This window comes from Mustela nivalis (assembly GCF_964662115.1).
Source record: "Mustela nivalis genome assembly, chromosome: X".
NCBI classification, from domain to species: Eukaryota; Metazoa; Chordata; class Mammalia; order Carnivora; family Mustelidae; genus Mustela; species Mustela nivalis.
The window spans coordinates 32,389,874-32,534,052 of NC_139040.1; the positions used below are offsets into that span (position 1 = coordinate 32,389,874).

General features: G+C 40.7%; 1 protein-coding gene across 7 annotated transcripts; it reads right to left on the bottom strand.

The window, feature by feature from the left end:
• Positions 1-9,291: 9,291 nt before the first annotated feature.
• Positions 9,292-94,528, bottom strand: PLS3 (plastin 3). 7 transcript variants are annotated; one of them, XM_082716348.1, is made up of 18 exons: positions 94,400-94,479; positions 79,770-81,358; positions 50,630-50,713; positions 47,259-47,339; positions 35,272-35,435; positions 28,777-28,906; positions 28,150-28,282; positions 26,115-26,196; positions 24,836-25,001; positions 22,153-22,295; positions 19,592-19,687; positions 15,107-15,302; positions 13,669-13,747; positions 12,760-12,874; positions 12,396-12,529; positions 11,935-12,058; positions 11,591-11,715; positions 9,292-10,516 (listed from the first exon to the last, which is right to left on the bottom strand). In XM_082716348.1, the coding sequence occupies exons 4-18, from the start codon at positions 47,329-47,331 to the stop codon at positions 10,384-10,386; spliced, it is 1,893 nt and encodes a 630-aa protein (XP_082572474.1). In that variant the 5' UTR covers positions 47,332-47,339; positions 50,630-50,713; positions 79,770-81,358; positions 94,400-94,479; the 3' UTR covers positions 9,292-10,383. The 7 variants fall into 7 exon arrangements, with proteins under 7 accessions (XP_082572474.1, XP_082572478.1, XP_082572475.1 ...); XM_082716352.1 differs by having other exon boundaries at positions 79,770-81,361; positions 94,400-94,462; XM_082716349.1 differs by having other exon boundaries at positions 79,770-79,886; positions 94,400-94,460.
• Between the last annotated feature and the right edge of the window lie 49,651 nt (positions 94,529-144,179).

The following is a 144,179-nucleotide window of genomic DNA, read 5'->3' on the forward strand; positions in this document are numbered from 1 at the left end:
GTTTTATAGAGAATTTAAAGGATTAGTGCTTTGTTCTTAATTGGATGCTGTGCTATAATAAGAAATAAATGATTGGTCTTTGTCTTTGGCTGCTGGCACACTGTTTCTAGAACCCTTGGACTCTCCTGGGGGATGAGTGTCATTTATATGTTAATGAGATGACTGGAGTCTGGGGGCCTGTAGTTCAGGGCTGGTCCCAGAAAGACCAAGGCATGATTAGAGGGTTGAAAATGACCTCCAAGGAGGGGAAAGGGACTGGAAAGTGCATTGGGTCCCTCTCAGGAGTGTGAGCCGGCATCATCCGATCTGTTGAGGGTCTGGATAGAGCAAGAAGGCAGAGGAATGTGAATTCTCTCTCTCTTTTCTTGAAGTAGGGCCATCCATTTAATCCTGTCCTCAGGTATCAGAGCTTCTGGTTCGTGAGCCTGCCAACTCTAGGAGTTTACGACACTGTAGTCTCCGCGGAGCAGAAAGGTAATTCAGACAGAGGATCAATAGCCGGTGAGTACTCAGGTCAGTGAGGACAGGATGGGCAGTAAGAGTCACATCAGCCTTACCCTCTTGTTTTAGGTACCTCTTGTATCTTTCTTTTCTTGTCTTTCTTTCTTTTTCTTTTTTTTTTTTAAAGATTTTATTTATTCATTTGAGAGAGAGACAGTGAGAGAGAGAGCATGAGCGAGGAGAAGGTCAGAGGAAGAAGCAGACTCCCCATGGAGCTGGGAGCCTGATGCGGGACTCAATCCCAGGACTCCGGGATCATGACCTGAGCCGAAGGCAGTTGTCCAACCAACTGAGCCACCCAGGCGTCCCTTTCTTTCTTTTTTTTAATCTTTCATTTTTCATTAGCCTCTTGCAACAAATCTTCCAAAGAAGCTATTTCAGAACTTTGAGGTCTTCTAGAGGCTTTTGCATGCCCATTAAAATAGGTATCCCATTCTGCTTGATTTGGGAACACTTTTTTTTTTTTTTTAAGATTTTATTATTTACTGAAGAGAGAGTGAGAGAGAGCATGAGTGGGTCGGGGGAGAGGTAGAGAGAGAGAGGGAGAAACAGATTCTCCACTAAGCAAGGAGCCTGATGTGGGACTCAATCCCAGGACCCCGGGATCATGACCTAAGCCAAAGGTAGACACCTAACTGACTGAGCCACCCAGGTGCCCCAAAGCAGTCTGAACTTCTTGTCTTAATTTATTTCCCTAAATCCCCCAGCGGTTTATGCTGTGGACTTGCCTCAAGGCTTTGTGAATCTCCTAAGGGTTGCCATCTGGCTCTTAGACTGAGGGATACCCATTATTTTCCCTTGTTGAAATAGTCCTAACTTAGACTTCCTGTGTCTGGCTCTCCTGCACAACTCCTGAGACTGGTAAGGACCTTCCAAAACTTCTTACTCTGTAGATGAGTTCAGCCACACACCCAAATGGTGGGGCCCATGAAGTCCCACCTGGAAAAATTCTGCAGCCTCTCCTACCCCAATTTTTCATAGCCTGTGAAAAATCTGGAGTTTCTCACACCCCAATCTTCCACCCAGAAGGATTAGGACAAACACACTCCAGGAGTGCAGAATGCAGAAGAAGCAGAGCCGTGCAAGAGAAGCTTACCGGAGGTTCCTGAGTCAGTACCTTCACCCCAGCACCGGGGAGCCCTCCCCGGCAACTTCAGCCACCCTCCTCCAGTTCCACCTCATTGCCCAAACCGGGAAATGACATGTGGGCAGCAAGTCTGATGTCCTTGATTCAAGGGGAAACGATGCATGGTTTGGGGGTGGCCAGTGCCACCTATAAGAGGTGAAACCCTCTTCCTGAGGATTTTGGGCAAGAGTAAATCTTACACTGAGCTTTAGAAGAGGCAGCTCGGACACAGGGCACGATGGGGAAGGAGGAAGGCGATTTCCTTAGAAAGGCTCTCCGGTCCTGTTTTCTGGGGGAAGGTAGAGCAGCTAAAGCTGAGTCGGAGGGCTGGGGCAGGAGTACGTGCGGTTTCCTTGACAGGTGTTTCTCCTAAGGGCAGGCTGACTTACATTTAAATTTGGGATGTGGGCTAGCCCACTGGGGGGGACCTCTGTTTTGTGGGTCCTGATGTACAAATCAACCTTATCAGTAGGTACAGCAAGGAGTGCTTAAATTGCGGTAGCATAAATTGTAGCATAAATTGCTCCTTGACCCGTTAAGAGGCAGTCGAGGGCTGTGTACGTGATGGTCCATAACAATCCTAACGAGTTTAGACTAGTTTGGCTTTCAGAGTTGAAGCTGTGTTACTTAATGATTTTTATTAGGGTCGTGCCAAGTTTTGGGCCATGTTTGCCAGTGATACTGTCCCTAATGGGGGGAACTGCTACTTACACAGTATGCATAAACTCAGTCAGTTATTGGCTTTTAGGAGTTGTTGTTAATAAGCTTGTGGGGTGCCTGGGTGGCACAGTCAATTAAGTGTCTGACTCTCGGTTTGGGCTCAGGTCATGATCTCAGGTGCTTGGGATCGACTCCGTAGTCGGGCTCCGTGTACTCCGCACAGGATCTGCTTGAGATTCTTTCTCCCTCTGCCCCTCCAGACTCTCTCATATAAATAACTCTTAAAAAAGAAAATAAAATAAGCTCATATGTTTGGAAGTTTCTGGTAGTATTTTTTCCAGAGAAACATGATCCACTGGAGTGATGGTACTTTTCAATATCTAAAAGTACACAGCTGGGGCTCCTGGGTGAGCCTTCAGCTCAAGTCATGATCTCCAGGTTCTGGGATCGATCCTCATGTCGGGCTCCCTGCTCAGTGGGGAGTCGGCTTCCGCTTCTCCCCCTGCTTGTGCTCTGTCTCTTTCTCTCTCTCTGACAAAAATAAATAAATAAAATTGGAGCACCTGGGTGGATCAGTTAGTCAAGCATCTGTCTTAGGCTCAGGTCATGATTCCAGGGTCTTGGGATCAAGCCCCATAAGGGGCTCCCTGCTCGGCGGAAAGCCTGCTTCTCCCTCTCCTTCTCTTTCTCAAATAAATAAATAAAATCTTAAAAAAAAAAAAAATTGGTGGGGCACCAGCCTGGCTCAGTCAGGAGAGCATGTGATTCTTGATGGTGTGGTTTGAGTTCGAGCCCCAGGTTGGGTGTAGAGATTACTCAAACAAATAAGTAAATGGATGAGTGAACGATTGAGAATAGTTTCTATGTTTATTTATTTTATTTTATTTTAATTTATTTATTTTTTATTTTTTTAAAAGATTTTTATTTATTTATTTATTTGAGAGAGAGAGACAGTGAGAGAGAGCATGAGCAAGGAGAAAGTCAGAGGGAGAAGCAGACTCCCCATGCAGCTGGGAGCCCGATGTGGGACTCGATCCCGGGACTCCGGGATCATGACCTGAGCCGAAGGCAGTCGTCCAACCAACTGAGCCACCCAGGCGTCCCTAGAATAGTTTCTATGTTTAAAACAAAACAAAACAAAATGACTAACTGTGGATAATTGTTCTGAATAAAATTTGGATCAGTTGTTCATGTTTGAAATCACAAGAGCTCAGGAAACTTGCTTGAGGATTCCTGGAGACTGTCTTTGAGAGATATTTTCCCACAAAAGTGGAGCCTCTGTCTATTTCAATGAAATAGAAACCAAAAAACAGTAGAACAGATCAACGAAACTAGGAGCTGGTTCCTTGAAAGAATTAATAAAATTGATAAAGCCCTGGCCAGACTTACCAAAAAGAAAAGAGAAAGGACCCAAATAAATAAAATCATGAATGAAAGAGGAGAGAGCACAACTAACACCAAAGAAATACAAACTATTATAAGAACACACTATGAGCAACTCTACGCCAACAAATTTGACAATCTGGAAGAAATGGATGCATTCCTAGAAACATAAACTACCACAACTGAACCAGGAAGAAATAGAAAGCCTGAACAGACTCATAACCAGTAAGGAGATTGAAACAGTCATTAAAAATCTCCAAACAAACAAAAGCCCAGGCAGGGCCAGATGGCTTCCCAGGGGAATTCTACCAAACATTTATTTATTTATTTATTTATTTATTAAACTTTTTTTTTTTTAAAGATTTTATTTATTTATTTGACAGACAGAGATCACAAATAGGCAGAGAGGCAGGCAGAGAGAAAGGGAAGCAGGCTCCCTGCGGAGCAGAGAGCCTGATGCGGGGCTCGATCCCAGGATGCTGAGACCATGACCCGAGCCGAAGGCAGCAGCTTAACCCACTGAGCCACCCAGGCGCCCCTCTACCAAACATTTAAACAAGAACTAATTCCTATTCTCCTGAAACTGTTCCAAAAAATAGAAATGGAAGGAAAACTTCCAAACTCATTTTATGAGGCCAGCATCACCTTGATCCCAAAACCAGACAAGGATCCCATCAAAAAAGAGAGCTATAGACCAATATCCTTGATGAACACAGATGCAAAAATTCTCACCAAATACTAGCCAATAAGATTCAACAGTACATTAAAAGGATTATTCACCACAACCAAGTGGGATTTATTCCAGGGCTCCAAGGTTGGTTCAACATCCGCAAATCAGTCAATGTGATACAACACATCAATAAAAGAAAGAATAAGAACCATATGATACTCTCAATAGATGCTGAAAAAGCATTTGACGAAGTACAGCATCCCTTCCTGATCAAAACTCTTCAAAGTGTAGGGATAGAGGGCACATACCTCAATATTATCAAAGCCATCTATGAAAAACCCACCGCAAATATCATTCTCAATGGAGAAAAACTGAAAGCTTTTCCGCTAAGGTCAGGAACACGGCAGGGATGTCCATTATCACCACTGCTATTCAACATAGTACTAGAAGTCCTAGCCTCAGCAATCAGACAACAAAAGGAAATTAAAGGCATCCAAATCAGCAAAGAAGAAGTCAAATTATCACTCTTCGCAGATGATATTATACTATATGTGGAAAACCCAAAAGACTCCACTCCAAAACTGCTAGAACTTGTACAGGAATTCAGTAAAGTGTCAGGATATAAAATCAATGCACAGAAATCAGTTGCATTTCTCTACACCAACAACAAGACAGAAGAAAGAGAAATTAAGGAGTCAATCCCATTTACAATTGCACCCCAAACCATAAGATACCTAGGAATAAACCTAACCAAAGAGGCTAAGAATCTATACTCAGAACACTCTAAAGTACTCATGAAAGAAATTGAGGAAGACACAAAGAAATGGAAAAATGTTCCATGCTCCTGGATTGAAAGAATAAATATTGTGAAAATGTCTTTGTTACCTAAAGCAATCTACACATTAATGCAATTCCTATCACAGTACCATCCATCTTTTTCAAAGAAATGGAACAAATAATTCTAAAATTTATATGGAACCAGAAAAGACCTTGATAGCCAAAGGGATATTGAAAAAGAAAGCCAAAGTTGGTGGCATCACAATTCCGGACTTCAAGCTCTATTACAAAGCTGTCATCATCAAGACAGCATGGTACTGGCACAAAAACAGACACATAGATCAATGGAACAGAATAGAGAGCCCAGAAATAGACCCTCAACACTATGGTCAACTAATCTTCAACAAAGCAGGAAAGAATGTCCAATGGAAAAAAGACAGCCTCTTTAATAAATGGTGTTGGGAAAATTGGACAGCCACATGCAGAAAATTGAAATTGGACCATTTCCTTACACCACACACAAAAATAGACTCAAAATGGATGAAGGACCTCAATGTGAGAAAGGAATCCATCAAAATCCTTGAGGAGAACACAGGCAGCAACCTCTTTGACCTCAGCCGCAGCAACATCTTCCTAGGAACATCGCCAAAGGCAAGGGAAGCAAGGGCAAAAATGAACTATTGGGATTTCATCAAGATCAAAAGCTTTTGTACAGCAAAGGAAAGAGTTAACAAAATCAAAAGACAACTGACAGAATGGGAGAAGATATTTGCAAACGACATATCAGATAAAGGACTTGTGTCCAAAATCTATAAAGAACTTAGCAAACTCAACACCCAAAGAACAAATAATCCAATCAAGAAATGGGCAGACGACATGAACAGACATTTCTGCAAAGAAGACATCCAGATGGCCACAGACACATGAAAAAGTGCTCCATATCACTCGGCATCAGGGAAATACAAATCAAAACCACAATGAGATATCACCTCACACCAGTCAGAATGGCTAAAATCAACAAGTCAGGAAATGACAGATGCTGGCGAGGATGTGGAGAAAGGGGAACCCTCCTACACTGTTGGTGGGAATGCAAGCTGGTGCAGCCACTCTGGAAAACAGCATGGAGGTTCCTCAAAATGTTGAAATAGAACTGCCCTATGACCCAGCAATTGCACTACTGGGTATTTACCCTAAAGATACAAACGTAGTGATCTGAAGGGGCACGTGCACCTGAATGTTTATAGCAGCAATGTCCACAATTGCCAAACTATGGAAAGAACCTAGATGTCCATCAACAGATGAATGGCTCAAGAAGATGTGGTATATATACACAATGGAATACTATGCAGCCATCAAAAGAAATGAAATCTTGCCATTTGCGACAACGTGGATGGAACTAGAGCGTATCATGCTTAGTGAAATAAGTCAATCGGAGAAAGACAACTATCATATGATCTCCCGCATATGAGGAAGTTGTGATGCAACACGGGGGCTTAGGTGGGTAGGAGAAGAATCAATGAAACAAGATGGGATTGGGAGGGAGACAAACCATAAGTGACTCTTAATCTCACAAAACAAACTGAGGGTTGCTGGGGAGAGGGGGTTTGGGAGAAGGGGTTGGGGTAGTGGACATTGGGGAGGGTATGTGTTTTGGTGAGTGCTGTGAAGTGTGTAAACCTGGCGATTCACAGACCTGTATCCCTGGGGATAAAAATATATGTTTATAAAAAAAGAAAAAAAGGCAGTTCTCTCAAACACATATTATGAAGTGAAAGAACCAATCTGAAAAGGCTACATACTGTATGGCTCTAACTACAGGATATCCGCAAAAGGCAAAATTAGGGAGACAGGAAAAATATCAGTGGTTCCCAGGGGTTGGTGGATGGGGACGGATGCATAGGCAGAGCACAGAGGAGTTTTAGGGCAGTGAAACTATTCTCTAGGACGCTGTAATGGTGGACAGGTCATCATATGTTTGTCAAAATCCACAGAATGTACAGTGCCAAGAGTGAACGCTGATGCTGTGAACTTTGGGTGATTATGATGTGTCAACGTAGGTTCATCAATTTTGAAAATATTTATCTGTTTATTTATTTATTAGAGAGAGTGAGTGGGTGCATGAGCAGGGTTGGGGGTGCGGGAAGGGCAGAGGGCGAGGGAGAAGCAGGCTCTCCAGCTGTGCAGGGAGCCCGATGCTGATGCCGGGCTCGATCCCAGGACCCTGGGATCATGACCTGAGCCTGAAGGCAGACGCTTAATGACGGAGCCACCCAGGCGCCCCTAGGTTCATCAGTTTTAACAAATGTACCACTCCAGGGGAGGCGTTGATAATCAGCTATGCATTTGTGTTGGGGGGTGGTACCTGACAGCTCTGTACCTTTCACTTCATTCTGCTTTGAATCTAAAGCTGCTCTAAAAATAAAGTCTACTAAAAAAAAAAAAAAAAAGCAGTTCTCGGTATCAATGACATAACCCTCCTTACTTTTGAGAATCAGCATTCCCTTTTTACGTTCATCAGCCAATTATACTTATTTGAATTGGCTAATCAAATCCTTTGCCCATTTTTCTTTTTTTAAGATTTTATTTTTCAGTAATCTCGACACCCAGCGTGGGGCTCGAACTCACAACTGTGAGATCAAGAGTCACATGCTCTGCCGACTGAGCCAGCCAGGTGCCCCTGCCCATTTTTCTTTCTTTTTTCTTTTTTTTTTTTTAAGATTTTATTTTATTTATTTGACACAGAGAGATCACAAGCAGGCAGAGAGGCAGGCAGAGAGAGAGGAGGAAGCAGGCTCCCTGCTGAGCAGAGAGCCCCATGCGGGGCTGGATCCCAGGAACCTGAGATCCTGACCTGAGCCGAAGGAAGAGGCTTAACCCACTGAGCCACCCAGGCGATCCCTGCCCATTTTTCTAATGGAACTTTTTTTTTAAGCAGAAGACAGGTTGTTAGATGGGATTGTCCTTATCAGTTTCTCTATATGTTTGTAGAAGACTTGCCTTTTGCTTACTCATTAAAGCTGCTTTTATATTAAGAAAATTAACCTATCATATGGACCAAATGTTTGTGTCTCCCCACCAAGCTAATCCCTCATGTGATGGTATTAGGAGGTGGGGCCTTTGGGAGGTGCTTAGGTCATGAGAGTGGAGACCCTTGTGAATGGGATTTGTGCCCTCACCAGAGACCCCAGAAAGCTCTCTTGCTCCTACCTCCATGTGAAGTTAACAGCTAGAAGGCCTTCTATGAACCAGGTAGCAAGCACCTTGATCTTGGACTTCCCAGATTGCACAGCTGTGAGAAACAAATGTGTTGTTTATAGGCTACATAGTCTGTATTCCGTTATAGCTGCCCAAATGCACTTAAGGCAATGGGACTCAACTCCCCACTCCACCCCACCCCCATCCCTGGTCATCTATATTTTGACTTTGCTTATTATATTGATTTATATAAGTTTCTTTTTTTTTTTTCCCCCAAAGCAGAATTGTCAAATTTCTTATTCTTTTATTTTAGGTTTTTGGGGTTTGTGTCATACTTAGAAAAATCTTTCTTACTCGAGCTATAAATACAGTTGTTTGTACCACCACCATGCAGTTCGTCAAAGGACTGGATTACATATTACTCATTTGCACAAAGCCTTAAAATGGTACCATAAACCACTGGTTGTCAACTAGGGATGACTTGGCCCCACATGGGACCTTTGGCCGTGTCTGGAGACGTATTTGTTCTGTGCACTGGGGCTGTGTTAAGAACATCTTGGGGATAGAGGCAGGGAGGCCAAGGAAAGCTCCTACCGCGCATGGGCCAGCCCCTCCCCACTGCCCCCCAGCAAGGAGTCAGCCAGCCCCCAAAATGTTGATGACCAGAAAGATAAGAAAACCTGCCAGGGACCAACTCCCGTCTCTGGCTCCCCCATTGTTCAGGTCTTTTGTATAACACAGAACACTGGAAAGATGGAGTGAGAGGGAAAAAAGAAAAAGGGAGGAACCGGATAAGGAAGTTAGAGTAAGTTGGAGAAGGCCTTCTGACCCCACTGGGGCTCTCCTTCATTCAGCTCCAAGAGCTTAGATTGAACAGACATCATTTTTGTACAGTACATCAGAAAAAGAGAACATCGGGGGGAAAAATCTGGCAAACATGACTGGCAAACCACGAAGGGTGGAAACACGAGAAGCCTACTTATTATGTAAATGCCTTTATTGGAACTAATACATTGCTACCAGATTACATCACTTTTCAGAGTTAGAGTAACATTATGATCTTGGAAACTATAGCAAACAGCTTGACAAAGCAAGAGTACATTACGTCCTACATACATATTTTATTTTTTAGCGACCACATCTCCTTGTTTTAGGTGGAAAATTAGAAAATTTATGGTACACTTAGCATGCTTGGCCTACCGTCTCCTGTCTACATTCTGAGCACGCTCTCTCCTCAAAAGTGTCATATTCAACAGCATTTTAAATCTAAAGAGAGAGTTTGACGATACAAGTTTTTAAAACAAATAAGCATATATGGAACCAAGTGTGTGAAGACAAAATATGTCAGCTGTTTACAGCTTGGGTGTGAGAGGGTAGATGCAAAATCAAGGTACACTTTTTCTCTACCTACAATGTATGGTTTTTACGTACTTGGAGACCCCTTAAAAAAAGTAGCAAAATCAGCAGTCTTATTTAATGTAATCAAAATATTCTTAAATGTACAAAAAAGATCACGTAGAAAGAATACTGTAAAAAGATACTGATCTTAAGAATAAAAGAATATGAAAAGCTTCTATTACTTCTGCCAATGTTCTGTACTACAAAGATAAGCAAAGGATACTCTTATCCAGATACCCTCTGAGCCCAGTTCTCAAATAAGAACTAGCATCCTGGATGGAAAAGCAAAGTTATGGTCTAATGGTATTCATATCCAATCATCTAAGCAAGTCCCAAGAGGCGGACATTCTAAGGGGGTGGCAAAGATACACAGAAACGACATACAGCAATGGGAAATGTCACGGGCAGCGATCTAGGAGGAGAGAGTAAATGATCCGGCCGTGAGTGCATTTCAGGTGTGCCTGACAAATCCAACTGTGACTATGGGAAAGAGGAGCTGTTGCCATTAAAACTCTTCCCCTGTGAGCTCTCAAGATGAGGAATCTTGTTCATCAAAACTATGAGTCCTTGCAGTGACCATCAGTTCTTTAAGCCATGACCGCTTCCCCTGGAAAGAGCTGACCTGCTAATCATGCACCTGGGAGCAAGGCTGTTTTTATTCGAATTGGTTATTTTACACCCTCTTCATTCCCCTGCCCATCAAGCATGCAAACACAGTCATGACCATCTTGGGCTTTACTTCCACGAGGTCTTCTGGGAGAGCATACACCCTGGCTCCGATTCTTCTAGCCATTGACACAGCGTACCTATTGTCAGAGGAAACAAAAATCAAGACGAACCTCTTGTTAGTCAAGGACATGACAAGAGACATGTTTCCTATTGTAAAATCATTTGGCTGGGAGGGGAAACTTTCATATTGAAACTTCGGAGTGGTACCATTTTAGTTTTTGAGGTCACTCTTAAGTGACCCTGGTTTTTTGGCTCTATGACTTAGGGATGATTTTATTCACCCCTTCTCTGCAATGAGAATTAATTTTGAAGCTGATGCAATACAAAGATGAGAAAAAAAATTATCATTATCATTTTCTCCCCACTGAGCAGGGAGCCTGACATAGGGCTTGATCTCAGGAGCCCAGGATCACGACCCAAGCAGAAGGCAAATGCCTCACCGACTGAGCCACCCAGGCGCAAGAAACTTTCAAGACATAGTTTCAGTGGAGGCTTAAGCATCCTGCTCATTTAGGGACCAAGATAATAAACTCAACATATGTAGGAAAGGGGATCTGTGCACAGTAAAAAAAAAAAAGGCATCAGTAAATAATGCGTTTTGAAAAAGAGCAAGACAGAAGAATATTCTTAGCCTATCTTCTCCTTGTTGTCAGATAAAATATATAATTTTGGTAATTCCCTAAAGCAACAGCTGATTGAGTGCCTATGACGTCAGGCACAGTCTAGGCTCTTATATCTTGTATTCATATCAAAATCTCTAAGATAAGTATTATTGCTCCCCTATGTACTGATAAGGGGTCTGAGGCTTGGAGAGGTTTCCCTCAGGTGACACCACTCTTTTTTGGTTCTGTTTTGCTTTTTAAAGATTTTTAAATTTTATTTATTTATTTGAAAGAGAGAAAGAGAGAGAGAGAAGATGAGCCAGGGGGAGAGGCAGACTCCCCACTGAGCAGGGAGCCCGATGCGGGACTCGATCCCAGGACCCTGAGATCATGACCTGAGCCGAAGGCAGACGCTCAACCGACTGAGCCACCCAGGCGCTCCTAGGGCACCACCATTCATAAAGTGGCCGAACCTGAGCAAGAATGCAGAGCTGCCTGGCTACCCAAAGCCCATGGGTATTAATCATTGTTATTGTCAGTGTCTCTTACTTGGCATTATTGTGCTTGTCGTCTTCTGTCAGATTGCCACTCTTAACAAGGTCATAGTTTATGCAGCCCGGCTGGATGGCATCAATTAAATCCACAACGGCCAAACTGGAGCTGATCGTCTTGTCCTAGTGCCAAAGGACAATAAATCCGAGAGTTTCCGGTTTGTACAAGTGAACACGTGATTACTTGATCAAGTTGCCACGCACCAAGCCCAGCAGGTGAAGAGAAGCTCGTTGTTAGCCCAACACTAAATCACACTAACCAACCAACCAGAGGCCATCCTTCCAAATTACTGATCCTTTCTGGCAAACAGAACAGTTAATTGTCTAACATGCAATTCTTACCTTAAAACTCTGAATGGAAGTTGATTTTCCAGCTTCACTCAATGTTCTGTTCACCCAGCTCACAATGATGTCATCATTGGCTTTCTGCCCGTCTCCAAGGTCTTCCAGAACATTGAGGGTATATCTAGAAGGAGAAGTGAAAGAAGAGGTCCCAAGCTACTTCATGAGGAAAAAAACCAAAATGCACCTTCTGTACTAGTTTGACAGTGGCCGTAACCTAAAGGTAGTTGTGCTCTGGCCGGCACTCGGGCCGTCAGCACTCTAGCTAAGAGGTCTTTTTTCAAACGGATACACAGGCTGTTCAGCATTTTTGCAACTATCCATCACTTAAGCTCACTTCAGAGTCTAAATCCAAAAGTTTCCAAGGTGTAGTCATTGACACGTCTATCTGAAAATGACAAGGGCCGGATCACAGACTGCTAGGACAGTGGTGCTTGAGCAGCTAAAACTGGGTGCCATACCTTCTCATCAGCTGCCAGACTAAAGCTAGAGTCAGGGTTTGGTTTCCATCGTTCAGGTCTTGCCCTCCGATACCAACCAGGGAGAATTTGGCAGGATGCTTCCCCAATTCAACAGCATAGTTGCAGTTTTCCAGCTGTAAACCCACAAAAAAGCAAATGGTTGAGGATTTTTTTCCCATTGGCTTCATCTGTACACGTGAGTGAGTACTGAGGGCACACGAAGCTGGGTACTTAGCACATCGGGATACGTGAGACACAGCTCCTGTTCCCAGGAAGCTCAGATGCAAGTTTCCCAAGCAAAAGAAATGAACTGGGACTGAAAACAGTTGCCTGTAACAATTGAATGCAGTAACTTCCGATCTACCTTTTTCATGTTGGCTCCGAGTTTCGGGTATGGAGGTTTATTAACCTTACTCCAGTCAACAGGAACTTTAATTCGTTCATACAACTGTAAGATTACAAGGGCGTCCTGCAGGTCGCTAAAGAATAAAATAAATAATAAAATAAATAATAAAATAATAAAAATAATTTCATCAGTGTTTTCAGACAGCCAGGCCTTTGTTTCCTTAAACATAGTAACAGTACACTGGCAAATGAAACATATAAGACCACAGATAAGACCCACGGCTCACATTTTCTAGCAGTCTGTGCTAAAAATAGAGCTCACACCATCCCGTTCACTAAAATACTTGAGAGCTTCCGGTTTGCAAGGTACGATTCTAGAAGCTGGGCACATAGGATGAAAACCCATGGCCTTACACCAGACTAAGAGAGAGAGTGACAATAAACAAGTTATGGATTGATAGATAATTTGATTTGGGGGCGTATATACTTGCTATGAAGATGAAAAGAACCGGGGTTAGGGCTACAGAGCATTAGGTGGTGGTCAGGGTCTGAATCTGAGGATAGGAAGGGAGTAGGGCATTCCAGGTGGACAAGAACGTTCAAGGCTGAGAGAACAGTGAGTACAAAGGCCTCAGGACATCATGGACAGTGCACTTAAGTCTTTCCCTAGTCTCTGTTACAAAATGTAAAGGATCTGTTTCGTAGGGTGTCGGAAACGACATTCATACACTCTTTCTCTTAATGATCATGTAAAGAAAGAATCTGGGCTTCTGTGTATTTGGAAAATGATAATGGATGTCACCATTCAAAATCTTCCAACCTCAATGACCAGTGTCAATGAACATCTAGAAAATGTTTAGAGCTATAATTCTTTCTGCGGCATCCATTCACGCTGTTCCTAACTGATAGTAACAGTAGAAAGGCTTACGCGTAGAGATGGTTTACATGGGGATTAACTCCAAGAGAATTCATCCAGTTACGGAAGGTTCTTTCTTCACGAGTTTCTCCTATTAAGAATATTTACAAAGTTTAGATATTAATTAGACACCTTTTATACATGCATATAATATCAGTTCTAGCTAAGATGAATTCATTTCCTCTGTGCAAATCTAGAGGTATTCTCTAATACGAATCTCCAAATATTTTCTCTCAATACATTCTCTCTAGGTATAGGCTTATTTTAAAAAATTTGCTGATTTATTTTAGAATTGAAGAATACAACTTCATAACCAGTTAAACAATTTAGAGATTTATGAATTTTTTATAATCTCCTCCCCCTTCTAAGGATTCCCCAATATCTCCCCAAATCCCCATACCTCAAAAGTAACTGATGTTATCGGTTTTACCTTTAAAGAAATTTGGGGGGGGTCAAACTTTGGGGCAGCGAGCATATGAACCCTCTATACTCATGAATTTACACCTTCCCTCTACATATTTATAAATTATAAGCTACACACAAGCACTTCTTTTACATGCCTATATTACAGCTGCAAGTTACATGAAACTTGAAAAGCATAAAATTTAAAAATGTTATAGTCCTGCCAGTGGATATTCAAGGGATGACTACTACATTTGCTCATTTTTGAATCTTATACTTCATGTATTTATAATCTGGAAAAGGTAAACTCTACCTTCCCCAAACTCAAATAATTGCCATACATTAATCATTTTAAAGATTTTATTTTTAAGTAATCTCCACACCCAATGTGGGGCTCAAACTATGCAATACCAACGGAGCCGGCCAGGTCCCCTGTATTATGATTTTTTGAGTAGGTAAATAGAAAAGGAACTGGGGGGCGCCTGGGTGGCTCAGTGGGTTAAGCCGCTGCTTTCGGTTCAGGTCATGATCTCAGGGTCGTGGGATCGAGTCCCACATCGGGCTCTCTGCTCAGCAGGGGGCCTGCTTCCCTTCCTCTCTCTCTGTGATCTCTTCCCTTCCTCTCTCCTACTGTGATCTCTCTCTGTCAAATAAATAAATAAAATCTTAAAAAAAAAAAAAGGAACTGGGGCTAATTCTGTCTGGTTAGTCTGAATGTGGAAGAATGAAATAATATCATGAACGGATAGGTCAAATTTAATGCATATATACATTTTTCTGGTGAGGGGTTTAGAAGGTGATCTATTTCTAAAATACTAAAATAAAACTGGTTTACTAAGCTAGGTGAACCTTGCTTTACAAGGTTCCCAGTATCATCCCTTTCCATCAGCTGCCACTTTTGACTCAGCCCTCAGGTCTACTTCCAGCAGAGATTTGCTAAAGGAAAGTGGGGAAGGAAATTTATTAGGCCAAGATCCTAGAATCATCATGGCCTATGTATTTCTGATCTGTAGTCCCGCACATTAGAATGTGAGAAAACTTCAATTACCTTCCAATAGAGTCCAGTCAATGTCCTGGTTCTCGGGCTTTGTTAGTGCCGGGTATTTATTAAACAGATTGGCCACAAAGGCTAAGTTCAGTTTGGGGTTTCCACTGACAACATCAGCCGGGGTGACAAACTGTCTGCACCCCAACTTGTCTGCTTGTTGAAGCATACTCTCAGCTCTCTTCAAATCATCTGTTTCCTGTTGAAGTAAAAGAAGCAGCCATCTTTTAAAAGGCTATACTAAAAACATAGACCTGTTTCCCTAAAATGATAGGCTGGATATACAATTCTACTTTCTCTTAGCCGACATATGGTACTTATTATAAAACTGTTTTGAATGCAACAGCAAAAAAAAAAAAAAAAAAAAAAAAAGTTGGTTGTATTTGAGTGCAGTACCTCAAAGGCACGCTAGGTGGAACCAGATCATTTATCGAAGGACAGTACATTTAATTTAAATGGGATTACATCGCTCCTGTGAAAACTCATCAAGAAAAAAGCTATAACTGTTGAGATTTTTCAACTGGGCCCTAAGGAAGGTGTAAGACTGTAAAGGGTAGAGAAATTATGAGAAAATATTTAAAAGATAATCATCAAGAATAGCAGTTTCCAATAATTTAATTTCAGGTTTAAACTGTGTATTTCAAATTGTAGTTTTCCTCTGCAAGGATTTTTTTTTGGGGGTGGGGTGGGTTACGGCTTGTTTGACTTAACTTTTCCACTCAGGCAGAAGCAGAGTTGCTCATTTCTGTAAAGAATACTTACTTCGAACTAATTCCCATGACTCCTAACTTGTTACCCATCCCCCACCCCCCCATTCCTCCCCACCCCCCTCCAACCCACCCCAAAAGATGAGTGCCCAGCTCTGGATTAACACAGGGTTTGGTGAAGAATTTAAGTTATCCAATCATTTCAGCCTGATGTAAAAAGTATAGTTTCTCAAACACCCACTATGCCCACATCCCAAGGCTACAAGTAAAAAACCTGGAGCTGTGGGAGGAACGGGTGCTTTTGGATCTGTTTCTAGTGACCTACACTTGGAAAGGAACAGAGTGGCAGTCTGGGCACTTCCTACATATACACGGTACAGTTTTGCCCAGGGGCAAACGTAAGCACTTCTGCGGAACAGTGTCATGGGAGGAAGGGTTTTACAATCTGGTGAGAAAAGAAGAGATAAAGATAAATGAAACTTGAGGAATGTTACTTTTAAACTAAAGCTGCCCAGAATGTATAATTTGACAATCTTAGCTTTGTCTTCAATGGGTGATGCTATCTTTAATTAGTTTTTTAACCCCCGGTGAGGTGCCTTGATTGTACAAGACTCCAGAACAATGTGTATTCATTGTGTTACCCTTGTTACCTTCTGCAAAACAATCAGTAACCACTAGCGGATGGGCAGTTGCGTGGGATTCAACCTTTTTTCAGGGTTCTCTCTGAGCATAGTGAGTTCCTCTCATAGAGCCTATTTTATTTCTTGTAACCTGTCAGTTATTACTTTAATATTGTTTGCTTTATGCTATTTACCAACTTTAAATTGTCAAATATACAATAATGAAATATAAAAAATCAAATAAAAATATATATGAAAAACTAACTTCAGCCCCTACCTCACACCATATGCAAAGTTAACCCCAAACATACTATATTTCTAAAGGTAAAACCTCAAACTATAAAACTTCTAGGAGAACACGTAGGAAGAAATATTAGTGACCTTATGTTAGGCTAAAATTTCTTAGATACAACACCAAAAGCATGATCCATAAAAGAAAAAAATGACTAAATCAGACTTTGCCAAAATTAAGAACGTCTGTTCTTTAAAAAACACATTGAGAGAAAATTTGCAAATCACATATCCAATCAAGGCATTGTCTCCAAAATACATAAAAACACTTAAAACTTGCTAATAATAAAACAAACAATGCAATTAAAAATGGGCAAAATGTTTGAACACGATGATACAAAGATGGCAAATAACCACATTAAAAATATTCGACACCATGTGTCATTAGGGAAATACAAATTAAAACCACAATGACAGATCATTTGGCACCTGTTAGAATGATTCAAGTTAAAAGGACTAACCACACTAAAGTATTGGTGAGGATATGGATGAACTGGCACTTCTGTATACTGCTGGTAGCAATGTAAGATGTACAACCACACTAAAAGTGAATTGGTTGCTTCCTAACATACCCGATTACTCAGTCATTTCATTCCTAGGTATTTACCAAAGAGAAATGAATGCATGTATTTATACAAAGAGTTCTCTATGTTCAATAGCAGCTATATCTGTAATAGCCCCAAACTGGAAACAATCCAAATGCTCATCAACATGTACATGTGCACACCCTTCAGAACGGGTAGTATCAAAAATCCCCAAGAGACAGCAAATGTTGTTTGTGGAGTTGAGGAGAACAGGGAACCCTCCTGCACTGCTCATGGGAATGCTAACTGGTGTAGCCACTGTGGAGAACAGTACAGAGACTCCTCAAAACATTAAACAGAAGTGCCTGTAATCCAGCAAACCCACCTTGGGTACTTATCGGAGGAAAACAAACCCACCAGCTCAGAGAAATCCTGCCACTTGTGACAACATGGGTGGACGTTGAGGGCGTGATGCTAGATAAGTCAGATAAAGGTAAATATTGTATGTTCTTACTCATACGTAGAATACAAACAAAGAAACACATAGACACAGAGAACAGACTGGTGGTTGCCCAGCGGGGAGATGGGAGGGAAGGGGTGAAATTTGCTCTTATGAGATGTATAAGTGCTGGGAATCTAATGGACAGCGTGTGACTATAATGAACTACCGTGATGTAGAGTTGAGAGTTGTTAAGAGAGATTTTGGAAGTTCTCGCCAAACACACATATACAAAATGTGACTGTGTGAGGCCATGGATATGTTAACTAATGCTACTGTAATCATCATTTTGTAATATACACGTATACCAAATCAAAAAAAAAAAAAAAAACATGTACATGTGCAAACAAATGGTGGTATATCCATTCACTGGAATATAATTTAGCAATAAACAAGGAATGCATTTATGATACATGTGACAACATGAGTGAATCTCAAAATACTACACTGAGTGAAAGAAGCTAGACAAAAAAAAAAAAAAAAAAAAAAAAAAAAGCATACATACTGTAGGGGTCCATTACATAAAACTTGTAAAAACTCAAATGAATATAAAGCAAAAGAAAGCAAATGAGTGGTTGCCTGGGATGGGGGAATATAGGATGGGAGCCGGAAGGCATTACAAAGGATCATGAGAAAACCTGATGTGATAATGGATATAAAAAAAAAAAATCAATCATCAGTCAATTAGGCCCTAAAGAAGGTAATAAAGCTGAAAAAGATGAAGAAGGACACGGACTGCCAAGGGAACAAGTGTGAGCAAAGGCTCAGAGGTAAAATGAGTGTTGGGGGAGGGCGTGGGGGTGAAGACTAGCAGGGAAGAGCACTCGCTGGCAGACCATGCAGGGCCTTAAATGCTAAGCAGAACACTTCAGACTGAAGTCTAGAGTCAATGGGGAATCCTTGAAGGATTCTGGGGAGGGAAGAGACAAAGGAGTGTTTGAAGATCAACCAGGGAAGAATGAATGCAGAAGAGCGGTCTTAAAATCAGCATCAGTTAGCATACTAGTGCCATTTACGCAGGCCCAAGGTCACCCAGTGAGCCTGCGCGGACAGCTGCCCCACGCACAGGACAGCTCCTGATCCATACCAAGTCACCTGAACCAAAGAATCTCACATCTCACATCCAGACAGAAATAGAAGCATACAAGTCAGTTACAAATTCAGTTCTGATAAGGGCATTGTAAGTGGTTTAGCCCATGTTATCTACTCGATCCTACTGCCTACTGGGCTAGAAACATGGATTCTCTAAATTAGTACAATGCATTCTATACCTAATGGGTACAAAGAACGCACCAGGGGATCACAGAAACTTAAGACTAAATTGTCTAGTCCAACTCCTTCCTTTATGGATGAGCAAAGTGAGATCCAATTTGGCGAAGAAATCTGTCCAAGGTCACTGAACAACTGAGTGATATAACCAGGGAATATGGTCCATGAGTAAGTCCCCAAGTTGGATCTGCAGTTTGTAAACATAGTCATGTTACTCTCAACACACGAAGACTACAAATGCATATATGACTATCTTGTCATTACATCTCTCACTGTGATTATAATCCAAACACTTGGAAAAGGTTAGTTTCTAACACTTATTTCCCGACCCTGGCTTTGAATATTTTATGCAATCAATACAAGCCAATAGCGCCATCGTTATGGAACCCATTAATAAACTACCAAAATACACCAAAGCTCATCTTTCGGTCTTTGAATTATACCCACAGCAATAAATTTTAAAACAACGCTCAAAATTTTTAACACCATTACATGCGATTACCAAACTTCTTGTTATTGAGAAGAAATTGACAATCATTTTGTAAGACTGTAGAATTCAAATGAACACTTATACTTACATTGAAACCTGACATGTTAATATCTATCCGCGGTTCACCTTCCTTTTGTCCTTTTGGTGCAATTTGATTGAGAAGGTGGAAATAGGCTTTGGAATCCTATAAATGAATTGAAAATCTCAGTGAGATCACATCTACAAAGAATGGATGTATCCCATTGTCCTATGTTTGGAAGGATATTTGCACGGGATTTTGTGAGAATATATGGCACAAATTGCTGTCTTCTAATCTAACAGATCTTTCCCCCAGAAAAGTCCAGCCATCTGGCCTACTTTCTGCCTTGAATATGGATAACTGGATTTTATCATGACTTTATAACTGATTAACATTGCCAATACAATAAAGCTAGTAAACACAGAACTAGTTCTGTACCTTCACTGAATTACTGAAGTCAATAAGCTTGGCAGATAAAACAAGCAAGAAAAGAAAGGAGGAGCAGAAATCCAGGAAGCATAGGGAAAGAGAAAATAGACAGGTTACATCATTACGAAACACAATATATACCATAACCTATGGAGAAGAGATTAGCTATGTTAAAGATGTATTTAACTGTAAATTTAAATGACATTTTTAAAGTAACACTTGAGTTGGTGAAGTAACATTTAACCCTGTATGACCTGAACATAGTTAACCAAACAAGATATTTATTTTAACTAGGCTCCCAATGCAGGGCTTGAACTCACAACCCTGGGATCAAGACCTGAGCTGAGATCAAGAGTCGGACGCTTCACCGACTGAGCCAGCCAGGTGCCCCCGAAGATTTTCTTTTGTTTTAAGCTCCTGAACTCATCCATTGTTTGAATGGTTTTACATGGTTAGGTGGATTCAGGCTATGTGGACCCTCCACAGAGGACAACTTGAAAACCACAGCACCAGGGCAAACACTTCATAACAGTCTTCAACCATGTCAAGTAAGCGTCTGCCTTGAGGGGACAAAAACTGGGGTCAAGACTCCTTAATCCTGCTGAATTGGAAGATGATCCTCCCAGCAGTGATCAGATTCTGTTACTGAACCTTGACAGTCCAGACATGCTTATAAGGAACGTCTCTTCCAGCAAACTCTGTAGATAACCGGCACCATAATCACCTGGGGGAAAGCTGTTCAATACACAGGTGACTGGGTTCAGCCCCAAACCTACCAAATACGAATCTCTGGGAGCTGCATTTTTCAGAAACTCCCTGAATGAGGTGGATACAGAATGCCGGAAATGACTCTAAAAGAGGGGAAAATCACGCCAGTGAAATCTACTTCAGAGCCATTCATGAAGTGCAAAGCCAGATCCTGCCGTGAGCAGGCACAGGATTTGCCTTCCCGTAATCGTGCATTACCGTTGTGAAAGCGCTTGTGCTTACAATTTCTTTCTAATGGTGCATGAGCAGCTCATAATCTAATCCTCTGCCCTTGACAAGAGTGAGTAAAAAGAGCAGACCCAGCAGGGTCTTCTCCCCCAGAAAGGGCTTTACAGGGCAAAATTACACTTGGAGTATAGACCAAATGGAAGCCTTTCTTTTTCACATTACTAACAATCCTTTGCTTTTTAAAAAGATCCACAGCAGGCTCCATTTTTAAACAATATTTCCTTTTGTACCTTTCAAAGAGGTCCCAAACAGAAAATCCATTTAAGAGTGGTTTTTAGGAACACAGCTCGTGCATAAAGCAAAAATATATACCCGACCAAACATCTTGTGTAAGTTAAAAGAAGAGGTAGAAGGTCTGCTGGTTTTGTCATTTGGGAGCTATCCTTAACTGTCCCTAATGAAACCAGTAATGGAAACATCCCAAGGTTCCCTCTCCCCACTGAGCACATCGATAAGATAACAGACTATAGTTTTCATAGCCCCGTGGGTCAGTGACATCTGCTGAAGATCCTTGAATTTGTTCCCTGTGTCCCAACACTCAGATTTGGGAGAGAGTGGAGTCAATGAATGAGAATTTTTTTTTTTTTGCTATTGTAATTTTGGGCCCCCTCTTGGGAAGCTACCAACGTCTCCTCCCTCTGCTTGTTTTTTCCTTACTGCTTTTGAGACGTGAACGCCAAAATGTAACACAAGAAATGTTTGAAGGTCTTTTATGTGGCGAGTCTTGGGGTTAGAAGTGGGCTTTGGTAGGAGGACCACAGGACAGGGCTGAGGTAGGAGAGACAGCCATATGTGAGCTCATCACTACCCTCATGAACTCAATGGCTAACGGTGGGAGCACATGATGGAAAGAAGCCAAGTAAGAAAGGAGGAGAACCCTGGGGCCCTTTCTCTTTCTCCCAGGATTTATTAACAGGTACCCTGAGGTCTGGGAAAGGCAGTTAGGAAGAGAATGGTCATGGCCCACCCTTTGGTACTCCATGTTTAACAGGGAGCAGAACAGAAAGCGTTAGGACTATAATACTTTGACAATTTGCCACAGAAGGAGAGTCCTTCTAGGTTTCAGCTCTCCTGAAATCTACCATCAGGGCCAAGGGCCAACAAGGCCTGGCAATATCCTGGTAGGATTTTCCCTCTGTCTGGCTGGTAGTCACCCAAGCCATCGTATCCATGCCCAAAGGCATGACGGTTCCTTGCATGGTTACCTTGATGTCAGCACTGAAGTTGTTGATTTTCTGCCAGCCTGAGTTTTCCAAGTGAAAGTTTGCCCATCTGAGCAGAAGCTCTTCCGGAGACAACTTCATAAGCTCCTCCAAAGTCTCACCATCTCGAAGTAAGGCAGCCAAGGCTAGAAGGGAAAAAAAAACCCACAACCAAGATATTACATGACAATGGTCATTACAAGTTCATTCGTTCTTTAGACACTCTGTTAGGTAACAGAGGGACAATAACTGGTCTGACCTAGTTCCTCATTTTCAGGTACTGTCACTCTAATAAAAGATAATATATTCGTAGATAATTATATGATGATGTAGATAAAGATACTGTTATGAGAATATATAGCAAATATATACTATATTTTATTAGTCTTTATGTTCCAAATGGCAAATAAGTTACAGCTTTTAAAACACTTTACATTATGACATATGTTTACCTTTTTTTTTTTTTTTTAAGATTTTATTTATTTATTTGAGAGAGAGAAAGTGAGCAGGGAGAGAAGCAGAGGGAGAGAGACAAGCAGACTCCCCACTGAGTGCAAAACCTGGCTTGGGATTTGATCTCACAACCCTGAGATCCTGACCTGAGCTGAAATCCAGAGTCACACAACCAACTGAGCCACCCAAGCGACCCCTAAACTGTCCTTGTTTAATTATGTTAAAATTAGAGATTTGGAGGAGGATATTTAAAACGGTGGCGTCTTTATACTTAACCTTTTGACTAAAGGAGTATAGAACCTTATGGTACTTATATTTAAATGTAATTAATGGATTCTCGAAGGGGTAAATCTATTTTTTTAAAAGATTTTATTTATTTATTTGACAGAGATCACAAGTAGGCAGAGAGAGAGGGGGAAGCAGGCTCCCTGCTGAACAGACAGCCCAATGCGGGGCTTGATCCCAGGACTCTGAGATCATGACCTGAGCCGAAGGCAGAGGCTTTACCCCACTGAACCACCCAGGCGCCCCAGGGTAAATCTATTTTTAAACATAGTTTTATTTTTAAAAATAATCTCTGCAGCCAACATGGGGCTCCAACAACCCCGAGATCAAGCGTCCCACGTTCCACCAACTGAGCCAGCCAGCCGCCCCGGGTTAAATCTATTTTTAAAGGGCTATAATCTAGCTTAACATTTTCTATAGCACCTAACTTGTAAAAGCTGTTCAGTTATTTTTTGTTGTTGAATTGAATGTGAAGAAGCCAAGGGTTCCTGGTAAGTATTCCCTATGGGTACTAGGTAGAAGCATGGGGTGTCTGCACGGAGAACAGCTGAACTTCCGGCATGGTTGCAAGAGTACGTCATGTGGTCCCTAATGCAGTAATTACCTCCCCTGAAATAAAAGGAGGTTTCCCTTAAACAAGAAGACTGAAACTGCCTGATTTCTGAAGAGGTCTAAGTGATACCTTTATCAGGCAAATTTCATCTCTCATGGACTCTGCCTCATGCCATTCTGATGCTGAGGGACTTAAGCAAGGGTAGAAGCAGCAGGTCACTTGTCTAAGACCGTCCTTTTGCTCCCCATCCCCACCACATCAGAGGCCAGAGAGGATTAAACAGCCTGATATCTGTGCACCTGAGACCTTGTCAAAGAAAAGTTATTTGATTTATTCCACACGCCAATGTGATTGTATTTGCCTTCCCGAATGGACCTTTTTTTTTTTTTTTTAAGATTTTATTTATTTGACAGAGAGAGACACAGCAAGAGAGAGGAACACAAGCAGGGGGCGTGAGAGAGGGAGAAGCAGGCTTCCTGCTGAGCAGGGAACCCGATGTGGGGCTCGATCCAAGGACCCTGGGATCATGACCCAAGCCGACAGCAGATGCTTAACGACTGGACTGAGCCACCCAGGTGTCCCTGGACGTCAGCTTCTTTAACAAGACAAACACCACTGTGAAGAAGGCCAGCAATGAGAGCAATCGTCTTTGTTCAAATATAGTTCAAATATAGGTACCTTTGAGCAGATTGAAACAAAGGCAAGGGCAACAGTCTCAAAGGTGCAAAAAAGTCTTATCATGGATCAATGTGCAAAATCATAAAACCATTGACAGACATTCTGGGGGACCTTGAAAAGACTGAGAACCCCAAAGAGATATTTCCCAGAAATGACAAGGACTGAGAGGGCGATATTTCTGGAATAAAATAGGAATATGTAGAGTGGTGGCTCATAGTTAAAGCTTTGCAGGAAGAGGATCATGTAGAATTGCCCAGGACACAAGTCAATTGTATCGCGTGTGCTTATAGAATCTACAAATCCACGGTGTGACGGGAAACCCCATGTTGTAAGAAGTTCGGAAAACGTGATCATCAAGGGTGGGGTAGATTAGTTTGAAGAGGCCTCAAAATCCAGGAGTGAAGATGGGGCGGGAGTTGGGCAGCCAGATTAGAAATGAAAAATACCCAGACTGGGGACCTTGGGAAAGTTCCTTCAACTCTGTGCTTTTGTGTCTTTGTTATTATAAAACGAATTCTAAAGCATCAGGCAAATGTGAATTACTACTAAAGACGAAAAGTTGTAATTAGACTGTTTTCCACAACAACACTATAGCATTACCTTCTTTTAATTCTAGTTATCATCTAATCGCCTCAATTAAGTGAAAGCACGACAGTCTGTGTGACCAGGAAAAATACCCAATAAACAATTTTCAAAATAATGACTGTGTTCCATTACCTTCATTCCTGCTTAATTCAATGTCGGCAAACAACCCGATCTTAATAATCTGCCAAAGCAGTCCCAGAACCAGATGTGGTTTCCCAGCCCGCAAATCCTCCGCACCGATGTTCACAACGTGACACCCAATGGCAGAAGCAGAGTTCAGGGCCAAGTTTAAGTTTTCCTGCAAGAGAGCCAACGTACACATTTGCTTCTTGACCTTTCCAGTTTTTAGGAGTCTACTCCTTTACTGAAAATAATGCTCAATGAGGAAATTAATTTCAGCCGCACATGATCCACAGAAAACAAAGTCCAGACAACCAACTCCAGACTTTGGTGTTAAAGGCATAGCTAAAACAAATCTCAGCTTTATTATTGTTACTGTCTTTTCCAGAATTCTGTGGGAAGTTAACTTGGTATTTTTATTTGGTCTCTTTTGAAGTACATGGACATTGTCACGAAAAGAAAAGGCTGAGTGACTAGAGTCAGGCTCTCCATCCAGGTTAAGGGTCGTATTTCTTTTTTTCTTTTTTAAAGATTTTATTTTTAGGCAATCTCTATACCTGGGACTCAAACTTATAGCCCTGAGATCAAGACTTATATGTTCTACCAACTGAGCCAGCCGGGTGCCCCAAGAGTGGCTGTATTTCTACTTTTTTCCTCAAGATTATCTATCTATCTATTGACAGAGCGCGTGTGCGTGAGAGAGCCCAGCAGAGAGAGAGGGAGAATCAGACTCCCCGCTGAGCAGGGAGTCCCTTTATCCCAGGTCCCGGGATCTGAGCCCAAGGCAGACGTTTAACCGACTGAGTCACCCAGGCACCAGAGTCATTGTATTTCTAAAAATGTCTAAAAGAGGGGTCTAATCCATGCACCTGAAAAAAGTTCTAGAATTGTAATCTCTGCGTCCCAAGAGGTGCTGCTGCCCGAGGGAATTTTGCTATTTCAGAGTGTAATACTCACTTGACAAAAAGAAAAATGCTCCATTGCTTAAACATGCTAATTAATTAAGAGCTTAAATATTTTTGCTTATTTCTGCATGCTTGAAAACAGCATGTAATGAGAAAAACACAGGGCTTTGGAGTTAGTCCTGGATTTGAACTTCAGTTCCAGTGTTAACCTTGGGCAAGGCAGGAGCCTGAGTTCCAGCTCTCCTCTGTCAAATCTGGATAATAGTCCTAAACTCAAGAGTTGTAGAAGAATTAAATGGGAAGACATGAAGGGCAGAACTGATGGGCTACAGAATAGGATCTCACAAGGCCATTTCCAGGAAGAGGGTAGGGATATCCATTTGTACCTGAATGATGAAGGGTGTCAGTTTCTTCTTGTTGATTGCTCTTTCATCAATTGTATCAGGAACTGAAAGGTTGATCATTTTACTGAAACACAAATTAGCAGGGAGTTGGTTTACTTTTAAAGAGCCTGTAAATATTCACAAATGTTTTAAGGCACATGACATGTCTCTCATGTAATCTGAAAAAAAAATCAGTGCAATATATGACTTTTACCATGTTGATCACACACAAAAAACTATACATGTGAAAAATGCACATGAAAAAAAAAAGACCAAAATGCTTACAGTAGTTGAGTATTTCTGAGTTGGGGATTGAAGCATACTTTATCATTTTAATTTTTTGTATTTTCCCATCATTTTGTAAGAATGACTAACTTGGATACTGGAAAAACCCTTACTGCATACATTTTAAAAACAGATAAAATCCCACATGGAAATTGTGTCTCTTTCTCGATTGTAAAATTCACAAATAAGAATGACCATTTATTCACAAGGAGGTCAATTTATTGAGCATGAGATTCTTTCATTCACCATATTTATTGAGAGCCTAAATGATGAGCTAGGCACGATATTCGGTATTGCTAATCCAGTCGTGAGATAAAGAAATGTTCTGCTAATTAGACTAGAATCTGTGATTTCTTCGGGTAGAATCTCATTCGGTAAAATCTTGACAAAGACACTAACATTTTAGGTGTTTATAATACTGCCCCAAAATATGTGATTCCACACAGGGAAAACCATGCTTCTTTCCATGTCAGATTTGTTTTTTTTTTTTTAAAGATTTAATTTATTTGGGAGAGAGGGAGAGCACAAGTGGGGGCGGGGGTAGCGTTGCATAGGGAGAGGGAGAAGCAGGCTTCCCGCTGAGCAGGGAGACTGATGTGGGGCTCAATCCCAGGACCCCAGGATCATGACCTGGGTCGAAGGCAGACGTTCAATGGACTGAGCCACCCCGGTGCCCCTATGTCAGATTTAAACATCAAATCAACAGCATCTCCTACATAGCAGAGCAGCTCCCTCGCTGTGATCTATTGAAAGTCAGCCCTCAACACAAGGGTTTGAAAGAAAAGAAAGAATAAAAAAAAGAAAAGAAAAGAAAGAAAAGCTTTTTAAAACGTTAAAGAAGAAAAAAGAGAAGAAAAAGTTAATGAAAAAAAATCAACAGCATCATGTGATACACATGGGAGAATTAGTTCTTTAGTGCCTATACATGGACGAAATGGCATTATCTTATGGTTTTTAATGGGGATCATAGTAGATGCAGTGTGAAATGCAAAGGGGTGTGAATATTCTGACTGCATTTTGGTTGGTCTTACAAGCTCCTGAGCGGCAGAGGCAGAGGATGAACCCAGGCCGACTGATTACGGAGCATATGCTCTTAGATCATCAACGGGACAAAGTGTTGATCATCTTACATCCTTTCTACCAATATAATGTTGGCTCTGGGGCAGCAAGGACCAACACAGTTTTCAGAACTAAGTAACTGGAGAGTGAGAACTGAAGAGGAAGCTTTTTTTGTATTTTGAAGCTATGGTACTTTTTTTTTTTTAAAGATTTTTATTTATTTATTTGACAGATAGAGATCACAAGCAGGCAGAGAGGCAGGCAGAGAGAGAGAGGAGGAGGAAGCAGGCTCCCTGCTGAGCAGAGAGCCCAACGTGGGGCTCGATCCCAGGACCCTGTGATCATGACCTGAGCTGAAGGCAGAGGCTTTAACACCCACTGAGCCACCCAGGCGCCCCGAAGCTATGTACTTTAAAAATAAGTAGACACTGACATACTTAAGTCCAACAAAGTTGTCATGTTCTGCTTGTACTTCAGCAGAAATTGGAAGCTGGCAGCTTCCTTATAAAGCAGTCCCCAGTCTAAATGAGTGAGTTTTAGATTTGTATCTTGGTGGTACTTTCTCAGACACACCCAGACGACTTTCAGTTCTGTTTCCCGAGTTGAAGCCGTCAAGCACCCAGAAACCAATAATATATCAATTACGTGGAAGGCTGTTTTGGAAATCGGGACACAAAATCAACCAACATCTTACCAGAGCACAATTCCATCACCCACAGCTTTGAACAGGTCGTCAGTATTCGGGTTCATGGGTATTACGTGTCTGCAATCAGGATCATTTTCCAAAGCTTTGTTTATCCAGTTAACAAAGGCATATTTTTCTTCCTCTATAGTCATGTTGAATAATAAGAAATTAGTTCACACTCTAGGTTGACTCTAAAGTCTAAAATAATTTGTACATAGTACTGAAAGTTAACGTGTCACAAACATGAGTTCTCCCCTTTGAAAACCCAGATACTTGAATACAATATGGCTCTTATGAAGTACAAAATTAACAGCAAAAAACAGAGAGCATGAGCAGGGTTAACCGAGCCTTAGAAAAGTTAGTTACCAAATTCTTTAAAAAAACATTACTTACATTCCTGTAGAGTTCTACTATAATAAAGCCGATCATTGCTCACATCATATAATATGTCTTGCAAGCTAACAAAGCCATATGATAAATACTTACAATGCCATTACGGCAAGTATTAGTCCCAGGTCTAAATACACACCACAGTGGGCTTCTGCTGTATTCTTAATTAGGAAGCAATGTTTCTCTAGCAGCCCTCTTTAGGTTACTGCATCACCCTGATGCACATGGAAGTCGTACTATTATTACCTGAGTAAGAATGCTGCGTTCCTTCACTGGACAGCTCGGAAGTGCCTCCCAGAGCACAAATCCCTTCTTTCCTGTTGATTGCTTTGCGGAAGGTTTTAGCAATATCGCTGCTTTTTACCTCTTGGAAAATCTACGAATGAAAATATGTTGTTAATTCACAGTTTGTTTTAAATCAGGTGCAACGATAAGCCCTTCTATCTTCTTTTAGACTCCGCTCACCTACATTTTCCCATATGGGTAGTGAGTCTTAAAAGGAGATGGAAAACTGGGCTTGTGCTTTTAAGGTGCTAAATAAATACTACAATACTGCTACTGAAAATGAAGCCAGACAGTCAATTGCACACACTTGTCAAAAATGTTAAGTGCCACATGCATTGAATCCGCTTTAAGCCGCCAGCTAGTGTGGTTCAAAGGCATAGGTAAATCTGCTAATTTTCTACCAACAAGTAAGGCTTTGTTCGTTCCCTGGAGAGAAAAAGCTGAAGGATCCCCCTTCTTTAACCACAATTCTTAATGCAAAGGAAGATGAAAATTTAATGATTCAACCAAAAAAACCTCTTTTGGGGGTACAATGGTAAGAGCGTGTTCAATCAAAATTTACAGAGTAATCAGGTGAAAAAATGGGTTGAGTTGGCAGCAAAAAGACAACTTTGGAGAATAAACACAAAAAAGAAGCTTTTCAGTAACTGTCTTGTTTGAGTGTTTATGAAATCTAGCTTCTTGTCATGAACAACATGGTAAACAAAATGAATGTGTGCATTCTAATTGTACAAAGCAGGTGGTTAACAAAGCAGATTTCATACCCTTTCCTAACTGCCTGATTGAATGAATGGATGTTCTAAAGGACTACGCAGCTCTACATATTTTTTAAAGATCTCTCTCTATTTTTTAATGATCTATTTATTAGAGAGAGCACAAGAGCGGAGGGACGTGGGGAGGGAGAAGAGAGAATCCTCAAGTAAACTACCCGCTTAGTGCAGAGCCCGGAGGTGGGGCTGGATCCCAGGACCCTGAGATCATGAACTGAGCTGAAACGCAGAGTTGGAAGCCCAACGGACTGAGCTACCCAGTGTCCCAGGACTAACTATATACTTTTAAATACTGAAACTCACCTAAGCCCAAACTTGTTTCTGATCTACCAATGCACATGGCTAAAAAATAGCTACTTCCAATAAAATGAGAGAAAGATGTAGCATCTTCACACAATTTCTTTAAAAGACACACCTGGGTGGCTCAGTCAGTTAAGTGTCTGACTCTTGATTTCCGCTCAGGTCATGATCTCAGGGTCGTGAGATCAAGCCCGGTGCAGGGCTCCATGCTCATCAGATCGTCTGCTTGGGATTCTTTCCTCCTCTCCCTCTGCCACTCACATTGTACATGTGTGCTCTCTCTCTCTTACTCTGTCTCTAAATACGTAAAATCTTTTTTTAAAAAGGTGTTTATAACACATAAGTGGACCTACACACACACACACACAAATCTCAGGAGGTGCAGCCCATGTTTGAAGTTCATAGACCAGGGTCACAATATGTAGCAGTTCAGGTTTTATCTATGAGAACAGGCACGAGGATAAGTTTGAAATCCAGCTCCATGTGCCACTGACCAACTCCTGTGTCCTGCACAAGACATCGTCCAAAAGCTGGGAGGGCCTTTTCTATTTAGGTTTCCCAGGAGGGAACCTTTTTGTCATTAATCCACTAATCCATTAATCCAAATCAGAGAGAGAGAGATTTTCTGTAACTGGTGTAAAAGTTGTTAAAGGTGTTGTGGGTGGCTCTCTCTCTCAAAGCCACGCTTTTTCCTCTTGCCTTTCTAAAATCCTGTCTTTCCTTGGACTTACAAACCCAATTTTATTTAGGAAACTAGGGAGTAGTTAAGTTCCACAAGATCAAGCTTAATTTTCAGAGCTGTGATTTCTCTGCTCTACCTGTAATGTCAGAGGTGGAATTTCAGAATGGGTGTGCACGTGTGCGAGTGTGTCTATGTCTACTTATGTCTATAGATACACACACAGAGACTACTCTAAATATTGCACACAGCCAATAAAATCATTTTCCCTCCTTTCTGGCCATTATACGGACTCCTGTTAGGTATCGATATTGTAGAGCTGACTACTCAGGCACTCTGGGCAAGTTCTAAATGATAGAAATTCTTTTTATGCACACTGATTTTTTAAATCCAACTTTCGTTTCATTTCATTTACCTTAACTTCTGAGCCAAGATTATATGATAAAATGGTGACCAGTGAATGTAGCAGTCTTCACTGTGATGCGTTTGGTTCCCATACCTCCCCTTTGAGAATTATATATCTGCTTAGTAAAAAGGCAATATTCACTATTCTACCCCACTCTGAACTCCACTTTATTTAGACATTGTCTAGTAAATTAAAATCTGAAATGTGTGCTTTCTCTCATGACTGAGGTACCATAAATCACTTGCATGACCAAAAAAAAAAAGCATACAAAATGTTATTGCCTCAGAAATGACCTATGAAAAGTTATTTTTTTATTAGGCCTATTTTTGCCTCAAGATCGTTTGCTTCTAAAATTTAGGTTGGGGGGCACCTGGGTGGCTCAGTGGGTTAAAGCCTCTGCTTTCGGCTCAGGTCGTGATCCCAGGGTCCTGGGATCTAGCCCCACATCGGGCTCTCTGCCTGGCAGGGAGCCTGCTTTCCTTCCTCTCTCTCTGCCTGCCTCTCTACCTACTTGTGATCCTGTCTGTCAAACAAATAAATAAAATCTTAAAAAAAAAAAATTAAAAAAAATTAGGTTGGTTTCCATGATCACAACTGCAGCTAAAAAATAAATCCAAATTTAAATATAGCATGGAAAAAAGGAACAATACAAATAATAAGTTAAAAAAAGAATGTCTACTGTGTAATATCCTAATGCAATTACTTATGTCACTGTAGTTAAGTTCATGCTTGGGAACGAAAGCAAAGTTGCAATTAAATCAGTTAATTTTTAATTGCCTTACAGAGGTTATAGGACCTTCGTTTTCTAAATATTTTTAAATAAATGTTTCCAGCCAAGCTCAAACTTTCGGGTTCACGGTAATTTCCTCTGTTGCGTAGATTTAAAAAAAAAAAAAAAAAAGGCAAATTAAAAGGGATAATTGAAGATTTACATCTCTTCAATGGATTCACTGCAGGAGAACTTGCATTTTGTTTTCTAGGTTAGGGAAGAATTGCTCCAGCGGATGATAAAGTTATTTGAGTAGAAAACCCTGGCTTAACAAGAATCTCTGAAATCAGAGATAACACAAGGCCAACTACCGTGCTGAAGTCTTCTCAATGAATCTTTTTCAAAGCTGCCCGTCGTGATACTAATGAGCTCACTGTTAGTGCTGTTTTCCCTCGAGGAGGAAGGACTGGCTTTGTCATGCGTGAGCAAACTCCTGGGGACCCTGCAGCTCTGGTTCTATGCATCCCCCCCCTTAATGGAGTATATATATGTATATGTTTCTTATTCCTTTTTAAAGTTTCATCACCTTTCTAGTTCTGTGCAGGACTAGCAGCCAGACAAAGCAATCCAGAGGCATAATGACTTAGGAGGAAGGAAAGATTTCAGAAAGAATTGCAAAATATTGACTGGCTTCCGGGGTTTGAGGCTTGCTTCCAAAGTGTCAAAGTGTTTCCAAAGTAGTACACTTGAATATTTTCTTTTCTTTTTTTTGGAATCTGTTGTAGGCCTGAGCTTAGTAATAATAGGAAAAGAACACTGCTTTACAAAACAGAACAGAAATCAGTACCCCCAACAGTTGACATCTACATAGCGTTTGCTATATGCCGGGCACTGTTCTAAGCACTTTACTTATATGAAGTGATTTCATCTGATGAGATTGGTGCTATTAGCAAAAGTCCTAGGGCTGGTCAACAACTTAGTGCCATTATGCAAGAGCAAATTTCTCACTGTGAAAACAAGAGTTTAATGCAGACATCTCTGCTGAAAGGAAGGGCCATACCAGTCTTTTTAAAGATACGGGTAAAACAACAACAACAACAACAAAAAAACCCCAAAAAACCCCACCATTACCTTGTAGGTATAAAAATCCAGTAATGTCGTTTTGAGAGACTTAGAAGAAACAAAATCCGGGTATTAAATTTAACTAACATTTGAAGTGTACATAATAACTTAGGGACTCTTTTCTGCCCTATATATATTCTCCAAAATTAACATAAACTGATTTTGTCTGTAGGCTGCTTTGCAATTAACACCTCTTATGCAGCAATTTAAATAAAAAACCCCAAGATGTAAGAACACGTTTATTTCTACTTCCTTATGTTAACACCTGATAGGAATAACTCGCTTGCTTTTTTACAGATGACGAAAATCTACCCATATTTTTGACAATTTCTAAGATGTCTCATCAGTGACAAAGCAGATGGAAGCGGACGGACATTTGCTCAGACACCCGTCTTTCAGTCCGGTCATGGCGGTATCATTCTGAAATTTCAGGCAGGTTATTTTACTGTCATTCACATTTCAGATGTCTTGAACAGAAGGGAAGTAACTGGAAAAAGCTACTAGTCCTATGTGTAATGTTGGGGAAGCTACTTCCTTTTTTCAGGACTCCAAGCTTTTATTTTTGATTTGAAAAATGAAAGAGTATACTGGGGCGCCTGGGTGGCTCAGTGGGTTAAAGCCTGTGCCTTCGGCTCAGGTCATGATCCCAGGGTCCTGGGGTGGAGCCCCATATCGCTCTCTGCTCAGCAGGGAGCCTGCTTCCTCCTCTCTCTCTCTCTCTCTCTGCCTACTTGTGATCTCTGTCAAATAAATAAATAAAATCTTAAAAAAAGTGGAAGAGTATAAACATACTGATTCCTTCCAATTAGAAAGAAATGTACATTTTAACCTGAAATGTCCTCATTAATATTTTCTAAAAATCTCTAGCGATGCCAAAATTAGTATGCACGTCATTTACTTTTTAAGAATATACTAGGGGAATCAAACCTTCTCCCTTAAAAGCCTCCGACAGCTCGGATGGAAGAACCTGCAACATTTCAAGACCTACAAAATTAAGTATTTCCCTAAGATCATTTTTCTCAAAGACACTTTCACAATTTTGTCCTTAATAATACTAGCCACACTGCAGATCTTCACGATTTAGGTCCGTTCTTTCTAGCAGATTAAAATTCTGGGCAGTAAATTATCTCAAAAATTAACCCATCATAGTTAACTACTGCTCTAAGCTGCTTTAAATTCACAACTCAACATGCAGTTCCAAGGGGAGCACGTTCACATCAGAGACATGCAAGTGCTCATACTGCAAGTCAATTGCAACTTACTATTGAACACAGAATTCAAAACAAAAGGCTTTGGCAATAACTGAAGACAAAAAACAGTGGGTAGGAAATCAGTATTTCAAAAGAAGCCGACAAGAACGCCATCATGACACATGTCTACATTTTTAAAACAGCAGCCCTCCCCGCCGCACCAAATGCTCTCAGCTCTGGAGACATCATTAGCCAATCTGCTCTTAACAATGTTCTAAAGGAGTTAATTCTAATGGGAGAGAACATACCAGAATTTCACTGGCTATAGGGAGCCTCAGTTACCATGGAAAAGGAGGATGAGAAAGCTGGGAAGTTGGTGAAAAAATGAGGCAACTCATTACCTGTTTGTAACCCAGTAAAAGGAATGCCTAATTAGAGCTAGACAAACTCAGCCTTAAATTAATAAACCCAACCAATAAAATCTTCAGGGTGTTCTTCATGGAGGGAAGAGGCAACCGCTACATCTCAAATACTCCTGGCAATGGCTATGGACTGAAAATGGCACCAGTCGCCTCGCTCACTGGCAGCTACAGTGTCAGGCTTCAGGAAGGAGGGCTAGAGAACCCCTCCCCAAGCACTGAGTGCAGAACTCTAAACCCGGTGCTTGGAAGTGGAAGAATTAAGTCAGCCCCGAACCCTGAGGAGTATCTGATGATACTAGAAATTTTAAATGCCTCCTCCAATGGACTAAAAAGATACGCTTCTAACTTTTAATTATCAAAATTATTATCCTCAAGAAAACCGTCCGGTTAAATACTACTAAGACAAGAGTCACAAACATCTTTTAATCAGAAAGCTCAAGTCAGGAAGCTTCCAAGACTGTGAGTCAGGGTGTAGCATTAACTAACATCTGGGAGCACCCTATTCCCCAAGGCAGACACCAAGGGAGATGGAGAGAGCACTTCAAGGAAGACACTTAGCACCTTGAAAAATCCCCTTTGAGGAAGCCCTAGAGGAAATGGTTCGCCTTTCAGAGCAAGTAGAGTAGCGGTGATGTAGCTTTGATTCTTTCAGTGTTCCTTTTCCCAATTCATTTGCTAAGATACTCTAATGGCTAATAGAACCCAGGACACTTGGTGGGATGATGGAAACTTCATTAATCCTAACAGGACTAATACGAAACATTTAGCAACTTCACAGGATTGACTACTTTTAAGATCCCGCTAGACAAAGGAACAGTCATGACCAATTATACTAATGGTGGACTTACACATACTTACATAAACAAATTCATCGAAACTTATCTTCCCATCTTTATTCCTGTCGCCATCCAGCATGAGTTTTTGAATAATTTCTCTCACTTTATATCCTGGTAATGGCATATTGGCCTCCTTGAAAAGCTCATGAAGTTCATAGTCACAGATGAATCCGTTGCTGTTGAGATCTTTGTAAAGAGGGAGAGCAGGCAAAAAAAGGAAAAAAAAATTAGAAGAAATAAGTGAACCTCTTGGAGTAGTCTTATGATGAGCATTTGTCTTCATTTGAGACTCAGTTCCTACTAAGCTCGCCTGAACACAGTGTTTGCTCTTCTTACTGTTTGGTACCTAAAGTTGTTGAAAAAGGAAATGCAAATTTTAACAGAAAGCACAGTTTTACACCATGTTTTCTGTATTTTAAACAATGTATATGTAGCTTCACTTAAAAATAGCATCCCTGGGGCGCCTGGGTGGCTCAGTGGGTTAAAGCCTCTGCCTTCGGCTCAGGTCATGGTCTCAGGGTCCTGGAATCCAGCCCTGCATGGGGCTCTCTGCTCAGCAGGGAGCCTGCTTCCTCCCCCCCCCTCTGCCTGCCTCTCTGACTACTTGTGATCTCTCTCTGTCAAATTAAAAAAAAAAATAGCATCCTTAATACTAACAAAGCAGAGTTGCCTAATAAATTATTTTTCTATCATGAAGCTGACAGGACTTCTAAAAAATAATTAATAGACAACGTACCAATAAAACACCGCCATGGTAGAAAACGGTTTCTGTTGTATCTATTTAGGAGTTTTACGTCCCTCATTCTTCCATTAGTCTGGTAGAACAGTTTATGAATGGATGCTGATTATATTACAAAGCACACCTGAAATTAAACTACCCTCTTCAACACCACTTTTTCCCAAGAGCTAATGTAAATAAATATGGAGTTCATAAAAATAAATGCAGTCCCGAGTAATGCAAATGTTTACCATGACTCTATAAATAACCTTTTTATTTTTGTGCTAGGACCGTTCTAACGGAGTGTATATCTTAAGTGCTGATGATGCTTAGTCTGAAACTATTCAAAATGAAAAAACAAAAAACTGATCAATGACCAGAAGTTAATTTACTAAGAAAGAAGGTTAATGTCTTGAGGGCTGTAATCTCTTGGGCATATATAGTTTTAAGAAAACTGGACTTTCACCACAAATTTCAAATACCTACTGTTTCAACAGTGCTTTTCCTTAGGTTCCTCCACTGAATTTCACACATAAATTTATTACAACAAAAGGATACAATCTCAATAGAGAAACCAGAGCACTGTTCAAGAAAATGTATTGTGAAATTAATCTATCTGATACGTTACTTTAAAACCTGACTGGGTGCTGTTCTGGGAATGGGGGTGCTGCTGGGATTGATAGAGAAGTCCTGTTATTCTAATGACAACTACTAAGCAAATAACATCTAAGGTGAGGTAAGACTATAAAAATATAATATAATGAAATATAACTTAAGTGCTGTGCTGAAAAATAAAGCAGGGAAAGGGGTCAGACTGGGGGCTAATTTGCCCCCCCCCCCGCAAGGCTCCTGGCATCCAGTGTCTTGCGCTGCCCCATACCCTACGACACATATGACCCCCTCCCGCAAAACAGAATTATGCAGCTCAAAATGGCAGAGGTCAAGGATGGCCACTTTGACAAGGTTATATTTGAATGAAGACTTACATGAAGCAAGGGAACGAATTGCAGATATCTAGGGGGAAGAGATTTCGAGTAGAGGAAAGAGTAAATGCAAAGTCTGTGATATGGAAGAGTGTCTGGTACGGTTTGAGAAGAGCAAAGATCCAGCAGGATTTGAGCAGAGTAAACAGAGGAGAGAGTCAGGGATGAGGCTAGGGAGCTGATCACGTATACTCTTACAGATCATGGAAAGTACTTGGGATTTTTTTTTTTTTTTTTAAGATCCTGCTTATTTATTTGAGAGACAGAGAGAGAGGTCAAAGACAGCAAGAGAGGGCACACGTAGGGAGGAGAGAGGAAACAGAATCTCCGCTGAGCAGAGAGACCAATGCGGGCTCGATCCCAGGACCCCAGGATCATGACCTGGGTCGAAGGCAGACGTTCAACGAACTGAGCCACCCCGGTGCCCCTATGTCAGATTTAAACATCAAATCAACAGCATCATGTGGTTATCTCTCTGTACTAAAACACATGGGAGAATTAGTTCTTTTAGTGCCTATATATGGATGCTTAACTGACTGAGTCACCCGGGCGCCCCACAGATCTTATTTTAAGTGTGATCTAAGTGTAATTCATTTCAGCTAATTTTTGTCAACTATTAAAATATTAAATATCCTATGTAAAACCATTTCCGCAATATTTTGAGGGCTGATAAAATTCTATATTTAATTTTAGTGAAGTATATTTGTAGATTCAAACAAATACTCTTAAACACAATTGGCACATTTAAATCTACCAATTAGAGTATCTATACTTCTCAAACATCATCCCCAAGCTACCCCAAACTTCTGAAAATCATGAATATTCCCTTCGATAAGAGTACTTAATTTCCCTAGGGCACATCTTCGCTTTCTTTGCTTTGAATTAATAAAAGGCCATACATCAAACACTTTACTAGTAAAGTGTTTATACACACAAGTCAATCCAGCAGCAACATCTGCAATTGCTAAAAAGAACAAAGTAATCCACAGGATTTTAGCAACTTTTGATGAATGAAATTCTTGAGTTTAAATACACCTCCTCCCATGCGTAAACTAAGCTGTTTCTCCCATTTTCTTTATAAAGTTAAATAAAGGGGTGTCTGTGTGGCTGAGTCCACAGTCATAAAGTGACTGGCTCTTGATTTCAGCTCAGGTCATGATCTCAGGGTCATGAGATCGAGCCCCACATTGGACTCTGTGCTAGGTGTGGACGTGCTTAACATTCTCACTCTTGGGGTGTCTGGGTGGCTCAGTCAGTTAAGCATCTGCCTTCAGCTCAGGTCATGATCCTGGGGTCCTGGGATCCAGTCCTGCCTCAGGCTCCTTGCTAAGCGGGGAGCCTGCTTCTCCCTTAAAAAAAAAAGAAAAGATTATCGCTCTTCCTTTCTCTTTCTCTCTCTCTCTCTCAAAAAAAAAAAAAAAAAAAGGTAAAACCGAGCTCATTACTAGGGTGTAAGCATGGCATACAGAAAGATACACAGCATGACTGAAAGGATGCAAGTGAGAGTAATGGGACATAGGATTTGCATAAGTCACCTCTCTGGGTCTTCGTTTTCCCACCTGTAAAAGATGTCTTTGGATCAAACGATCCCCAGATTCCCTTTTTGACTCTAACACACTCTGATTCTAAATTTGAGTAGCCAAGACTTCACAAACCACACACATACACGCACGCATACACTTTTAAAAATATTGGAGGTGAAATTGTAATACATAATAGAAACAAATATATAATAATAACATTCTGATCACTACTGCATCACATCACCTAAATACAGCATTCCTTCATTTTTAGATCTTTTAGGAAAAGATGGCTTATTCCTTGCCACTATTAAAACTTTGTCCACCTGGGGGGTGCTGGGGTGGCTCAGTTGGTTAAGTGACTGTCTTTGGCTCGGGTCATGATCTCAGGGTCCTGGGACAGAGACCCAGCATCTCCCTTTTCCTCTGCGGCTCCCCCTACTTGTGCTGTCTCATGCTTTCTCTCTGTCAAATAAATAAAAATTAAAAAGTCTTTAAAAAAACAAAACAACACAACTTTGTCCACTTGGCAATTTCTTTTTTTTTTTTTTTTTAAAGATTATTTATTTATTTATTTATTTGACAGAGAGAGATCACAGGTAGGCAGAGAGGCAAGCAGAGAGAGAGGAGGAAGCAGGCTCCCTGCTGAGCAGAGAGCCCGACGCGGGGCTCGATCCCAGGACCCTGAGATCATGACCTGACCCGAAGGCAGAGGCTTTAACCCACTGAGCCACCCAGGCGCCCCAACTTGGCAATTTCTGATAGAAAAATATTTTATGGGCTGCCTGGGTGGCTCACTAGGTTAAGTTTTCAGCTCTTGATTTTGGCTCATGATGTTGGGGTCCTGTGTCAGACTCCACACTCAGCATGGGGTCTACTTGACATTCGCTCCCTCACTCTCTGCCCCTCCCACTCATGCTCTCTCTCTCTCTCTTAAATTAATAAACAAATATTTTAAAAATCTTTTAACAAAGATTTTTAAAATATTTGTTAAAAGATTTAAAATATTTTTAAAAGATTTGTTTATTAATGTATTCTACTTTACCCTGACTTCTGAAATGATGTATCTGAGCATAATTTATTTTATTTATTTTTTATTTTTTTAAAAGATTTGATTTATTTATTTGACAGAGAGAGATCACAAGTAGGCAGAGAGGCAAGCAGAGAGAGGGGAGAAAGCAGGCTCTCCGCTGAGCAGAAAGCCCAATGCGGGGCTTGATCCCCGGATGCTGGGATCATGACCTGAGCCGAAAGCAGAGGTTTTAACCCACTGAGCCATCCAGGTGCCCCAATTTTTTTTTAAAAAGATTTATTTATTTATTTGGCAGAGAGAAAGGGAACACAAGCAGGGGGAGAGGGAGAGGGAGATGCAGGCCCCCCTGAGCAGGGAGCCTGCTGTGGGGCTCGAACCCAGGACCTTGGGATCATGACCCAAGCAGAAGGCAGACGCTTAATGACTGAGCCACCCGGGTGCCCCTCTGAGCATAATTTAACCTGTGATTGACTCCATTTTTGACCTAGCATAGAACAGGTGCTTAATTGTTCCTTTTGTATTCTCAGTGATCTAACAGAAGCAGAAGGCAGAGATTTTTAAAATAAGTATTGGAGAACGGTGAATTCAAAACGACCTGAAACCAACCAGGGCGCCGAGAGTCTAGGCCATTTCGCAGGTTATCAGCCTTAGGTAGAATAGAGATGTAGGCAATGAAGAGAATTAACATTTGCCTGAGCCCTTTCTGAAATAACCTGTTGGGCATTAATTAGAAGACAGCTCACTGACATGATTAAAAGATGCCAGGAAGTACCCACCCTAAAATATAACTAACATAAAATAACCACGTGTAGAAACTCCATTTTGAAGTAAGAGTGGTAATACACAGATGCTGTTAGTAACCGACAGGACCATTTTAAAGGGGGCTGGAGGGGCAGGACTTGGTCAGAATGCAGCAATCTTCCTTATTAAGTTGTAAATCTTTTGACCTCAACCCCAGTACGTGGCCCAGTCCCTTGCATGTAACGGGCGATGGGAAAAGACCATTTTTTGTAGGACTACTGATTCTCAGGTATTAACCAGGAAAAGAATGTTCTAATCTAATGAGCATTTTAAAAACAGAATTAAACAAACAATAAGGAACACATACAGAAATAGCACTGAAAGACCGAATGGCAATTCACCAGGAAACCATAACGACAGAAATATCCCTTAAATAACATTCAATCTCATTCCCTTTGTTCTAATCCTGTCCCCACCCTGGCAGCCTTCAGATCTGTAATTTGGTTTTCTAAGTGAACACACCCACAGAGGAGTACCCTGGTAGAAAACCAGTGATGGCTGTCAGGTCAGGAGTTCCGTTCTAAATGTAGAAACCTGCTTTGTTTGTATTAAGAAATACCGTGTGCACTTGGTTGGCAGAAGGCAGCCTCCAGAGCAAATGGAGAACCTACTGTGTGGCCAGCACTAAGCTAGACACCAGAGATACAGAAATTAATGACATTTTACATATTTTAAAAGTTTTGGGGTGCCTGGGTGGCTCAGCTGTTAAGCGTCTGCCTTCAGCTCAGGTCATGATCCCGAAGTCCAAGGATCGGTCCCTGCTCCGCGGGAAGCCTGCTTCTCCCTCTCCCACTCCCGCTGCTTGTGTTCCCTCTCTCACTGTGTCTCTCTCTGTCAAATAAATAAATAAAATCTTAAAAAAAAAAAGTTTTACCTACTCTGCTGTTTTCCTATAATTTATCAGCAGATCGTATTACCTCCCGTAATCAAAGACATTTTAGTGTTAGTACTAGTAAATTAGAGCCAGCCTTTCTTAGAACTCCTAAATCGTATCTTTTTGAAGACAACAATTTCAATTTCAATAAAAAGGCAGAGGGAGCCTAAAAAGGCAGCTTGCAATTAATTTTACAAAATCTCCCAGCTGGAAAAGTACTTGAAAGACAAAATAGGGTGCAATTATTTTTAAAGAGTTTTATGCTAATTTTATTTCCAATCCCCAGCCAAAACACGCGCGTACGCGCGCGCGCGCGCGCGCGCACACACACACACACACCCACCCTTAAACTATTATCAGAGATCTAATACGCTGTGCTTTGGAAAGCCAGAAAATCAAATAGCACAATGGCATTTTAGAAAGCTTCCATCTTATCGGTGACATTATTACTGGGAGCCCAAAGCGAGGTTTGGCGGTGATCTTTTTCTATTCGGAGTTTTGACATAAACATGAGAATTTAATAATAAACTGACCCCCAAAACACAGACCTGGATTGAAAACAGTCTGAACAATTAGAAACTAACATCACAACGTCCTGGCAATAATGGCAGCCCTCTATTTTCTCATTAAAGCTGCCGATATTCTGGAAGCCCTTTCTGGCTCATTTGCCACATCTTCATTAAACTACACATTGGCATGGGGTCAAACAGGTTCTGCATTTCGAAGACTCCTATTTTCAACCGCCTGATAAGCTAGATACTATCCTATAGCCTGTACTATCTAGAGCATTCTTAATGCTTCTGTGGAAGCAAGTCTCAACTTTTGGGTTCAGAAAATAGGGTCAGTAAGGAAGTCGACATTAACAAATGGCAGGAAAAAAAGAAACTCCAGACACATCCCCGCTGAACAAAGTTCCCGCAGAAAGTAAACAGCTAAACATTCAGGCCACTGACCAAGTGTTCTTCTTTTTAAAGAAAAATCACCAGCAGGCTCCCAGTGCTACACCGAGAGGCCTGTCTTTCATACTGGCTGCTGAATTCCTCAGAAAGGAACTAACTGTTTGTAACAACAGATTCTCTCTGTCTGTTGCTCTGTCTCTGCGTGTGTGTGTGTGTGTGTGTGTGTGTGTGTGTGTCTGATGACACGTGTAAGTTCACATCTGCATTCTGTTTTAAAAGAAACCCCATTATGCTTTTGTACCAAGTATTATTTAAAATGCCAGTTAACTCTCTCAACACCCTCCCCCAAGTAACCTTAAAGTAAATAAACTTATTATACAGCCGTGTTCCTGCAGAAGTTTGAATCACACCAAGAATGCATATCCTTAAAAGGAAATGTTTTCCCTCCCCTTGCATCCTGTTATTTAAGCTATTTTAAGCACTTGTCTGGAGAACGCTGAGCCAGAATTCAAGTGGTTTTGATTTTAGCTGTTCTACACTGCCCATGTCCAGGTGGTACGAGGCGAAATCTATCACTTCAAATGCATCTTTTGGAGTGCTACTTCGTCTTATAAATCTGACAGTAAGAAAGGCTGGGATTTCCTTTGACCCCCAAGTTCTGTGTGTGTGTGTGTGTGTGTGTTGCTTTAACCATCCTTGAATCAGTCTAAATCCAGTGTCTCAACAAAGAGGTTGCATATGTGTGTCCTCATCTGTAACACACATGCAACCTCTTCACTAACCCATCATGGACAGTGCGCATTAGGACTTAAAGAAGAAAACCAATCAAGTACAGATCCACATCCTTTCAGAAAAGCTGGGTTTAAAGTTCCATTTAGTTTAACCAACATATCCCAAACTTTTTCACACTAAGAAAAACAAAAAACAAAAAACAAAAACCAAAGACAAAAGGAATCTATGTGTCTAACAGGAATGGATTTACACACGTGTTCACATGCACATACGCCATCTCCAATGCCCGCGAAAGCACACGAAGTATTGACTTGGAAGACTCAGCCAAAAGACTTGTGTAGAAGAATTTAGGTTATATTCTATCCTAAGATCTAAGCAGTAAAGTCGAGCTTTCATTAGGCATTAAAACTTCAGAAAAGGCAGCTGCTAAACGTCTCCAGATGCTTCACTAAACGTGAGTTTTGCCTTTCACAGCTTACACCTTTTGAGGTAGCTCATTCCAGCAAATAGAAGAGACAGTTTAATGAGTCCCAGCTCAGGGTAGAAGTGAGGTCGCTATCGAAGAGTTCATCCTAATGGTGGATCCTCAAAGGTGGAGGTCAAGGACGGCTGAAGGCCAGGCAAGATTAGAAGGCTGAAACCAGGCAATCAAAAATGTCACCTATCGATCATTTTCCAACTGAAAATTTCCAGCAAGTTTGGCCACCGGTTCCCACCTGCTGCCACTCTCCCGCTTTAAAAGTACACACACATCTCCACACACGTGCGCTCTTGCTCTGAAGCCCACCCATCCACATGTGTGTACGTCTCCAATCTTCCACACCCCCAGAACATGGTCTGCAGACCATCCCAAGGCCTTCATCTTCAACAGTCAGTCCACTGAGAATTAGCCAGATGGCTGAGTGAAATAGCACTGGTTAGTTTATTTTTTTGGCTGGCCTGTAGGTTTTATTTTTTAAGTCGTAATTAAACAAATATGCACTGGTGGACTTTTATTGAATACTAAAAGTAAATTAAACTAAACCACTGTGCCTTTTGTGGCATCATCCTGATGTGGGTTTTATATACTACAGAATATCAAATAATTGGAAACAACTCAACTTCCTGAGAGGAGAAAATCACCATAACCAAAACGTTTTGACTTCGTGTGGTAGGCAGCCACAGAGGGATATACCCACAGTATTCCTTGTCATTTATGAAACCCCGTTATTCTTTTATTTCAAAGTGCTGAATTTGTGGGGGCTTTTTATGTTTTTTTGTTTTGTTTTGTTTTAAAGCTCAGTAGCAATTGCTTAGGAGAGAAAAAAGTCAGATGTCAGTGTTTGTGGGACTAAAGCCAATCTGAAAAGATTTACATTACGTGAATTTATCTCCATGACAAGTAATCATCCAAATGACTTCTAGCTTCCATAACAAGATTAAATTCTCAGATTGTGTAAGACATTTTATAGTTGGTAAAATATTTACTTCCTAAGTACTCTGAAAGTTTTATTTATTCTTCTTTAGAAAGAACTTATGCAGCATTTACATTAATAGGGAAACATTATGAAGTAGGAAAAAAAAAAACCAAAACCAGAGCCAAGGCTTCTGCTATCCTTGTGGGATATACTGGAAACAAATGTTGAGAAAATTAAAATAATTAAATGAAAATATACTGCTGGGAGCTTAACACTAAGCAGGTGCAGAAAGTGAGTGAAAGGATAACTTTAAGTCTTAATACTCCATTTATTGCTAGTAAAGAGAATTTCAAAGCACTATTAATTGATTGGACAAAACCTATGGTTAGTGGTAATTACAGAGATTTTCCTCACATGCTGTGATTTTGCTGAATTTCTAAAGAGATAATCAAGGCTATTATTGTTAATAGATGGGAAAAATCACATAATGATTTCCATATTTTGTCACAACTGAACAGAGACAAAGTGGTCCTCCCTGCCTCCCCCCACCAATAAGAAAGAATTGTCCTTGATAGGAAAGCAAGTTCTAGAGCTTGTTTTTTCAAATCAAGTTTTTCCCTGAAGGAAGAAAAAAAAAAAAGATTCCCATAACACCTTTGACAGTTGCCTGAGGGCTCTGTAACTAATAACTACAAACTACAAAGATTTTAAAGGAAAAAAATCAAAAGATTCAGCTGGGTCTTTAAACACTTTTGGAAAAGACAGACTCCACACAAGCCTTTATTATGCCGAAAAAAAATATATATAAATTTTATGTGCTATAATGTGATGGCTAAAACCTCTAGCAATAAATTCCACCATGATGAAAATCTTCATAACAAAGGCCCTTTTATTTTTTAATTTTATTTTATTATTTTTTTTTAAAGATTTTATTTATTTATTTGACAGAGAGAGAGAGATCAAGATCACAAGTAGGCAGAGAGGCAGGCAGAGAGAGAGGAGGAAACAGGCTCCCCGCCGAGCAGAGAGCCAGATGTGGGGCTCGATCCCAGGACCCTGAGATCATGACCTGAGCCAAAGGCAGAGGCTTAACCCACTGAGCCACCCAGGCACCCTGACAAAGGCCCTTTTAGTTTACAGTGGGTAATAACAAAGTCCTAGTATGTGAAAAGACTACGTGTAATTCCTAGGGATTCAGTCAATTAAATATTTATTGTGAACCTAACATGTGTGCAACACTGAGCCAGATACTGAATAATATATAGAGCAGGCAGAAATTGGGGACTCCAGAATTTCCACATAGAGCACACAGAGTAATAAGAGCCTGCATATCTTAGGAATGAATATGTGCCTGTTAGGGACATCAACAGCATGTATGGTCTGATCTTGTGCCTTTGGGAATCTCTTTGTCTACCCTACCCCCTCCAAGATGTAGGATTTAAAATAAGACAGTAGTTCTACCATGACCCTTTCTTGCAGTCCAAGTTGATCCCTCACGTAGGGCAATTTAACCCTGGTTCCTCCATGGCAACAACTGGTGAGCGCTCTTCATGTTATTAAAGCTTGTCAGGAGCGATGAAGCTCTTTTCCTGATTAAGAGTATTCAGTTCTGTCAGGTAAGCCACAACTGAATAGCTCGACATTCTAAAAAGATACTGCACACAATTATTTCCAAGATGCTTCTCATGAAAACAAGGCCTGTATTCAATAATAAACTTTTTTTTTTTTTTTTTTTTAAAGGAAGCAAGGCCTTAAAGATTCAATAATGGCCATAGTAAGTCCTGGTCTTAGCCAAACTTCTATTCATAAAGAAACAAATGAGCCTGTCCCCAGCACTGAGGGAGGATTATAAGGGGAAAAAAAAGAAGGTTCAAAGGGTATGCAATCCTGAACAATTCTGATAAGGCTATTTCTACAGAGCAATGAGATTTTTAAAAATTTGCAGCCAACAATTCACCAGCTTGTTTTCTCCTACTCAATCTTGTATCAGACTGATAGTACTCTTTCTTATAGTAGGTAGTATCTATGGCCAGTTAACAGGTTGCTTTTTTTTTTTTTTTTAACATACACACACAGAAAAGTGTGTTAGAATAAGGTCTATCCATTTTTTTCTACTTAGAATTCTGATGAGATTGTGAAGAGTCACTTTGGTTGTGGGAGCGGTCATTATTCTTCCCAAGGCAAGCTGTTACTTACTAAAAGCCTTCACAAAAAATGTTGGCCTTGAGTCTATGGGAATAGAGATGTAAGCTTCCTTACTTTTCATTAATGAGATTTGCATCACAGGTCCCAGAGTCAAGTCTGATTTAAATAACAAATCATAACAAATCATTATGATCTAACTTTATACCTTTTCATCAAGGAGACACCAAATAGTAGTTTACCTCTCTAAGCCCATGTTGACTCATGTGAGTACACATGTCAATAATCGGTTCTTACCCTGTTTTCTCACTAGCTTTGGCTGATTTGACCTGAGCACTGAAATTTGGAATATAAATACTACAAACTCCATAGCAGCTAAATTCTAAGACATATTCAATGAGGTTTAAAGAAAAACCAGATGGTATGCTAGGTCTTCCCATGTAATGCTGATACTAGAACATAATGTGAGAAAACAGAAAGGGCTGCGTTATCCAAAGGCATAGTAGATCAATGGAAAATGCAAGAAAGCCAAGCTAATGAGGTAAAGCTAAAACATCATCTAATCATCATCTGATATCTTCAGCGGTCTCACACACCCCTCTGAGAATATGGTGAAATCTCCCAATTTTTCCCTCGGAAAAATAAGATACACAATGCAATAAACAACACAAAATTTGTCCCAAGTTTTCAGGAGCCAGAGTAGACTAAAAACCTTTGACCATAGTAGACAGATGTAATCAGAAATAACAGTTTAGGGCATAGCTTCTAAAACTTTACCCCATTGATTTTAACTACCTTGCCCTAAGGTTTGTGATTAACCATTCATATGATTTTTTAGAGAATTAACCTCCATCAGGGCCAAACAAAAATGACTTTACTATTGTTAAAGCTATTAAAAAAAAATACTTACCAACTTTTGCAAAGGCCTCTTTGAGTTCATCAAGCTCATCTTTAGAGATCTGAGTGGTAGCCATCTCCTCCATTTAAAGATCTAAGAGAAACCAGAAAGGTTTAAGACTGAAAGAGGTTTGTGATGTTTATACTATCAACATTCCTATGAAAGTCTCATCTTGAGGTAATTTAAACAAAACAGCAAACTGCTAAAGCCATCTCAATACATTTCCATATTTACAGCTAAAGCCATAATAAAGAAAAACAAACACATGAGAAGTCTTTTGGTAAACTTTATTTACCAAAAGTTTTTCGGAAAAAAAAATAGCTCTGAATTCTCCTTTCAAGGACAAATTCTTAGAAAGGAAGAGCCAGGGTACCTAGTAATGACAGGAAGAGATACATACTAGAAATCTGTGGTTATACATATTACAACTGAAAGTCCAAATTTTGTGACTGAAGGTGGAGGGAATATGTAACTGTTCTATTAAGCCCTTCTCTCGCTCCTTCTCTCTTACTGGCTGCTTCCATTTTTTCCAGCTTTATTGAGATGTAACTGACATATAATAGTGTATAAGTTTAAGGTGTATAACATGATGATTGGATACACTAATATATCATGAAATGATTACTACAATAAGGTTAGTTAGCACATCTGTCACCTCACATTGTTAACCATTTCTTCCCATTAAGTCACTTAAAAATCATTCAATGTGAAGGAGTGCCTGGGTGGTTCAGTTGGTTAAGCATCTGCCTTTGGCTCAGGTCATAATCCTAGGGTCTTGGGATTGAGCCCAGCATTGGGCTCCCTGCTCAGTGGGGAACCTGCTTCTCCCTCTCCCACTCCCCTTGCTTGTGTTCCCTCTCTCACTGTCTCTCTCTCTCTCTCTCTGTCAAATAAATAAATAAAATCTTTTTTTTTTTTAAAGATTTTATTTATTTATTTGACAGAGAGAGAGATCACAAGTAGGCAGAGAGACAGGCAGAGAGAGAGGAAGGGAAGCAGGCCCCCTGCCGAGCAGGGAGCCCGATGCGGGACTCGATCCCAGGACCCTGAGATCATGACCTGAGCCGAAAGCAGCGGCTTAACCCACTGAGCCACCCAGGCGCCCCTAAATAAATAAAATCTTTACAAAAATAAGAAAACAAACAATATAATATTCTTGATTTTGCCTCTTGGCTCATAACATTTGTGATCTGGACCTTTACAGAAAAACTTTACTGAACCCTGCAATAAAGAAAGGAGGTCTGTTTCACAATGGGTAATCCCCAAATACAAACTTAACAACTTTTGGATGGAAAGCCATGAAAATGATGACGTGTTCTCTGGGTTTGGTTGGGGTTCTTTTTTGTTTTGTTTTGGCTTTTTCTTTTTCTCAGTCTTTTGTGAGGACTTTACTTTTAGAGAACACTTAGGTTCACAGCAAAACTGAGCAGGAAGTAAAGAGATCTCGGTCCTCACACACCCCGTTTTCAACTTCCCCCAGCAGAGGTGGCTCCTTTGTGACAGTCGATGACCTTACACTGACACATCAGACATGCCCAAGTCCGTGGTTATACCTTAGAGTTCATCTGTGGTGTTATACATTCTATGGGTTTGGAATACATGATATCATGGGTCTACCATTACAGTATCAAACAAGATAGTTTCATGGCCTTAACTGTGTTCCTCTTTCTAAAAAGTACCCTCGAGGCACCTGGGTGGCTCAGATGTTAAGTGTCTGCCTTCATCTCAGTTCATGATCCTAAGGTCCCGGGACTCGAGGTCATGATCCCAGGGTCCTGGGATCGAGCTCCACATCAGGCTCCCTGCTCAGCGGGAAGCTTGCTTCTCTCTCTCCCACTCCCCCTGCTTGTGTTCCCTCTCCCGCTGTGTCTCTATCTGTCAAATAAATAAAATCTTTTAAAAAAGTACTCTGTATGTTAAATTTCACAATCTATACAAAACACAAATTAGAGATTGTATATTTACCCCTTTTTGATATTTTTGTTACTAGTTAAAAAAAAACCTATCTACCTGTTGTATGTAAATGATAAATCACTAAATTCTCCTGAAACTAATATACACTCGATGGTAACTAACTGGAATTTAAATGAAAACTTGAAAAAAACCATCTACCCACCAATTCATCAAGAGAGAGCTGGGCTACACCTGTCCTTTTCAGAGCCAGAATTGTTCTCTCTTGAACTTACCACAGTCCCAGACACATAGGAACGCACTCGATGAAACAGCTTTTTTTTTTTTTAATTTTTATTTATTTATTTGACAGAGATCACAAGTAGGCAGAGAGGCAGGCAGAGAGAGAGGAAGGGAAGCAGGCTCCCTGCTGAGCAGAGAGCCCGATGTGGGGCTCGATCCCAGGACACTGGGATCATGACCTGAGCCGAAGGTAGAGGTTTTAACCCACTGAGCCATGCAGGCGCCCTGTTGAAACAGCTTTTTACTAAATTCTTCCATTCAACAACCGCGTGCCAAGCATAACGTCAAATAAATTCATATTTGTATTAATTCCCTGAACCCTGACAACAGCCTTAGGGGGTAAATATTCTCTTCTTTTTTTCCTTATAACTTAGGTTCAGAGGGACCATGGAACTGGAATTCACACTCAGCTTTCTCAAATCCCTGGGATGTTTTCAATCAACCATATGATACCATGAGCTATGTTTCCACCACAACACAATACCCATTTCTAAAGACTGGTTATTTTGAAAAATTAAATAAAAACAGAGTTTTATTTACTTATTTATTTTTAACCATTTTATTATTAGTATTTCTTTATTTGTAAACTCTACCCCCAGTGTGGGGCTCAAACCCATGACACTGAGATCAGGACTCATATGCTCCACTGGCAGAGCCAAACAGGCACACCCGAAACAGACTGTATTTTTCTAATTTTATTTTACTTTTTAAAAGATTTTATTTATTTATTTGAGAGACAGAGAAAGAGAGAAAGAGAGCATGAGTGGGGATGGGGGTGGGGGGTGGGGAGAAGACAGGGAGAGGGAGTAGCAGATTCCCCACAGAGCAGGGAGCCCCACGCAGGGCTTGAACCCATGACCCAGAGATCATGACCTGAGCTGAAGGCAGATGCTTAACTGACTGAGCCACCTTGGTGCCTCCCAAAAAGAGTCTTAAAAAACAGAAAACAAGGCACGCCTGGGTGGCTCAGTGGGTTTAAGCCTCTGCCTATGGCTCAGGTCATGATCTCAGGGTCCTGGGATGGAGGCCCACATTGGGCTCTGCTCAGTGGGGAGTCTGCTTCCCGCCACGCTCCCACCAACGCCCCCTTGCCCCCACCTGACTACTTGTGATCTCTCTCTCCTGTCAAATAAATAAAATAAAATCTTAAAAACAAAAACAGAACTTGCTTCCTCATAAACTTTTCTTACCTGTGATGTTAAAATATCACTCAAGAGGGACAAACTTCTCAGCAGATAAGCTGGACGAATCACCTTTCTGAGTAGTCTGAGGCTCTAGAAGGTAAAAGAAGATCTTCAGTTAGATATGAAGCAGGCATTTGAAAAATTAAGAGTAAAAAGCTATTTTTCATATGTTAACTTATAATCTAATGGTGGCACTTTTAAAAAGCATCCTTTATTTTTCTATTATGATGTTTAACACTTCCGATTATGAACAGACTATATAGGATTTACTTCAATTTTCTTTATGCAAATTTTAAGTAGTAATGTTTTCAATATGAAATTATTAACCAACCCCATGAACGATACCACACAGAATAAGGGGACACAAAGTTTGAAAGTGAGACCATCTCAGAAAATCCAAAACATGTGGCCTCTCCTGTATCTCTAAAGGTCCTTCACAGTTTGGGCTGTCTGGGCATCAGTAATGATCTAAAGTGTGTAAATTAAAAAAAAAAAATAGAAGACAAGTGATTTCATTCTCATACTACCATCTCCCTTCTTTACGAAAGAGACCGTGAGACAAAGATGGTTCTAGATACCCTCCCTCTCCTATCCCACCCTTCAAGCTGCTGAGTAAACCCTTCTCCCTGGCTTCTCCCTTTTGCAGGTGGCAAGGTTGATTGAGGCAGAAATCTCTTTCCCTCTTCTTCATACTTCTCCCCAACATAGACACACACCTCTATCCTCACACAGTTTTACCAATATTTTAGGCATCTGATATATGCCTAGTTCCTGCCCTCAAGGAATTTACAATCTGGGGAATGCAACATAAAAATAATGATAAATTGACACAAAGGGAATTAGTGGCTGCAATAAAGGTAGAGAAAAGAAAGGCTCTGGAGACTTTAAAGATCATTAATTTCTTTTCAGATAGGCGAGGAAAGACTTTTGTTCTGCCTGCAAAGTTAGGAAATACTTAGATCTCACAGAAATGATTTCAAAACAATCATTTACTTAAACAATAGTATTACAGATGGTAACTACACTTATGGAGGTGAGTACTGAGCAATGTCTAGAACTGTCGAATCACTATGCTGTACATCTGAAACTAATCATTATAGGTCAACTGTATTTCAAAAATAAAAATTTTAAAGATCAATATAATGCAGCATTAATAAAACTCAAAGTATACTTTCAAGCTTTCTCTTTTCTTATTCCTGTCTAATTGTCTTCTTCTTCTTTTTTTTTTTTAAAGATTGTATTTATTTATTTGACAGACGGAAATCACAAGCAGGCAGAGAAGCAGGCCCAGAGAGAGGAGGAAGCAAGCTCCCTGGTGAGCAGAGAGAGCCCGATACGGAGCTCAATTCCAGGACCCTGGGGATCATGATCTGAGCCGAAGGCAGAGGCTTTAACCCACTGAGCCACCCAGGCGCCCCATGTCCTTTTTTTTTTTTTTTAAATTTTGAGAGCATGTGCACATACCTGCATTAGTGGGAAGGGGGCAGAGGGAAACGGACAAGCAGACTCCCCACTGAGCTGGGAGCCTGATGCTCCTGCTCCATCCCACAACCCCTGAGATCATGACCTGAGCCGAAGTCAGACACTTAATGGACTGAGCCACTCAGGTATCCCTGTCTAATTGTCTTAATGAAAGCCTAAAGTGAGTTCTTTAACACTGAAGGGGAGCAGTCTATATCACCCCAAAATATTCCTCTTTGGCCTACTAATTATTTTAAGCTGGTTATTTTTAAGATAGCAAACAGTGGTGAAGCTCTGAAAACTGAGAAGTTAATATATGAAATATATATATTCGTAAGGGAAATCTCCATTTGTCAGAGTGTCCTGTCCTGCTCTAACAGGAAGAAAATATCTAAATCTCCAGAAACTCTTATTAAGGGAGGAAGGCATAGTCTTAAATCTGCATAACAAGCTTACATTGTTTTCTGTCCCATAACTGACTCCCCACCCCTAGCATCTTCTTTTGTCTTGTATTTAAGGTGGTGGCTTCAGCCATTTTAGGGAGTTACTCAGTTTTCCTGGGTCTCTCCCATGGATACACAAGGTGAGCAGGTTATTAAGCCATTGTTTTTCTCTTGTTAATCTGTTTTATGTCAATGTACTTACAGCAGCCAAAGAACCTAGGAGGGCGGAAGAAAAATTGTTTTCTCCCCAACAACACCTATAACTCACAGGAGACTTCAAGAGGCACATACAAGAAAGAATAAAAAGAACTAGAATATGCATATATCCCCCAAAATAACATTGCCAGGTAAGTTGGTCCAGGATAACAGAAGTGCTGAATTTAGGAGTCTCTTGCTTAAATAAAACTCAATTTCATTGATTTATAATTATTTGAAATAAATGCTGCCCTGAGACACCTGAGCTAAATCTAAGAAATACAAAGTCAAATTTAAAAGCCTCACAGTAGATGATTTTGTGGATAAAAGTCACAATTTTTTTGAAGATTTGTCAGAGAGAAAGAGAGCAAGAGAGAGAGCACAAGCAGGGAGAGCTGTGGCAGAACAGGCAGAGGGAGAGGGAGAAGCAGGCTCCCCACTGAGCAGGAAGCATGATGGGGGGGCTGGATCCCAGGACCCTGGATCATGACCTGAGCCAAAGGCAGGTGCTTAACCGACCCAGGCATCCCAAAAGTCACAATTTTTGAAGTAGCTTATGTAACGCAGGCCTTTTCCCATCATGAATTAAAAAAGCTCTTTTCTTTAGACTTCTAGTAGATATTTGATGGTATCTGTAGGGATAAGCAATTAAGTACTATCGTGGGGAAAATATCACACTTAAGTAATTTAGTAAAGACTGCCAGTAAGTTTTTAAAATGAAGATTTCAAAAATCTCAATCGTACAAGTTAAAATTATAGATGCTCTATTCCTCTCCATGGGCCATTCATTGCACTTTAGGACTTTCTTCCCTCAAAGCAACTAAAACATCCTAGACTGGGGCTTATGAAGCAAAACCGAGGATGTGACATCATTATTGCCCTGTACATGGGCAATAGTTGTTCCTTACTCAAGCCTGTAGGGAGTTACAAAGGCAAGATGGAAAGTCTTGAACATGCGATCAGAAAGCATCAAGCAGGGTCCGTTCTGCTCTCTCTTAGCAGGGTGTCCATGAGCAAGTTAAATCCATCTGGCCCCCAGTGTCCTCATTTGAAAATAGCAACAATACCTCCTTCCCCAGGGTCCTCATGAAGATTAAGAATGGCATATGTGGGGCACCTGGGTGGCTCAGTGGGTTAAAGCCTCTGCCTTCGGCTCAGGTCATGATCCCAGGGTCCTGGGATTGAGCCCCACATTGGGCTCTCTGCTCAGCAGGGAGCCTGCTTCCTCCTCTCTCTCTGCCTGCCTCTCTGCCTACTTGTGATCTCTGTCTGTTAAGTAAATAAATAAAATCTTTAAAAAAAATGGCATATGTGAAGACATACTGTAAACCATAAAATATTATATAGTAACTTCAAATCCTTAATGAAAGAAAATAGGGAGTGGCACCTGGGCAGCTCCACTGTTTGGGCGCCTGCCTTCGGCTCGGGTCATGAACCTGGGGGTCTTGGGATCAAGCCCCGCATCAGGCTCCATGTCAGAGTCTGTGTCTTTGTCTCTTTCACCCTCTGCCCCGCACGCCCACCCCTGCTCGTGTTCTCTCTCTCTCTCAGATACATAAATAAAATCTTTAAGAAAAAAAAAAAAGAAAAAAATGGTGGAATAAATGAACGTCTAAGTAGTTGTGAGAGGCTATATAAAAATAGGCGTAAGTTCTAATAAGAACCTTTTCAATGGGGTGTATGAAGTTTTTCCATTTGCCCTATAATTATTGACTCCAGAGTATAAAGATGTCCTGTGTACATAAAAATTATAAGCCTTTACTCAAAGTAATTTAAGAAGGATGGGCCCCACGAAAACCTGTCAGCCACTTTTCATCCATGACTCAATCTGGCTCCTTCATTAAGGCCAGTTTCTAACTACAATTTGAAGAATGGCCAGGAGATGATGGCAAAAATGCAAATTTTACTTTAAATATTTTGGGGCCACTTTTAAAAATCACTAACAGCTTGTCGATATTATCATAGTCCTCCCAATCTGCACATTGTCATCAGCGATGAAAAGTAAAAGGTAAAGAGGTAAAAAGTAAATTTACTTGCTGAATAAAAGTTTAACTTCAAGTTCCCAGTATGTAATTGACAGGCCAAAAGAAAGTCTGGCTTTTGAAATACGTCCTTTTCCCCAGTCTGTCTTCCCACAAAAGTGAACTTTATTTACATGGGAGAGAGAAAGAGAGAAAGACAAAGTATGCTGATATTAAAAAAACAAACAAACAAACAAACAAACAAACAAAAATATATATATATATATTTTTTTCCCATTTAAATGTAGCCAATGAAATACTAATCAAAAGTAAAGAGGCGCCTGGGTGGCTCAGTGGGTTAAGCCTCTGCCTTCTGGGGTCATGATCTCAGGGTCCTGGCTGGGATCAAGTCCCACATGGGGCTCTCCACTCAGCAGGGAGCCTGCTTCCCCCTCTCTCTGTCAAATAAAAAAATAAAATCTTAAAAAAACAAAAAAAGTAAAAACTCCCAGGGTCTCTGCATATTTCTGAGTTTTCTCATCTGCAAAGCACTCCATCTGTCCTAAATTCTGTTTTCTCCCTAGCTCAGGAAAAACAACAACAACAACAACAACAAAGACACAGATCCTCTCCCTCCCCAAACATCTGACACAAAGGAAAACAGAATTTCTCAAAAGGGAATAAAACAAAAAGCAAACAAAACCTTGTTTGTTGGTTTTTTTCATAAAAGGATATGGTGTACGACTGGGTCTGAATTCAGGGCGTCACCCATAGAGAAACCTTAGGCCAATGAAGTCATCTCTAATTACAGAGTTGGACTAACAATGCAGCAATTATGAAACCACTCCACTGGCTCATTTAACTACACTGAAATCCTGAACACAAATCTTTGCTGAGAAAAGTATACCTACAACTAACTACCTGAAACTATCAGGAAAAATTCTGGAAGGTATTTGATGGGAGAGGAGGAGGGGTGCCTGTTTTCACCCCCTACAGCGATTCACTGGAGGAATGCAGCCGCTGAATAATCTATTTACTAATCTTTGTCACTCAGCAGCATGTGGGGCGGGACCGCAGGGCACACACACGCTGGGAAACTCATCCGTGGATAATCGGGAGTTGATGATGAACTCTGTATTTCTTTTTCCGGCAACTGAAAGGGAACTGCAAGAGAAAGGCAGGGGATACTCATTCAGCCAGAGGCTCTAACCCAGCCACTAAGCAGGCCAGGTAAAAAACCGATTGGGAAAGCGAGGCTGGCTACTTAAATCAGAGCTTTGGCAAGCTCACATCAGGAAGGAGAAAGAGAGCGCGACAAACAGTGGACAAAACATGGAAGAATACAGTTTCACAATAAATGAAAAAAAAAAACAAAAAAACAAACCCAAACCCGTAGCCACGGCTAAGGGTGAATAATTCAACAGCGGTCAACAAGAAGGGGTGTATTAGTCACCTTCCTTTGTCCAAATCAGGCACTGCTCTGAAACACCCACACTCCACATACTTACCTGCACCAACAGAAACTGCCGCCCTTTCTCCTCCCTCGTTAGGTAAGTCAGTGGCGCTGGTCTCCAGGTCACATGGGTGTTCAACACCCAGCTAGAGCTCCCCTCCTCTTCCCATGATTACTCAAGCTCCACACCTGCCCTTCCAAATGACTTTCTAGAAGGTTTCAACTTGATTGTCTACCCTATTCACTCACTTATTCATTTATATCCAGTCCTTAATTGAAAGCTTAGTGGGTACCAGGCAATGTGTCAGGTGCTGCACATTTAGGGAATTAGGACCCGAAGTTCCCTTCTCTCGAAGAGCTTACTGTCTAGTGGGAAAATCAGACAGAAAAACTAAGACATAATATTAGTGCTGTCATGCTATTAGAGTCCTATTTCCTGAGTGGTGGAATGAGAGCTGTGGGCGTCAGGAAAGATTTTCCAAAGATGACTTTTGAACTTTAATCTCAGAACATAAGTAGGAATTCCTCAGACAGACATCCCTGATGAAGGTGTTCTAGATACAGAGAGGTGAAGAGACGATTCTATTCTGGAGGCAGAGAAACAAGTGTTGTTGGAGCACTGTGCCTGGGGTTTAGGACAGACATGATTGAGAGTCGAAGGCCAGGGAAAACCATAGAAGAACTACACTTGGGGCGCCTGGGTGGCTCAGTTAGTTAAGCCTCTGCTTTCAGCTCAGATCTTGATCTCAGGGTTCTGGATCAAATCCTGCACCGGGCTCCCTGCTCAGCATGGAGCCTGCTTCTCCCTCTTCCACTGCCTGCTGCTTCCCCGGCTTGTGCTTTCTCTCTCAAATAAATAAAATCTTAAAAAGAAATTTAGAGAAGCTCCACCCTCTGGCCAAGGGAGAAGAAAGCTGAGTGAGGAGGATTCCAGTCAGGAAAGTCTGAGTGTCTACACTGAACTTCCCGCCGCATTAGTTCCCATTTTCAGCTATCTTCCCCTGCCAAATCCCATATCCCTTTCCAATTCCCCACTTAGCTCCATCCCCAGGTTTACAAATTTGAGACTGAAGTTTGGCCACAAGAAACAAAGGGAGGGCGAAGTAAGTAAGTAAGCAGTCTGGATTCTTCCATCATACCCGTGGATCACCTCGTGTCTGACCTATTCCAAAAGACTTTGCATTGGTCTATCTCCAGTCTTGTGACCCTCCAAAGTAATCTTCACACTGCCAGCTCCCTGGAGAGATCTACCACCAATTCTACCCCCCCCCCCCAAAAAAAGCCCCACCTCTCCTGCATGACATTCAAGTGGTTCTGTTTTGATACCTGTCTATCTTTCCAATATCACTTCCCCTCACATGCATGGTCTCCTTGACCCACACTCTAGAAAGATTCCATTTCCCAAACAGGCCACCAGTTTCCTACCCCCTGTTCCTTCCCCTCTGTGCTTCTCTCCAGTGGAATGAATGCATCTCCTAACTGCTCTTCCAAAGCATCTTTAAGGAAGCCCCACCTGAGATCCCCAATCCTCTCTGCCCAGGACCGGCTGTGTTTTCTTCTCTGACAGCCAGTGCAGGCTTCTTTCAGACAGCTCGGATTGTAAGTATCTTGTTTTTCCGTCGGAGCCTAGGTATCAATGTCTGAGTGGGAACATACGGTCCCCACGAGGATAGCATTTATAACAAAGCTCTTGGAAAGAAGGGGCCATACCCCATTCATCTTCAAATTCCCAACCCTGATCACAGTGCCTACAGAGTAGGTAATAATAGTAATTAAGACAATAATGCCATTATTACATGCCATTGTAAGTTTACATGACAGCTGACATTTACGGAGGACTTATTATGTACGTGTATTCTGTGACGTGCTTTATATACATCGTGTAAGTTATGTCCCAGAAAAAAACTCTATAAACCAGGTGATACTGTTACTCTCATTTGACGGAAGAGCAAGTGAGTTCAGAGAGGTTGGGTAACTTTCCCAAAGGCACACAGCTCTTGAGAGGTAGAACGAAGTCTCAAGCCCAGGTCTGCCTGCCACTGAAGTCTCAACCATTTTGCTATGGAGGCTTCTCAACGACAGCTTATTGGATGGATTTATTTCCCCAACAAATCTTTAACCTATTAGAGTGGAGACACAGCTTACTTATCTCTGTATTTACCACAGCCCTTAGAATAATGCACAAACACAGTGCATTTTCTTTCTATCTCTTTTTCAGAGAGAGACAGAGTGCATGCAAATGGGGGAGGGGAGCGCAGAGGGAAAGGGAGAGAGAGAATCTCAAAAAGGCTATCCACCCGGCACGGAGCCAGACACGGGGCTCGATCTCACAACTCTGAGATCACGACCTGAACTGAAATCAAGAGTCAGACTCGTGACTGACAGAATCACCCAGGCGCCCCGACAAAGCATTTTCAATACATCTCTTCTGAATAAAAAATGGCCCACAGCTAGTGCCCACCCCCCTACTGATCATGTCTGTTCCCTTGTATGAAGCTATCATTGCTTATGCCTTAAATAGCTTATCTAATCTCTGCCTGATATTCAGGTCCTCTAGAGTGGTCCAACTGGACACATCTAACCAGTTTTACATCTCGACAACACTCACAATCAGCTTTTTGATCACAGCTAGTCTCCTGAGGTAGTCCTGTTAAGTCCTACATTAGGACCGTCTGTTTTATCCTGTCTCTCTTCCTTGTTCCCTCTCTCCCGCCAAGGACTCCCTCTCTTGCATCCACCTCTCACGCTTATAACGCCCTCCTCATAATTTTTCTTCTCTCCCTATCCAAATCCTACTCACCCTTCAAGGTTCAGCAGAAGCCTTACCCTCCTCCCCCAAAGCACGTTTCCCAATGCCTCCACCCCCTGGCACCCCTCCTCTTCAAATCCCGCAGGCTTTAGAATCCTGTGACAAAATCCGGTCATTTCAAGATGGCCTTCCTCCTCTCGTCATGTAAGTGGATGTGAGGACTGTCAGGCTGGGGCATCCATCATCCTTCTTGATTCAGTTCACCTACCTCTCCCACATAGCTCCTCAAACATGCTTCGAGAATAATCTTCCCCAATAAAAGATTCCTTCCTTGACTAAGAGCACACAATTGCTTGTCTAACTACTTGCTCTGCTGGTCTCATCTCGAGATCGTATCTCAGGAACAGAGCCGCAACTCCGTCTTCCTCTTCTGTACTCCCACCACAATGATCCACTGTTGGATCCCAGGTAGAGAGGCGTGGCTCAAAAAATATTCCAGGGGCGCCTGGGTGGCTCAGTGGGTTAAAGCCTCTGCCTTTGGCTCTGATCATGATCCCAGGGTCCTGGGATCGAGCCCCACATCAGGCTCTTTTGCAGAGACACCTGCTCAACCAGGTGTCTCAGCAGAGCAGAGAGCCTGCTTCCTCATCTCTCTCCCTGCCTGCCTCTCTGCCTACTTGTGATCTCTGTCTGTCAAATAAGTAAATAAAATCCAACTGACTGCACGATTCTGAGGGTGGTGATCATTCCCAGCATGCCTGATATCCAGTGAGTACTGAAACCGACATAGGGAGGAAGCAGGTGCCTAGGGTAGTTACATGATTTTGCCCAAGGCACAGAGCTGCGTAGTAAACATTAAATTCAAAGAGTATGTGTGAGGGGCACCTGGGTGGCTCAATGGGTTAAGCCTCTGCCTTTGGCTCAGGTCATGATCTCAGGGTCCTGGGATTGAGTCCCGCATCCGGTTCCCTGCTGAGCGGGGAGCCTGCTTTCCCCTCTCCCTCTGCTGCTCCCCCTGCTTGTGCTTTCTCTCCTTCTCTCGCTCTCTGTCAAATCAATAAATTCTTAAAAAAAAAAAATAGAGTATGTGTGAATGAAGGTAATGAACTACTCTTCCCATAAAAGCAGAAACAAAGAGGCTACACACTGCTTTGTGGGAAGAAGGCTCATCCCTGGGAGAGCCTACCCAAGATCCTCGAAAGGCTCTAACAAACGTGACCATGCAGAAATATGCAGTTACCAGAAAATGCAGACAGTGACTCCCCTACCTAATACTAACTTGTTTTTGTTACTTCAAGGGTAAGGGGGTCCTCTTGATCCTTGAACTGAAATCACAAAAACTGATTGTGGAAAACATATAGAATATAGGAAACATTCAGTGAAGATCATGTACTATGGAATTCTCAGGGTTCTTTCTTCCAAACATTCATGTTAAACGGGTTACCGACAATAAGACAGACTTACTTTTAAAAAGTAAGGACACCGGGGCGCCTGGGCGGCTCAGTGGGTTAAGCCTCTGCCTTTGGCTCAGGTCATGATCCCAGAGTCCTGGGTTCAAGCCCCACATTGGGCTCTCTGCTCAGCGGGGAGCCTGCTTGCCCCCCACCCCCACCGCCTGCCTCTGTGCCTACTTGTGATCTCTATCAAAAAAATAAATAAATAAATAAAATCTTTAAAAAAAAAAAAAAAAGTAAGGACACCAATGCTTCCCTTCTCCCATGGTCCATTCCCCTTCCTTGATATGACAGGCTTGTGCTTTATGGGATTTAATGACTTCATTTCAGCCTCTTAAATGCTAAGTATTGTGAACAACCACTCCAACCATATCAGTGCTAATAACTTAGTATAAACATAACCAAACACTTAAGTATCTACGTGAGTTACTTTTTATTTGAAGAATTCTTTCCATATGTAAACCATCACTATGACACCCATAGTTTTTTTGTTTTGTTTTGTTTTGTTTGTTTTTCATTTTCAGTGATTAGTTCTTAAATTTAATAGCGCTCTTTTTAGAAAATTTCAATGGAAGGACGCCTGGATGGCTCAGTGGGTTAAGCATCTGCCTTGGACTCAGGTCTTGATCCTGGAGCCCTGGGATCGAGCCCCGTGTCAGGCTTCCTGCTCAACCAGGAGTCTGCTTCTCCCTCTCTCCCTGCCTGTCCCCTGCTCACTCTCTCTCTCTCTCTCTCTCTCTCACTCGCTTGCTCCCACTATCTTTTCCTCAAATAAATGAAATCTTAAAAAAAATTTTCAATGGAATCTTGGGACAGGAGTAATTGTGAGAGCTTAAGACATTATGTGCATCTTGCTGAATTTAATGATTTGTTGCTCTGAAGTTCAAACAAGCGAGTCGAACTCTAAATGCCCTCACATGCCATGGGTTCCTAGTCCTGACAGTTCAGGAAAGGTTAGAGCAGTAAGAAGGGGTGACAGACTTTACTGTCGATTACAAATTGCTTCCGATAGCCGAAGTGGAGAGCAAAGTTGTACAAGAGCAATATTCAACACGTACGGCATACTTCATTATTGAGGCTGTCTTTCGGGCCTAGATCTTTGATTCTACCTGACATTTCAGCCACAAATTGGTCAAACTGGCCAGAGGACACGGCTAGATGATCCCAAGTAAAATGGACAGCGTTTTCCCGTGAAGCACTGCTGTATAAGTCATTAGGTTATAGGGTGTTGAGGACTCCTTATACACTCTCAGGGTGTTGAGAGTAAAGCAACTGGCCGACAGAACATAAATCTGGCTATCTTTAGCAACTACACTTTTATAATTCATTTGGATTAAAATAACATGAACATGTTACTTCGGGTAATACAGTGTATCATTTCAGGGACATTTGTAGGGTGACCTGAAAAACCTTACCTGCTACCTCCATGACAGAACAGGTTTTAAACTACAGATGGATTGAGAAATGAACTTTGGAAGGCTCATCAGTGACTGAAGGCTAACATTCCCCTTTATCCCAACCCATGGAGCTGCCCACCTACAACTGCAACTTGGCCAAGGAGGTGCCCTTGAATGTTTAAGGAGACTTAAACATTAGCTTACTATTTAATGTGCCAAAGAGATTGCTATCTCCTGCAGGTATGCTGCTCCAGCAACCCTTGAGATGCAGGAGGGAAGGGTAGAACTTTTATTAAGAAGTGCAGGCAAACAAACATGGCTGTTACTTGGGAAGTCATGCATGGCAACTGCATAGAGTTAATGAAACTAAGCGATGTTAGCCCTCTACCAACTTCCCTAGCTCTTACGAATGATTAAGCCATCTCAAATTCTCTTGTTCACATTGTTTTAAAGATTCTATTTATTTATTTTGAGAGAGAGAGAGAGAGAGCATGAGCAGGGGCAGGGAGAGAGGCAGAAGGAGAGGGAGAAGCAGACTCCCCAGTGAGCAGGGAGCCAGAAGCAAGGCTCCATCCCAGGACCCCGGGATCATGACCTGAGCTGAAGGCAGATGCCCAACCGGACTGAGCCACCCAGGTGCCCCCTTGTTTGCATTGTTTTAAAGGAGATGCCCCATTGAGTCCTAGTTGGTCACCACTTCTCCAATTCCTGTAGCCCCGCCCCCTTTCATTGTGGGATGACCACCTACTTCTCTATTTCTTGCACCTGTCTGGGGAGCTCCCTGAAGGCAGGGCTGGTATCTTATTTGACTTTGTTATCTTGGCTCACCATAAGCACCTACTAAATGTCTGTTGAATAAAGAAACTGATGGAGGCAAGTAAGGAAAGTGAATATCCGTAAGCAGAAGGCAGGCTAAACAGTTGTCTTCCTGTGGTTTTAAAAATGCATATTCTATTAGAGAAAGCTGTGAACAAAACAGTCAAGACAAAATAATGTTCCCGCATTCTTCACATGCAATTGGTCTATTAGCATGCTTTAGCTATCTACTCTTGTTTAATGCTCCAAGATACTACAAAACTACTCAAGATGTTTGCAACCTGTCCTTTGAATTTAGCTGAAAGTCAAACAGAAAGGTTTTTTCCCCCCCCAGAAACTGTTTTTACTTGTTACAATTTTGCAATCAAATAATACCCATCAGACACAAACAGTCCTTTGACAAACCCGCAATTTATAGGTAAAAGTAATGTTTGGAAAAAAAATGTAAATTGCCCCAAACTAAATTTAGCTACATTTCAATGTTTTATTATGAAAATTTCCAATAAACACGAAAGAGAAAATAGTACAATAAACACTCATAAACCCACCATCCAGACTGTATGTTGATCAGGATTTCCCTGCAAACTACTTCATCTCTTCTCCCTTTTCTGTCACTTTCTCTCCTGAATTACTTTATTTATTTTTTTAAAGATTTTATTTATTTGACAGAGAGAGATCACAAGTAGGCAGAGGCAGGCAGAGAGAGGGGGAAGCAGGCTCCCTGCTGAGCAGAGAGCCCAATGCAGGGCTCTCTGGAGATCATGACTCAAGCCGAAGGCAGAGGCTTAACCCACTGAGCCACCCAGGTGCCCCTCTCCTGAATTACTTTAAAGCAAACCCAGACAGACATCTCATGAATTTGCCCTACATAGCTTTCTTAAGAAATGAGTTCATTTTCTGGAATTACCTCTATTCTATTCTCAAATCCGGCATAAGCTAGATTCTAATTGATCTTTTTTTCAAGTACCAATGCCTATGAGTCACTTAAACGCCCAAGGGTGCCCAATCCTGTGTCATTTCCTGGAGGGATATCAAATACTTCCATTTAAAGTAAACGTTTCCTCTTTTTGTACTTAAGAGAGAGAGAGAGAGAGAGGTAAGACCTTAAAGTAATGGCTATTTAAAAATAAGTTAGTAACTTTTCCAATAATGGAAACATTCAATTCAATTTAGTCAGACTGAAGACATTCTTTACATTCTTAAGTCAAGAGTTTTACAGATATTTTACATATGTCCTAATCATATTCTAAAAGCCCCTTTCCCCTTGACAAATATTAAATCAAAGCCAAAGATAAAATAACAAAGTGATACCTCTCCTTCTCCCACCAATAGCCAAGTTTGTGTGAACTCCTTGGATGGAAACAGCACACTCCCCCTTTACAACGGTCTGAGCCTGTCTGTATTTCCTAAGTGAACACTGATACTTTCCCCCAAAATCTGAATAATTCATGAGAAAATACATTTGCTGCTAATGAAATTAATTAACCTTCACATCGGAGGGGTATTTCATTGTCCTTTCTATGAAAATTAACATTGAAGCCAAGGGCAACCTTCAGGTGTGTGCGTATGCGTCTATATGTGGTACACACACACACACACACACATACACACACATCACAAGGCAAGATCAGACTAGTTAACACACTTCAATTCAAAACAAAATATCTGTCACTGAAAGTACCTCCTGCAATGTTCTCAAATTGAGAAAACACTTCTTACTGCAGAAGCATATCAGAGTCGAATATCTAGCTCTGCTGAAAAAGGGAGAGAGAAAACGCATGTGATCACCAATGGATGGAAATCCCTGACAAGTCTGTGGGCACTGGAAATCACCATCGCTCCCACATTATAGTAACAGCACCCAAGTTTCAACACCAGTGATTTTCATGCACCTTGTAAAATATAAATACACAGTAACATGACGTTTGTCACAAGTCATTTCATAAGAGCAGAATACTGGTCTAACCATAACCAATTCTGTCATGACAGCTACCTCATCTTTTCCACAGAATTTTGAAGAATCATTTATGGATCAAAGGCATCAAAGACATCCACTCCCCACACCCCCAATCCATAAAGTAATAGTTTCTGTCATTTAAACCTCCGAGCCTCTAACGTGACAGATACAGGTATATAATTAAGATCTCAAAACCGATTTTTAAGCAAGTACAAAGTCCTTAGAATATTCCCCAAATAACGAAAAGGCAGAATATAAAGACAAAATTTTAGATTTGAAAAACCTCAAATATTTTCTCTCGTACTTGGTCGTCCTCCAGTAAGGAAGCTTTAGAATGCATCTCCAAATGCTTAACTATCCAAACACAGAGTAAGAATCTCAAACTTTTGAAATAAATTTCTGCTTAAATATTCAGTCATCGAGAAGTTAGAGCCTAACAAAATAGTATTAAAATAGTTACCCTTCTGCGACGAGAGCAAACCTGTTTCTTTCTCTCTCGCAGCACTAATAGAAGGAACCTCCCACGCCCAGAAAGCCAATCTGGAAACCCAACATTCTTCTTACAATTGCAACTTTGGAGAGCAAGTCACAACACTTCCTGCTAGAAAAAGAGAACACCCTGACAAAGGAATGATACAATGCTTACGAATCCCCTTCCGGACAGCCTTGTGGGATTCTGCCAAATATTAATAAATTCTAACTTTACGAGGTTTAGCAAAAAGTTAAATTTTTTTTTTTTTTTTAATTCCAGCTCTGCTGAAATCCTGCAAGAACACAGGGGAATTTAAAAGTTGGTTCAGGTCAAATAGCTACAACCCACATACCTATTTAGAGCTTGAACATTAGCCAAGTAACCTGCTTATTTTAGAACACCTGGAACCAGCTTCTCCCCAGTGCCCAAGTCACTTGTCCACAGGAAAGTACAGTACTTCGAAAGGCAAACGAACGGTTCTCAGACGACTTGCGTTCTCTATTGTTCATTTCAGTCTATACCTATTCGTGCCTTCATACAACATTTACGCTCCATATGCTAAGTGTTGTACCATTTATTGCCAAGGACCTAGGTCTTGTTTTCTTTCAAAAAGGTCAGCTATTGAGTGTGGGAACCGTATTTTCCACAGGCATGGCACAGGGGGGAGTAAGCCAATACTCGGCTGAACAGAATAACTTTCTATTCAGGGGCGGTCCCACAGAGTAGAGAAGGGCTGTGTGAGTCCTTGGGCAAGCTGCTTATGCTCCTGAGCCTCTGTTTTCTCATGCAGGGATGATAACGGTGATGGCTTCGGGTAATAGTCACTGTTTTCTACGTTGTTGGAATGGTTAAGTAAGTGATGCAGTATGCGTTCACAGCTGAGATCATATCCTTGCACATGAAAGGCGTTCAGGATGTGATAACGGGTAGTCTTCCTATTGAAATTTGCCTTTAAACCAATGGAGCCATTCCAGTCTGTCAATTGCTAAATTAAGCAACTGGTTCTCTGCGAGTGCCTTTTCAGGGTGAGAACAGAAAAGCCATAGGGGTACTGTGCTAAGCTCAAGAGACCACTTCTAGGGATGCCTGGGTGGCTCAGTCGCTTGGGCATCTGCTTTCGGCTTGTGTCATGACCCCAAGGTCCTGGGGTCAAGTCCCACATTGGGCTCCTTGCTCAGTGGGGAGCCTGCTTCTCCCTCTCCCTGCAGCTCTCCCTGCCTATGCTCTCTCTCTCTCTTTCTCTCTGACAAATTAAAAAAATAAAAATCTTAAAAAAAAAAAAAAAAGGAGACCATTTCTAATACTGACATGGGGCAAGTTGATCATCTGAAAGGAAAGGGAGCACAGGGCAAGTGTCAGGGTCTTAGGAGTCTGCCAGATGTGAATTCTGTGTGACCTCACACCACTGCTTAGCTTCTCTGAGCCCTAGGTTCGTACCTGTATAGATCGAGCTCATTCCATGTACTTCACAGGGTTACTGTAATGAAGGAGATGACAGAAGTACGCAAGTGTGTCTGGCTCTGACGAGGTGCTAAGTGGCAGACATTATTATAATCTTTCTGGGATATAATACATGTAATACCGTCTGCCCTATTTACCTAATATGAACGAAGTGAGATCAGAGACACTCCAGCCCTTTATAAATAATCCAAAGCAAACCAAAGAATTTTCTGACAACATACTGAACTCTCAAAACAAGGAGGCGACTCCGACTGCACTCGCTTGTAAAAAGGTTCAGGGTAGTCCATGTTCGGAGGCAGATGGTCTTCCTGTCCTCATCACTGACCACCACTAGCAGACCCTGGATTACATGTTGTCTCCTTAATGGAAACACTTTATTTCGTCAATCACAAAAACTGCATGAAGTAGCAAAAGGCACCAAATCCGGAACAGAAGGAATATAGCGGCAGGAGCCAAAGGATGTGTTTTTCTATCTGTCTCCAGGGCTGACTCACTACCTGAAGCCCCTTCAACCTTCCGGAGTCTCGATTTCTCCATTTGTGAAAATAAGCACAGCACTACCCACCTGCGGCCTGCCAGGGAACACAGGACACGGTAAGGACGTCTTGAACACTTGGAGCTGACCAGCAGGAAGGAGACACTCGGATGTGTCACCATGTGTTTTACAGACAGAGAAAACCGGGGTGCAAACAGGTGCCTTAGGCAAGATGACAGTATCCGCCTTAGACCTGAAACAGTGGGTTTTCCCAGCCTTCGCTTTTCTGTGCCACACTTGTCACTCCCAACCACTTGGATGGGTCTGTCTCAAGACAGACCTCAGGACTGTCTCTGGACCTCTGGACCTCTTCAATAATAATGCTCCCTGGAATCCACTTGTCTTGACCTGCCCGTCCATGGCCATCTGGAGGGAATGTGTCTCCTTCCTACCTTTGTGAACTCTAAGGCTCATCTGTGATCCCAGGGTCATCCCGTCAACACCCAGCCTCTGGTTTTAAAGTCTATCGACAACATCACAGGACTCATGTGGACTGCAAAACCTCGTGAGGTCATGAAAGCTCCAGGGATGGATGGATGGATGGATACTCCCTTCAGAAAGGCACATCTTCTCCCCAGGAACCATGAGGCCATTTTCTGAAAGACTGTTCTACTGCATCAGCAGTTGAACCAGTTTCTGTCTGCGGCCCATTTTGTAACCTCAGTGTCTCACCCTCTGAGGTATGTGTGGGTGTGCAGGGCTGGGGTGGGGTGAAGTGGGGTGGGGGGCGGGGCGTGCTAGTGCGTGTGCCCGTGTGTGACTCTTGTGTGGGAACAGACGCTCTGTTCGTACTGTGGGTAGTGAAAGTCAGGGTGAGAACAGAAAATGGCGGCAGGCATTGTGGAAGACATTTCATGTCTTCTCTAAGCAGGCCACACATTGAAAACCACTTTGGCGCTGCATTCCAAATTCATCATGATGAACATCTGGATGGTACAACCAGATCCATAAAGTGAAAAGTTCACACATGCACACCTTGGGAGACACACACACACACACACACACACACCCCTAAGGGTGGAAAGGAAGGGAAGAGGCACACCCGAAGTTGCCTGAGAGTTTCACAGACGTATCAGGGTAACTCTCATTCAAACGTCATGTTCTCCACCGCACCCAGTACCGAGAATATTCTTTCCATGTGTGACATAAACCCTGGAGGCCTCTCCCACCGTGCTTAGACACACCTCAGTAACACTGACCTATTGTCCTCTAACACAACAGGATTTTACCCATCTGCGCGCCTTATAAGGCAAACAAACAAACAGTAACACTCACACTGCAGCATCGAGGCAAAGGGATCGTACATAAATCATAGGCAGGGAACTGCTACTGTATTTTGGACTATACTGGAAAGTTTAGGAAATTTATACTAGGAGTAATATTAGGTACACGAGCTTCCGGCAGCACGGATGTGTCCGCTTTAATAAGCAAGCGTGTCTGGTTTATGTTATCATTCTTTTCATATTTGAGGCGGAAATCAGCCACAAATACATCTTAATTATTTCAGTATTCCAAGGGATGTCTCCTCAACAGTAAGGATTTATTACCTCTGCATCTGTGTAACAAAGTAATCAAAATCTTAAAATAGGATGTCTTATTACACATTAAATTATATACTTTGTCTTAATGCACTAAAACAAAAGGCTGCAATAAGTAGAAGGTAGTTTTAAGCATTTGATCCTCCAAAAATAGCTGAACTATAGACAGGGCAAGGAACTGATTTAAAAGGCATCTGTTGTGACTACAGTTAACAATACTGAACTGTATATCTGAAGTTTGCCAAGAGAATAAATTCTAAAAGGACTTATCATAAGAAAATCTCCATGTGAGGTGTTGGATGTTTACTAGCCTTTTTGTGGTGATCATTTCACAATATATACATATATCGAATCATTATGTGGTACCCCTGAAATTAATGCAATGTTGTTGCCAATTACATCTCAAGAACACTGGGGGTGGGGGGAGCCATCTGTGTTCTATTCATAGCTAGTAAAACCATACAAAGGAACAGCTCAGATGCTATCCACCTTTCTATCCCGAGGGTCTCTCATTCAAAAAAAGAAAGAAGAAAAGGAAACAGGAGAGAAAAAAGGAAAGGACCAGAAACAACAAAAGCTCAGCTCAACAATTCCTACATTTTTGGGTCAGGACATGAGGACCCCAAAGAGTTTTTTGATCTGAGGGTTAGATCTACCAAGCCATCCATCATATCAGGAACTACAACTGGGAAAAAATTTTAAGTTATAAATAAATGTTAACATAAGTAACTTCTTTAATGAAATCCAGTAGATCCCCCCGCCCCCGCCACTGCCACCGCCACCGCCCCAAATGAGTGGAGAGTATATTGTTTACATTCTTGCAAACTGCTTTATCATTTAACTTAAAGACGAGTGGATTTTCACATCTGCCTCACTCAATGCTGTTTTAGGTTTAAGTGTATTCAGAAAATAAGGCCTTGCACAGATACATTGTTGAAAGAAGTATCTTAAGAGCCCTTTCAGATAATTATGGATATTCTTCCTTATAATGCTACACCAAAACTTGAGAAGTGGTAGTTTCTTAAATGTTAATTGCAGTGTGGAATTTGATACCATCCAGATGAATTTTTCCTACTCTGTTACATTAAAATCCATGCTCTCTCTGTTGCACATTAAATGGGCCTCTTGCTATTTTATCATCATGCATGGGTCATTTGGAACAATATTGTTTGACTAATGCAGATCTTCCAAATGTTGTTCCACTTCATTTTACTATATGTAACAAAACACTTTCACTAAAAACACCACTGATCTCAGAAAAATCTAAGTATTGACACTCAGCGGCTGAGGCAAGTTTTCAAAATTTTGAATTTTTGCTCGAGAGCTCTAATTTTATCTTTGGCAACAAATACTCTCAGTTGTTTGCCTGGTAATAACAGGCCCACTTGGTTCATTTTTAGAAGTTTTTAAGTAATCTCTATACCCAATGTGGGTTTGAACTCGTGACCCAGAGATCAAGAGTTGTGTGCTCTCCCAACCGAGCCAGTGAAGCGCCCCTTGCTTGGCTCATTTGTGATAAAATATCTGCCACATACTCACGTCTGAACAATCAGTTAACATGTCATTCCATCTTTCGAGTAAAAATGGTTTTCTGGGGCGCCTGGGTGGCTCAGTGGGTTAAGCCTCTGCCTTCGGCTCAGGTCATGATCCCAGGGTCCTGGGATCGAGTCCCACATAGGGCTCTCTGCTCTCTCTGCTTCCTCCTCTCTCTCTGCCTGCCTCTCTGCTTACTTGTGATCTCTCTCTGTCAAATAAATAAATAAAATCTTTAAAAAAAAGATGGTTTTCTGTTTTGAAAAGATGCGGCTAATTTAGCTTGCAGCTCTAACAACCACACGCATACTTTTCCTCAGGACAAGGGTACGCAAGAAAAGCCGTATGTATCCTTCCCATCTCATCACACAGAATTTAAAAGGTGTATGCCCAAGAGTTCAGAGTTAATAAAATTAGTTTTTCCTGCTTCATGAACGACATTCATAAATGAAACCCATGTCATAGGTCTTTAAGGGTATGGAGTTGAATACAGTGACCACTCACAGAGGGTCCTGCCACTGCCTCGCGTCTTGCTAAGGTGCTAGTTCTACCACCGGGGCTTGGTACCACTGCTGCAAACGTCAACACCGACAAAAAAGCAAGTAACATCTTAGTGTCAGTATGCAAGTAATTTTGATCCCCAAGGGCCTGTAGGCCAACATGTTTTTTGAGAACTGGTACTTTATTTAGTAACATTTATCATGGAGTCGTTGAATTTTAGAGACAAAACATATAAAGTGTGCACTTTCAAAAAGTATTTATTTTAGAGGGAGAGAGAGTGTGCATGAGCAGGAAGGGCAGAGGGAGAGGGAGAGAGAATCTGAAGAAGACTCTGCACTGTGTGTGGAGCCTGATGTGGGGCTCGATCTTACAACCCTGAGATCACGCTGTGAGCTTAAACTGAGAGTCAGACACTTAACGGACGACTGGGCTGCCCAGGCACCCCAGATGTGTAGGTTTTGACATGAAATTTCAAAACTGAGAATACAATTGCCAGAATTGCATGGAGCAGTTTCCATGTGAGTTCGGTGGCTGTTGAATTAAGAAAAGGAAAACGAGGGGCGCCTGGGTGGCTCAGTGGGTTAAAGCCGCTGCCTTCGGCTCAGGTTATGATCTCAGGGTCCTGGGATCGAGTCCCACATCGGGCTCTCTGCTCAGCTCTCTCTCTGCTTCCTCCTCTCTCTCTCTGCCTGCCTCTCTGCCTACTTGTGCTCTCTCTCTGTCAAATAAATAAATAAAATCTTTTAAAAAACAAAAAGAAGAAAAGAAAAACGAATGCATTGATATCGGTTCTGAGGGGATCATTCCATAGCTTACCCATTCCAAGGCACATTTGGCAGAATCAGGTTCATGTCTGTAAGACATGAATTTATCATGATAGTGTAGTTGAGAAACTTCTAATAAATTTTTTTAAAAGATTAGGAATGGCAATATATCTGTTACAACACTGTTACAAAATCCCCAGTTCATTGGTGGTACATCAGATTTTTTTCCTGATAAACAGTGTTTCTCTGACATAAGCTAAAACAGAAAGCAAGGGTTTGAAAGTTAAATTTCTGTGAAATGCAGAAATATTAAAATAAAAATATTAAAAACTGGGGTGCCTGGGTGGCTCAGTGGGTTAAGCCATTGCCTTTGGCTTAGGTCATGATCTCAGGGTCCTGGGATTAAGGCCTTCATCGGGCTCTCTGCTCAGCAGCGAGCCTGCTTCCCCTCCCCCTCCTCTGCCTGCCTCTCTGACTACTTGTGATCTCTCTCTCTCTGTCAAATAAATAAATAAAATCCTTAAAAAAAAAGTTATAAAATATTAAAAACTTCCTGCCCAGCTCAGTCAATGGAGCATGTGACTCTTGATCTTGAGGTCGTGAGTTCAAGCCCCACATTGGGCTTAGAGCTTATTATTTTTTCTTTACAATAATCTTTTATTATTTACTTATGGATAAATCTCATTTTTTATTAATTATTTTTATTAACATATAATGTATTACTTGCCCCAGGGGTACAGGTCTGTGAATCATCAGGCTTATACACTTCATAGCACTCACCATAGCACATACCCTCCCCGGTGTCCATAACCCAACCGTCCTATCTGTACCTCCTACCCCCCCGGCAACCCTCAGTTTGTTTCATGAGATTAAGAGTCTCTTATGGTTTGTCTCCCTCCCGATCCCATCTGGTTTCATTTTTTCCTTCCCTACCCTCCAAACCCCCAACTCTGCCTCTCAAATTCTCCGTATCAGGGAGATCATATGATAATTGTCTTTCTCTGATTGACTTTAAAAAAATAGAAATAGAATATTAAAAAACTAGTTGTGCTGTGGGGCGCCTGGGTGGTTCAATGGGTTAAGCTTCTGGTTTAGACTCAGGTTGTGATCTCCTGTATGGGGATGGAGGCTCATGTCCCAGGGCTCCACGCTCAGCAGAGGGTCTGCTTCTACTTCTCTTGCCGCCCCTTCCCCCCACTCGCATGTTCTCTCTCTCTCTCTGTGTCAAATAAACAGATCAATGAATAAATAAATAAATAAAATCAACTAAAACTAGGTGTGTTATAATACTTATGAGTAATACATGGGGTATTTTAAAGCAAATCCCAAACAACAAATAAAAAGGAAGGGGAGCAAAAGGATGGAGATAAGAACATCAAATATTGGTAATTGTTGAAGCCTGGGGGTGGGGGGGCGGAATTCACTATGCTATTTTACATTGTATGTTTGAGAATTTCCATCAAAATATGTTTTTAAAAATTCCATGCACTTGTAAGAGAATATTCAGTACACCGGCAAGCACAAATAAAATTCCTGGCTCACAGTCATTCACAGAGACAAACACTGAATGAGTGTGCATTCGGTAAAAGGCGCTGCACTAGAAGGCTCAGGAAACATAAAGGTTATTAAGATGTTTCTATCCACACTCAAAGGGCTCACTCAGAGCATCTGCATCCATATATGTCATGAATTCCCTAAAATGGGTACAAAATGGATATAATGCCTCTGCCCCGATGGTCTTTAGAGGCACCTACACTACGCAAAGCCAGTCATCACAACGCAATTTTCAGAAAAGAGAAAGGACAAAGGGCAGGAAAAGAAAATACAAAAAAGAAACTAAGAAGCTAGGAGACGAGAAAGTCTCTCTGGAGTTCTTCTCTAAAAGGAAATGAACAAGGGATGTGAGCAAACATGGGCATGACCGTGTCATGTTTCCACCACAAGCCATCATCTTATTTCGCTGCAGGACAGGAACCATCATGTCATATCCTTTGAGTCAGCGCTTGTACTACTCACATAGGCAAAAATAACTAAGCAATGCATTCATTTTCCACGGAGAACACTAAGTATTCTAGAATCCTTCAAAGGACTGAAGGCAACATTTATGAATGCCAAACGTGAGGGCTACCATGTCCCTTTCACCACGTCCCTCCACACGACTTCGGCCCATCCTGAAGAATAAATCCACACGGTAAATTAGTAACATTCCTCAGTTACTCAAAGCATCTGATGATAACATTAATAAATGAAAACTAAAAGTGGCAAGCAAAAAGCCAATTATTTCCTTATCAGGCTCCAGCTTCTTGCCATAGAGTCCGAACAAATGGTCAGTTTTTCCCTATTCCCACTTCAGATAAAATGTGTCAGTGTTTTCAAGACTCCTGCAATGAAAGTCTTGAAAAGCTGAGAGCATGAAGTGATTTAAAATTGCTCTACTGCTTCAGTATTTAATAATTGTTAAGCTCTAGGAAGGCATTGATTTGTCTGCTTCGTTTACCAATCTATCTCAAGCATCTAGAACACTGCTTGGCACACATAATATATGATAACGACATTGCATCCAAAAGGAATTAAACTCATGTGCTATAGGGGTTTATCACATAACCAAGAACAAACTCTGAGCGCTTGTAATGCAAACCAAACACATACACATGTAAGAGGCATCCACTCCCATCACATTGGGTGACTCTACAAAATAAAAGAATTCCTGAGAGGTAATCTGGCAAAACAAATGGTAGGTGACATCTTCCTAGGGGCACCGAATCCACAATCATATCTGAATGAAATATGAAGGGAAGGATTCTTAAATTCTCTGCTTCTAGAAAATTCGGGTCCTTCAGAGAAAAGCAGCGGAACACAAAGTAGAAAGAACTTTGAATTTTATCAACTTTCCCCTCAAATTTACCACACAAAGAAAGAAAGAAAAATCTCACTTAGCTGTCAAGACCCCACCGCTGATAGTTTTCTAAACTTTAAAACAAGTACTTTTCGACCTCACAAGGAATACCGAAACCTTCCAAAGAAAGAGCAGCTTTAGCATTTCCTGCCGGCCTGCCCTAGTCCCAGATTAACCTTGTCAGTTCTTAGGAAGACATATAAAACCCCTTTAAATGACTAATTCAGATGAAGTGGTAACATGAAGCCATAGTTTATAAGACGCTCGTTTCTACTTGTTACCAGATGTTGCCATCACTTCAAAGTGTTAAATGCATTCATGAAGGGGCTCAGATATATTTGCATGTGAAATATTTTCTGACTGCTACTATTACTGTGGAGACATGTTCCCAGGGAAAAACTGTTGCCTCATTGTCTAATAAAACATCTTTAAGATTGCCAGTCTTAAAAAAAATAAAAATTAAAAAAAGAAAGGATTGCCAGTATTCACTTTAAGAACCACCAAGTACTCTAAGTGAATCTCCCTTCCACGTAATTCTTGCAAGCACCTATATACACAGTTTCAAAACACAACACAAATTAATCCATTTCATTGGGAGTTTGTTATGAACAGCCAGCTTAAAGGTCTAGGTTACAAATCCAAATTTTTGTGTATGTATACTTTTGGAATATTTTAAGCAAGTACATAGTCCCCAGCTTTATCCCAGGTTAGGGCTCCTTTCCTAGGTATCGTTCAACAACTGCACGAAGTTTTCTGCTTCTATCCATTCTTTTATGATTACTTTCTTTGGTTATGTTGCCGTTAATTTTTATTAGCTTAATTAAAAGATTTTTTTTGCATCTCCAGAGAGAGTTTAATTCGACAACAATGGTTGCTGTTTTCCACACATAATGGTCATTTGTTAAATTTAGCCCAACAAAGAATCCTGAACACAATGTAGGGTTATCCTTAAGACTGGCCGCAAAAATACTGTGGTCTAATAAAATGTTATCTTCCCTTACTATTCAAACTTGTGGGCGATGCCCCATAAATGTTATTAATTATATTTTTGCTGAGATGCCCCAATTTTATTTCTCTGAGGACGAAGCTGAACCCATGAGCATTACACTATGTGGGCTCCGGTTTTTAGAGACAAAATTATAACTGACCAGAGTGCTGCTTGCTCAATATTTTATTTGGCAATCTGTTAGCTGGTACAACTAAAAAAGTCTCATTATAATTCTGCCACAAAGCAAATGGCTTGTATGGCTTTCGCTTGCTAAAAATCATATTGTTAGCAAAAAGTCACCCACACCAGGGTAACTTCTTCCCTCTCTCAGTCTGTCCCTCTCCCTGGTACTACGCTAACTTCGGAAGTTGGCTAAAGCCTCTAGCAGCGTTCTTTCGATGGGGTAGACTGTCACAGGCTTAAGGATTCTGAGAATTCACCACTTTAAAGAATGCACTTTTAAGTCTCTCATTAGACCGGAATACAAACAAGCGCAGATAACCCGTATGTGAAAAAAGAAACCGGAATATCCATTTATGATGGGTGCCATTTCATTGCATTCTTCCTTAAATCACACGTTTTATCGATTATGGGGAAGGGTATGGTGCCTGAAACAAAGTTAGGTGTAGCGGACGGGGGACTAAAACTATGAGCCATAGGTTCTAACTTAGGCTCTAATGAATTAACTTAGTATTCATTATTGAGAAGTTAATTCTGCTAACTGTATTTAAGATAGAATAATTGGACTGTGATTTTCAAATTCCTATCTAAGCCTAACCCCTTAATACCACATACATAATGTTATAGGCCACCAAGTGATATATTTTGTTAAAGCGATAAAAGCTGATCTAGAATAGAAACAGGATGGGAAAGATCGCCGGAGGATTTTTGGTGTCTCCACCCTGAATCAGTAAGCAGAAAGAAGGGTGGAAAAGCTTTATCTTGAGAAAGCAAGACAGAAATGAATGCATGATCTCATTCACTTTCCTTCATCCAAAAGCAACAAGGTGACATTTTCTCTTCCATTCGTCTTCAGCCCTAATCAACAGTCTCCCCACCCCCCCTTTTTTTTACACCTAAGAATAAGTTTCCAAGTGTCCTATTTGAATTAAGAGGTCTACCAGATTCCATTTGTAAGTTTTAAAATTTGATTTTGCAGAATCAAACATCAAAGCATGAGAATGCACAAAATCTTCCATTTAAAACTTTTTGATTTATTATTCGTGAACAACAAACATATCTCAAACTTCAAAACCCTAAATCCCAATGCTTTAGTGGCATATTCTATCTTGCTATTTGAGGAAATGCATTTGTTTAAAACAACCGGAGAGGTAAACCATAATTTCCTTAAGGCAGAACAATAGGTTTAGGAATCTTGTACACAAAAATCTAATGCAGGGTTGGGAGGCTGGGGTGAGGTCTTAAAAATTCTGGAAGTAAGCCATCAAAAAAGTTTTAAATTAAAAAATGGATCAATCATTTAGATCCTGAAAGTCATGTATCTAAATCAAGAACGTGACACTCCTTTGAAAAAAAGGAAACTTCCAAATTTGGTAATTAAAAAAAGGCATTCAAGTTATGTCTGAAGAGAAATGACCAATTAATAGTCATTCAATGATTTAAAAATCATAGCAGTTGGGGTGCCTGGCTCGCTCTGGATCCCAGGGTCATGAGTTTGAGCCCCACAATGGGTGTGGAGATTGCTTAAATAAATAAACCTCTAAAAAAGGGAAACAAAAAATAAAAATCATAAAAATTGGGACCACCATAGAAAATAAGACCTAGTGTGAGACCAAAGAAAACATTAAATTGTCTTCCTTACTGGAATTACCATTTTTAACTTAATTAACATTACATATGCAATCTCAAAATTCTAATTCATTAATGCAATTTCTATCAACATTCTAGCCAAGTTTGGGGTAGTCACAGACCAGCTTATTCTAAAAACTTATGTGGAAACAAAGAGGTCTTAGCCCAGGTAAAATATACTGAAAAATAAAGTGGGTGCCATCACTCCACTTGGTATAAAATCCTATCTTGTGGCTACAGCAACCAAGACAAGGTGGGACTGGCAGAGCAACAGACATACAATGATGGAACAGACCAGAGAACCCAGAAATAGACCTACACGAGTATGCTCAACTGATTCGTAACAGGTGTTCAGAAGCGTATGAGTGAAGGCAACTGAAGAACCATTTAAAAAGAAAAAAAAAAACTTTAACCTAAACCTCACACCTTTACACAAAAATTAACTCAAAATGGGTCTCAGACTTAAATGTGAAGCATAACAATATACAACTTCAGAAAAGAAATTTGAAAAATTTCCAGAACTATGTCTGGTGAAGGCCTGTTAGATATGATGTCAAAAAGATAATCCATAAAATGAAATAGTGATACACTTGGCCTCGTCAAAAGAAATACTTTTGTTCTGTGAAAGACCTTGGTTCAGAGGATGGAAAGACAAGTTACAGACTAAGAAAATAGCTGTATACCACATATTGGACAAAGGATTACTATCTAGATACAGAAAGACCTCTTGCAACTCAACATTGAAAAAATCCAGTTAGAAAAATAGGCAAAAGACAGGAATAGATATTATACCAAAGAGGATATACAGGTAGGAAAGAAACACATAAAAAGATGTTCAACATCATTAGCCACTGGGAAATGCAAAATGAAATCATAATAAATCACTACACACTTATCTGAATGGCTAAAATTAAAAAAAACAAAAACAAAATCAGAGATAACACCAAATGCTGGCAAGGATGTGGAAAAACGGTACCACTCCTACATTGCTGGTGGGAGACTAAATGGCACACTCTGGAAAAACACTTTGGCAGTTTCTTACAGAACTAAACATGCAACTCTCCTACAACCCAGTAACTGTACTTTTCGGGCATAAATCCTAAAGAAATAAAAACTTACATTTACACAAAAACCTGTATGCAAATGTTTACAGTAGCTTTATTTGTAATACCCAAAGTTGGAAATGACCCAGATATTCTTCAGTGGGTATGTGGTTCATAAAACTGTAGTACTCCTCGGAACACTACTCAGCAATAATAAGGAAGTAATTGTTGCTACAGACAGCATGGATGAATCTCCAGAGACTTAGGCCCAGTGGAAAAATAATTCCCCAAATTATATACCCTGTGATTTCATTAATTTTTTTAAAAAGATTATTTATTTGACAGACAGAGATCACAAGTAGGCAGAGAGGCAGGCAGAGAGAGAGGGGGAAGTAGGTTCCCTGCCGAGCAGAGAGCCCAATGTGGGGCTCGATCCCAGGACCCTGGGATCATGACCTGAGCTGAAGGCAGAGGCTTAACCCACTGAGCCACCCAGGCGCCCCTTCATTAATTTTTTTAAAGAAGATTTATCTATCAACTTGAGAGAGTGAGCACAAGAGGGAGGGGCAGAGGGAGAGAATCTCGAGCAGACTCCATCCACACTGAGTATAGATCCTGAGGCAGGGCTCAATCTCACCACCTGAGACATGACGTGAGCCAAAACCAAGTTTGTCACTCAATCCGACTACATCACTGAGGTGCCCCTGTGATTTCATTTATACACACACACACACACACACACATATATAAAATATTTATATTTATATTTAAAGTTTTATTTATTTGTGAGAAGGGAGAGAGAGAGCACAAGTAGGGAGAGAGGCAGAGGGGGAAGGAGAAGCAGGCTCCCCACTGAGCAGAGAGCCCGATGCAGGGCTCGAGCCCAGGACTCTGAGATCATGACCTGAGCTGAAGGCAGAAGCTTAACTGACTGAGCCACCCAGGCACCCCTCATTTATGTATTTTTGAAATGACAAAATTACAGAAATGCAGAACAGATTACGGTTTCCAGCAGTAGAGATGGAGGAGAGGAGAAGGAGGTTGTGTTGTTATAAAAGGGTAACAAAAGGGATTCTAGCAGTGATGGTACTTGGCTCTGATTCTGTGCTATGGTCTTGCAAGAGGTTCCCACTGGGGGAAACTGGGTAAAGGGTACCAAGGATCTTTCCAAGTTCTTTCTTACAAGTACGTGTCTACAATTATGGCAAAGTAAAAATTTAATAAAACCTAATTCAGACTAAACCACAGAATGTAGTATAATTTTTTTAAAAAAAGATTTTATTTATTTATTTGACAGAGAGAGACACAGCAAGAGAAGAAACACAAGCCGGGGGAGTGGGAGAGCGAGGAGCAGGCTTCTCGCAGAGCAGGGAGCCCAATGTGGGGCCCCATCCCAGGAGCCTGGGATTGTGACCTGAGCTGAAGGCAGATGCTTAACACCTGAGCCACCCAGGCGCCCCCAGAATATAGTATCATTAAACTGATAAGAAAAAGAGAAGAAAATCTACTTGCAATAATTCCATATTATGTCTTCAATTATTTCCACTAATCTTGCAGAAACATTACTGACATAACTCTTAACATAATAGCCTTAGCACAGACGGTCAGTTCATGATTCCATTAAAGTATCTGATCTGGGTCAAAGATTCTTTTTTTTTTTTTCCTGTTCAATAACAAAATAAAAATTTGAAATAAAGGAGAATTTCAGAGCTAAACTTACCGATGTAGGATAATTTAGGCATCTGTTCTTGGAATGATTTCCTTCAGTGGTACTTCTCCCCAGATATTCACGTGGCTCTCTCCTTGAGCTCCTTCATGGCTTGCCCCAAACATCTTCCTGTCAGTGAAGCCTTCTGGACCAACTGATCTGGAAATAGCAATGCCCCTCTTCCCACTCCCTAGACCCTCAATCCTGCTGTGATTTTCTTCACATTACCGTCAAATACACTATATCATTTTAATTTTCTATCTTCCCCCAGTAGGATGAAAACCTCATAAGGGTGGTAATTTCTGTCTGTTTCAAAGTTATTGCCTGTGCCTAGTATACTACCTGACCTATAGAAAGCATTCAGTAAATATTTGAATAAATGAATGACATGGAATTTTGTGTGTGTATGTAAGGAGTAAAACAAAGAGGAAATACTGGCTCTCTCAGAGTAACAAAAGCCACTTTAAAAGAAATCAAGAGTGAGAAATCCCATAACATATATCCAATATATTGGCACTAGAGTTTTCAAAATCTTTTGGATACATCACAATATAGGAAACTCTTTTAAGATCAGTAATTGGACTGCAGTTTTGTTAGCGTTAAGAGTAATCTGGACTAGGGGCAACTGGGTAGCTCAGTCGGTTATGCATCTACCTTCATATCAGGTCATGATCCCAGTGTCCTGGGATTGAGCCTGGCATCCTGCTCCCTGCTCTGCAGGAAGCTTGCTTCTCCCTCTCCCAATCCCCCTGCTTGTGTTTCCTCTCTCACTGTGTCTCTCTCTGTCAAATAAATGAATAAAATCTTAAAAAAGAAAAAGAGAGAGAGAGAGAGAGAGTACTCTGGACTGAATATATGACCTAGAAAAATAATTTACCACTTAAAGCCATCACTAATGGATTTCCATTAGTGATAGAAGAGCTGGCCGAGTTAAAACAAGCTGCTTAAATTATGCGTGAAGTGTGTGTCCTAGAGTCCATGTCAACTTGAACGACTTGGCATCTGCCATTTTGTTAATACCTGAAGGAAAACACCACTTAGTATAAGGGAATTCAGAGAGCAAGAGGCCTTCTCAGTAAACAAAGTTGGACTCTGAATGCAGTGTTTAGCTTTATGTAAGAAAACTGATGAATTAGGTATCAGGAGACCCCCACCTTCCATCACTGTCCTCTACGGCTGTATGCTGGGGCAAAACAAAATCAACTAGACCTCTGTCACCTTATCTATAAAAATCAGTGGTTGGATTAGACTCTGAGCTCTTCAAACAATGGCATATCGTTTTATTTCTCTTGCTGGTACCAGTGCCTGGCACACTGCTGATAATTAATAAAGGCCTGTTAAATGAATTAAGTAATTACATAGGAAGTTCTAAATGGCTCTCCTGGAAATTATATCTTCTCTTGGCTGAACCAACCTCCTCTCTCAGGGAGGCCTAACCTTATGTAAGGGTTCCCAGGATATGCACTGCCCATAAGGCTAAGGAGATGGGGCGTGAGGGAGTGCCGGGTTGGTTAAGTATCCGACTCTTGATCTCAGCTCGGGTCTTGATCTCAGGGTCATGAGTTCAAGCCCCACATTGGGCTCCATGCTGGGTCTGTAGCCTACTTAAAAAAAAAAAAAAGAGAGAGAGAGAGAGACTAAGGAGACTGGGTCCAGAAACTTCTCTGTGGGTTGAATCCAGAACATAATGGGAGAGGTAGGTTCTAGGTATCATCAGCTATTTTGACCTGATACCATGCAGGTGAATCTGAGGTGGTCAAGGGTGCTTGAAAGAAAAACTCTGATCCGAAACTGAAGGGGATTCTTTTTATCATCCTTTGATAATTTCTCATTCTCATATTTTAAGTCAGTAAGTAAAGAATCCCTCAACTTTAACATCAGACCTCCTAAATGTAAAACACCAAGCTCTCCTGAAAATGGCAAGCATTAAATGTACTTATTTATGGACACATACACAAGAAACTAGTTCTAATGGTCAGCTCCTGGAAAGGGAAATGGGGGACTGGGGTCAGGGGCAGGAAACTCATTTTCTTTTCTTTATGTTCCTTTGTAGCTTTTGAATTTTGTTCTGCGAACAGATGTCACAGTTGAGAAGCAAATTAAAAAATAAACATATCAGATGTGCTCAATAATGGTCTAGGTCAACGGAAACTGTTGTGTTTCAAAGTGTTTATCATTTACTTGTGCACTACTCAATACTTAATAGTAAGTGTTTGATAAAGGTTTATAAACAAGAAATTTTGTATAGATCTATCGTACAGTAAGTTTTAGAAAAGGTGATTACACAACTTTATAGGCTTTCAATTCAAGTGAAAATATTATGAAGGAAAAAGGATCTGGCAACAAGTTGATAATATGCTATTAAACATAAGGAAACCAAAAATTAGCTACATTGAGACGTAGAAATCAGTATTGCTCAGAGTCAATCAAGCCAAGATTTACAGTAGCAGCCGAGTCACGATAAATGAAAAGTCATCTTGTCAATAGCACCTCTACCCCATTAGCTGATCTGTGGCTAGACATTTAATATGAGCATTGTCCATTATTCCTCATAGCCGGAAAGCAGAAACAGTCCAAACATCTAGCAACAGATAAATGGACAACCAAAACAAGGTACATTCATACAAAGGAACATTATGCATAATTATTATTATGTAAAAAGGAATGATGTCTTTGTCCATGCTTCAGTGTGAATGAACCTTGAAAACACTATGCTAAGTGAAAGAAGCCCATCACAAAAGACCACGTGTCTATATGCTCTATTCATATGGAAATCCAGAATGGGGGAAATTGCTGGAGACAGAAAGTAGATTGGGGTTGCTTAAGAACGGGGAGGTAGGGGGCTGGGGAGAGTGTGATAGCTCAAGAATATGAGGTTTCTTTTCTGAGGGGATGAAAATGTTTTTGAAATTGACCATGGTGATGGTTGTACATATCTCTGAATATACCAAAATCTGCTGTAACTCTACACTTCACTTAATAAAACTGCTGCAACACATAAAAAAAAATTAGTATGTCCCACTTTCTTCTTTGAGTCTGAAATTAAGCAGTTATCACAATGCAAGGGCCATCCATGACATTCACTCCTGACCACTGATTTAAAGCTGCTGAAAGAGAGAGAAGACCAGGGAAATCATTTGCCAAGTCTTCTTGTAGGGTTCACACCATTCTGTATTTTATTCGCTGTGATTCATCAGTTACGAATTTGCTGGTTAGGTTTTCACAATTTAATCTTTATTGACCAAGGCCATTCATGGCCAATTATTTTTCGCTCTTTTAAATGTATATATGGAGACCTGGCTCGTGCCAGGTACAGTGCAATGAGCTAGAAGAAAGGGGCTTCCCCTCGAGGTTCCTTCTCATCTATCCCCAGAAGCACAGGTCTTTCCCTGGTACCTCCAGACACCGTCCAAAGAGCATCCCACCAAAATGGAAAGATGGGATTTGGAATCCTGGCTTTTCCTGCTCCTTTTAACATCTGTGACGATCGAGAAGTTCAAGGGAGGAAATTCTGGTGCAGTTACTTGCTCCTGCCATTGAGTCAGATAAAATTCACAGCAACACCGTGTTACAGAAAGTACAAGAGCCGCAGGTACAAGTCATGGCTTATCAGCGTTTTCCAGGGCTTCTGCACACACGGCTGTTTCCACAGCTGCAGATCCAGCTACCGCAGAACTCTGCGCTGTGCACAACATCTACAATTTAGTAAAGCTGGAAAGAATTTTATTTTTGTAAAAACTAAATGGGGTGTGGCTCATTTTCTTGCCAAAGGGCTATTTTATTCCAAGACACTGCTGTCTGCTGACCTTCATTTATAGGCTGAGCAATGTTCTATTTAAGTAAAATTAACTCATAGTGGGCACTTTTTTTGGGATGCAATAATTATTGCAAAGAAATAACAATGTTTAAATTTGATTTGTTCTTAGTTTAGATTTGATTATATTGGGTTATAAATGAATGTCTTTGTTCACACACGGTTTAAATTTAGAAATTATTTTATGTCGAGAAAAAGGGCCATATTTAAGTTCATTTTCTACATGTAAAGGATATTTTTAGGGTTCGTGACATCCAATATTTTGTGTTTTTTGTTCTACTAGACTGCAGGTGTCTCTTACCCACCTTTACAGCGAGGGCACCTAGCAGTCTTTGTTGGACATTTCATTTCATTGAATGAGGAAACCATGCCACAGAGTAATTAAGGCATTGTCTGCGTTACTATCCCTGGTTAACTAGTACTTCATCTGTAGTTCATACTATTTCAATACATACTTGGCAACTTTGGGCACATTCGAAAGCTTTCTTGAGTTTACATCTATTTATAAATGGCCTAGAGGACTTCTTTTATGTGATTCTTACATATTTCGAGGTACTTGATTTGATATACCATCCTCCTCTTTACACAAATCTCTGGTTAGGGAAGTTTCCCATCTTTGGCTTACACCTATAAATATATTCTAGTTTCCTTTTTTTTTTCTAGGAAAAAAAATGCTGGAACACTTTGACTTAGGATCAGACACCAAATATGTGGGTTGGGTTACATTTTAAAACATGCAAATCTATCAGTATTACTTTTTGGTTATCTATACTAATGATAATTTGGCTATCTTTGTTTTTTAGTTATTATAAGATAAAATACGACATTTTCATTATTCATAGCCACTTGTAAAAATGATTTCGACTGTAGCTTTAAACTGGAGACCCACAAACTGCTCAGAATATTTGTAGAATGTGTCAGTGTCCTTCATCATTTCCTGGTTTTTGCTTTTGAAAACCTCCACTAGAGGAAACTAAGGGCATCATAAATTTAAGATTAATGTGTTTTGGATTCACCCATTTCTAAAGGCTACATGTCCTCTTGGGAAAATGTTGATTTCATTTATAACCCTCTGTCTTCCCAAACACTTTAAGTTCTCACTAATTTATTTTCTGTTGTCTCTTGTTTTTATAAAGGTAAACTTCTTAACATTCACATTTCTATTTCTCCTACTATAGAAACACTGAAGACTTTGAAGCTTTTCTTCCTCTGTCCCCTCTCCCAAATCAAGGATCAACATTACCTATCACTACCTTTCACCATTATCGAAGCTGTATTTGTTAATAGCAGAGGGTTTATAATGTATGAATAATGTTTCCAATTTTCCTTTGAGGGCAAATTCTTTAAGCCTTCAGGTGGCATAGCCTCACAAAAGGATAACTGAACTGGTAAACGGATTTCCTAGCTAAGTCAAGAATCTTCTTCAACCTGGAACTTTGTTAAAATCTTCCCTATCCATAATAAAAAGCAACAGAAAGCAATATTTTTATAATGTCATTAAATAAAGCAGAAAAAATAAACGATCTTAGTTTGAATGGTGATACGTAAGGAAAAAGTGTTTGAATTAGAGGAAAAAGAACAGAAGGATATACATACCTAACAAGGTCATCTAAGGCAACATTCACTGACCTATAAAAGGGGAGTATTTATTGAGCACCTACAGTCTGCTAGCTTCTTTATACATGTTTTCATTTGATTTGAAGGACAACACTGAAAACAAGTGGTATTAGCCCCATTTGAGAGATGGTGAAACTGAGGTTTAGAAAAGTTTCAGAACTTCCCTAATGTCACAGAGATGGTAAACAGCAAAGCCTTTGGAACCCATATTTTATGCTAAAATCCATTCTGACAATAAAGCATAATTGTAGATGATCATGAAAAAAAAAAAAAAGAAGGTGGTAGGAATGAGTTTCAGGTCAGACAAATTTTCTTTTTTAAAGATTTATTTACTTGAGAGAAAGTGTATGTGCATGAGTCGGGGGAGGAGGAGGGGGAGGGAGAGGGTCTCAGGCAGACTCCCCTCTGAGTGTGGAGCCCAACAATGTGGGGCTCAATCTAAGGACCCAGAGATGACCTGAGCTGAAACCAAGAGCCTGGAGGTTCAACTGACTGAGCCACCCAGGCACCCCAGGTCAGACAAATTTTCTATATCACTTCCGGGTCATCATGGACCAACATGGACCTTATAGAGAATGGTGACCTCGTGGAAAGAGAGAAATATCAGGGAAGGGTCTGGGAAACAGCATGGGTTGAGTTTTGAGAGGGACATGCAGTGTACAACAAGCCATTCAAATCTACAAAATATTTGTTAAGTGTTTGCAATTTGGTGAGTCACCATATACCGAACTTAGGCACAAAATAAGTGGGAGTATCAGAGTTTCTACCACTGTTGGATCTCTCCTTATTTAGGCAATGTGAATGAAATATAAAACTTTGAATTTATTGACTAATGTCAAGGTAATTTAAGGTAATTTAATGTTGATTTCTTTTATAACCCTCTGTCTTGGGCGAGACGGAAAAAAATCTATCAAGAAACACATTCATTTAACCAAGTCCAGGATTGAAAGTTCCTTTAGGATACTGAAGGTTTATGGTCACAATAAGCCCTGTACACTTGAACTGAGTTTTAAAGCAACCTAAAATCTAAAGGCAAGTTAAAAACAAAACCTGTCTCCCTTCCCCCATTAACAGTTCCGTTTGAAAAAAATAGACTTCCTATGATTGTATACCCCACAGGATTCTCCTTTATCCTGCTTTGCACCTGTTAAGTAGATCAGAGGAAACCAAAATATTTCCAAGACATATACTTTACCTAAACTAGCTTCAGTTTAGAGTCAAATACCATACACTATATAAAGAGCAGTCTTTTTTTTTTTTTGGAATACCACTGTTTGAAATCAAGGCCTATTTTTGCTTAAGCCCATGTTTAAATTTCAGAGATTGTCAAAGAACTTCATTTTTAAAAACAAAACCTTGCAATTTCTCTTCTATCCTTTATCTCAAAGAAATAATCAGAGTTGCAAAATGGTTTTTGCAAGGATATTCACTGAAGCATTATCTATAAGATACGGAAACAATATAAACTTGCAACAACCTAGAATTAGTGAAAGAAGTTATTAAATACCCATTATATGGAATATCATATAGTAATTTTAAAAATTTTCAAAAATATTTGATTACAAAGGCACCTAGGTGGGTCAGTCATTAAGTGTCTGCCTTCAGCTCAGGTAATGATCCCGGGTTCCTGGGATCGAGCCCCACATCGGACTCCCTCCTCAGTGGGAAGCCTGCTTCTCCTTCTCCCACTCCCCCTGTTTGTGTTCCCTCTCTTGCTCTCTCTGTGTCAAATAAATAAATTAAATCTTTTAAAAAAAATTGATTACAGGAGCACCTGGGTGGCTAAGCTCATTAAGCATCTGACTTCTGCTCAAATCATGATCTTGGGGTCCCGGGATCCAGCCTCCCCTCCCAGCTCCCTGCTCAGCATGGAGTCTGCTTCCCCCTCTCTCTTTGCCCCTCCCCCAGCTCATGTGCACTCTCTCAAATAAATAAAATCTTTAAAAAAATTTTTGATTACATGAAAACATGTAGTAGTAAGTGAAAAGAATGGAATACACACTGTATGATTCCAACTTTTAGAATATGTAACTTTTACACTGGAAATAGATAAAAAAATATGAGCAGGTGGTACAATTATGAATAATTTTAATTTTCTTCGTTATAAATCCTCTTATATTTTCCTCTAACGTGTTTACAATGATTTTGTATTTTTTAACTCAAAGCGAAGTGGTTAAAAACATTTTAATTGTGTGCTACTTAAGATACTTCTCTAGTAGATTAACTAAATTTTGACCAATATTTTAACTAAATATTGACCATTGTAGAATTTCCCATCATGTTCACTTCTAGAAAACACTATGCAGTCTATAATGGTAATTCTCCCTGACCTGAAATACAAGCTCCCAAATGTCAAAAAGAATGATAAGAAATGACAAAACTGGAAGTACACAAGCTGATTAAGAAATACAGAGAAAAAGCCTACAGATTACATTAGTCTATGAAAGATAATGTATTACTCAGTGTCAGCAGCAGAATGTCAATCTGAGTGCAACTCTATGTAATTAGACTATATAATAAATATTCAAAACTATTATACTGACCTCACAAATTTTATTTTATTGAAGAGGAAAACTATATATATTATATAAAAATTACATATCTACAAGCAGCTTAAAAGAATCAGAGTTCGCTTTTCAAAAAAAGCACTACAAGATTACAAAAAATAACTTGCTACTGAATCTTTTAAACCAAAGACAGCAGAAAGCAGAGCTCAGACTTTATAAAAGAAATTGACTTCTATGAGCAAAAGGAACCCACTCTTCAGAACTAGTCACATGATACCAAGTTATTTCAAAAGTTCTTTCACTCAGATGTTTCTGCTTATTTCAATTCAGCACTATCACTTTACCAATGATATCTTCACAAATACTATCAAATACCATATGACTTCACTCATGTGTGGAGTTTAAGAAACAAAACGAACAAAGGAAAAAAGAGAAATGAAAGAGAAGTCTCTTAAATGTGGACAACAAACTGGTGGTCGCCAGAAGAGGGATGGGGGAAACAGGTGAAGGGGATTAAGAGTACATTTATGGGGGCGCCTGGGTGGCTCGGTTGGTTGAGCGTCTGCCTCTGGCTCACGTCATGATCGCAGGGTCCTAGGATCGAGTCCCTCTCCCTCTGCCCCTCCCCCTGCTTGCACTTTCTCTCTCTCTCTCTCTGGCAAATAAAAAAAATAAAATCCTTAAGAAAAAGAGTACATTTAATGGTGATGAGCCCTGAATAATGTATAGAAGTATTGAATCACTATATTGTACAGCTGAAACTAATAGAGCACTCTATGTTAACTATACTGGAATTTAATAAATAAGAACATAATTTTAACCAACGAGATAAAAAGGCATGGTAACTCAAAGAATGACAGAGTTAATGAACCATCATAGGATTGGCCAGATGACAATAAACACTGGAAATTAATCCAAGGTTAACAGTTTTAAGGGTGGGAGTTGAAAAGGACCCCTCTGGCAGCCAGCTATCCAATAGGCTTCTCAAATGCAGATCTACATTAACTTTTCATCTTTTCTGTGTTAATGAGGGCATACCAGTTAAATATACAGATTATCTCCTCCATTAGGAGCTTTTCCAAACCGGCACTTCTTTAAAGGGCAATTATAAGGAGAAGCACTTGCCTTTTGGGAGTTTTACACAAGACCTCCCATTATGGGCAGACACAAAACTAAGAATGAAGTAGAATAAGCCAACGGATTCTGTAAGATTACCAACAAACACTAAAATACTGCTCAGTAGTTACTTCAGGAGGAGGGGAAAAAAAAACAAAACCCATCACAGGAATGGCTTTCACAGGCTATCTGGCACAACATTTGAGGGGGAAAAAAATTATAAGCAAGCATTACATATAGGTTTTTATTCTTGTTATCAGCCAGAAATAGATTATGCCTGGCTTTATTTCTCCTTTGCTTGTAAACGTGGATAGCTGGAGAGTCTCTACAGGCGAGTACAAATGGGGGCGAGACTTAAGTGATGAGGACTGTGCCATTTCTGCAAGCTCCTGTTAAAGTTTTAGTGTGTCAATGACAGACTACGATAGTACTTTGAGTTTATATAGCACCTGTTTGCTAAGAGCCAAGGCTCACTTATCCTTTCAGCATGGCTGTGACATATACAGATTGGAAACAGATGGCTTGATAAAGCAAAATCCAAACACGGACACAGGAGAGCTTGTGTGATTTACCGATGATGGCCTATATGCCCAAACTGCAGAGGACGCCAAGCCCTCGGATTCCACATTTGATGCCTTTTCCAATAAACGACACTCCCTCCTTATCCTCAAACAACTTCTAGACCGTTAAGAAAAATTAAGCTTTCTTGTAACACAAAATCGGTAGGTTTAATGCACCAAAGTCCTCGCTAAGGAGTGATGTTCATGGTACCTCTATATTTTAAAGAACTAACATGAGTCATGGAATAGGCCACTGGTGATCGTCTTCCTGCACGGCTACCAATTTGCTAACAAAGTAGTTAGCTTGGTTCTACACAGGTGCATTAAAATTTGAAAAAATCAACTAATATTAACTGAAATAAGCCAGACTATGACTACTGGGGGAAACAAAAATCCCGGCAAACCAAAAACCCTGAGCCATGCTCTCACTTGTACGAATAACAAGATGCATAATGTACTCGGTGTTAGTTATCAGTATAATAATTTTGTTTTGTTTTTTATCTTTATAAACATTTATTTTTATCCCCAGGGGTACAGGTCTGTGAATCACCATCAGTATAATAATTTTAAGTGACTTTCTCTAGGTCGAACTATAAGGCAGTAGCATAGCCTTGTCTAAAACTTATTTCTTCTGAAAGCAAGGCCAATATGGTTTTCCCTTAGTATTTCAACTTTCACTTAAAAGAATGTATTTTCATCCCTAAAACATTTTATACTAACATTTGTCTTTCAAGTGCCAAGATTAAGGCAAATTAGATATTACTAAACATATTGAATTTGACAGTGCCTTACCTTCATAACTACAGTGAGTTGGCCCCCAAAATTAGGATCTTCTGAGACTGACATTTCATGATTAGACAGTATTTTATATTTCTAAGCCATAACTGTAACCAAAGTTGTACCATAACTAAAAACAGCCAGTCCCAACCATTGGTATCTAAAACAGCTTCCAGGGAGTTCCTGGGTGGTTCAGTTGGTCTGCCTTCAGCTCAGTTCATGATCCTGGGGGCCTGGGAATGAGCCCCAGAGCCCCACCTTGGGCTCCCTGCTCAGTGGGGAGTCCCTCTGCCCCTCCACCCACTTGTTCTCCCTCAATCAAATAAATAAATAAAATCTTAAAAAAAAAAAAAGAACTTCCAACTATGTAATGTATCTAAAAAGCTTCTGAAACCTCCCAACACACTAAACGAACACACACACACACACACACACACACACACACACATATATATATATATATGGTAGATCACTCTCTAGAGAAATTACATGGACTCAAACCACGATCTAGTTGTTTTCGTTCAAACTGTGTTTTATTAGTTTCACAGCTCAAATTCTTCCCTCTCTGCATTACTTTTAACCAACAGAAAAATTATCACATGAGCAAATATGAAATGATTTTAAAAACAGACACCCGAGTTGTCATGTACCGATAGACACTTAGTTTCAGTTTTATACCAGCTACTTTTGGAATCTGTGCTGAACAGCAAGAAGAGTTTAGCATTCACATGGTGCCTAGATGGTGCTCGCAATACGCAACAGCAGATTCCGGAGTTGATCATATGTGGTAAGACTATCACGTCAGTCTATTTCTTGGAAAGGCAAGCAGAAATGATGTCTAAAACAGAACATGGAATAATGGAAAGTGGACTTTCTTCCTTTTTTGCCCTGTCAGTTTCACCAGAAAGAATCACTTTAGTTCTCAGGCAACATGGCCAAGCTACCCCTTCTTTTCAGCAACAGTCATGTGGTTTGCCTAGGAGCAAAATTTCATTTGGTTTCTGATAGTGCCTTGGATACTGACATTCTGCCAGTATAAATAGTCAAGTCTAATGTGCATGTAACCATTTGTAGAAGAGATGTAATCTCAACCAAAATATTACTCACCAGTTATAATTAATCCTTCTACCCCAAATGTCATAAGCCCAGACATTTTTAGCAATGCAATCTAAATGATGGCATCAGACTGGAGACCCTGGACTTCAGTGTTGATTGTCTGTACTACGTCAAGGCAGAGCATAATTTGCTTGGCTCCCCACCCCGGGTAAAGAGAGTGGTTGATAAATTGCTAGATCTAACAGTAGAGATTAAGAATTAGACTCACAACCCCCTAATCTTAATAAAAACCCGAGTTCATTAAATGATACCCCCCCCATTAAGTCAGTAACAAAGTCAGTGGTTTTAAATGAGTGGACATTGGAAGACAAGAAAATGTTCCACAGACTAAGAGCTTAGTGATGATCCTGTTTTGACATGAGTTAATAATATTTCAAGAAGAGCTTATCTCCCTACCACTTTAACCTCATTTGATAGTTAGCTGTATTCTCTCTTGAGGTTACAATATGTATTAGGAGTTCAATCTAAAATTCTATGATCACCTCACTTCCACTAGGGGGTTCTATTTACCAGTGTAGTTAATCTCAATAACTCAGGTGCTGCTTAATTCCACTTTGAGCAAATCTGTGCCACAAGGCTAGTCTTGAGGTCAGAACTCTATGCTTTCAAGGAGTTCTAGTACTTAGGCTCAGAAACCCCAGCCCAGCACAAAAATGGAGTGCTCAAGTCATTCCGAGGCTGTGGCAGTAGATGGAGGGTTTGTTTTGTTTTGCTTAATGCATACAAAACCAACATCTCTTCAATGTTCCCCATTTCATTTATAGCTGCCCTAGTTTCAAGGCTGAATATGTATCAACTGCATCCATTTTTGTAAATAAGTAAAACTTTTAAACTTCTGACCTCAGAGACTCCTCTGCCCATTTCTATACTCTGCAAAATATAATCTGAATACCAGAACTGCCACCTTTTTCCAACAGCAATCTTAACTTGGGCCACATGGGCCGGTCCTGGTCATCACCAGAGCTGTTTCGGGGGGTCTCTCGTTATTCCATCGAGATATTGACAGGCAAAACCCAACCAGTTCGATTGGTCAGATTTAGAATCCACTGTTCTTGTGCCTCATTTCTGATCCAATTAATTGCAAACCACAAATAACCGGTGGTTAATTTTAGTCAAGAAATGATCCACCACCTTCAAGTAGATGCCTAATAAAGAGAACAGTTCAGTTAGAATATAGGCCAGAACCAGGAATATGGGTAAATCCTAATTTTTTTTTTAACACTATCTCACGGACTATGGCTTCAAAACTATCATCTAGGGATGAAGTGTGTGTGAATTAAAGGTCGATTTTCCCAGAAAATAGTAAGATATTTCTTAAATTCAGGAAAGCCACCAGGGAGATATATGTCTGGCACAAACAGATTTCAAGCCCTTATTTTAAAAACAGCTCCCGGTTTTGTTTTTTGTTTTTTTTTTTTTTTATAAAATCAGAGCACCAAATTCCCTTTCTGTTACCTTTCTACAAGTCCAAGTAGAATTCCCTGGAGTAGAGGCCAGTTCACACTCTCCCTCTCTTTTTCTTTTTCTTTCTTTCTTTCTTTCTTTCTTTTTTTTTTTATTGTGGTAGTTTTTTGAAAATGGGCTTCAGCCATTACATTCCAGTTTTCAAGGCAAAAGAAGTCATGTGACCATTACCCTAGGGGCATCAGAGACTTGGGGCACGTGATGCCAATCAGCAAGTGTGGGACTTAGGCCACTTCGCTGGAATTCACTGGAAACCACATCTCCAGGATCCAGTTGAGGCTCCCAAACACATTGTGACATCATTAAAGTGGCCCGAGTGCTTACTTCTCAGGAGCTTGCCGTTTCACTTTACGTTTTCTACCTGCTGTGGGGCTAGCCCGGCTCTCTTCCCCATCCCACCCCTTCCCTCCTAACAGGTCGGGCACCCCCAGCATCCCCTCCATCGGATCCTAAATGGCGAGGCTCTCCAAGAGTTAGTTCTAAGCCCAACCTGCACCCCTGGGGATGGTGTGCAGATCCGGCGGGGAGCAAGAAGCCGCGGCGAGCGCGTCGGGCAAATGTCAGAGAGCATTAACCCCACTCCACCTCCCAAGCCTGGGATCCTCTGCAGTCCTGGAGCCGGGCCGGTGGAGCCGCCTGCGCGCTACCAGCAGTAGCGGCGGCGGCGGCAACTTTGGGACTGGAAGGAAGCCAGGGCGGGGGTGGTCAGCGTCCCCCCGCCTCTTATTGGAGCGCTTAAGTACTGCGGGTGGAGGAAAGTAAACAGCGGCAAGTGCAGCTGGGGGGCGGGGGCAGGAGAGATCACCCCCCTCCCACCGCCCCTGTCGCCCTGGTACCCGGGAGCCCCGAGAGGTCCCGGGCTGCCATGGCCCCAGACCGCGCTCGGAGCTGCAGAGCCAGAGGAGTCGAGCAGGGAGTGGACAGAGGGGTCCAGGGATATGGGGAACCGAGAGGTTCTGCCCCAGTGGCCCGGAGATGTTGTGCTACTGAAAGGGAAAAAAGTGCTTACTCATAGGGAGACGCGGTGCAATCGCTGCGCTCTCGCTAATGGCCAGGGAAGCAAGCGGGAGGCCGGCAGCCGGAGCCCGCCCGGCTCCTTCCCTGGGCCAAGGCAGCGGCTCAGAGCCCCGGAACTGGCGTGTGCCCGAGAGGTCACCCGAGGCGGGCGAGCGGGGGCCGGAGGCGTCGCAGGCTGCCGGCTCCGGGATTTCCTGAGTCCGGGGCGGGAGAGGGCGGGGGGCTGAGGGGAGGGTAGCAGTAGCTGGGGAAGGACGACACAGGGAAGTTAGGCGCTCGGTTTCCACTCCGGGGCCGCCGCCACGAAAGGGGAGAAGGACAAGGGTTGGCGTCAAGGACTGCAGCCTCAGGTAAGCAACAAGTTACGAGCAACTAGCGAGAAAGCACCATCCCGGTGGTTAAGAGCAGAAAACGTGTTTGCGGCGGGTGGTCGTGAGGACACTGTCAATCCCACCCATCCTGGATGCCAACGACCCGCTTTAGCGCCGAAGGTGCCAGGACCGAAATTTCTGCAGCCCCCTCTCCGCTCCGCGTCCCCCGGCGCGGGGCACGTTCCGGCTGAGGTTCCCGGAGATGCTCTCCGCTGGACCCACGCCTGCCCACGCCCCAGGAATCCGCTCCCGTCGTGCCCTGGCGTGCCCACAAAGCACTTACATAAAGTCGCAGAGTCCCGGATCTGGCCCGACAGCCTCCGACCGACGCACCCAGACAACTTCTGCCTCTTGGAATCTTTGCGGCAGCGGTTCTAAAGCCAGCGCTCCCTCCCTCCCGCCTGCCCCCTCCGCCCCTCGGCCGCCGCCATTGGCTCGGGTGGTGCTCACAGTCGGCCTGGGAACCTGGAAGGGGATTGGGCCGCGAGCCTGTCACATCAACTGGGTGGGGAGCCCGGAGAGGAATCGACAGGCACCCTGGAGGGATGGGGGCTCTAACTCTGCCTCCGGGAGCGGAGAGCCGTCCCTCGCGCCTGCTTCTCCCTCTCCCTGGCTAAAAAGTACGAGATTAGAAGTCCACGGTGCCTGGCTCAGAATCATACGCAATAATAAAACAAAATAAAGTGGAATAAATGGAAAGGTAGGAATGTTGGGAATGGGCGTTTGAAAGTCACCAAGCCCCTATTTAAATCCGAGGGTACAGTTTCTCCCCGGAATGGTAAAGAGAGTCTCGGCCAAGAAGGACCATTTACTAGCAGTTTCGTCTGCGTGGATCAGCCCAGGTGTGAAACCTTAGCAATTTTCCCTTTTCCCTTCGGAGGTCTAGGGAGCAGAATATGGGCAGGACGGGGCTCTCGGGTCTTTGGCTTGGTGCCAAGTGAATTGTTGGCCAAAATCACCTGTCAGTTAGGGTTGTCCATGCGGAAAACGGTGAGAGGTCGAGGTGGGAAGGAATGGTGGGAGTAAAGTCGTTCCATTCGTTGGGAAATGGATGTCAATTCTCATCAATCTCCTTCCACCAGAGAAAACTTGGAGACATGCTCCTGCTTCCCAGAATACCTTTTCTGTTTCCCAGAGTCCCTTTTCTTCTTTACCCATGAGATTGCCTCCATCCATAACATAGCTAGCTTCTTGCGTCAATACACGGGGAGGTTTCCCCTGCGTATCTGCATTCCAATCCTTTGGCTCACTCCAGGTCAGCTCGGAGGACCAGAGTTGGAGGGATTCTCCAGGGTCAGGACAAGTGATTGGCTTGTGGGACAGCTGTCCAAGAGAAAGTCTAAGCCCTTTCCCTTTCCAGTCGTAACTATTTGGTTCAAGAAATGCGTACTTGGATTTTTTTTTTTTTTACAAATTTAAAATTGGTTCAAATATATACCATTTCCCACGCATTTTGGGAAAAATGCTAAATTAAGAGTGACCTGAAAAATTGAATGCTCTTGTAAAGAAACCCCCACTTGATCTGCTATTATGAACTTCCCTAAAGAAATTAACCTGTAGTGAGTACCGGGACTTAAATGGGAAGGCGTTGAGGAGTCCATAGACTACCTAAAAGCTAGATAAGCGGAGAAGGATTTGGCACTGGCAAAAAAGCCTCGTTAAATATTTATTAATGATTAACCAACCAGAAGGACTTATGAAAGGCACAGGAAGGTGAAAAAGAAATGAGAGGACAACAGTGCTTTCAGAAACATTACATTTCTGTTAGGAGAGATTTCATACCAGGTCAGGTTGGGGTCGCCGCAAAAATACATATTTCAACATGTTGCTGTTAGCCTGACCCACACACATTGACAATAGGCTCCAGAATGAGATTCTGACTTCCAATAATTGTCCGGAGGTTTGCTATGGTTTCTGGAATTCCTTGCACAGAATTTCTAGACACAGTAAATATGGTACTTTTTTTTTTTTTTTTAGAAAAGATTTTATTTATTTATTTGACAGACATAACACAAGTAGGCAGAGAGGCAGGCAGAGAGAGAGAAGCAGGCTCCCTGCTGAGCAGAGAGCCCGATGCAATGCGGGGCTGGATCCTAGGACCCTGAGATCATGACCTGAGCCAGAGGCCAACGCTTAACTGACTGAGCCACCCAGGTGCCCTTGGTGCTCCTAACTTTTGTCTGTGAAAACTTCCACCTGCTTTTAGACTTAGACTTAGCAATTTCCTGAAGGAACTCGGGAAGCATCGTTTTCGAGGATGGATATATTTGCCTCATTTACTTAATTTTCTACTTTAGTTTATTTTTCAAGTTTTGGAATTTAGAGTGACTCAAAATATTAAGAGTCCTATGCATATCCTCTTTTTGCTTTCTTGTTTCTCAACCAGAGAAACTTCCGTCGAAACGTTAATAAAAGTCTTTGTTCACCACTAATGCTGCAGATGTCAGACTTCAGCCAAGAGTTTGTTGCCGAGAAACATCACTTTAATGGCAGTGCAGTGGTCTATAGTCTGAAAGCTTCAGGGTGTCCAAGCGGGGCCCTACTCATGATCTCAAGAGAAAAAAAAGGTGCCTTAAACACGGGAGCACCTCTTTGGATGCTAGTTGAGATTTCTAGGTAACAAGTTCAGCAGTATAATCCAGGTCAAACTGCATTTTATTTTATTTTTTTAAAAGATTTTATCTGTTTATCTGACAGAGCCAGAGAGCACTAGTGGAAGATGACAGAGGGAGAAGAAGAAGCAGGCTCCCTGCTCCTTGATGAGGGACTTGATCCCCGGACTCCAGGATCATGACCTGGGGGAAGGCAGACGCTGAGCCACCTGGGCATCTGGGTAGAATTGCATTTTCATGAATATTATTAAAATAGGCATTTTGGTGTAACTAAGCTACCTTTGTGTTGCCCCAAATCTGAAAGATATCTTCAAAGATTAGCGTTTTCTCTAAGAAAGTAGCCTCAGACTGGAAGATTTATTCAAACTGCATTTCTTTCTGATCTTGCACATCATCAATTTAACTCCCACAGGATCATTCATAGACAAACCTTGAATTGGTCATTTTTCTATCTTTGTAAAAAAAATTTGGGGGCAGACGACCTCCAGCATCCTTTCTAGCTCCTTCTAGTCAGGACAGAGGCCCTAATTCATCTCAGAACACCTTGCACAACAGCCTGGCCTGTAGCAGTTCAGTAAATGTTTATTGAACTAATGGTAATTTTATGGTTCTATTCTTGTAAAACAAAAAACAAAACAAAAAGTGTATAAATATAAATATATATATGTATATATACATATATACATATATATATATGTCTCTCGCAGATTCTGTGAATCAACAGCCTGTAAGTTTTCACCCTTTCCTTCCATCTCCAATTTTTAATTCCACAGGCCTTTAAAATAAATAGCTTCAAATCAATATCACAAAATTTTGAAAACTGTTTCTTTTTTCCTGTATTTTTTTCGACATCAGACGAGGCTCTGGTCTCACTCTTAGGTTTTATCTCTGTCCAATGTATCTTTCCTCCTTTCCACAAGCATACCTTCCTTTTCTTTGTTATGCTTTCTGTATATCTTCCCAACGCTCTCACCAGTCCAGTTCACAATTTATTATTTGCACATATTCTGGGGTTTTTTCCCTGACAATTTCTTAGGGTAAATTCTGTTTCCCCTTTACCCATTTTTTTAAGCCTTCTTTCTATAGCCCATTAAAAGGTGATTTTGCTACACGACCATTATATGATAGAAGAAATCAAGAATCTCGATCAGTTCAATACATTTCTTCTGATTCATTATTGTTTTCTCACTGTCTAAATGTGTAATTGTGTACCAATCTATTTTAATTAATTTATTCTTGATTTGGCTGTTCATTTCCAGGAACCAATATATTTTGATTTCATCTTATGTTTTAGTATGATAATTCAATTCCATGTTATGATATTTTAGGTTCTTGGATTGATCCTTGATTCCTCTTTTTATTCAACATGTTGTATCTGGTTAAAAATACAGCTTATATAAAAAAAGAAAAAATATATAGCTTATATGATAATATCCATAGTGAATAGTGACATATAATTTCTTTAATAAGTGTGATTTTTAAGATTTCTCTTATCCTTAAATATTAGGCATGGAGGTGGATCTTGGTAGACCTGTAAACTTCTTAAAATTTTTTGACTCAGAATATAGTAATTGCAAGTTATTTCCATTGTTTACTAAGTGAAGGTGGTTTTCATGTTTCCAACTCAAAACCCATGAATGTTAATTCCTTGAATAGGCATTTTCAAATATTTCTCAAGTCTCAGCAGTTCCTATCAATTATCAATCTGAATGTCTGTTGAAACCTTCCAATTTTCTTCTAAGCACATTTTCATAAAGAAATTATTGTGACATGTCCAAGAGTGTTTATACATTTTCACTTGTTAAAAAGAAGAACAAAAGACCAAAAAAGTCAAATGAAATGTCTTTACTAGGATTAGGATATATTTGATCAACTTTAACCTTCTATTATGTAGACCCAATAACGGTCACTATCCATCCTTGGAAATGCTCAGAATTAAACTGTTACCTTCAGGTTTCCTGTCAAATATATCATTAATGGACAATATTCTTTTAAATGCCTATTATGTTCTTGGCATTGAATTAAATTTTATGGGGCGTCGGGGTGATGCAGTTGGTTAAGCATCTGACTCTTGGTTTTCGCTCAGGTCATGATCTCAGGGTCCTGGGATCCCCAGCCCCACTTTGGACTCCACACTCAGTGCAGAGTCTGCTTAAGTTTCTCTCTCACCCTGCCCCTCTCCGCTCAATTAAAAATTATAAGCAACACAGAAAAAGTCAATTAAATATTATAAGCAACACAGAAAAAGTATGGTCCAACACACCTGGAATTAATAGTCAAAGAAATCAATAGCAAAACCAATGTAGATGAAATACTGAGACAATAATGCAAGATAGAATATACAAGCGATGCTGTAGGAATTCTGGAGAAAATGGGAATGATTAGGCCGAAACAGTCCGAAAGGCATCTTTGGTGCAATGGGACTTGAGTTTGGTTTGAAAAGATGCATAAGACTTGATAAGTCTAAGTGGAAATGAAAGGCATTCCACTTCTAGGAGAAATGCAAAAGGACAGCTTTGGGTGAGTTTCTGGGATTGGGCTTCCTTTATAGGTTTCCACTTCGCCATCTGCAAAACAAAAGCTTTGAATTTGCCTGTTTTAAAGGTGATAACATCAGTTAAATCAGGAAAATCAGTCAGTTAAATCAGGAAAAAGGGTGGCTTGACATCACATCTATTTAATCCACTTCAAAGATAAAATATTTGTTATATTTCCTTTAGAGACAGACTTCTGAATCTTGTTTTATAATGATCAAAATTGCAAATTACAGAAGATCTTGCCTTTTTTAAAAAAAGGATTTTATTTACTTATTTGACAGAGATCACAAGTAGGCAGAGAGGCAGGCAAAGACAAAGGAAGGAAATCAGACCCCCTGCTGAGCAGAGAGCCTGATGTGGGGCTGGATTCCAGGACCCTGAGAGCATGACCTGAGCCAAAGGCAGAGGCTTTAACCCACTGAGCCACCCAGGCATCCCAGATCTTGACTTTGGTTACAGCAATTTTGACAGTCGTTTTAGATAATCCCCTGTTAGTCCCTCCTGTGAAGTTTACATAACTAATTAGCACATGTCACAGTTTAGTTCTGGAGGAAAAATGAACATGCCTGTAAATTACGGGGCAGGGTAGGTGGGTACACTAGCTCCTGTACATATCTTGACTTCACTATTTTACGTCTCTGGGTTATAAGAGCATTCTTTTGGATGAAATATTCAACCTAACCCTGCATCAGAACATAATTTCAAATACTGAAGGTTTTCCTATGAGAAGGGTCTGTTAAAGATATACTGCAGACTTTCAGAATAAGTTGTAGAGCATATTTCAAAATTCATATCCATAGATTTCCAAACCACTAATCGGGATCTTCAAGAAACAGTCCTGTCTAGCCTATTATGTTTGGTTGTTTGATTCTCAACTGTTAGGCTAGATTTTGGTGAATTTAGGAGTGTCTCTGTGTGTGAGTGCATGTGTACATTTGTTTGTATGGTTGTGTGTCTGTATGTGTGAATGTGAGAGAGAGAATATAATCAGATTTTAAAATGCTATAAATAGGGGCGCCTGGGTGGCTCAGTGGGTTAAAGCCTCTGCCTTCGGCTCAGGTCAAGATGGAGCCCGCATCGGGCTCTCTGCTCAGTGGGGAGCCTGCTTCCCTCTCTCTCTCTGCTGCCTCTCTGCCTACTTGTGATCTCTGTCTGTCAAATAAATAAATAAAATCGTTTTTAAAAAAATGCTATAAATATTTGAGTCTGTGTCTACTAAGTATGCAAAATGTGACTTTGAAAAGAGATTGACAGTGTTGCAAGATGGATGAACTTTGAGAACATGGTAAATGAAAGAATCCAGTTACAAAAGACCACATACTTATGTGATTCCATTTATATGAAATGTACAAGAAGGGAACATTCATAGAGATATCCATGGAGGAAAATGGGGGAGTTACTGCTAATGGGGTTCCTTCTTGTGTTCATGAAAATGTTCTAAAATAGATTGTGATAATGGTTGTACAACTCTGTAAATAACACTAAAAACCATGATCTGTACTATTTAAGCAGGAGAATTGAATGGTACTGGAATTACATCTCAGTAAAGCTAGTGTTAAAGAAGAAATTGACACAATTAAGCTGCTTCAACACAGGAAAACCATATTAACGAGGATATGATGTGTGAGAGCAAAAAACACTATTATATAGATCCGTATTGCAAGAGACAAGCTACACTCATAAATCAAAAGTATTTTGGAATATAAAGGATTCGATGTCCTGGTCAAGTGTGAGCTCTTGTTTGCCACTGTCATTGAAAGAAGGACAAAGTGCTTCGATGTACCACAAAAGAGATTTCAATGTTGCAAACACATTTTAAGCCAACCAAATAAGCCAGAGTCAGAACTCAGACAGTGAAAGATGATGTATTTCTTTTGATATTTTTAGAAAAGTTTAATTATGTGACTGTATTGGTTTAAAGATTTAAATTGTGCCAAGATTTTCATAACAAATTGCAGTTAGAAGATCTGGTCTAAATAACCAAGAGGTTCCTTAGAAAGTGTCACAGAACTTTCATTTTGAAGCAGCAAACATCTATGATGATTCAGAATCAAGAATGCATTCACTGTTTGTTTCTTCATAAATGCCATAGGATCGATCACCTGGACAAGGGTGTAAACGGAATATCAAGTTGTCCATTCAGAGAAGCATTCCTGTTCACACACTAGGCAACATTATAGGAAAATATATCTCATTTAGGTGATGGAATGGGGATGGAATTAGGTCTATAATTAACTAAACTTAACTACGCTTTTGAAAAAGTTTGAAATATGTGGGGGTCCTCCGGAAAGGACATCATGTGAAATGAGATCAAACTCTTAAGGAACATTGTAGCTCAAATATCAACAAACATTCATTATCTATAAAGGACCAGATAGTAAATACTTCTGGCATACAGTTCCTACAGTCTTTGTTGGAGCTACTGGATTCTGCTGTTGTAGCAGAAAAAGAACCACAACCAGTAAATAAATGGGCATGCTGGTGTGCCAATAAAACTTTATTTCAGTAGATTGGGCTGGTTTGCCAGTAGACCCCTGTCTGGGTTTCTGTGTTTCCTCCAATATGGATTTGGCATCTGTATGAATTTGTGTTCTTAAAGGGATATTTAAGTAAGAGTTAATTCAAGGGATATTTAAGTAAGAGTTAAGTAAGAGTTAATTCTCAAGGGGATATTTAAGTAAGAGTTAATTCACCCCACCTGGGTGGCTTAGTTGGTTGAACTTCTGACTCTTGATTTCCACTCAGATCATGATCTCAGGGTCATGGGATCAAGTCCTGTATCCAGCTCTGCGCTCAGTGTGGAGTCGGCTTGTCCCTCTCCCTCTACTCCTCCTGCTCATTCTCTCCCTCTCTCTCAAATAAGTAAATGAATAAAATCTTAAGAAAAAAAAAAAAAGAAGAGTTGGTTGGCAACTGGACATAGGGAATGTTTAGAAATTAGCACCCGTCCCTCATTACAATCTTAGGTCTTCACAATCTTTAATCCCAAGCAATAAGCAGGTGGTTATATTCTACTCATTTCTTTTTCAGCTTTCAAATTTTAATATAATCATAATGACAAAATTGTACCAAGGGGGGAAAAAAGGACAAATCTACAGTGATCCCTTATTGAGCTCTTCAATGTGGCGGGACTTGCACTCAGAACTTGATGTATATTTCCTCATTTCACACTAGTAACTATTCCACCAATGGACATACTATTATCCCCATTTTCAGATGAGAAAGCTAAGGCTTACGGAGTAAGTAAACTTCTACACAAGGTCATTTGGCTTGTAATACAGGAGCGGAGTGGGGTACAGGAGCGGGGAAGAGAGAATTACAGGCAATGTTCGCTACTTTATCCCAAGAAATAAAGCACAGGAACTGTTCATTAAACATCAGCCCAACTGCCAACCTTGACTCAGCCTCAAGCTACCAGGACACAGGCCCCACTCCTCCCCCCGACCCTGTATTTTCTCAGCATGTCTACTGAAGAATTTGGCCTTCACGATGACAGGCTGTTTGGGAAGCTTTCCCTTCCCCAAAACTTTGTAGTAGCCCGATTGCACCACAGCAGTGATAGGAGCTGGTTTTGGCAGCATTTCCCCGTGTCTGCTCCCTGACCAAGGTCCACAGTTTATCAAGGTTGACGGTAGGGCAGAAGCTCCCATTCCTCTTTACGTGGTCTTGATACCTCAGACCAGCTTTGCCAGAGGAGCCTGGGTGATATTTATGGAAGCTGATCCTGGGTGACACTTGCTGCCAACATCCCCCTAGCCTCCTGGGTACTTCCGGAGCTTGACCATGGGGCAGTGGCTGTGGCTCCTGTGGCTCCCCTGGCTCCCCTGGTTCCCGTGGCCCCAATGATTCCAGGTCTTCCTGAGTCTGGATGGCATATCCGCAGCCCCGATGAAAGAGCTAAGGTGGCATTTTGAGGATTATAATTTTCTTTCTAAGTAATTTTCTTTCTTTAAGTGTGGATTTGCAGATATGTTAGGCATTGCCATAACTTGTGCCATAGAGCCGACTGGGGTCCCTTCCAGCTGCTAGTTTCCTGGACCAGGGAAGCCAACCAGAGGGTAGAGGCTAAAGTCAAATAGCGTGTGGGGTATAGTGCCTCACCAGAGCCTTGCACCTTACAGAGCAAAACTAGGGCCAGGACTGACGGAGACCAGGAACTCTGTCAACCGAAAGAAATGCAAAATCCAAGCTTTAAGAACCTCATCTGAGGGGCACCTGGGTGGCTCAGTGGGTTAAGCCTCTGCCTTTGGCTCAGGTCATGATCCCAGAGTTCTGGGATCGAGCCCTGCATTGGGCTCTCTGTTCAGTGGGGAACCTGCTTCCTCCTCTCTCTCTCTGCCTGCCTCTCTGCCTACTTGTGATCTGTCTGTCAAATAAATAAATAAAAATCTTAAAAAAAAAAAAAAAAACCTCATGTGAGATGAGCGCTTGACAAGAAGGCCAGGTAAGGTAAAGGAAACCTGACTAGTAACTAAGCAGAGAGCTAATTTGGACTGCGATTTGAGTCTTCTGATTAATTACCCTGATTTTAAGAGGCGTGGAAGGAACTGCATTATTCCTTGGGAAGCTGGAGGGAATTATTTACATCATTAGAAGCAAGTCAGTGTCTGCAAAGAGGTCGTGTGTCAGGTCATTTGGCCACACAATGGAAAGACTTCATCTAGTTTACTGCCTTGGTTCCCTTCTCTTCCCTACCTTACTGTTGACTATACAAAATTCTTTCCCTTCTGTAAACGGACAATGAAGCTCTTTGTCTTCATCAAATCTGTGAATGAGATTGTTTCATTCTTCCCAATTTCTTCTTTCTTTCTTTCTTTCTTTCCGTCTTTCTTTTCTTTTCTTTCTTTTTTTTTTTTTTACCTTGATTGAAGCAGGTACTGCTCATTAAAAGGGCATCATCATTCTGAGTCATTAGAATGTACAGCTTTAGCAGAGCAGAAAACCCCAAAGAGAGAGGTAGAGGTAACAGATTGCAAAAAAAAAAAAAAAAAATTGGAATTACTTCCTTTCAACCCAGCTATGAATACCAGTCTCTCCGACCTGCCAGCGACATATGATTATGTGTCGGAGCTCCCCAGGTGCACAGAATAGATGTGCAAGACTCGAACCATTTGTTCAAGATGCTTTCTTCTATAAAACTTATCTTGGGATATTTAAAATAGTAATATACATCATTCTTTTTACCAGAAGTGACTCAGAACATTAAGGTCGTTCCTATACTTTATTTTCCATTTTGAATCAAATATAAATTTTTCAAAAGTGAATCAATACTGCCATTAATATTTATATCAACCCAGTTTGTGTGTGTGTGTGTGTGTGTAGAAAAGAAAATCCTCTGAAGGATGGAACAGCTCAGCCTCCAAAGTGCAGGTCAGAAAATCAGGCTAATTGAGTGCTTATCGGTAGTAGTATCATTTTTCCCAAATGTCTCATAGCATTTTGTAAATAATTAGAAATACAATTTCAGCTTCTAAAAAGGAAACTGGTGCATAATTTATAACAATGTTTATGATGTGTGTGAAAACATGAAATGTTATATAAATACAAGAAATATCTAACTATTAGTAGGATTTTTCCAATTACTTTATCTAAAATGAAAGTGCGGTGCTCGGAGCTAATTTCTCTGTTTTTGGTTATTCCAATTAAAGGGCCTTTAATTATAATGCTTTGGTGCTCCACAAAAGCATATGCTTCTATATAAAATAGAAGCATATGAAATATATGCTTAAACATTTAATGTCTAAAAACGTAAATTCAACATCTTTAACCTCAACGCTGGGTGCAATTCTTTTCTGTGACCCCTGAGATCGGTCAATACAATTATTGCCCTGAAGGCAAAACAGAAGTCTCGTGAAGTGACTATAGGTTTGCACTACTCAGCAACTCAATCTTTCTTTAAAAAAAATTATTTAAAATCAATTAATTAACATGTAGAGTATTATCAGCAACTCAATCTTTGTTGCCAAACATTTTCTTTTATTTTCTAGCACAACTTAACCTATTTTTAGATCGTTTAATGAGATGTAATTTTTTGAGAAACACGTGTCAAGGTATATGCAGATCTTGGCAATGTTTTTTGGGATATGTAAATATGCAACTACATAAACACAATACAGTGGTGATGCAAAGTCAAGGTTATTTGGTACTTCTCTCCATATTTGCTTCAGATAGCTATTCTCTTATCATTGCTTGAGTTCTGGCATATTGTCTGGAAAGTTGAGTGACAAATATTCATGATATTTTAAAGTAATTACAAGTAAAAAATGGTTGCACTGAGAGTCTTTTTTTTTTTTTTTTTTTTTTTTTTTTCCCCCTGAGAGTCAATTTTAATTCCTTCTTGGATTTTCTTCCCTCTTAACATGGTGGGGTCATAAGTTTCTAAAAACTTTAAAAAGTTATTATTGTACCTGTTCCAGGACCTTCTTGGAAAGGCATAAAAAAGGAATGATTTCTCCTTTTCTAAAATCAAACGCAAATGATCAGATATGTAAACCTTAACATGCAAATTAGTGAAACATTCCACAAATTTTCTGCTGCCACTTCCCACCCCCTCCCCACATTCTCTTATATCCTAGCCAAACCAGAAATTTCATCATTTCCCAAATATGCCTGTATACCTATACAATCCAGTTTGAGGGGTGGAATGGAAAACATGTGTGCTTAGGAGAGAGTCAGAACTTGGTTTGAATCTGCCTCTTACTATCTGTATGGCTTCAGAAAAATCACTTAGTCTCCATGTGCCTTATGAAAATTCAGAGAATTTGTACTTCCGCACAATGCTGAATCCGGAGCCGTTCAAGTCCCGCATCAAATGACATGTCTTTGGAGATGATTTCTCCAACCCCTCCAGGCTGACCAAATGGTTCTAGCTCCACATTTCCATAGCATCTTACACCTACCTCTCAGAACATTGTGTTGCCATTGGTATTTTATTTATTTCCCCAACTATGTGTAGGAAGCTCTTTTTGGGCCATGATTTTACCTTATTGGGCTTTGTGTTTCTATTTTCTGAGTTCCAAGTATATGATAGAACGACTAAATGTTTGTTGAAAAATGAAGAGATTGAGTTGTCTGTCAAAGCTTTTCTAGAATGTAGGATTTGACCATACCTTTTTTTTTTTTTTTTAAAGTAATCTCTACACCCAACATGGGGCTCGAACTCATGACCTTGAGATCAAGAGTTGCATGCTCTACCAACTGAGCCAGCCAGGTGCCCCTTGACTATACTTTTTAAATCACATATTTTCCCCACTAGACCATGAAATCTAAGAGAAGCCCTCTTTCCTTGTATTCATAGCAGTGACACAGTGCCTGAATCAATAAATGTTGAATTAATGTAGGCAAGATCTGTCGTTAGGGCTCTTCCTCCTATTTTTTTTTTTTAAAGATTTTATTTATTTATTTGACAGAGCAAGAGAGCATAAACAGGGGAGTGACAGAGGGAGAAGCAGGCTCCCCGCTGAGCTGGGAGCCCAGTTATGATTATGGGCTCAATCCCAAAACCCTGGGATCATGACCTGAGTGGAAGGAAGACGTTTAACCACTTAACGGACTGAGCTACCCAGGCGCCCCCTTCCCCTACCTATTCTGTATTTGATTAACTCTCCTCCTCCTACTTTAGGAACTCCTCCCACTACAGAATCCTTACAATATCTGTGTTTCCATGTTGTCAGTTTCTGCTTTCTTTTGCTAGTACCAAAGGATAGGTTTAAATTAGGTAAACTCATCTGTGCTACTGTTTCAATAGCTAACTCCTTGCTCTCTTTCCCAATCAGTGCCTCAATGCAGCTGTACTGTAAATGTCCTGGCAAATGACGGTGTATCTGGCTTCATCACAGCCTGTTTGGGAGGAGGGGGTGATTTGGAAGCATAGTCCTTAAAATATCTTCCAAATTCCATTGTATATGGTGGCTATCCAGTGTGTTAGTTGGCATGTCTAGCCCTGGGCAGAGAGATGTGATAAGTTAGAGATAGTGCACCAACCTGTGAAATATCTTGGTTTCTTTTTTGAACTTGTCCTTTTACATAGAGCATTAATTAGAGAATTAACCTCATCATGTCTAATTGCCCGCTCAATTTTGGGAATGCTCGAGTCATGACCTCCCATGGAACTAGGAGAAAAATTTTAGTTCTACCTCCCTTCCAGATTATCTAATGTGACCCCCAGTTCATTTTGTTTGCCCAGCAACCAAGAAGGGATCATCTTCCGTGCGATTTTCATGTGAAGAAATTTGTGTTCTGGGTGGGTATTCAGCTAACAAGTAGTACACTAGAATTAGCTGCTTTAGGAGTCTGTTAAGCTGACTGATGCAAAGTTGACCGTGACCAATACAAAATTAATATGGATGCCTAAGTTTCCTTAGTATTGTCTCATGCAGAGCTGGTCTTCAGTTGGTCTAGCCTGTGTCATCAAGAAAGGAGTAAGACATTTCCCTTACGATTACAATTTTAAATTTTTGAAGGAAAGCCTTTTCTGTTAAAATAAAAAACCCTCATAAATATTAATGGTGTTATGTTGATCAATTGATGTATCAGATTGTACAAGGAGAAACGTTTTTAGTCTCAGAGTCTTAAATGAGAATGTAGCTAGACTCAGGATTGTTAGTAAAATTTTCCTTTTACTTTATCCCGATACTTGCCTTATCTCCCTTCAGACATGTGTTCCCGGAGACTGTTGTCTTTACTCCATATCCCCGTCTTTCAATTAGGGAGACAGATAAGCAGTTGTCTTGAGAATATAAGGTCACTGACATTCCATAAGAGGATTCCAGTGTCTTCTATAGAAACAAGTGGTGAGTGTTCTCTGTCACTTGCAAACTATAAATTCATTAAGTTGACAACTTTTCCTTCTTTATGTTATGCTCTCAGAAGGACTTTTGAAATACCATTTGTTGATAGTTTCTGACTGTAATATAACATATGATCATTGTAGAGATTGGTAGGACAGAAAAGAGAAGAATAAAAATCTCGACTCCTAGAGATAACAGATGTTAGCATTTTGATGTATTTATTTACAGTTTCTAATGTGTGTATAACATATTTTTATTAGGATTCTATTAGATATAAAGTGCTACATTTTGGGTTTTCAAAGTGTCCTTACATCTGAAACATTTTCAAGTACCATTAAGTATTTGAAAACATTTCAGACTGTTAGATAACATTTTGTCATGACTGTACCATACGTTGTTTATTAAAAAGAATATCCTTTTATTGTTGGACATTCAGTTTGATTTCAATTTTTCCATCTTAAAAATAATTCTGGACTTTATCTTTGTCTTAATTTCTGATTGCTTCATTAGACTAGAATCCTACAAAGGAAATTACTTGGTCTAAGTGTGTGAATTTTTTTTTTTTTTAAACACTCATGAGGGGACGCCTGGGTGGCTCAGTTGGTTAAGCAGCTGCCTTCGGCTCAGGTCATGATCCCAGCATCCTGGGATCGAGTCCCACATCGGGCTCCTTGCTCCGCAGGGAGCCTGCTTCTCCCTCTGACTCTGCCTTCCACTCTGTCTGCCTGTGCTCGCTCTCGCTCGCTCTTTCTCTGACAAATAAATAAATAAAATCTTTAAAAAAAAAAAACCACTCATGAGGGGTGTCTGGCTGGCTCAGTGTGAAGAGCATGCCACTCTTGAACTTGGGGTAATAAGTTTGAGCCCCACATTGGGGGTACAGTTTACTTTAAAAAATATATACAGGGGCCCCTGGGTGGCTCAGTGGGTGAAGCCTCTACCTGCAGCTCAGGTCATGATCTCAGGGTCCTGGGATAGAGCCCTACATCGGGCTCTCTACTCAGCAGGAAGCCTGCTTCTCCCTCTCCCGTTCCTCCTGCTTGTGTTCCCTCTCTCTGTCTCTCTCTCTTTGTCAAATAAATAAATAAAATCTTTAAAATATACGGGGTGCCTTGGTGGCTCAGTGGTTAAGCCTCTGCCTTCAGCTCAGGTCATGTTCCCAGGGTCCTGGGATCGAGCCCCACATCAGACTCTGCTCAGCAGGGAGCCTGCTTCCTCTTCTCTCTTTCTCTCTCTACCTGCCTCTCTGCCTACTTGTGATCTCTATCTGTCAAATAAATAAATAAAAATAAAAATACATATATATACACATACATGATAATAATTTTTAAATTGTTTAAAGAAAGATTGTATCAATTTACCTGCCCACCAGCAGTATTTGAAGGTGCCTGTCCATTTCACTGATGTCTCTCCCAAATAATTATTTGAAAATTCTGAATTTCATGGACAAAAATGATATATATCACAGTATTTTATTTTATTATTTGATTTTAAGTATGCTGTATGTCCAACGTGGGGCTTGAACCCATGACCCTGAAATCAAGAGGCACAGGAGCTTGACTGATTGAGCCAGCCAGACGTCCTTATCACTGGTATTTTAAAATATTGAACCTTCCAAAATATGTATTCACCAGGTTCTTGAACTTGTGTCCAGTGTATTTATCCCTGTTTCTGTTCTTCAGCCATTTTCCATTTTGAATTTTGTGAGCTTTTTAATACTTCAAATCTATCATCACTTTTTTAGAGTCTGTTGCAAATATTTTCCCCAGCCCGTGTGGCTGGTGGTCTTAGGTTTTCTTATTTAGTAATGGCTTTTGAGCTTCCATTTTTTCCATTTTTGTGTAGTCCCAATCTATTGATTTTTCCATTTGTGGTTTCTTCCACTGCTTATATGCTTAAAAATTCCATTCTTATTCAGTAGATTTTTTGGGTTAGCTTTAATTAGTCAGATTTATAATTTTGAAGGCAATGGATTTGTTCTACACAACTGCAAATATAGCTATTGCCACTCTTTGTTCTTTTTAAATATTTTATACACAGACTTGGAAGTGTTAGTTACAAAAGTAGGAGCAGCTGTAATTCCTTTTGAACAGGATTGTGTCTGAAGAGAGGGATTCTTAAGAAGTTTTTTGAAAAAAAAAAAAAAAGACTTGAAATGTTGACTTTTTATTGCAGTGAACAACTGTGTTGATTGAATGCTCCACATTATTCACTTCACATTGTTTAAGGGCTCCGTAACTCAAGGCAACACAACACTCAAACTGAAGACTCCCCCAGCAATTTTCATGTCGAGGATTATCTTATTTCTGAATACCTACAACCATGCTTCTCAAAAGGGTGGTCTTTGGACTCCTTTTCAAAATGGAGATTGCTGTGTCCTCCCTCCAAACATAACAAATCAGATCTATCGAGGTTGAGGTCTTAGAATCAAGCATCCCAGGTGATTCTTGTGCCCACTAAAGTTTGAGAATCTCTGGGCTAGGAAGGAACATTAGTTTAAGAAATGGATCCGTGGGGGCACTTGAGTGGCTCAGTTGGTTGAGCACCTGCCTTGGGCTCAGGTCATGATCTCAACGTCCTGGGATTGAGCCCCCTATCAGGTGCCCTGCTAGGTGGGGAGTCTGCTTCTCCCTCTCTCCCTGATCTTCCTCCCTGCTTGTGTTCTCTCTCTGTCTCAAATAAAGAAATAAAACCTTTTTTTTTTTTTTTAAATAAAATGAGGATAAGAAGTACTTGTGCCCAACCATACAAGATGGTGAAGTCTGGGGGAAATATGAATTTAAGTGTCTTGCAAAATTCGTAGGCATTATTGTTAGTGATAGAATCAGAGGAAGTACTGGTGGTGGTCAGCACCCAGATGATGTGGCCCCGCGTACACAGACTCAGTGTTGACAAGTGTAGAGTTCAGGGTCAAGAAATTCTGTCCCCGGAAGGACTTGAAGTCAGGGTGGTGGGGTGGGGGGGGTAGGGTGTTGGAGGCGGGAGGGGGGGTGTTGGAAGCGGGGCGGGAGGGGGTTGTGAGGGGGCGGGGAGAGGGCAATACATCCCCAGAAACTCAGCTGGCTTTGTGAGACTGAAATATTTGGTCAGTCAGTGAGGGAAATGCATCACATGAGGTATTCAGCCTGGAGGAATCGCTCCCTTTTCTGGAGATGCATTCTCTTTCATTTGTACCCTGCACACGACATTCATCCCTTTATGCTTTACTATCGGCTGACCCACATTGGAAGGAACAAAGCTGTCAGGCTCTTTCAAGGGTCTCAGTCTTACTGAGCGATGTGACTAACAGCCACCAAGTTCTTTCATCACTCCCCTTCCCCATTCAGAACCAGGATCATGTCAGGGTATGAGGTTACAGGACACCCAGAAGAGGTTCATAGAATTAGAGGATTGGGCGCTCTGGGGCTGGAGGGAAGGTGGAAGGATTCCAAAAAAGTGTGTACTGTTTTTTTGTTGTGACAGCCTCAGGAAATGGGAGGTATGCTGCCCCCTGAACAATCTGATTCCCTTTTTGACTTCTTTTCCCCATAGGATTTCAGTTGCCTTTATTGCAAAGTTAATACATTCCAGAGTGATTAAGTCTCAGTGGGTAATAGACGATACAGCAGTAAATAAAGATACACATAGTTATTTGAACCAGCCTGTTGTAAACTATTCATTAAGTCTAGTGGAAAGAGATGGGCTTCAGTCTGTTGGGAGCTACCTGAGTTATTTCTGAGTTAGAATTCCCTGTCAATTTCTTACTGTTTGATCTTGAATAGGATGTCTATGGGCCATCATCCTATACTTCTGGAAAAGAAAGCTAACATTGTCTACTCAAATAGTTATTCGAGGACTCAATCGGATATAACAGTAAAAGAACCCGGTGTATTGACTGTTTCACAGTAAGGGTGCAGTGTCCTTTTTTAGTTGGTTAATCAAATTACAACCACTGTTTTTTTTTCAATTTCCATACTCCTTATCTGATTTTCTTTTTTTTTTAATTTTATTTATTTATTTGACAGACAGAGATCACAAGTAGGCAGAGAGGCAGGCAGAGAGAGAGAGGGGGAAACAGGCTCCCTGCTGAGCAGAAAGCCGATGCGGGGCTCGATCCCAGGACCCTGGAATCAGGACCTGAGCTGAAAGCAGAGGCTTTAACCCACTGAGCCACCCAGGTGTCCCTCTGATTTTCTAATATAGTACCTCAACTCCTTGCTATAGCCCTCATCCTCTGGGGTCTGCTTCCTTCCTGGTTTCAGCTTTCTTTGCAGCATCCAGCCCAGCTCTTCCTTCTCTTTCTCTTTCCCTTTCATGTTTCCTCCATCCTTCCCACTTTCGTTTCTAAGGAAGTGAGGTTCTTTTTGTTCTGGAATCCAGGACCCCTTCTCTCTAGGTGGAAAATTCTGTCCTCAGTCTCCTGAATACTGAATATATTCTTTCAGTCTTCTGCTCAGAGGAATCTCTTTCAACTAGCCTCCCACAGTTTTTCCCGGCCCCTTCTCAAACTTGTTCATTTTGCATCATTTATCCTGCTTTTTTTTTTTTTTTAAGATTTTATTTATTTCATTGGGGGTGGGGTGGGGAGAGAGCACAGAGGGAGAATGAGGAGGAGAAGCAGAATCTCCACTGAGCAGAGAGCCCAAGGTGGGACTCAATCCCAGGAACCTGAGATCATGACCTGAGCCGAAGGCAGTCGCTTAACCAATTGAGCCCCCCAGGTGCCCTATCAGGCTTTTGTATCTCAGGTTTTTGAAAATCTCCTCCCATCCCCCCACCCTTACTCCGGAGTAACTTATTGTAGCCTTCATGTTTTGTCATCCTCTTCTGGCTACATCCGAGTCTTCCCATAGCTATGTAAGAACAGGCTGACCAAAAGCCTGACTAATGATGAATGATATCCCAACCAGGCTAGGGCTTTCACCACTTGATTTTGAGCGTATGACAAGAGACCTGTTCTACGACTCTAGAAGACACTGCACTGTGGTCAGTACTCACTTCAGCTAAACCTCTCTGTTGACCCACAGGGGACCAAGGAGTTACAGACCCAGCTGTGCTGAGCACTACTTACTTTTTAGACTTTGTCAGTGGGGAAACTCGCAAAACATCTCTCTCCTCTTTCTCTCTGCTTTCAAGTAGCTCTCAATAATAGACATGTAAAGTCTTTTGAGTTAGTGAGACAGGAAAAAACTCCTTTCTGAGATATTTGCTTGGAAGCCCCACACATCTGGGTACGATGGGGCTGGAGTTTAGTACAACTTAAAAACAGTTCCTACATTCACTCATTTAACAAGTATTTATCGAGAACTTAGGATATCCAGTGTGAAGTTCTGGATGGGAGGATGAAATGAGTTAAATTAAGTAATTAAATTCTGATGAGAGCTCACAGAGTTGGGAAAGGAAGGCGAGCCACAGGCCGACAAGTTATACAGCATAAAGGGATGAATGTCGTGTTCGAGGTACAAATGAAAGAGAATGCATCTTCAGAGAAGAGAGAGATTCCTCCAGGCTGAATACCTCATGTGATGCATTTCCCTCACTGACCAAATATTTCAGTCTCACGAAACCAGCGGAGCTTCAGTAACAAGATCTTGAAATATTTCAACTCAATGTAAGGAAAAAAAAAATGAAATTCAATTGTCCCAACAATGAGCATAGTGTCACTGGATGAGGGCAGCCCGTGGGCACCAGAAGACCTGACAATTGCTGTGCTTCATCTGTGAAGCCTTCTTTCTTTTCCTCAGGTTGTGGAAATAAAATAAAACAGTCCTCCAAAGAGCGAAGTTGAGAATTTCCAATTTTGTCCTCTAATAAACGGTTTGTTGGCATTGAATAGAAGGAAAATAATGATAGGTCTTTTGGCACCAAAGCATAATGACCCTTGTGGCCTTTCTCTTCACTCTGTACCCTGTACTTTAGATGGTAAACAGCAATTTGAGTGGCAATATTGAAAAAGATTTTAACTCTCTGTTGCTCAGCAAGCATGAAGTAGACACAGAGCCCACATTGTGCTCAGTGAGCTAGGACAAATAGCAAAGGAGTGGTCCTCGAATTTCCCCCTGTTCCCCAAGTTCACTGAAATAGAAAGCCTGGTATCAATAGATATAGGGCCTTGATTGAAAAGGATGAGAATCCACGCGTAGCCAGAAAACTTATAAACCTAGAATTTACTGTGACATTGATATTGAAACTGCATAGAACTTAGGCTCTAATTTCTATAGGTGAAATTATTACCATCCTAACCTTTAGAAAAGTAATAGGACAGCCAGAGTTCAAATTTTCTTTACAGTCAAGGTAAAAAAAGTTTTTTCTCCACATAGCTGTGTAAAAAGTCTTTATCCTTTAAAGAGTGTTCCATTATATAACCTGACTCCCAATTTCAAATGCCACAGTTGTGATGGAGTAGCACCTTAATAGGGTTGCCAGAGTTAGCAGAAATCAACCAACAAACCAACCCTCACAAAACTACAGGATACTGAGTTAAATCTGAATTTGAGATAAACAACAAATAATTTTTTAGGATAAGTATGACCCATGGAATATCTTGCAACCCTAACCTGAGGGGGCATTGCCTGATCATATGACATTCCAGTGGGTTGGTTAAATTTTGGAGACAGGTTTGCTTTAAGAAAGAGTATGTAAGTGAGAGAGAGATGGGGGGAGAGGATCTTCAAGCAGACTCCCCGCTGAGCGGGAGAGCCTGACACAGGAATCAATCTCCAGTCTCCGAGATCATGACCTGAGCTAAAACAGAGTCTGATGCTCAACCGACTGAGCCACCCAGGTTTGCTTTTAATCCCCAGTGTTCATCTTTCCCTTGTCCTACATGCCTCCTCAACATACAAGATTTGAATGAATGGAAAGATCTTCTCTGAAGACCATTCATTTCATAAATGAATTATTTTAATGCCTTCTACCGTTCTGCAAAAAAAAAAATTTTTTTAAAGTGAACAAAAAGCCTCTTTTTTTTTGGTCCACTTTTTGTGCTGTCCCAATGGCTCTTCACTTGTTGATCTGAGTTGCGTCATTTAGAGCAAGTCCCTCAACTCTAAGTGTCTAGTTTTCTGTTGTTCTTGGTCTGAAGGCTCAACCAGATGGAGGTTGGGCTGAGGTGGGGGAAGGCGAGAGTCTAGGAACTGAGTCAAAAAAGTAGAACTAATTAAAAAAAATTTTTTAGATTTTATTTTTAAGTAATCTCTATACCCTACATGAGGTTCAAACTTACAACCCTGAGATCAAGAGTCTCATGCTCTTCTAACTGAGCCAGTCAGGTGTCCCAAAGTTGAACTATTTTAAGTGAGAATTTGGAGAACACCCAAAAGGAACATTTAGTGAGCCAAAATGTAGACCTCAACATGAGATTTTCCTTTAACTAAAGAATCTCACCTCCCCAGATAGTAACTCTTGTCTGATCATTTCAGTGAACATTCAATTCACACCTCCATCAGAAAGTTTAAAAAATGTATGAAAAATTGATGATTCTGCATTTAGTTCTTATTAATTTTGCAAGTAAAAATGCATCTTCTTCACAGATGAATACTTTGATGTCAGCTTTCAGGAATCCTTAATTTCTCCTTATCTCAAAAGGATACTGGGGGGCACCTGACTGGCTCAGTTGGTAGAACATATGACTCTTGATCAAGGGGCTGTGAGTTCAAGCCCCACAATGGGTATAGAGTTACTTAAAAAGAATAAAGGAGGTTGGTTCCCTGCACCTCAGGCTATCCCTGAAGGCAGATTCTAAGTAGACAAGTTGTCTGAATGAATATGAATAAGACAGGCTCATCTCTAAATTTATAACAATTTTGGGAGGGGCATCAAATTATCAAACAAAAACTGTAAGAAAGATTATAGACTTTCAGTAGTTGCTTAACTCTATCATAAGAAACCTTTTTTATGAAACCCTGAGACAGCTTATCAAAGTTTTAAATCTATTAAACACACACACATTACATATCAATATGCTGATCATAGAACATTCTTTTCAATAAAAAATCTTGATAGAGCTTTGCATGGAAAATTCATTAACTTGGTTTAACTTAGTGTACATCCTCAAAGATAAAGAACCACATATTTTAACATACCGGAAGTTCTAGTCAGACAAAACTGGGTGACAAGATGAAATTTGGAAAGGTAGAAATAAAGTTATCAGCATTTGCAGATTACATGACCATATATGTAGGAAGTCCTAAAGAATCTACCAAAAAAAAGTTAGTTAATAAGTGAATTCAGTGATCTATGTGTTTTATTTGGGTTCAGGACCTATTATCTTGATGATTACAGCTATGGTACTGGCACAAAAACAGACACATAGATCAGTGGAATAGAACAGAGAACTGAGAAATGGACCCTCAACTCTATGGTCAACTAGTCTTCAACAAAGCAGGAAAGACTGCCCAATGGAAAAAAGACAGTCTCTTGAACAATGATGTTGGGAAAACTGGGCAGCCACATGCAGAAGAATGAAACTGGATCATTTTCTTACACCACACACAAAAACAGACTCAAAATGGATGAAAGACCTTAATGTGAGACAGGAATCCATCAAAAATCCTTGAGGAGAACACAGCAACTTCTTTGACCTCAGCCATAGCAACTTCTTGCTAGAGAGATTGCCAAAGGCAAGGGAAACAAAGGCAAAAATGAATGATTGGGGCTTCACCAAGATAAAAAGTTTTTGCACAGCAAAGGAAATTGGTCAACAAAACCAAGAGACAACTGACAGAATGGGAGAAGACATTTGCAAATGACATATCAGATAAAGGACTAGTATTCAAAATCTATAAAGAATTTATCAAACTCAACACCCAAAGAACAAATAATCCAATCAAGAAATGGGCAGAAGACATGAACAGACATTTCTGCAAAGAAGACATCCAGAATTGCTCCACATCACTCAGCAGCAGGGAAATACAAATCAAAACCTCAGTGAGATACCACCTCCTATCAGTCAGAATGGCTAAAATTAACAAGTCAGGAAAAGACAGATGTTGGTGAGGATGTGGAGAAAGGGAAACCCTCTTACGCTGTTGGTGGGAATGCAAGCTGGTGCAGCCGCTCTGGAAAACAGTATGGAGTTTCCTCAAAAAGTTGAGAATAGAACTACCCTATGACCCAGCATTTACACTAGTAGGTATTTGCCCCCAAGATACAAGAGTAGTGATTCGAAAAGGCACGTGAACCCCAACGTTTACAACAACAATATCCACAATGGCCAAACTATGGAAAGAGTCTAGATGTCCATCAACAGACGAAATAATAAAGAAGATGTGGTATATACATACATGCAATGAAATACTATGCAGCCATCAAAAAATTAATTCTTGCCATTTGCAATGACATGGATGGAACTAGAGGGTATTATGCTAAGCAAAATAAGTTAATCAGAGAAAGACTATTATTATATGATCTCATTCATATGTGGAATTTAAGAAACAAGGCAGAGGATCACAGGGGAAGAGGGAAAAATGAAACAAGATAAAACCAGAAAGGGAGACAAACCATAAGAGACTTAATCTTAGGAAACAAAGTGAGCATTGTTGGAGTAAAGGGGGGTGGAGGGATGGGGTAAGTGGGTGATGGGCATTGGGGAGGGTATGTGTAGTAATTAGTACTGTGTGTTATATAAGACTGATGAACCACAGATCTGTAGCCCTGAAACAAATAATACATTATATGTTAGGCCCACCTGGGCCCCTAATGACTGGGTCGCTCAGTCATTTAAAGTGTCTACCTTTGGCTCAGTTCATGATCCCAGGGTTCTGGGATTGAGCCCCACAAAAGTTTCCCTATTCAGTCTGCTTCTCCCCTTTCTCCCCACTCATGCTATCTCTGTCTCTCTCTCTCTCTCAAATAAATGAATAAAATCTTTAAAAAATACATTATATGTTAATTAATGGAATTTAAATTAAAAAAATAATAAAAATTTTAAAATAAGGAAATTCAGCAGACTTACAGGATATGAGGTCAACATGCCAAAATTAATTGCATTTCTGTACACTAGCAATGAACAATCCAGAAAGGAAATTAAGAATTCCATTTACAAAAGTACCAACATGGATAAAATTCAGAGTAGATTTAACCAAGGAGATAAGGACTGTACTCAGAAAACTAAAAACACTTTAAAAAAAAAAAGGCTTTATTTATTTATTTGACATAGAGAGAGACACAGCGAGAGTGGGAACACAAGCAACGGGAGTGGGAGAGGGAGAAGCAGGCCTCCCGCAGAACAGGAAGCCCTATCCAGGGCTCAATCCCAGGACCCCAGGATCATGACCCGAGCTGAAGGCCATGGACTGAGTCACCCAAGTGTCCCTACAAAACACTTCTGAAAGAAATGAAAGAAGCCCTAAATAAATGAAAGGCCATCCTATGTTGATGGTTCAGAAAACTTAATATTAAGATGGCAATTTTCCTCAAAATGCTCTACAGATTCCATGCAACCTCTACCAAAATTTCAATGTTTTCTGTTTTGTTTTGTTTTTTTTAGAAATGTAAAAATTTCCTCAATTCATAGGGATTTGCAAGGGGTCCCAAATAGCCAAAACAACCTTGAAAAGGAACACTTTTGGAGACTCACACTTCAGATTTTAAAACTTAATACAAAGCTACATTAATCAAGAATGTTGTACTGACATGAGGATGAATGTGTAGATTGGTCAGCAGAATAGAGGGTCCAGAAATAAACCCTCACATTTATGGTCAATTGTTTTCCACAAGGATGCAAGAACATTATTCAATGGGGAAAGAGGAATCTTGAACAAATGATGTTGGGGCAACTAGATATTCACATATAAAGGAATAAAATTGGATCTTTATCTCATATTATATTTAAAAAATTACCTCAAAATGGATCAAAGACCTAAATGTAAAAAATAAAACTATAAAACTTTTAGAAGAAAACAAATAAGCGAAATCTTCATGACCTTTGATTTGGTGATGGTTTCTGAAAATATGACACCAAAAGAATAAGAAACAAAAGCAAAAGCATATAAATTGTATTTCATAGAACCTTTTGTGCATCAGAGGACACTATCACTTGGGTCGCTCAGTGGGTTAAGTGTCCGACTCTTGGTTTCGGCTTAGGTCATGATCTCAAGGTCCTGAGATTGAGCCTTATGTCAGGCTCCCTGCTCAGCGGGAGTCTGCTTCCCCACTCCCTCTGCCCCTTCCCTGCATTTGCTCTCTCTTCTCTGAAATAATTATATAAAATCTTTTTAAAAAGCAAAGCAAAACAAAACAAAAAATAAAGGGCACTATCACGAGTTTGAAAAGACAAGGCACAGAGTGGGAAGACATATTTGGCAATCACATTTCTGATATGGGTCCAGTAATCAGAAATTAAAAGTAACTGTTACCACTTAACAACAAGGATGTTCATTCCTTACAAAATACTAGAATACTAGGAATAAAAAGAAACCCAATTTGACAAAAGGCATCCACAAACTGTAGATAACATTATGCTCAATGGTAAAAAATGGAACGTTTTTGCTGAAGATTAGGAACAAGATGAGGCCTGCTCTTTCCACTTTCTCTTCAATGTACTGGGTGTTCTAGCAAGTGTAATCAGGCAAGAAACAAAGGGCATTCAGACAGGAAGGAAAGAAGTAAGACTATCTTCATTCATATGCAACGTGACCATCTGTGTAAGATATGGAAACTACAAAAAGTATATTAAGTACAATAAGTGAATTTAACAAGGTTGCCGGATATAAGATAAAAATAGAACATCGATGTTCTTTCTGTATACTAGCTACTAACAATTGAAAATTGTGATTCAATGAAATACCATTGATAATAGCCTCAAAAAAGTATAAATCTAACAAAAGACATTCAAGATCAGACTGCTGAAAACTATGAAACACAACTGAAAAAAATTAAATTACAAATAGAGATATATGGTATCCACAGATCCGAAGACTCAATTTGGTCATTTTGTCCATTTTCTCCAAGTTAAATATATAGAGCCACATAGATTCAAATTCATAGGGAAATACAAAGGATCTAGAATAGCTAAAAGAATCTGGGGAAAACAGTACAAAGTTGGAGCAGGAAGAATATCTGTTTTCAGGGGCGCCTGGGTGGCTCAGTTGGTTAAGCATCTGCCTTTGGTTAGGGTCATGATCCCAGGGTCCTGGGATTTAGCCCTGCTTCTGGCTTTCTGCTCTCCCTCTCCTTCTGCCTCCAATTTCACCTGCTTGTGCTCTCTTGCTCTCTCTCTGTCAAATAAATAAATAAAATCTTTTTTAAAAAGAATACCTGTTTTCAGAACTCATTATTAATCTATAGTAACCAAAACCCCAAGGTACTAGTATCTTTACAGTGGTTGTTTTTAGAAACATGCAGACCAATGAACAGAAGAGAGGGTTCAGATAAGCCCACACGTATATGGACAGCTGATTTTTTAACAACCCATCAAATGCAATTCAGTGGAGAAAAGATAGCATTTTCCACAAACTATGCCAGAATAATTAGATATCCATACGTGAAAATATAAATGTGGGTTCATACCTATTTTTATATGTGAAAGTTAACTCAAAATGGACCTAGACCTGAATGTAAAATCTGCATATATAAAACTCCTAGCAGAAAATAGAAGAGAAAATTTTGTGTCCTTGGATTCAGCAAAGATTTTTTTAGCCAAATGTACAATCCATACAAATGAGAAGTTGATAGAATGGACTTTATCAAAATTAGAAAATTCTGCTCTTTGAAAGACACTCTTAAGAGAATGTAAAGACTAGTCACTGGGCGAAAATGTTTGCATTATAGACAATAAAGACTTGCCTGCAGAACTCATAAGAAGAAAAAAAAGAAAAAGAAAAAAAATACATAAAGAACTCTCAAAACTGAATTGTAAGAAAACAACCCAATTTAAACAATGGGCAAAATTTGAACAGACAATTCACCAAAGGAAATACATGAATGGCAAATAGGCACATGAAAAGATGTTTATCATTAGTAATTAACGAAATAAAAATTTAAAACACAATAAGATACCAGTATATAGCTATTCAAAGGGAAAAATGAAAATGACCAACCATACCAAATGGTGGCAAGAATGTGGAAGATCTGGAATGTTCATATACTGTTTGTGGGAATGTAAAAGGGTACAACCACTTTGGCAACCAGTTTGGCAGCTTCTCAAAAAGTTCAACATACGCACACTGTATGATATACCTATCCAACTCCTAAGTAATTATTTCAGAAAAATCAGGGACACTTGGGTGGCTCAGTTGGTTGGGCATCTGCCTTCAGCTCCTGATTCTAGGGTCCTGGGATTGAGTCCCGAACCTGCTCCCTGCTCAGTGGGGAGCCTGCTTCTCTCCCTCTGGCCCTGCCCCTCCCCCTTCCCCTCCCCCTGCTTGGTCTCTCTCTCTCTCTCTCTCTGGCAAATAAATAAATAAAATCTTAAAAAAATAAAATACAATAAAATAAAAGTATATGTCCATACAAAGACTTGTATGTAAATGTTCAAGACATCTTTATTTGTAAAATAGCCCCAGCCAGGAAACATCCCAAATAGCCGTGGACAACAAGATGATAAACAAATTGTGAAATATGTACCCAATAGAGGGCTACACAGCACTAAAAAGAAATGAACTTTTGATACATGCAAAAACATTTTTTTAAAGAAGATTTTATTCATTTATTCGAGAAAGAGAGAGTGAGCATGCAGGTGCACGTGGAGGGGGAGTAGGGGCGGAGAGAGAGGGAGAAGCCGACTCTGTGATGAGCAGGGAGCCCAATGCGGGGCTCAATCTCAGGACCCCAGGATCATGACCTGAGCTGAAGGAAGACACTTAAATGACTGAGCCCCCCGCCCCAGGGACCCCACAATAAAAATTTGGACGAATCTCAAAATCATTGTGTTGAGTGAAATGAACTAGACAAAAAAAGAGTTCAGACTATATGATTCTATGTATACATAAAGTATTAGCATATGCAAATGGATCTATAATGACAGAAAGCAGATCGGTGATTGTCTGGGAATGTGGAAGGTGGGCACTGAACATGGGGAAAGGATTCCCATAGGGCACAAGGAACTTTTGGGGGGTGTTAGATTTGTTCATTGCGTTGATCGTGATGACAATTTTGTATATATATGCGTGTGTCAAAACTTATTAAATTGTACAATTTAAATGTATTCAGTTTATTGAATGTCAAATTATATCCTAATAAAGTTGCTAAAAAATTAAACATCAGCTTATGATATTCTTTCCTGAAAAGCTTTCACAGCGAATGTCAAATAACCATCTTGCTGGCATTTCTATGTTAATTTGAAGCCAAATGACAGGCTTCCCTGGGTGAACACATTGTACTTTCCCTGAATTTTACTAGCTATCATTTCATATTTTTAAATTTTTTTAAAAATTTAAGTTCTATTTAGTTAACATATAGTGTATTATTAGTTTCAGGGATAGAACGTAGTGATTCATCAGTTGCATTTCGCACCCAGTGCTCGTTACCTCAAGTGCTCTCCTTCATGCCCATCACCCGGTTGCCCCATCCCCCCACCCACCTCCCTCCAGCAACCCTCAGTCTGTTCCCTTTAGTAAAGAATCTCTTATGGGTTGTCCTCCTCTCTGTTTTTATCTTATTTTGTTAAAAACAAAACAAAACAAAACAATGAGAGCAGAATGGCATACCCGGTGTTCTGAAAAGCTGAAATAATTAGAGGGCAAGGAAAATTATCAGAGAGAAATGGCTTTACTTAGCTGGTAAAAGAAGTCAGATATTGTCTCAAACAACAAATGGAGAGATATACCATGTTCATTGGTTGGAAGACTCAATATTGTGATGATATCCATTCTCCCAAATAACATAAGGTAGATAACAAGGAGAGAGGCCCCCTACCAGGCACTCAGTGAATTGTTACTCTTGCTATCACTTGAAAATCAAAAAGTTCTATAAAACAGAAATCATTATATACTTCTGGCAGTAACCAATTAAAACTTGAGACAGGGGCGCCTGGGTGGCTCAATGGGTTAAAGCCTCTGCCTTCGGCTCAGGTCATGATCCCAGGGTCCTGGGATGAAGCCCTGCATCGGGCTCTCTGCTCAGTGGAGGGCCTGCTTCCTCCTCTCTCTGCCTGCCTCTCTGCCTACTTGTGATCTCTGTCTGTCAAATAGATAGATAGAATCTTTAAAAAAATAAAAAAATAAAACTTGAGATAGTCTTTTGAAATCGGAAGTACTCTAGACTGGAAAACTGGAGACCTACTTGGGTTCTAACAGGTCAGCATTTAGTTTTGTGATATTAAACAAGTCATTTTCCCTCTCTGAGCTTAAGTTCCCCATGCATGAAATACGATTGTTAGTAGACGCTCACTCCTGTTCCATTTCTAATTCTTACCTAAATCATTGAGGGTTTAACATTAAATTTATTACAAAAAATGTAAGATACTACCTCACTAATGCAAATAGCAACATTGAAGAACAGAATAAAATGCTTTATAAATGCAGGCAAGAGTGAACTTTTTATCTGAATCATTTCAGATAATTGTCTTAATTGTCCATTGCTATAGATTTATCCACAGCGTGTTAGTGTGCTAGTCATAAAAAATCAAATAAATTCCCCCAAATTTTGCACTTCCCCAAACAAAATGATTAAGAGTAATCAAAGTACTAGTCTTTATGGTCTGATTAGATTTTTAAGGCTTTCATAAGGCAGACTACAAATTGATCATTGCAAGGCATTTAAAGTAGCATTTAAAACAAAAAAATGTGCAGTTTTATTCTTATGCTAACTATTTCGACTCTCTTTTGAGGACACATATAGCTTTATATGCAACCAAGTACATAACCAAATTGTCAGTTTATGTGTCTTATCAATAATGTTATTTTCATTTCCCTATACTGATTTCTTTAGCACATTCAGGTGTTGATGTCTAAAATCATGAATCTTTTCTTTGAATATGTCTATATTTTTTTCAAAAGAACAAAAAGTTCCCACCAACAGTGCATGAAGATTTCTTTTTCTCCATTTCCTCACCAACACTTGTTATTTCTTTTCATTCTGATTTTAGTCAATCTGACCAGTATAAGGTGATATCTCCTTGTGGTTTTGATTTTCATTTCCCTGATGATATGTGACTTTGAGCATCTTCTTATGTGTCTGCTGGCTATCTGTATTTCTTCTTTGGGAAAATGTCCACTCAGGTCCTCTGCCCATGTTTCAGTTGGATTGTTTGTTTGTTTGTTTGTTTGTTTTTGGTGTTGAGTTGTGTAAGTTCTTTATATTTTTTGGATAATAACCCCCAATCAGATATATCTTCTTCTGTTCTGTAGGTTGTCTTTTAGTTTTGTTGATTATTCCCTTCGCTGTGCAAAAGCTTTCTATTTTGATGTAGGCCCAATAGCTTATTTTTGCTTTTGTTTCCCTCGCCTTAGGAGACATAGTTAGAAAAATGTAGCTATGGCTGATGTTGGAATAATTACTGCCTCTATTTTCTTCTAGGATTTTTATGGTTCCAGGTCTCTCATTTAGGTTTTTCATCCATTTTGATTTCATTTTTGTGTGTGGTGTTAGAAAGTGGTTCGGTTTCATCCTTTTGCATGTAGCTGTCCAGTTTTCCCAGCACCATTTGCTGAAGAGACTGTTTTTTCCCTATTGTACATTCTTAGCTCCTTTGTGGGAGATTAATTGACCATGTTAGTGTGGGTTTATTTCTGGGCTCTCTATTCTGTTCCATTGATCATTGTGTTCATTTTTTTTCTGACCAGTACCATACTGTTTTGGTTTCTACAGCTTTGTAGTAGATCTTGAAATATGGAATTGTGAAATCTCCATCTTTGTTCTTTTTTCTCCAGATTACATTGTTTATTCAGGTTTTTTTTTTTCTTTTTTGGTTGTTGTTGTTCCATACAAATTTTAGTTCCATTTGTTCTAGTCCTGTAAAAAATGCTATTGGTATTTTTATAAGGATTGCATTGAATCTATAGATTGCTTTGGGTATTATGGACATTTTAAAAATATTTGTTCTTCCAGTCCATGAGCACAGAATGTAATCTGGTGCAGCCACTGTGGAAAACAGTATGGAGGTTCCTCAAAAAATTAAAAAATTAAAAATAGAAACACCATAGGATGTAATAATTCCACTAATGGGTATTGATTCAAAGAAAATTTGAAAAGATATATGCCTCCCTATGTTTATTGCAGCATTATTTACAATAGCCAAGATATGGAAGCAACCTAAGTGTCCATTAATAGAAGAATGGAGGGGCATCTGGGTGTCTCAGCTGACTGAGTGGCCGGCTCTTGGTTTTGGCTCAGGTTGTGATCTCAAGGGTGTGAAATAGATCTTCACAGTCAACACCATGCTCAGCAGGGAGTCTTCTTGAGATTCCCTCTCTCCCCCTCCCTCTGCCCCTCTTCCTGCTCAGTACTCTCTCTCTCAAATAAGTAAATAAATCTTTAAAAAAAAAAAGATGGATAAGGAAGATGTGAGATATATCTCTGTACCTCTCTATATAGATGACTAGATATCTATGTCTCTATCTGTCTCTCTATATAATGGAACTTTATGCAGCCATAAAAAAGGATGAGAGTATGTCATTTGCAACAACATGGATGGGCCGAGAGGGTATTATGCTAAGTGACATAAGTCAGACTGAGAAAGACAAATACCATATGATTCCACTCCTACATGGAATCTAAAAAACAAAACAAATGAATAAACAAATGAGAACCAGAATCAGATCTGTAAACACAGAGAACAAACAGATGACTGACAGAAGAAAGGGGGTTGGGGGATGGGCAAAATGGATGAAGGGGTGTGGGAGATACAGGCTTCCAGTTACAGAATGAAGAGGTCACAAGACTAGAAGGCACAATGTAGGGAATATAGTCAATGGCGTTGTATAGTGCTGTGTGGTGACAGAGGGCAGCTACACTTGCGGGGAGCAGAGCGTAATAGAGTGTAATGTAGAGAGAAGTTGAATCGCTATTTTGTGTACCTGAAACTGATGTAATACTGTGTCAGCTCTATTCAATGCAAAAATTTTAAAAAAGAACAGAAAGTGATGTAACATTCACTATTCTATACAGAATATGAGTCTTGGAATTGGTGATGTGCTATATAATCGTCCTTTTGGTAAAATTTAGAATGAAACCTAAACCTTTTTTTTCTCATTCACGCATGTCAGTTAACCTGTTCCATTCAGCTACTTATATCCGGTGGCAAAATTTTGTTTATATTTAGTTAATTTGCTAAATGACTGCTAAGTGATTTAATATTCATAGGCACCTATAGATAGGGATCTTGTTCCATTTATGTTAGGAGAGGTCAAAACTGTTTGGACAGTTAAAATTTCAAGAAATATGAAATATGAAGTATGTTGCTTCATTTGTATGTTTTTAGTGAATTTGAAGATTTCATTAAAGTTGACAGTTTTGTATGTGTCTAGGTCTCCTCAGTGTCTTTTTGTGGGTAACAAACTTCTTCATGTATATATATGATTTTTTCCCTCCTCTTTACAATTTTTACAGAGGCAAATTTCAACTATGGGCCGATGTTGTTTCTGCATTCCAGTTTGATAATGAGCCTTAACATTATGCCATTTCATTCCATTAAAAGAGTAAAAATACCTACTTCCAAAGCAAATGGCTCATAAAGTAATCTGAATGATGGAGAAAGAACAGCTCCCAGGCCAAAATGAAAATATCTTTCATCACAGATGAAGTAGAATCATAGAAGTCCTCCATCTGCTTTTGACAGTTTTCTTAAATAAAAATCCCCTTGGGTCCCTCACAGGATGTTTGACCACTAAGGTTTTAAAGCCTGAAACATGATTAAGCGGGGCAGTCGCAAAAAGAACCCTATACTTTCTTCAGATTGGAGGGAAGTCGGCATTCTATCACACCTACTCCATTGGTTACCCTCAGTCTAATACATTTCTTTATAATAGTACAAACATTTAGATATTTTTCTTTCAAATAGAACTTTTCTAAAATGTACAGCATACAATTTGCTTTGGGAGGTCAAGGTGGTTGGTCCAAGGGATCCTAAGCAATAATAAAGCAGTCTAGCGTGAAATAAGGAGCCAGACTTCAGTCCGAATACGAGCTTCTTGGCACAATTGCTATGTAGTATTGCAAAAAGCCTCTCACTTTTCTGATCAGAGTTGCTGTGAGGGCTGAGCACAAAAATTTGAGGAATACCCCTTTTCACCATACAGCATTATGCAACTAAGAAGTGTTTTCTCGAAATAGTCACCTAAAGGAATGTTCCCGACAAGTTGTGTCTGTTCCAATTGGTTGTCCAAGCCATACCATAGTTCTCTAATTTCCTCCCTTCTCCATCTTTTCAAGCATTTTTTAAAAAAGATTTTATTTATTTGAGAGAAAGAGAGAAGCAGACTCCCAGCTGAGCAGAGAGCCCGATGTGGGGCTCAATCCCAGGACCCTGAGATCATGACCTGAGTTAAAGGCAGACGCTTAACGACTGAGCCACTTGGGTGCCCCCAAGCAGGTTTTAAAATGAGAAGTTCTGAGCTGTCACATCGAGTCCAAGGAAACGGGGGGTCAAAAGTCCTTAGAGGAGCGCTTGGGTGGCTCAGTGAGTTAAGCCTCTGCCTTCGGCTCAGGTCATGATCCCAGGGTCTTGGGATCGAGCCCTGCATAAGGCTCTCTGCTCAGCGGGAGCCTGCCTCCTCCTCTCTCTCTGCCTGCCTCTCTGCCTACTTGTGATCTCTCTGTCAAATATAAATAAAATCTTAAAAAAAAGTCTTCAGAGACTGTTCCCTGAGGAGAGCTGCCCAAGTGTTGCTTTGACTAAAATAGTCCGGAAAATGTTGAACATCATTAAGAAAAATAGCAGGAGAAAGAAACCCCAGTAAGCAGTCATCCCACTAATTTGTTCATCCTGGAGCTTGTTTTGGTAGTTCAGGGCTGTGTGTATGACAGGAATAATAGGGTTGGGAAGATGCAGAGAAAAGCAACTCAAATAATGATAGGGATTAGAGAAAGCAAGGCGGGGGTGGGGAGAGGTCACACATAAAATGACAAGTTTCCTTTATGAAGCTGGCTAGGGGAAGTGCCATCCGAGAGCCATGTGGCTGGCGGTCTTTGTGACTGGCACCTGGCCAGAGCATGCGTGCTATGGTTTCTCCCTCAAGTGGCCTCAGCCTTGGGGCTGAAGTTTTGTTCTTCCATTTTCCTCTGTGTTGTTCAGCTGAAACGTCCAGAGCTTCCCTTAGCAGGAGTTTCTCATTACAGGATGGGGGAACATCAGGATGTCTTTGTGAACCGGTAAGGGGCAGGTGAACCGTCTTATTTAATGAGCCAGAGAACTCATTATTGTTCATCAAGGTTCTGGTTTGGTTCCCCCTCCAGGACAGTTGACTGACTTTGCAGGCTCCATGTGTTTCAACCGAGTTACCTACGTCAGAAACCCCTCAGGGGAACGGCGGTGCTATGAATCATTTAGCATTTAATTTATCTATTGTGTAAAATCAGAATGGCCTATGTGTGCTTCTTTAATACAGAAAACGATCGAATAAACAACAAAAATGCATCGGTAAATAGAAAAGTGCTCTTGGTTTTACATTAATTTAAATTTCTCGCACAGAGAGGCATCCTAACGTGGAACAGGCTCAGAGGCCAAGGTTGGCTTTAGTTGGTTGCCAAGAAGCAGAGGCAAATAACCACTTACGTAAGCATCTCCATTAGGCAAGGCCAACCCCATTGTTTACAATCCTGCTTCCGTAGTCTTTATTATTTCCAACACATCGCTTAGTTAGACCCTTTTCACACTAACCTTGTCATTGTACAAATCGCTGCCTATATACAATAAAAAGAAAAAAAATGAGATCTTAGCCAGTCACGCTTCCATTCACCTCTCCCCACCCCTTCTCAATATTTTTTCTTACTATTTGCAACCATTACAACTAGTGACTACCACCTTCCTGCTAATTCCCCTCAACCAGAAAGAGCTGCTGCTGCTAGTCAATTCCGTGCCTTGGTGTAATTTAGGAAAAGACACCCTCAGAACACAGACCCAGCCCACGAAGAACAGAGTGAGGGGTTGGCCATCAGCCCCATTTCCCATTTCATTCTCTCCCGCAGGTGCCCCGGTGATGTGAATAACAGGAGCACCTGCGAGACTAGTGGAGCTAAACAAGTTGATTTTTGTACCAGTGCTAAAGAACCGACAGTGGCTGTCTTAAAAAACAAACAAACAAACAAACAAACAAACAAACAAAAAACCCATGGTGTTGAGAGGGATTTTGAGGTTGTTTTCAGGCTCAACAGATAAAATGTATTGCAAGCAGTGACGATTTCTCGGGATGGGGAAAATGGCATAGATGTGACAGAAATTGGCTCTGGAAGGACTAGAGGCTTCCAGCCTGTCCTGAAGGGGTCTGAGGCTTGGGATAGGCAGAAGCTGGTATAAAATGTGGGCCTAGACGAGTTCTGTAATTTATAGACTATTAGCTGGCAATGCCCTTGGGATAAAGCATCTGGCTGAGCCAGTGTTTCATTAGAACTCAGCTATACAAAATTATTTCTAGCTTAAATAAATGAATGGCATCTCAGTGTCATTTTATTGTTTATTTTTTTAGATTTTATTTTAGAATAATCTCAACACTCCACATGGGGCTCAAACTTAAAACCTGAGATCAAGAGTCACGTGGTCTACTGACTGAGCCAGCCAGGCGCCCCTCATTTTACTGTTTAATGAAAACTGATTTTTATCACCTTTAGCCATAATTCCAAGAAGAAAGCTTCAGTCTCTCCCTCTTTAAGTCTTAAAACGGATGGTATTGTACAAGGTGTAGCCTTGTCCCTTTACTGAGCTCCCTCTACATGACCACCAGAGTGACCCTTGTACAAAAGCCACTCTTTTGCTTAAAAATCTCCAGTGGCTGACACTCACAGTAAAAGACAAAGTCCTAGATGCCCAGGTGCCTGGGTGGCCCAGTTGGTTAAGCATTCAACTCTTGATTTTGGCTCAGGTAGTAATCTCAGGGTTTAGTAGTAATCACAGATCGAGCTCTGTGTTGGGCTCCACGCCCACGTGGAGCCTGCTTAAGATTCTTTCTCTCCCTCTGCCCCTCTTCCTGATTCTCTCCTTCTCATTTCCCTCCCCCACCCGCCACCCCCTTTTCCGCCACCAAAAGGGCAAACTCCTGACCCTATTCTGTAAGGCCTCATAAGAAGGCTGTGCATCTCCCTCCCCATGACATTCTCTCCTGTTAATTCCACTGAGCTTCAGTCACATTGACCTTGCTTTTCCTAGACACAACTAGACTTATCCATGGATGTTCCCTTTGCTGGAATACGTGATACCAGACATAAGCATGATTTTCTTCCTTGCCTATTTAAGGTCCTGCTCAAATGGCACTTTCTCACTGAGGCATTGTCTGAGTTTCTCCTGTCCTCAATTCTTACCTTCCTTTTTTTAAAATAAAGATTTTATTTATTTGAGAGAGTGGCATGTGTGCAATCAGGGGGAAGGGAGAGGGAGAAGCTGACTCCTCCTGAGCACGGAGCCTCATGTGGGGCTTGATCTCAGGACCCCAGGATCATGACCTGAGCTGAAGGCAGACGCTTAACTGACTGAGCCACCCAGGTGCCCCCCACCTTCCTTCCTTGTCGAATTTTTCTCCGTAGTGCTAACCATTGACTGCCATGCTACATGTTCTCTTCATTTCTTTCTATTTCGTGTGTATCTATTTCACCAACTGAAATCTCAACTCCATGAAGATAGGAGCTTTTCTCTTGAACATACAGTATATGGCACATACAAGGTGCTCGCGATTTATTTTTGGAATGAATTAAAACCACTCTCTCTGCAGCCACTCCCCCAATTTTCGAACTTTTACTTTCCTGTGGAATCCTTTCGGTGCCTCATGAAATATTTCTTCCCCAAGTCCTAACCACCTGAATGACTTTTCCTCAGTGGCAATCTCTTACTTTTGGTCATGTACAATTTTTTGTTTATCTGAAATTCTAATTATTTATTTTTCTGGCAACTCGACTACGATGGACATAGGTATTATTGAAAGGGCATTTGTAAAAGATATTATTTATTTATTTGACACACAGAGAGAGATCACAAGTAGGCAGAGCGGCAGGCAGAGAAAGAGGGAGAAGCAGGCTCCCCGCTAAGCAGAGAACCCGATGTGGGGCTCGATCCCAGGACCCTGAGATCATGACCTGAGCCGAAGGCAGAGGCTTAACCCATTGAGCCACCCAGGCGCCCCTGAAAGGGCATTTTTAACTGAATTATTTTCTAGAAAAACCCTATCTAAGAGGGAATGTTAGCAAACTCTACAAAGTATAACAAATGAGATACACGTAGACTATCTCACTATCTTCAAGAATACCAGGAATTGGGGAATATTCCCTTGAAACTTAAAGAAGTGGTTTTGAAGTTATTAAGAAATTGATAAGCTTTGCCCAGTAATAAATATATGGAATTTATTACTCCCAGGAAGAGATATAGCCAGAAAATTTCTGAAAGAGATGTTTGAAGTTTTAGATATGTTCATGTACAGTAGTGGGAATCAAATAAAAAATGATAAAACATCCACTATATTCTGGGAATTCACAATCCAGAGTTGAAGATACTGTCCCTGTACTCTACTAATACTACATATAAAACTCAAAATGACAATATAGTATTTAGAAGGAAAGTAGAAAGGAATAATAAAGTACAATTGCAGTGTTGGGGGGAAAGCATGGTTAATTATCTCAACTGGGATAAGATGGGGAGCGTCCAGCTGGCTCAGTCTGTGGAGCGTGCGACTCTTGGTCTCTGGGTTGCAGGTTCAAGCCCATGCTGGGTGTAGAGATTACTTAAAAAATAAAATCTTTAGGGGCACCTGAGTGGCTTAGTCTGTTGTGCGTTTGCCTTCGGCTCAATTCATGATCCCAGGTTCCTGGGATGGAGCCCCACATCGGGCTCCTTGCGCAGCACGGATTCTACTTCTCCCTCTCTCTTTCTCTCTGGCTCGCACCCCCACCCCCCCATGATCATGTTTTATCTCTCTCAAATTTATAAATAAAATCTTTTTAAAAATCTTCAAAAAAATAAAGTGGAGGAAGATGAAAAATAAGGGAAAGGTTCTCTAATAGATGACCCTTGAGTAGGTATAGTTTCTATGTAGTAAAACCCATTTAAATACAATTTAGTTTTTGTTTTATTTGTATAGATTTACTGAGGTGTAATTCACATACATTAAATTTTAGCCTTTGGAGGTACACAATCCTATAATTTTTGACAAATTTACTCAGTCATAGAACCACCCCCAGAATCAAGATCTAGAGTATTCAAAAGTTGTTAAGAGAGCACATCTTCGAAGTTCTCACCAGGCAAAAAAAGGTAACTGTGAAATGATGGGTGTATCAGTTGACGTCTTTGTGATCGTCATTTCACTGCTCTTACATCAAATCATCACATTGTACACCTTAAATATATACAATGCTATATGTTAATTATATTTCAATAAGCCAGAAAAAAATGTCTAAAGAGTATTTTCTCTACCCAAAAGAGTTCCTTCATGCCCTTTTGTATTAGTTCTCTATTGTTGCCAAAAGAAATTGCCACAAACTTAGTGGTTAAAACAATACCTGCTTATTTTCTCACACTTCGGTGTCAGAAGTCTTGGAAGTCTGGGATGGTGTTGGGGGCTGTTTGCTTGGGGTCTCACAAGGCTGATGTCAAAGTGTTGTCCAAGTTAAGTTCCTTTTTGGTCTGAGTGAAAACCTCTTTCAAGCACATTCAGGTGATTGGCATGATTCCTTCCCATGTGGATCTAGGGCTGATATCCTTGTTTCTTTGGCATTTGACCCCCTTCACCTTCAAGGCAGCAACAGAGAGCTGAATCCCTCTTGTGCTTTGAATCTCTTCCTCTTCTGCTTTTAAAAGCTCATGTGATACATTAGGTCTACCTAGATAATCCAGATATATCTTGTTATTTCCAGGTTAATTGGATAGTAACCTTAATTACATTTGCAAAGTCCTTCCTGCCATTCGTGGGTGTCAAACCAGAGTTGAAGGTCATGGGCGTCAAAATTTGGTTTCTTCCAACTTCTTAGTTCCTCCCAACTTCCCTTAGTTCCATTCCAGCTTTTGGCAACCTCTGATATGATTTCTGTCTTAAATGTCTTAATGTCATAAATGTCTTGTCTTAAATGACATATAAATAGAATCATACAGTATATACTGTAGTCTTTTGAGTCTGGCTTTTTCATACTCTGCATAAGACCCTTGAGATCTCATCACAATATTTTTGCATGGATGAACAGTTCCTTCTTGTTGCTGGTTAGAATTTCATTGTATGGATGAATTTCATTGTATGGATCAGTTTATTTGACCTGTGGTCTTGGCACAAATGCAGTCTAAGACTATGAGGAGTGGTTACATTTGGTTTAGGGGAACAGGAAGAAAATAGAAGCTAGGACCCTCTCAGCGATCTCAAATCACCAGTAGATTCACACATTCAGGGGATGACCTGATCCTAGGAAACGGTCTCTAAGAAATAAGAAATTTTGCAAATAAGAAAAGAGAAGTTCCAAGAGTTTAACTAATGGGCTCAAATCACACAGCTGGTCAGTGCCTGAGGCTAGACTTAAACTCATGACCGTCTGACGATAATTCAATTCGTGATTCCCAACTATTTTTCTGACATGATAAAAGCTATGAATCTAATCCCGGAAAAATAAACTTATATGAATGAGTTCCAGCCCCAGTGTAAGAACATCCTGCACTAGGGTGATATTTCTAGCTATGCGGGTACCTTGGATTGATGATTTCTCCTCAAACATAGGACTAGAGATCAGGGAATGTCATTTGCTAATGAAGGCCTCTCCTGAACCCAATGGGATGTTTTAATGGGTTAGCAGTGGTCAATAAACTTTTTCTTAAGGGACTAGAAAATATATATTTTAGGCTGACTTGTATATGGTCTCCATGAGAACTACTCATCTTTGCAGTTGTAGACCATATGTAAGTGAATGAATGAGCCTGGCTGGGTTCCAATAAAACTTGGTTGTGGGCTGGGATGTCTGGGTGGCTCAGTCCATTAAGCGTTTGCCTTCTGCTCAGGTCATGATCTATGGGTCCTGGGATCCAGCCCTGTGTCAGGCTCCCTGATCAGTGGGGAATCAGCTTGTCTTTCTCCCTTTGCCCTGCCCCCCACCCCACTAGTGTTCTATGTCTCTCTCTCAAATAAATAAATAAAATCTAAAAAAAAAAAAAAAAAAAAAAACCCAAACTTGGTTGTGGGCCTTTAGGCCATAGTTTTCTGACCCCCAGATTAGAGAGCGCCCACACTCTGTGAATAAAGCTATAGAATCTAATGTGCATGCTTGTACCTTCTTATGCATTTTTCTCTAATCCCCTAAAGCCAATCATAATCACTCCTAGTGATAAGAGAAATGCACAGGATATTACTGCAGGTGGCATAATTTAAGCAGGAAGACCTTGTTTCAGATTCTGTCATTCACTGCCTTGTGCGACCTTGGTCCTGTTACTTTAACTGAGAGTTAGCAAAATGGAATATAATACCAGTAAAATGAGTATTAATAATGGCACCCTGGCAAGGTTGCCGTAAAGCACACGGTGTGCACTCAGTAAGGCCTGATAAACTGAACTGCTCGATGAATTCCACCTCCCTGTCCCTATCCCTGTCTTCTGACCATCCCATCAAAACACAGGGCGCCATCTTGAACCTGAATGGGTTTGACTCTAAAAGTCAGGCTCCTCTGGGCCAGGCACAGCAGGAGGTTTGATAAGGCATTAAACTTTAAGAGGTCTCCAAAGAAATAAGTCATCCAAAGTGAAAAGGGCGCCCTGTAACTTGATGGCCAGTGTTAGGGGCAATCATGCTAGATTCTAAGCCCCCTTCCCCGTGGTGCCTGCCACGGATAGCATTGGACCAGGCCCCAGGAACTCATGCCTGAATCCTACAGCAGAGGATCTCTAATAAAAGAACAAGCGAAAATGAAAAGAACTCTCCTGTAGTGTGTCAGTGACCTCCGTGCCAACAGTTTGGGCAGCCCCTGAGGTGATCCACCACTGGCTTCTGCGGCATTGGAAGACGGCATTGCTTTTACTGGCCACTGACAGTGTGTGTGTGGACCCTGCTGGCCACCCGTCATACCCTTGGCAGCACCAGGAAGAGTCCTACCATTGCCATTGGCCATGACAGCCTATATAGCAAGGCAGACTGTAGAAAAAAAGAAGAGAATGGGAGCTATGCGGTGACTGTGAGTACCAGATACCAGAAAGCTTGTGAGATGTCTTTCTGGTTTACCAGAGGGCCTTGTGTGTGTGTGTGTGTGTGTGTGTGTGTGTGTGTGTTTGTGGAAGGGCAGGCCAGAGGACATACAGGAATGTGTGGGTATGGAATGGGGAACAAAGTTGTTAGAGAGTGCATGGGATTGGAGCCAGAAAACCATTCACTTGTGATTTTCCCTTTTCTGCAAAGCTCGTGTGATCATGGAAACCCCGGTGCAGAACAGTAGTATTTACTCTCCCAGAAGAGTCTGTATTTCATAACCCTCTGACCTTGGGATGTGGATTTTTTTCTCTCAGCAGTATCTTTCCTCATGTGGCTTTCCTTTCTGAAGATGCTAGTCGTTCTCAAACTTGCTCAAGTGTCAGGAGGACTTGGGAGTCACGTTGCTCTCTGTGGGACTCGGACAACTGGCATTTTTTCATCTGATTCTGTCATGTAGCGAGAAGACTAAACTAAGAGCAGTATCCCAGCACCGGCCGTCTGGGGGCACTCACTATGTACCAGGCACTCTGCTAATTCCTTTACCGGCATGGCCTTACTCTCCTTTCCCTATAACCCTATCACCCTATGTCCTGCGTGCTATGTGAAGATGGAGGCTCGGAGACATTCAGAGACTTGACCAGGGTCACACAACCAGGAAGTGACAGAAAGCGAACTGGCATCCTGGATTTCAAGTTTGGGTCTACTGCCTCCCCCTATGAATCATCTTGCTAATAGAGAACACGATTATATGACAACTGGACAGCATAAAACATACCCTCTAGCCTATGGATTCGAGTACACCAATGAGCTGATGAAAACGAATGTTTGGCTGAGGATCCTCTGTCAAATAAATAAAATCCTTTAAAGAGAATACATTATAGCAACAGTTGTCTGGTCCCCTCGGGCTTGTTTACAGTAATTAGCTGTACTTCCTTATCTCTCTGAGGTTCATTTAAAAGCATCAGTTGACACCAAATGATGTATTGTTTGCCCTTAGCTGCTAATATGAGAAAGAAAAGAGAATTGGTGCTCTTAAGGGTGCACGATTACTTCAAGAAAGTGCTCTTTGAAGAGAAAACTTATTTTTTTTTTGAGAAAACTTATTTTAATCATTCTTTTTCAAATCCCTTCACAAAACTTGAGATCTTCACAGTTTTAAAGAGCAGAGTGTTGGAGATGTTAACTAGAAGGGTGTCTGAGACTTTTAACACACTTTCCTTGGCCAAAATGCCAGGACTACACAAGTAATAGAATATTCCCCCTTTTTTGTCATCATTTCTCATCACCTTTCCTCAGAGGCTGAAGATTTGCTCCTTCTGGCTGTTAGTACCTCTCCTCAGGATTGACTTTTCTGCCTCACCATGAAGGACGCATGAAAAGCCACACTGTGAAAAATCTCAGGTTCCAAACCATAGCCAGGGAAACAAATGATTGTTGTCTAGATAAGTCCAGAGTCAAGCCTAAGTTGTTTTCTTAGTTTCTTTCTTTTCTTTCTCTCTCTCTCTTTCTGAGTGGAGGGAGGGGCAGAGAGAGAGAGGGAAAGAGAATCTCAAGAGACTCCTCGCTGAGCAGGGAGCCCAGGGCAGGGCCCCATCTTGCAGCCCCTGACACCATGACCTAAGCTGAAACTAAGAGTCAAATGATTAACCAACTGAGCCACCCAGGTGCCCCCTTGTTGTCTTAGTTTCAACCTCCTTCTCTCTCAAGCCAACCAGGCAACTACGAAGCCCCTGGTAACTGTAGAAAAACAGGTCTTTGTGCTAGGACTTCAGGCATACACCAGTTTGAGCATAGCATCTGTCCTGACAGCCCAGCTGGACTGGTCTCCTCCAAACACCCTGAATAAAATCTTAGCCTGAACATTTGACCTGGGTTAGGTTCTATGAGCTGTTGGAGTTGATTGCCCAGGTTGGCCATCTTGCTTTTTCTCTGGCCTGTTCTTATTATGTCAGTCCTTTGTCTTCTTGTCTTCTCACAGTTTACACTTGACTCAGAATCCTCTTAAATTCTATGTTGTTTGCACATTTGCATATTACCATCCATGAACCAGCAGCCATATTGCTTGCGTTTTCTCCAACATACAAAAATTGCTTTTCTTCGGGTAAAATGGAGCTCCATAGACAATACAGATGGTTCTTGGGAGGCACTAGTCATCACATCAGTGCCTAATGTCCTTGGTGCATAATATCAAAGAAACAAACCTCTGAGGTCTCGGACCATTTCGTGTGCATCAAAGCCCCAAGAAGACAGAAGGGGTGTTATAGGGAATGTATGGCTTTTTTTTTTTTTAAGATTTTATTTATTTATTTGAGAGAGAGAGAGAAAGAGAAAGCACAGGCAAGGGGAGGGGCAGAGAGAGAAGCAGCTCCCTGCTGAGCAAGGAGCCCAACACGGGGCTCAATCCCGGATCAGGACCTGAGCCAAGGGCAGGTGGTTAACTGATTGAGCCACCCACGTGCTCTGGGGAATGTCTGTTTTTTAACCTAACCTTAAAAACAACACTTTAAGAGCACCTGGGCAGCTCAGTCAGTTACACGTCTACCTTCAGCTCAGGTCGTGATAGAGTTGGGATCGAGTCCTGCATTGGGCTCCCTGCTTGGCAGGATGTCTGCTTCTCCCTATGCCCTTTCCACCTGCTTGTGATTTATCACTCTCTAATAAATAAGTAATATCTTAAAAAAAAAAACCAGCACTTTAAAAAAAATGTCAAGCAAAAAATAAATAACTACAAAAATTTTTAAAAATTAAAAAAATTAAAAATCTTGGACGCCTGGGTGGCTCAGTGGGTTAAAGCCTCTGCCTTCAGCTCAGGTCATGATCCCAGGGTCCTGGGATCGAGTCCCACATCAGGCTCTCTGCTCGGTGGGGAGCCTGCTTCCCCCTCTCTCTGCCTGCCTCTCTGCCTATTTGTGATCTCTCTCTCTCTCTCTCTCTGTCAAATAAATAAATAAAATCTTTAAAAAAATTAAAAATCTCAAGGAGTGAATTGAAAATCTTATTTTTCAGTGCAAAGATTCCTGTATGGCGGGGTCATAAAATATTGGTTTGAATTATTTCAGGGGAACCTAACTTGACAGAAAAAAAGTATGTGAGAACACAGGCTAACTGAGACAAAAGGTTCTCCCAAGGGAAAAGTTAAATACCAATGTCATCGTATCTGGATGGTTCCACACTTGTCAAAGTTGCTGCCGGGTGAGAAGGACATTCTTTCACAATGGCTTGCTGCACTGAAGCATCTTTTGTTAAGCTGAAAGTCCTTTACCAAAAAGTTTCCTTTAACTAAAATTTCTAAAAGACCATTCAGAGAAAAAGCAGCTAGACATTTGTGTTTAGCAGTTTTCTTTTTAGATTTTTGAAACTGTGATCAGATGCCTAGGCTTCGTGCCAGATTATGAAGACTGAGCTTCTGTGAATGACAATGTAATCGTAGAATCCCACTCTCTAAAATCCGTATTTGGCCCTGACCTTTCACCTTTTTGCCAGGTCAATGTTTTCAGCTGCCTATAGCTGTCTTTATTTGAGTTTCTCAAATTTGAGTCTCCTTGAACCCTTTATTTATTTTCTCTTCCTCTTGATGGTATTCATCTGTATTTCCTACCTTGAAATCTTGGTTTCATCTTAGACACACCTCTTTCCTCCATTACACAGGCACTGATGGAGCATCTACCATGAGCCAAGTACTGTGCACAGTGCTAGGGCTGGGTACCAGCTCTTCAGGGGCTCTATACTCAGATTACTATTTTTTTCTACACCCAGATTCTGAGTTGTACTGTTGCCTGATTTACATGAAGGCACATAGGAAATAATAAATTATAATATTGCCAATGTAGTTTTTTTTTTTTTTTAAATAAATGTGTTAGATTCATCTTCTTCTCCACTTTCCACTGTGTAAATCCCGGCTTTTAAAACCTGATGTTTAAGATATTATAATAGCCTTTCCTTGTCTTCAAAGAGCATCAGTGGTTACATGTGATCATTTTAGTCTTGTTATTTAGTCGGCTTGCTGGGTTTGCCCACGTTTAGGCATAAATTTATGCAATTTTAGAAACATTATTAGTTCCTTTTGCCTTGTGTCAGTTTCTGCAGAAGCAGGGATTCGGTTGTAAATGATGTCAAGGGAATGCTCTTTAGGAAACGCCTGGAAGAGAGTGAGAAAAGCAGGACAGGGAAGAGAAAAGAACTAGAAAAAGATGTGGTCTTAGAGAAGTCCAGCCTTGGTCTGATCGACGAGGTTAGGGCTCTGGAGTATAGAGCACACTGCAGAAGAAGTCAGAGTGGGTCAGAAGGGATGGGACACCCCCGCCCGTCACGTGGGACATCACTTCCTGGAAGAGGCAACTCTTGACAATCAGAGGGCAGTTGCGCAGAGAAAGGGGACGTGAGAGGTTCCCGGCCAACTCTTCAGCAGTTGCAACAGGACACCCTGGTGAGCTCTGGCAGGGGTGCTAATGGGGCTGTCTGCAATGGTTGTTTTCAAACTTAAAATCTATCAGATCACTCCGTGGGCATATTAAATCAGAGACTGCTGGGCTCCAAACTTGGGGTTTCTGCTTCATTTAGCTTGCCTGATGTGAACCCAAGAATTTGAATTTGTATCAAGCTCCCAGGTAATATGGATCTTGCTGGTGTCAAGATCACGCTTTGTGAAGCCCTGCTCTATATAGAATAATGTCTTATAATGAACATTCGATCCACTTTGATGAATTTAATTAAATCCTGCACAGAACTGCCAGATAAAATATAGGATGCCCAGTTAAACTTGAATTTCATATAAATAACAAATCATTTATAGTATAAATAGAATTATTATATATATTTATATGTAACATAAGTGTAATATAAATACAAAATATATATAAATATGTCCCTAATATTGCAAGGGACATACTTATACAAAAATTATTATTTATATGAAATCCCCATTTAAATGTAAAACTACTTGCTAAATCTAGCAACACAAATCCTACTGTTGTAAGTAGAAATGTAGAAAAGTTTTGTTAAATGTTAAGATTGGTGGACTCATGATAAAAATAAAAATAACGAATGCCATCAACAAAATGAAAAACAACCTACGAAATGGGATAAGAGATTTCCAGATGACGTATCTGATAAAGGGTTAATATCCAGAATATATAAAGAACTTATACAACTCAACACCCCCAAAAGCAAAAAACAATCTAATCTAAAAATGGAAAGAAGACTTGAATAGAGGGGCACCTGGGTGGCTCAGTCGGTTAAGTGTCTGCCTTTGGCTCAGGTCATGATCCCAGGGTCCTGGAATCGAGCCCTGCATTGGGGGGGGGGGGTCCCTGCTCAGCAGGAAGCCTGCTTCTCCCTCTCCCACTCCCCCTGCTTGTGTTCCCTCTCTCACTCTGTCAAATAAGTAAATAAAATCTTTAAAAAAGACTTTGAATAGACATTTTTCTTTTTAAAAGACTTTTGAATAGACATACAGATGGCCAAAAGACACATGAAGTGATGCTCAACATCACTAATCATCAGAGAAATGCAGATCAAAACCACAATGAGATATCACCCTACTCCTGCCAGAATGGCCAAAATTAAAACAACAACAAATCACAAGTGCTGGAGAGGATGTGGAAAAAAGGGAAGCCTCATGCACTGTCGGTGCAACCACTGTGGGAAACAGTATGCAGGTTCCTCAAAAAATTAAAATAGAGACAGCTTATGGTCTCGTGATTCCTCTACTGGGTATGTGCACAAAGAAAATAAAAAAACTAATTTGAAGATATATGTGCCTCTAGGTTTATTGCAGTATTATTTATAGTAGCCAAGATATGGAAGCAGCCCAAGTGTCCATCAATAAACGAATGGATAAAGAAGTGGTGTATATGTGCAATGGAATATTACTCGGTCATAAAAAAGAATGAGATCTTACCATTTGTGACAACATGGATGGATCTAGATGGTATTATGTTAAATGAGATAAATCAGTTGGGAAAGACAAATACCATACAATTTCACTTATATGTGGAATCTAAAAAACAAAACAAAACAAAAAACAAAACAGACTCATAAATACAGAGATCAAACTGGGTGGTCATCAGGGGAGGTGGGTAGGTAGGTGGATGAATAAAATAGGTGAAGGGGATTAAGAGACACACACTTCCACTTATCAAATCAATAAGTCACAGAGATGAAAAGTACAGTATAGGGAATATAGTCAATAATATTTTAATGTTGTATGGTGACCAACGGTGAATAGATTTATCAGCATTGAGGAATCACTATACCATACACCTGAAACTAATATAACATTGTTAACTACAAGGACAAAAATTAAAAATTAAGTAAATTAATGGAATAAGAGAATAAAAAATTTCGAATTGGTGAGAAATGACCAGTTTGTGATTGGATGACTTCTGTGATAGAAACAACTATGAATGATAAAGAGCAAGTTATGGAAGATGGAAGATGTTCTGTGCTTTTGTGATCCATGAAAATCAGGGAGAGGACCTACAATTTTTTAAAGAGATGATTTCTTTGAGAGACAGAGCAAGCCAGAGCACGGGGGTGGGTTCCAGGTAGGATGAGATGGAGGGGTCCTCCAGCAGACTCCCAGCTGAGCGCGGAGTCTGACAGGATAAGGGGAAGGGGCTCGATCCTATGACCCTGAGATCATGACCTGAGCTGAAACCAAGAGTCAGATGCTTGACTGACTGAGCTTCCCAGGTGCCCCAAGGAGCTGCAAATTAATTGAGGAAATGGAAATCTTGTGAACAAGGGACTAAGGGCCCAGTATTGGTGTCATATGCCTATTAGTGTAATAGTAATTAAGGAGAAGGCTAGTTTAGAGGTTTGTTGAGACCCTCAAAACCTAAACATGGTAAAAATGGTGTGGATGAAAAAAAATTTTTTTTTTTGCATCGATTCAATCTGCTGACCCTATTTTAACACTACAAGCCCCATCTCGTACCTTCCGCCCTGGTGCTCCCAATTTCTCTTACCCTGCTTTATCTTTTCTTTTCCTATAGCACATATTTCCTTACAATATATCATATATCAACTTACAATGTTTATTGTCTGTTCCTTGCTGCTAGGATGTAAGCTCCATGAGGGCAAGGATCTTTACTTTGTCCACTGGTGTGTCTATCCTAAGGAGTTCAGAACAGTCTCCGACACATACTAAGTACAGTTGACCCTTGAACCCAGGGCTTAGGTGTTGACCCCTGCCCCCAGCAGTTGAAAATTTGCTCATAATTTTGCACTTCCCCAAAACTACTAATAACCTAATGTTGACCACAAGCCTTACCAATAACACAAACAGTTCATTAACATGTATTTTGTGTATGTAATATATATGGTATTCTTACGATAAAGTAAACTAGAGAAAAGACAATGCTATTAAGGGAATCATAAGAGAAAATACATTTATAGTACTACACTGTATTTTTGTGTTTTCTTTTGTTTTTTTGACAGGAAGAAAGAGAGAGAGGGAAGGAGGAAAGGAAGAGAGAGAACTTTAAGCAGGCTCCACGCTGGGCATGAGGGGTTTGATCTCATGACCCTGAGATCATGACCTAAGCCAAAGCCAAGAGTCAGATGCTTAAGTGACTGAGCCACCCAGGCGCCCCTGAGGACTTCGAATTTACACAGGAAGGTGCGATGAGGCCGTGAAGCTAATGCAGTTCCTAGAGTTCTTGCAATCACAGGGGTTTGGTGTTGGGAGAAGGTATTTATCTTAACAGACTTTCAGTGTATTCAAAACTGGCCTGTTTAGGGAAGAGATGCCTGATAGAACATATCAACAACAGGAGACATATGTGTTTGGTTTCTGAGCTGAGAAGGACAGACCCACACTGACTTGGCCTTCGGCAGAAGGTTCTGGAGCATAAACCACACAGCAGTGTTACTTGCTATAGAGGCAAGGGAAAAGCCTTTTGAAGGCCTTACCAATCTCTAGCTAGGGGCCAGTTCCAAATGCCGCTGGATTTGGGGGAAGGGGTGTCGCCTTCTTGGTGAGCAGCTCCTATCAGCCCCAGGCAATTCTCCAGAGAACAGAGGCAGCTGTGAGCCCTCGGCCCTCCGACACTCACAGCAGCTGCTTGTAAATGTTCCTAGAAACGGCAATCGTAAGCCTCTCTCTCTTGACTTCTGAATACGGCAACCTATAGCTCTTTTGGATTTATCCTCTCCTTAACTGTGGGAGTGTTTGTATTCAGGTAAAGGGAGGAGAGAAGGCTCTGTTGGAAGTATGAGTTAGGAGAGAGGAGGCAGGTGTGGCTGGAGCCCCGAGGGAGTGAAGGGTTGAGGCAGAGACACTGGAGAAGCGGTGGGAAAGATGGTCCTGTGGCTGGCCTGGGTGGAGTTCCTATTTCTGGCTTGCAAATGGACTAAATTGGTGACGCAATGGTTCCAGTTTGCTTCATCCTTGGCAAATTTGGGGGCCAAGAACCCCTCCAAGCTGCAGGTGGGTTTGAGCAGCCCCTCATTAATACTCAATTTTTGACAGTGGCCTTCGAACATTTTCACTTGCGTAGCCTCTACAGGAATTTTGGAAAAACTGTATGCTCTGTAACCTAACGTTTACACCTAACAACTTTTTATGGAGGGATTTATGAAAGTTCAAATATTGTGAATGATGTAATTTCTGGCATATTGCAAATATTGACATTAAAAAAATAAACTGTCACATCTCTCTTTGAAATGTATTAAGCGGAACCAAATACCATAGCGTTTGATATCCTCTATGAATGACTTACAAGATACATGAATGAACTCCTTTTGAGCAGTCAGAAATTTTATATCCTACCTTTTTCTCTTGAACTCATTTCATTCTGCCCCCACAGAATTGTATCCTAATGCAATATGTTTTTATTCTTGGGAGTCTTTGATCATCACGACCTACTTTCAACCATAAAAGCATATATAAACTCACATTGTAAAAAATGCTCA

What these genes read in the sequence shown, in the direction of transcription:
- PLS3 (XM_082716346.1), bottom strand. Translation starts at nt 47,331, where the DNA reads ATGGAGGAGATGGCTACCACTCAGATCTCTAAAGATGAGCTTGATGAA. An exon ending in TGACACCCTTCATCATTCAG is followed by an intron (nt 25,002 to 26,114) that starts GTACAAATGGAT and finishes GCTCTCTTGCAG; the next exon opens with GAAAACTTAAACTTGGCCCT. An exon ending in CATGTAAACCATCTCTACGC is followed by an intron (nt 12,875 to 13,668) that starts GTAAGCCTTTCT and finishes TTTATTCTTTAG; the next exon opens with CGACCTGCAGGACGCCCTTG.